Source organism: Salvelinus fontinalis, chromosome 15, assembly GCF_029448725.1.
Source record: "Salvelinus fontinalis isolate EN_2023a chromosome 15, ASM2944872v1, whole genome shotgun sequence".
Taxonomy (NCBI): domain Eukaryota; kingdom Metazoa; phylum Chordata; class Actinopteri; order Salmoniformes; family Salmonidae; genus Salvelinus; species Salvelinus fontinalis.
Window position 1 is genome coordinate 33,726,290 of NC_074679.1, and position 142,835 is coordinate 33,869,124.

A 142,835-nucleotide genomic window follows, 5' to 3' on the forward strand; every position below is an offset into this window, starting at 1 on the left:
TACAAGACAGGAGGAAACACATGCCAGGTGTCTTTGTCTGTTGATTGTGCAATGCCTTGTGTGTTGTTTGTGATGTAGCCTACCTAACCTAATTTTATAGGCTACATCTTTGAGAATGATTATAGTGCCTGTATAATGCCAGGTCTCCCTTGTGAAAGATGTATTTTGACTTGGTTAAATAAAGGTTAAAATTAAAGTATTGTGTGCAGAAATAATGAATCACAAACACACACAGGCACACCTAACGTGTGTGTGCACTGTCCACTTCAAATTCAAGTATTGTGGGTAACACTTTACTTGACACCCACGGTCATAACCATGTCATAACAGCTGACATAATGTGTAATAACCTGTCATAATATGGTCATAACACTAATGACCCATATATTTACACCTGTTGTGACATATATTGCATTATTTTATGGCTGGTTATGACACCTACAGAAGCGTGTCAAAACCCACATTTATTCAAATGAGTTTTTTCCCTTCCAAGAACTTTCCTTCAGTTTTAAAGTTTGTTTCTTAAAACCTTTGTTGCTTTGTTGTTGTTGTAATGAATTCTTTACAGTCATGTATTTTTCCCCATCATTTTAAATAACTTGTGGAAAAGACACTTTATTACACTCAAGAAGAATTATAACCATCTTATGACACTATCAAGAAGCATTATGATCCTCATAATCATTGGGGTAGTTGCATGTCTGACATCAATGCGCTCGCAAGTACAATGATAATTGAATATGGTACATTTAAAAAAAAGATGATATAACAAACATTCTATTTTTTAGGCTATGGTGTAAAGCAATGTTTTGCCTTGTGTGGTAGGTTTTGTGGGTTTTGACACTCTTATGGATGTGTCATAACCAGCCATAAAATAACTCCAGTGGTAGGTTTTGTGTGTTAGTATACTCTTATTTAGGTGTCATAACCAGCTATAAAATAGCACAATTGATGTCACAACAGGTCTTAACATATGTCATGACAGTGTTATGACCATATTATAACAGGTTATGACAAGTTACGTGAGCTGTTATGACATTACGTGGCTGGGTGTCAAGTAAAGTGTTACCATCATCATCATGTATGGCATTTGTGTGGAGATGCAGAGATGGTATGCCTGCCTTATTTCTGGTGAGATTTTTCCTAAATTGTGTGATATGATAAAAAGGGTATCTTTGGCACCATCTTCTGGCTAGACTGTGTCAGGATCATGTAGCTGCAGAGGTACCCCCTGCACTCTATGAAGAGGTATTCAGATTGATGATTAATGCTATGATAACCATTACATACAGTACATAGGATGCATACACAGAGCATGGTAGATCCCTATACACAGTCACGTGGTCAGGAAATACTCAAGGCCCTTAACATTGGACAGGATCATGTACAGGATCATGTAGCTGCAGCAGGCTTTCTCTCTCTCGTGACGTACCTGTGATGTCTACAGGCATAGGGAAGTCAGAATGTCATGTGTAACCCTAACCTCAACCACAACAGCACGTGATGTGCCTGGATCGTCTGCTTGTCTGGGACATAAACATGCTCCTGCTTGGTACCTCGACCCTAGTCCTTCACACCCAAGGCCCAAAGCAGTGAGCAGTAACTGGAATATATGCATGCACCGGACACACATGCACACACTCATGCATGCACACACACACACACACACACACACACACACACACACACACACACACACACACACACACACACACACACACACACACACACACACACACACACACACACACACACACACACACACACGCACAGGTGCATGTAGAGCCCTTGGCTGCAGGCTGACCCTGGCCTAAGGACTATGAGATCTGATAGAAGTGAAAAGTGAAAAGGTCTGGGGCAGACCCACAGTACCAAGACAGAGGTACCCCCTGCACTCTGTGAAGAGGTATTCAGATTGATGATTAATGCTAATGCTAACCATTACATACAGTACATAGGATGCATACACAGAGCATGGTAGATCCCTATACACAGTCACGTGGTCAGGAAATACTCAAGGCCCTTAACATTGGATGAACAATATTAACTGGATACAAGATAAAAGCAGGATAACATAATAATCTGGTCAGTGGCTTCTAATGGAAAACACTGAATGGTGCATTCAGATCAGGAAGTGGGTTTTAATGATCAGGGGATTAGAGTAAGGTTGCAAGAGCCAATGACAGGTTCTCTTTATCACTGTAACATGTCTGGCACTGACTGGGTGAACTAGCGAACTCTATTGGATATTATATGCAGTGCAAGCCACTGCACGGTGACTCATCAAGGCCACGACTACTGCATGAATTTGGTACAGGTTACACACTCAATATTAAGCATTCAGTTTGATCATAAGCCTTTAGTATGGTCGTTGATAATATCTATACCTACTTACACAATCAAATTGTTATGGAGATCCAGAGAGCCCTCTTTAGGAACAATGTCCTCAGTATATCACCCCTCTGTACAATAATTAAAAGCCATCTTCCCAAATTCTAAGGATATTTTTAAAAAGCAAATGGACAAAAGGTCATAAGTAACCTACATCATTCTTATTTTGTACAGTCTACGGCAAGAATTTTGACGATTCAAAAACGCTACTGCACTTACGTTCTCTGTACACTAGGTGACAGGAGAGACCATAAAACAGCTGTACACAACAAAATGGTTAATATTTAACCTAGCAATAGTGCTACTGGTTGTTCATCTACACACCTACCCATCTAGTCACTGTATCGGCACACGTGATCCTTTTCACATGCAAAGGCAATTCATCAAAAGCACATACAAACAAGCACAGGCACACCTAACATGTGTGTAAATATCCCTGCCCACACACTCACTACATTTGACTAAACAGTGACATCTGCTATTTCCCTTCTGAAACCTGAATTGAGAGAATGAGCCCCACTAGGCTCCAGCACTGGGGGAGCTGGGGGCTGTGTTGGGTCTGAGCTGGTTCTGTGTGACACCAAGCTAATGTCAGTCAGCCCAGCGCTACTGTCAGCCCACATAAAGCCACTTTAAATGTGAAAGGATATGCTTTGAGTTTGCTTTCTAGCCACGGTCAGAGTCATTGCAACAGGCCCAAAAATGGAGTTCCCTTCAGGTTGCCCCCCCTCACCCTTTCTCCCCCCCTTCCTCCATATTTTGCCATCCCAAATAATCAGACAGACCCTGCTTATTTGTCCCGTTTGAGAAAACAAATCCTGAAATCCTGATGCTGTGCAAGAAATCAAAAAGCGACACAAAAATCAATTGGCTCTGCAAGTCTCAAGACTGCCATGCAGCAAATTGCCCCTGAAAGACAGCACTATGCGAAGGCTTTCTTTTTATAGCTCCTCTCTTCAAAAAATACAACTAATCTTTTAGGAGGGAAGAACAGAGTTCAAAAGGTCTTTACTGAAATGCATTTGAATCATGTGGATGGAGGGACTCTTCATTCAACGCAGAATACTGTCTGGTGCTATTTGTGCCACATCCAATATCCACATCCTAAAATGACAAAAAAAGTGTACATTTAGGTAGAACTTGTCCAACTACCACAGATCTAGGGTCAGATTACCCAACTCCCAAACCTAACCTTAACAATTACAAGTATGAATAAGAATCAAATCCTTCATTTCTATATGTGCAACCAAACATATTCCCAGAGTTTTAGTCCCTGGAATCCAATGAGTTTTTCCAAGCAGAGCTGAACTTTTTTGGAGATAATCAAATTTGTCAGGACCCTGAAACTCCCTCTCCGCCCCTCCTCTCACCCCCTCCTCCCCCATCCGCACTGAAGGAAACAGACAAATGACTCCTAATCAATTAAGAGGCCTATGTTTTTGTGCATGCTCGTGGGAGACAGCCACATAAACTAGTGAGGGACAACTTCCCCCAACTTTGATCCTGCTGCTGTGTTGTAAGCATGGACTGGAGGGGGCTCACATGGGTGTGTTCACGCAGCCAAAGGGGACAAAGGGGAAACTCTGACATCCTCAAAAATTCTTCAAAATAGATCTTCGGCAAGGGGACTAGCCACACACTCCAAGTGCAGAGATGGACAAAAATTACAAATTACAAAACACAGATACATTGATCTTGTATCAAAATAAACTATACTGGACAAAAATATAAATGCAACATGTAAAGTGTTGGTCCGACTTTTCATGAGCTGAAATAAAAGCTTATTTGTCTCAAATGTTGTACACAAATGGGTTTTGCATCCATTTGTCTGCCGCCATCACCTCACCAGCATGATAATGCACGCCCCCATGTCGCAAGGATCTGTACACAATTCCTGGAAGCTGAAAATGTCCCGGTTCTTTCATGGCCTGCATACTCATCAGACATGTCACCCATTGAGCATGTTTGGGATGCTCTGGATCAATGTGTACGACAGCGCGTTCCAGTTCTGGCCAATATCCAGCAACTCCACACAGCCGTTGAAGAGCAGAGGGACAACATTCCACAGGCCACAATCAACAGCCTGATCAACTATCTGCGAAGGAGATGTGTCACGCTACATGAGGCAAATGGTGGTCACACCAGATATTGACTGGTTTTCTGATCTACACCCCTACCTTTTCTTAAAGGTATATGTGACCAACAGTATTCTGTATTCCAAGTCATGTGAAATCCATAGATTAGAGCATTATTTATTTATTTAAATTGACTGGTTTCCTTATATGAACTGTAACTCAGTAAAATCTTTCAAATTGTTCCATGTTGCGTTTGTATTTCTATTCAGTGTACAAAGTACTTGTCTCGCCCTGACCTTAGAGAGCCTTTTTATGTCTCTATTTGGTTTGGTCAGGGTGTGATTTGGAGTGGGCATTCTATGTTTTGTTTTCTATGTTTCTTTATTTCTATGTTTTGGCCGGGTATGGGTCTCAATCAGGGACAGCTGTCTATCGTTGTCTCTGATTGGGAACCATACTTAGGTAGCCCTTTTCCCTCCTTTCAGTGTGGGTAGTTAACTTTGTTTGTGGCACGAATGCACTGTAAGTTTCACGGTTGTTTCTTTCATTTGTTCTTTTGTTGGCGACATTTTAAATAAAAAGGAAAATGTACGCTCACCACGCTGCACTTTGGTCTTCTTCCAACGACCCACCGTGACAGTACTTGTATTTTGTAATGTATTTTATTAAAATACATCTGCTAAATGACCTAAATGAACATTGGGTATTATTATTGGCCTTGTTACGGGACAGAGCTCAATTGTTAATTTTTATTTTAACGTTTGCTTGCTAGGTAAACAGTGAACCATAATCACAACTCATGATGTTACTAACCTGATGAATTTGTAGCTAACCAACCAGGTTCAATGTTAGCTAGCTAACTTTAGGCTGTAGCTAGCCAAGCAAATGGTTCTTTCTGTCAAAATAGAAACATGAAACATGTAATATTTGAAACTGTAGCTAGCTAGACTATCTTACATTATTGAATACATTGAATACATTATTCATGGTTGGACGCGTCTCCTGTCAGATGCCATGGTTGCCCTTAGTTTGTAGATGTAATCCGGAGACTGTTGTTTTCTTCATCTCCTTGGCTATCATACTCGAATTCCACTGATTTCAAAACTCAGTCCTCCAGAAAGTGGAGAGCAACACTTGTGCAGTTTTAATACACAATTTAAAAAAATTAAAGCTGCGTTCGACAGGATTACCCAGACATACTGACCAGTTCAAATAGACAGAAACGTGCTATATGGCAGACCAATCCAAACTCATCTCTAGTCATGTCCAGCCCACTCATAATCTCAGCCAATCGTGGCTAGCAGGAAGGTTGCTGACTTTTCTTTGGCTAAACCAGCTAGGCTCGTAAAAGAACAATTGTATTCATATTTACTGATGGCAAGCAAGTTTGTTAAGGCACATGAAAGTTCACATGTTCCAGAAAGCATTTCTGCCCAAAATGCATTTTGATTTTTGTTTGTTCAAAATGTCTCCCCTGTGAGGTAGTGACCTGCGACATACACCTAGTTTCCTGAAACTGGTCACATTTAAGTTTTAGTCTTATCCAGATCGATTTAGACAGCGAAGTGAGACCAAAATATCACAATTGTATCAAGTACATTTTCCCATCAATAAAGTATCAACATTTTTACATATACAGTCAAAGTCGGAAGTATAAATACACTTAGGTTGGAGTCATTAAAACTCGTTTTTCAACCACTCCACAAATTTATAGTAAACAAACAATAGTTTTGGCAAGTCGGTTAGTACATCTACCTTGTGCATGTCAGAAGTAATTTTTCCAACAATTGTTTACAGACAGATTATTTCACTGTATCACAATTCCAGTGGGTCAGAATGTGTACATGCACTAAGTTGACTGTGCCTTCAAACAGCTTGGAAAATTCCAGAAAATAATGTCATGGCTTTAGAAGCTTCTAATAGGCTAATTGACATCATTTGAGTCAATTGCAGGTGTACCTGTGGATGTACACTGCTCAAAAAAATAAAGGGAACACTTAAACAACACAATGTAACTCCAAGTCAATCACACTTCTGTGAAATCAAACTGTCCACTTAGGACCAATGCACATTTGTGGCCTGTTGGAGGTCATTTTGCAGGGCTCTGGCAGTGCTCCTCCTGCTCAATGGCGGAGGTAGCGGTCCTGCTGCTGGGTTTTTGCCCTCCTACGGCCTCCTCCACGTCTCCTGATGTACTGGCCTGTCTCCTGGTAGCGCCTCCATGCTCTGGACACTACGCTGACAGACACAGCAAACCTTCTTGCCACAGCTCGCATCGATGTGCCATCCTGGATGAGCTGCACTACCTGAGCCACTTGTGTGGGTTGTAGACTCCGCCTCATGCTACCACTAGAGTGAGAGCACCGCCAGCATTCAAAAGTGACCAAAACAGCCAGGAAGCATAGGAACTGAGAAGTGGCCTGTGGTCACCACCTGCAGAATCACTCCTTTATTGGGGGTGTCTTGCTAATTGCCTATAATTTCCACCTTTTGTCTATTCCATTTGCACAACAGCATGTGAAATGTATTGTCAATCAGTGTTGCTTCCTAAGTGGACAGTTTGGTTTCACACAAGTGTGATTGACTTGGAGTTACATTGTGTTGTTTAAGTGTTCCCTTTATTTTTTTGAGCAGTGTATTTCAAGGCCTACCTTCAAACTCAGTGTCTCTTTGCTTGACATCATGGGAAAATCAAAAGAAATCAGCCAAGAACTCAGAAAAAAAATTGGAGACCACCCCAAGTCTGGTTCATCCTTGGGAGCAATTTCCAAACGCCTGAAGGTACCACGTTCATCTGTACAAACAATAGTATGCTAGTATAAACACCATGGGACCATGCAACCGTCATACCGCTTAGGAAGGAGGCGTGTTCTGTCTCCTAGAGATGAACGTACTTTGGTGCGAAAAGTGCAAATCAATCCCAGAACAATAGCAAAGGACCTTGTGAAGATGCTGGAGGAAACAGATACAAAAGTATCTATATCCACAGTAAAACAAGTCCTTTATCGACATAACCTGAAAGGCCGCTCAGCAAGGAAGAAGCCACTGGTCCAAAACCGCCCAAAAAAAAGCCAGACTACAGTTTGCAACTGCACATGGGGACAAAGATCGTACTTTTTGGAGAAATGTCCTCTGGTCTGATGAAACAAAAATAGAACTGTTTGGCCATAAGGACCATCGTTATATTTGGAGGAAAAATGGGGATGTTTGCAAGCCGAAGAACACTATCCCAACCGTGAAGCACGGGGGTAGCAGCATCATGTTGTGGGGTGCTTTGCTGCAGGAGGGACTAGTGCTCTTCACAAAATAGATGGCATCATGAGGAATGACAATTATGTGGATATGTTGAAGCAACATCTCAAGACATCAGTCAGGAAGTTAAAGCTTGGTCGCAAATGGGTCTTCCAAATGGACAATGACCCCAAACATACTTCCAAAGTTGTGGCAAAATGGCTTAAGGACAACAAAGTCAGGGTATTGGATTGGCCATCACAAAGTCCTGACCTCAATCCAATAGGAAATTTATGGGCAGAACTGAGAAAGCGTGAGCGAGCAAGGAGGCCTGCAAACCTGATTCAGTTACACCAGCTCTGTCAGGAGGAATGGGCCAAAATTTACCCAACTTATTGTGGGAAGGTTGTGGAAGGCTACCCAAAATGTTTGACCCAAGTTTAAATTGTTTAAGGCAATGCTATCAAATACTAATTGAGTGTATGTAAACTTCTGACCCACTGGGAATGTGGTGAAAGAAATAAAAGCTGAAATAAATCATTCTCTCTACTATTATTCTGACATTTCACATTCATAAAATAAAGTGGTGATCCTAATTGACCTAAGAGAGGGAATTTTTACTGTGATTAAATGTCAGGAATTGTGAAAAACTGAGTTTAAATGTATTTGTCTAAGGTGTATGTAAACTTCCGACTTCAACTGTACATTGATATTTAGTTAGTTTAGCAGACGGCCTTATTACACCATAGTGCTATCAAACTTCTGATACCAATGCAGGGTGAAAAGGGGTGCCACAAAATGTGAACCACTAAATTAAAAAAATTAGGTATGGAAAAGTATTTAGAAAATTAAAAAATACAGTACAAAAATACTCAGACATAATTAAAATACGTATTTCAAATATTGCCCATGTCTGCCCGAGTGGAGATGGTAAATTATACGCTCTCTGCCTCAGTGGAGATGGTAAATTATACTCTATCATGGGTATGGTTAAAGTACAACAGGGACTAAAACACACATCCAGGACTTGAATAGATTTTACCATATGGTTGTAATGCTGGAATATGTTTACTAAGGTCATATGCTGTGGTACATTCACATATCAGTCACATTGAGTAGCCTATACACTAAGAAAAAAAGGGTTCTACGGCTAAGGGTTCGAAACTCAGCAAAAAAAGAAACGTCCTCTCACTGTCAACTGCGTTTATTTTGAGCAAACTAAACATGTGTAATTATTTGTATGAACATAACAATATTCAACAACTGAGACATAAACTGAACAGGTTCCACAGACATGTGACTAACAGAAATTGAATAATGTGTCCCTGAACAAAGGGGGGGTCAAAATAATTAAAAGTAAAAGTCAGTATCTGGTGTGGCCACCAGCTGCATTAAGTACTGCTGTGCATCTCCTCCTCATGGACTGCACCAGATTTGCGAGTTCTTGCTGTGAGATGTTACCCCACTCTTCCACCAAGGCACCTGCAAGTTGCCGGACATTTCTGGGGGTGGAATGGCCCTAGCCCTCACCCTCCGATCCAACAGGTCCCAGACGTGCTCAATGGGATTGAGATCCGGGCTCTTTGCTGGCCATGGCAGAACAGTGACAACAAACACTAAGTCTCAAAAACTAACTCAGGAACCGACAGCACACGGTAAACAATTCAAGCTTCTGCAAAGGACCACAGAAAATACATCTCTTTTAACAGGGACACAATCAGGAAATCATAAGACACCAGAGTCCAATAAAAGTCTCTAGGGCGGAGTCTGCCGCCCTCTGGTGCCAGGAGGAACCATGACAGAAAGGCTTGAATCTGGTGCTGACGGTTGTCCCAGTGGAGGGTTGCGGGTAGTAACAGATGGTGACTGGGTAGCTCGGAGGTAACTGCACAGCTCGTCAGGGTCTCCCTCTGTTGTGGCGAGCCCTGGCGTTTCCCGCCAGCTCTGGGTTGGTAGCACAGAGATGTCCGAGATCTCCGCCGTAGAGGCAGCAGCCTTCGTGCATTCGCCTGTCACGCTCCTGTGGGCTCAGACGTGTGCAACCGAGCTGCATGGGATCCTCCATGCTGGGCTTGGTGGGCTTTGGATGCTCAGGAAACCGGAATGATGGAGTGGTGTCAAAAGGGTGCTTTCTCACCCGTTCCCGGATGCGGTTGTCAATCCTGATTGCCAGCGTTATCAGGGACTCAAGGTCCTCTCCCAGTTCCCGAGCGGCCACTTCATCTTTGATGGAGTTAGACAGACCCTGGTGGAAAGCAGTAACCAGTACCACCGTATTCCACCCACTCTCGGCGGTGAGGGTGCGGAACTCAATGGCAAAGTCAGCCACTGGTCTGGCCCCTCGGAGGAGGTTGAACAGTCGACTGGCCGCTTCTCGTCCGCCGACTGGGTGGTTGAAGACTCGTCGCAGCGGCTACTATGGATCTGCAAGATGGTGGCTGCTGTTGCCACACCGCCATTGCCCACGCCAGGGCCTTGCCCGAGAGTAGAGATAATAGAGTACTGAATGGTGTGGAACGAGGAGCACTGTAGATCGAACACCAGAGAACACAGAGTGAGGAACCCTTTGCATCCTCCCGGGTGGCCATCATACCGCTCCCTGGAGGAACAACAATGATGTCTGTAGCACTGGGCGATGAGACCTGGGCATTGGCTCCTCCTGGGTTGGGGGTGTGCCGTGGTTGGAGGGACTCGTCAAGTGCCCGAAAGGTCCCGGAGATTTGGGAGAGATGCTACCACATTCCAGATCTGGGTGATCTCTGCTGGGTCTATGTTGTGGCAGAAGCTTGCTGTGACGTGGTAAGGTTGGACCCAGGTGCAGAGAAGAGACCAGACGAGGAATCAGTGGCTAAGGATAAACATAACTTTACTGAGAAACGGTAGCCGCAGGATCACAGTACACGTGAAAAAACAACAAACACTAAGTTGCAAAAACTAACTCAGGAACCGACAGCACACGGTAAACAATTCAAGCTTCTGCAAAGGACCACAGAAAATACACTTTTTTTAACAGGGACACAATCATGAAATCATAAGACACCTGAGTCCAATAAAAGTCTCTAGGGCGGAGTCTGTCACCCTCTGGTGCCAGGAGGAACCATGACACTTTTAGGTTCTAGAAAGCACCTTTTATTCTAAGAATGTATATTCTGTTACACTTAGTGCGTGCACGCACACAGACACACACACACAACCACCGGGTCTAGAAAGTAGAGGGTGAGGGTGAGGGTAAGTGGAGTGGGGATTGAGGTTGAAGGACCAGGGAGAGAGATCTGGCAGTTTCTACGAGAAACTGTAAGCTCACTTTGTTGGTTGGAATTTGCAGCACCATGGAACGATTTAATAACAATGCGTGAAGCAATAAAAATTACACAGCTTCTGCTCCAAAGGAAAAATTCATTGCTCTCAGGTTGCACTCCAGATACATTTGTTCATCCGAGCAAACACACGCACAGGCAGGCACGCAGGCACATTCGATCAGACACACCCAGTTTCTTTCTCTCTCTCACACACACACACACACACACACACACACACACACACACACACACACACACACACACACACACACACACACACACACACACACACACACACACACAGGTGCATGTAGAGCCCTTGGCGGCAGGCTGACCCTGGCCTAAGGACTATGATATCTGATAGAAGTGAGTGCAACCGTGTTTGTGTGTGTGTGGGTGTGGGTGGGTGTACCTCAACCTGGAGCTCTGTTCAGTGTAGAGAAAGAGAGAGGGCCTTGGCCACATTCCAGCCTAGCCTCCCTGGGTGAGAGACGGGCCAGCAGCATTCCACCGCCTGCCTGTCAGGCCAGGTGCATTCTGCTCTGTGAGGAGGGGGCCAGAACACACACACACATGCAAACACACATGCATGTATGCACAAGCACGCACTCACACATGCACACACACACACACACACACACACACACACACACACACACACACACACACACACACACACACACACACACACAGAATATCCCCCAAACAAACACACACACAGAGACCACCCCACAAACACACATGTTCATATTCATGCTTAATCACACATAAAACATGCACATACATGCTTATTCCCACCCCATGTGCAAACATCTATTGGTGAACATACATATATGACTCCAAATACAAAAACAAATAGTACATCCTTTAAAAAAAATATATATATATATTATTGCACTTGGTCAGTATGACATTAGCCATGATCATTCAACTCTGTATCATACAGATACACACAATATACACACAATATCATGTAAAACACATTTAAGTACATCCACATACATACATACATACATACATACATACATACATACATACATACATACATACATACATACATACATACATACATACATACATACATACATACATGATTAGTTGCACCCATACAGTCTGACTCATTCCCATGAATGAGTCATACACATATGGTATGTAGGCAAGGGAGAGACAAACTGCCATTGTCTGTGCAGCGCTCCTTTGAGAGCTGCGTGAAAAAGTATATTTAATTAATGTATGGTTTAGTCATTTCGAATGCATGGATTTTTCTGTTCAGAGGAGGCACAGCTATTTAGAGCAGGGTTTGAATACACTGTGAATGTACAGCCAGCTTCACGTTCTCACGGTGCTGCTGCCGTTGCTCTGTGAGTCACACACGGACAGTGCGGATGGGGGTGGAGTGTATGTGTGTGTGTGTGTGTGTGGCACCATCATCCGGGTCCTTTTTTCATTTGCTCTCTCATCATCAGGTTTGCTCCCTCCATCTCTGAGCTCTGCAGGAATCATAAGGCAAAGGCCTGATATGTACTTTCTCTCCTCCATATTTTCACAAATCCCTCCTTCTTTTCTCACTGGACAAACACAGCCGCACTCTGAAGAGCCCAATGACACTAGCCTCTTCTCAAGGTTGAGGGGGACAGGTAGAAAGGGCGAATGGGAGAGAGGGGGGATGGAGGGAGGGTGTAGGAAGAGACCACATTTTATTGCTCCTCTCATGCAAAGACGGTTGTATCTGCAGTCTCGGTCGAATATAAAAAAACGCAACGACCCCGGAACAAAAGCGCCATTCAGCGTTAGCGAGCTGCTTCCCCTCCACACTACTCGACCATCACACACACACACACAGAGAAAGAAAAGCTGCTGGTTACATGCTATTTGACAGGCACGGGACTCCATGCTTAAAAAGCCCTGAATAACACTCATTATTCCCTAGCATAGTGTACTATACCTTTCCCTTCGTGGTTCCGCTTGCTTCCCCCTATTCCTGCATCACCCCATACCTTCCCCTCTACTTCCACCCCTCCCCTCCTTCCATCCCTCCATCCCTGTTCACATCTGCTGGTAGAGCGGGCCAACACCCACCCACCTCATCCCCAACCCTCACCTCTCACCCCTGCCTACTACTCATCCATTTCCATACGGCTACTTTTCATCCCTGAAGTGCCGCCCCCACCCAGCATCAAGCCTTTCTGAATGGATGTTGAAGAGAGCAGCCAGGAGGATTCCTTCCTTCGCTCTTCCCGTGCCACCCCTTTGGCTGCCTCGGCACTTGGTACGTTCCGAGCGAAGGGACTAGAAGAAGTTGTGTGAGAGCACATTGTGTGTAATCTTGCATCGCAGGGGTCACTTCCTGAGTCGTGTGTCCGCTCCCCTAGCCCGCCGCCGATCCCCCTGTGTCTCTCCATCCACCCCCACCACCCCCACCCCACCCACCCCTGGGGGCTAAGCAGCCCCGAGAGGCTTTTCTGGACAGGCCCCTGTTCTTCCTCTTTTGTGTAGGAAAAGCTCTGACATCTGAAAACAATCAAATAATCTGGGCACAATGCACCTCTTTATGGAGGAGGTACTGGTGGTTCCCAGATGAAGCGGGAAGGATTAAGGGGAGGATGGGGGAGGAAGGGGGGGTCACACAGCTGAAGTCGGGAGGGAGTGGGGACCATATTGTCACTGGTTGTGTGGGTGGGTGTCTGGGTGAGTGTTGGGGGATGCTCAACGGGAGAAAAAATATTCAAATATTCTTGCAAAGAGTAAGATGGGGAGTCATGTGTGACTCAGAGCTTTCCATCAGTGATTCCTCCTCCGGGTTTGAGGGAGACTGGAAAAGTCTCCGGGCCAGGTTAGGCAATGGGGGACTGAAATTGAAAACAGTTTTCACAGAAACACACCACATTCATAACTCATTTCAGATTCATCGCTGCAGTGTTTGTCAATTCATTTGTCATATTGGCTGTCTGACTGTGTGAAAACCACATACACAGTGAGATTTGTGAGACAACAATGGGTCAATCCGCTGAGTACATTGTAGGAGTATATACACTGAATATTCACATAGATAATCAATAAGGGGGCCTTTATCAATACAATGAGGGTAACCTTTAAACTTCTATGTGCCTCTCTCTTTCTGTCTGTCTGTCGGTCTCTCTGTCTCTCCTTCTCGTTCTCTGCTCTTTGTAACATCCCCATGAGAATGGTAAACAGTCATCTGTAACTTCCTTTCCAACGTGTTCATTAATCCCTTTTATCCTGTGGGGTCGGATGATTACAGGGAAGCCAATTCAACTGACGCTGCCCAAATACACCACCCCCCCACCCCCACCCCCACCCCCAAGCAACAAAGGCCTGTCTACCTCACCCAAAACACAGTTCCCTGCTTTAACAGGATCAGGTTTAAATAACACTAACATACAACCACAGAAACTAGTCTGAAATTACTAGAAAAGGCCCATTGTAAGTTAAAACGAAAACAAATAGTCCAAGTATCAATTTTAAGCCCACAGTGCAGTATGTTATTGAACTAAACAGGGGCTATTTCAATTTGGTCAAGCACATCCCTCAACTCTCTAAGCATGACACACTTTACCCATCCATTTAGCCAGATTCTCTAACTGGCCAATTTCCTAGATAAGTACACTCTCCTTAGGTGGGTCAACAACAGGTCCAACACATGGACTCATAGTCACATGTCGCTACCTCAAAAGTACTTCAATATTACCATGCAGTGTTGTCTGTCTACTCTAAACCAGTTTTAGTCACGTTCTGGTGAAAAAGTCCCACAGGCAGTCATAGGTCCACATACATATGCAGTAGTCAAATATGCCTGAAGGCCCTAACACTTCCTCTCCTTGGAGCAGCTACACCTTTTCCGCTCGACACCCAGCAATTAGTGTGCCTGACAGCCACGAGCTTCCGAGGCTGGACCCGCACTAATCATAGGTATGCATTGTTGTGTTCAGCTGGCAGCCCTTTAAACAGTACCTCTTGTTCAAAGCCCCACCTCTGTTGAGTTGGGTCCCAGCCCGTAGACTAGGCTAGTACATTGTCTGGTTAGATGGTAAATTGAAGTCAAAAGGAACATAAAGGGAACCCAACCCGTTGTGGTTTACACCAAATAAACAAGAGAGAGAGGGACACAATGTATATAAAAAAGGCTCAGGATCCTTAGATCAGTGTCTTTAAGATTTGTGGTTTATCATCTTCTCTTTACGGGCTCCAGGAGGTCTCCACAGACTGAACGTCTGATGATGTACACACATCCAGTTCTCGCCATAATGTTCATACAAAGAGGGACCTTTGTGACCAGAGGATGTCTGTCTACTCTGCTGCTTATTATAGCGATCACCTGTGATCACCTGAGTTTGAGGTCGTCACCTAATTGTGGTCAAATATGAGAGCTAGAAACTGGTGCTGCTACTGTTTTGAATAGAACGCAGCTTTGGACATGTTTCGCCTTGAGCATCTTCCTTCAGTAGCCACGTTGTGTCCCTAGACTGTGTTTCAATGTGTGTCATAACTCACTTTCCTTGGAATGTTGAATTTTGTTGGGCATTTTTGCAGTGTGAGTGAATTATTTGTCTAACAGAGATCTACTGCATCTATAAAAAATGTGTTGCTACATCTATGAAGTGCGTTGCCATGAGTTGTTACTCCCTTAACCCTATCAGCCCTGAGACACAAGAAAAAATCGGCTTTTAGTTTATCTGATTTTCATTTATCTGCATGTCCAGCCTTTATTTTTAGCCTCACAATTAAGTGTTTTACCATTTTCTTATCAGAACAACCAGGGCTACAAGTAGAACACAAAACTATTTGACATAAACAGTTTTATTCATGAGTTTATTGACAAATGTCAATAAGAAAAACAAGGTCCACCAAAGCAAAAACCGGATAAAAATGTATTTATATGAATGCTGTACAGAAATCGTTTGCTCACTGGGAATTGTCAACTGTGTGGATTTTGACATCAACTACGTGAGCTTATTACAGTATTATAGACACTATGTCCTGGGATTTCCTATGATCTTCTATGTAGAAGAACATCTTACCTTCTAATTACTTGTGTGTAGCTTGTGAGTGTGAGAGTCTTAGCTTTCAATAGTTTGTAGCTCAAACCATTCAGACATTCAGACGTTTTTGGAAAAAGACCCGCCCCCTTGGGCACCTTCGGGATCCACCCTTGCCTCACAAACACCACTCTAGCTCAACCCCTGTTAAACATACAGACTAATGGTATCTACGGATGCAGAAGAAATAGACAAATCCAACGGTACAACCCAGAAGTCGGTAGCTCAAACACACAATGTTTAGAAAGACATTTCACTGTGATTGTGCATGTGACATTAAAACTTGAAACTTGTTTAAAAGGGGTTAGAATCCTAAAACGCACCGTTATGGTGGAACTCATTGGGTTAAGACTTGAGAAGCTAACCCTGTTATAGATCTAATCTTCAGGTACTGTAAGTAGGTCAACATCTTATTGATTCATTATGTTATATATCTCCTTCAACAGTTGACCCTTATTGCTCGTTGTGAGGGAAGTAGTGCACTAAGGCTTCTCTCTGTGAGCTAAACATCCTGTTGCCCTTTTGCTCAGTACACTGTGTTGAGTGAACAACACAGGAAATGCAATATAGGCAATTCATATTTGTGAGATGAGAAAACAAGCTGACTTCCTGAACTCTGAACACTCCAAAGGATAGAGGCATGCTAGTGGGAAAATTCAAAGATGGTCATTGGTTTTCTTCTCAAATGACACTTTATTTGGGCATGTGGACGTAAGCCTAAGCATGAGGATGCTTGATTCTATTTATGAACGGAGGGGTGAAAAGTGCACTACTGTAGCCGACTTTTTAAAATGAGTTCATTTTATGAATCCATTGCCACCAACATCTGTTTGATAACATCGACATGCGTATGAGACTGTACATAATTGGGCCATCGAGACTGCACCATATTGTTGGAAAATTAACCTGAACAAAAAAACTCAACCTTTGTTCTGAGAATATCAGCAGCTACCCACCAAATCAGACCATTGTGTTACACTGATAAGCTCCACCCCCCACTGTCATGACAGATAGGACATATTTTCAAACACCTGAGAGCAGTTCAATATGCGTTAACTATGCATCTCATTAGATAGAGCAATGTACTGTATCTACTGATTGGGGCTGTTTTATACAGCTGCTACATAGGCCGTAGCACAAGCTGTATGGGAGCCAGTGAAATACAAAGAAACTTCTGACACAACATACTGTCACTATGACAACCGGGTAGAATCATTTAGCCTGATCTCTTGCCATTCCACACAGCACAGAAATCCAATAGCATAAAGACTTATATAACCACCCCATTGGTTGCATATCACAAATCTTCAACTAGTCTAGTGAATAAGATGAATTCATACCATATGGATTTGCAGTTAACTTGTCAATTGGTATTGCATTTGTTTTCTAGCTGTCTCTATCTCACAAAACACATGAATGAAATCCAACAAGGAGAGCTCAGAGATATTTCCCAATTTCCAATGGTTGTCCGCGGAATGCCAATGTAATAGCACATTATGCTACATTCACACTATCTTTTGGAGAAACACGTAGCTAGAACAATACAATAATTATAATATAGTTAAAGATCTGTAAACATGCTGAGTGGAGTAGGTTTTGTCAAAGGCCTGCACTTGCTGGTTAATGGAATTTCATTCAAGAATCTATTATTTTCTAAAGCTATGGCTGTGAAGGGCTTAAATACCTGGCTAACATTATTACCTGTCTTCAAGTATAATTTAGATTAAAACATAATATTATTGTGTATTATTATGACCTTTTACATACAAGAAAAAAGGTAACAGTTTTGAGAAAATGATATTCTGGTCGCAGTAAATATACTCAGGATAATTTTCCTGGCCTGGCCATGAGGTCGCTGCAGATAAAATGTTATTTGGGATTTCAACATGATACAATAATTGTATGCAATTCAAAGTCAAACAAATTACACGAATCACCAATCACATATCGGGCCTCAGACCTAAACTTAAGATCAAGCCTACAGCCAATAAATGAGAAGCAGATTGAAGAATACAACTATAGCCTTCCTTCTCTGCTATTTGAAATCATGAAGGGAATCTGATGTAATTCCACGTGCTGCACCATGTATTCGGCTCATACTGTATGTCTAAACTATCTCCTCCATTTTATAGCACTAGTCATCCAGTATGAAAATGTTTTTTTTATGTGATAATAATGCGCGAAATGCAACCCAAGTTAATTATCAGAATCTACACTTGATATTGGCGGTGCTATTACACAGTCACACACACAATCCTTCCTACATATTATTTTCTATTTTGCGTGCTATCACACAGACGCTTCCCTTTTCTGTGTATCAATGCGTGATTGAAAGGAAACTTCGTTCGGGAAGTGCAGGGACTACTTTAGGTAAACTTTGGATATAAATAATCAATGTATATGCCAAATGACACAGGCATATTTGAACATGAAAACGAATTAAATATGTTTCGAGTAGATGTAAGTAATTGTATTAATAGTTGAGATTCCTTTGACCTATATGTTTTTTGCGGCCACGCGGAAGGATTTCATTCTCGAGCTGGGTCGACGCTTCCGCCCAGTTTTCCGATGTTCATTGCCCGAGTTGAAAATGGAATTCGATTAAAGCAGATGTCCAACAACTTCTTCGAGAAAATTTTACTCACCGTTTTTGCCTAATGTACTTCAATTTCACAACTGAAATTAGTTTGTAGGCCTGTCTTTTCCCCCCAGTTGTGGAGGTTATAATTCAACGTACACCGACACATTGGCGGATCAACGCTGCAGCGCTTTTCAAGTGTTGTCCTGGACCTGAAGTTGGCGAGGGAACGCTCGATAGCTAAACACGAATAACGTGCCAAATGTCGGGTTTATTTTGTAAAAAATGTAGCATCTGAACGCATTGGATTTCGTGTTGGCGATGAGGATGACGAAACTGTGTATTTTATTCTGGTTGGATTTTACTTCCAGGGAAGATAAAATGAATCATCGGTTGTCATTCCTCCTGGCAATTTAGTTACAGCTAGCTAGGCTACTTGGTTTTCCGAAATAAAGCTCACTTATGCATACACCACTGTAAGACCATTTACTTTTATCCAATATCTGGGTGTTTTATGCAAAAGAAAATGGTGATATTTGCGGTTTATTTCCCCGCCGTCACTGCGTCCTCGATGCTATTGCCAGGATTTGGATCCCCTTGAGAAAAGATGAGCGAAGATTCGACAAATCCAAACAACGAGTGAGTACATTTTACCCCACATTCTAGAATGCAACGATGTCCTTCATGTGTCTAATCTTCACTGCAATGATTTGCAGGATTCTAAATGACTACTCTGTTCCACTAGGATCATTGCTTCTGCACATTGGTTCTACACACTTTCATATTTAAATTCGATTACTATTGAAGTAATACAAAAGACAAACATCTATTTTGTTTGTTGTGATAATATAAAATAAACCAATGTGTTTTGGGACTGGATTTAATAGAAATAGAGGACTCTTATTATATTATGGCAACGAGAGATGCTAAATGTAATTTTGACAACTGTACAGAAGATGGTATACAGTCCACTTTATAACAATAGCCTCAATTAATGCAATACATGGTAGTTGTTTCATCAATATTGTCTTTGAAGAATACCTTTATGATTTGACAGCAATTGGATAATATCTGTTGCTATTTCAGACTGTAATAAATGACACGATGTAGTCACACATACAGTCACCGTGGCTAGATGATGTGTTTGTACATAGGATTTAAGACCCTATGCTTATCAGCTTTAAAATGATCTTGTCATAAGATTCAATATTATCTACGATAGTGTTTTCTTGGCATTTGATAACAGGTTAACGTTAACTCCTCTACATGAACTAAGAGAGTATCATAAAATAGTAATGTGATTTAAAAAAATATTCCCTCAATATTATAATTATTCAATGTTAATGTGGCTGTAAACTGGTTGCTGCAATGTCAGAATCCAGAAGTAGAAGACGCCATATTTTTTCTCAATCACACTCATTTGCATATTACAATCTCATTCATATATATTTTTTTTTAATGGACGCAATGCGTTCCAAATGTACTGGCCTGAACCCGGAAAGCAGTATTTATGTGATTGTGAACTTGAAATACGGTCATTTGTGTACATTTAAATTATTTATCGCTGTAAATCCGTATTGTTTTAATGGACTGATCGCTTTCGTGCGCTTGTTGACAGTCAGTGAGAAATATCTGGTCGGGAGGTGGTGCGGTCATGTGACCACTTCCATTCATAAAGTACCTGGGTGTCCATTCACAGTACGATGTGCAGTACAGTGTCTTGCAACGCATTGGCGATTACACAAACATTTTATCTGCATTTGGGATCAACTTAATCCAGATGTAGACATGACATATAGCCATTAATTTAAAAACAAATAGATAATGCAAGGATGCTTCGCTCTTATTCCAGTCTTCCAATGCTCTCAAAAGAATGGCGTCCATATTTCTTATTCTAGACGGTTGAAATGCGTTCATACGCTGACATTTCAACAGTTTTGTGCCCCAAGACGCCGATGTTCTCCATTCAATCTATCTGCCTCGCACACATCGGGTTGATTGATATATTGCAGGGAGGCTTTGTCCTTGAACTTGGCATGTGTTGTTTCATATTCAATATATTACATAATCAAGGACCATGATGTATGTGGTTCTGTGTGTTTGTTCTTCCTAGTGACAGCAGCAGCACAGAGCATAGGATGGCCAACATATGATCCAATGTATTTGGTAATTATTAATTGAAGGTAAAGGAAGATGGTGGGAACGGAACAGTAAGCCCCGCCTGATCCCTTTTTATATTCATGCTGGCTGGAATTAGCCATCAGTCGAGTCCAACAATGGACTAAAGGAAAGGGATAGGGGGATACCTAGTCAGTTGTACAACTGAATGCATTTAACTGAAATGTGTCTTCTGCATTTAACAAAACCCCTCAGAATCAGAGAGGTGTGTAGGGCTGCCTTAATCAACATCCACGTTTTAGGCGCCCGGCGAACAGTGGGTTAACTGCCTTGCTCAGGGGCAGAACGACAGATTTTTACCTTGTCAGGGATTCGATCCAGCAACCTTTTAGTTACTGGGCCAACGCTCCTACCCGCCAGGAGCCTAATGTTATTCCTTATAGTCCAAGGACCTTCCATGTTCTGTGTAGAGGCGAATTGGCTCTGGCAGCCAAAACGGCCAAATACTCCATTAAACCGTGTATCGATTTTCAATTGTGGTACTACTTTGATATATACAAAATAATAATAAAAAACACAAATGCTAAATCTACACTTACTGTAAACTGTTTAAACTGCTTTTAACACAGTTGCAGCCATCCGACAGTATTTTTCAGTGGCAACACGTTGTGGCGCCTGTCTTTTGTTTCCGCAGAGGTGTTCAGAGACACAGATAGCTAATTAGCATAGGTACACCTCTGTCTAATGTCTGTTTTCCGTGTGGGAACCCTAACCCTATATATCGTTTCCCATTAATGTGATCTGTTATGGATCTGATCAGTGTATTCACACATCTTCCCACAAACTGACAGTCCCATTTTGTTATTTGTCTGCATTTTCATATATTTTACAGTTTGTTTTCTATTAGTGGTGTTTTGAATTGAGAGGATGAGGAGAATTTTGGATGCAATCGCACCGTGAAAAGGAATTGCACAACACGACCCTGTTTTTTTGTATCAGGATGGGTGGGTGGATTTTAGGCTATAAGCATGTATACCTTACTGTTTCTCCTCACAGTAGCATTATAGTAAACCATGTGGATCATCAGCTGCATTCAGCCTCGGGACGATACATTTTTTTCTTCTTAAAGGATGGTCAGGGGGCCGGAACATAATTTTCAAATAATTTGAATACTGCAAATTGACAGCAAGAAGCCCAAACAGATATAACATTTGACTGAAACATAGTAATTTCAAACATTGTTTGCATTTGTATACGATCACATATCTCTATTACGTGTGGGAATACTTGGAAATAATAGATTTACAATATGTAAATCACTTGGAGCTGTTTTGCTGGTGTTTTTAGTCTTTTATGTCCAACAACAAAATATATCTATATATTTTTTTTGCTGTGAAAAATTAGGGGGCCAAATAAAATCCCTCGCAGGCCATTTTTGGCCCTAGAGCTGCCAGTTGGGGAACTGTGGAGTAGGACATTAAACCACAGATGTATTGTTGTGAGTCATATATGTATAAATACAATGGGATGCTCAATAGGTTACATTGTCATTTTGTTGGAAGTTTCTGGACCCTTCTCTGTTAGCATCATGGGTCAAGTGTGATGAATATGCTTTTATTTCGCATAGCAAATGTTTAAAGTTCCACAGCTTTTTCCTTCATCAAAATAGCACAAAGCTGTCTGACGAAAAACATGTGGTTGAATGGGAATATGTGCGCTACTCACTGACACCTGCAAAGACTCATTCGTACAGGTTCTTAATCCCTAAAAGTCTAAACCGTTGGGGTTTAAGATGGTTATACCATGGATCTTTTTTTGTTATTTGATTTAGATTTTCAGGACCCTTGTAGGTATAAAAAATATATTTAACAAAATGTGGGGATAAAATATTGAGTTTGGCCTTTACTACTGTAGCCCATAGAAACGCATTGAATAACTCATTCAGAAATGGCAGACCGTCAAAAAATGTATCTTAAGTAATAAGGTTTTGAAGTGTCTGTCGTCTATCTAGAAGATATATAAGAACAGTCAGGAAATACATATACTGAACAAAAATATAAATGCAACAATTTCAAAGATGTTGCTGAGTTACAGTTCATAAAAGGAAATCAATCAATTGAAATAAATTCATTAGGCCCTAATCTATGGATTTCACATGACTGTCCACCCACTGGGGACCTAGGCCCATCCAATCAGAATGAGTTTTTCCCCAGAAAAGGGCTTTATTACAGAGAAATACTCCTCAGCATCAACCCTCCCCCCTCAGAAGATCCCGCAGGTGAAGAAGCTGGACATGGGGCTCCTTGACTGGCGTGGTCTGTGTTTGTGAGGCCGGTTGGACATACTGCCAAATTCTCTAAAACAATGTTGGAAGCTTATGGTAGACAAATGTAATTCTCTGGCAACCGCTCTGGTGTACATTCCGGCAGTCATCATGACAATTGCACGCACCCTCAACTTGTTGTGGCCTTTTATTGATCCCAGCACAAGGTGCGCCTGTGTAATGATCATGCTGTTTACTCAGCTTCTTGATATGTCACATCTGTCAGTTGGATGGATTATCTTGACAAAGGAGAAATGCTCACTAACAGGGAGGTAAACAAAGTTGTGAGAAATAAGCTTTTTGTGCATACAGAACATTTCAGCTCATGGAACATGGGACCAACACTTTACATGTTACATTTATATTTTTGTTCAGTGTATATATGTTTTAGACACATTTAACCCCCTTTTTTTTGGGTACAAAACTACTTCCATACTTAAAAAAAAAAAAAAAAAAAAGTTAAATGGTACTGGGCTACCTTCAGTCCCGTGGGGTAGTGGGGATCGTAGAGCAACATGGAAAACGCCATTGTGTTCGTGAGAGTCTCATCTTTTACACCAAACCGTTCAGATGCTTTTTGTGAGAAGACTGATTTTGTGATGTCTCCTTGGTCTGACAAACAGCGCTATAACTGGGGTGCGTCAATCGACTCTTAAGGATTAATAGCTTTTTTTTCTGAGAATGTGAAATACATACCACCGTGTTAAATATCCGGTCTGCATGTTGCACTGAAAAGAGGAAGGACTATTTATAACGTGTGGTTGAAGAAGGTAGCCTAGTTATCCAAAAACGTAAAATGTAATCAAACAAAGGGAAGGACATGAATCAGGGTGTGTCTAGCTATCTTGGACTTGATTATATTTCTTTGATTTTATTAGGATCCCATTAGCCGATGCAATGGCGACAGCTAGTCTTACTGGAGTCCAAGACATTAGAGACAAGACTTTACAATTTACGTACATTTAAAAACCTTAACATGTAGTGTGTGTTTGCTTTTATCAGTTGCACAGACTTGTCAGTACATCCACACACAAAGTAGGTCACATGTATGCCGTTGTGTCTCCTATAGATGTAGACACAACAGCGTTCATTCATATCCTTATGAGGGAGCATCTAGGTCTGTGTACTACTGTGCTGAACATTCATTCACTAAGTTATTTTCCTTTTTAAACGATTGTAACTCAACAAATAGGCCTACAGGCTATAGACCTACACACTGTACATTTACTGTTTAGTTAGCCAAAATATTTTGCTAAGTTTAGCCATTTGATGCTATTTGTTTTATGTAATTTGTTTTAAGTCATTGAATGATTAGGGTTAGTCTAATATTTTGATTGTTTAGTGTAGTTGTTTGCCAGTCAAATGATTCCTCAGTCTTCTTTCTATCAGGGTGATTTATTTGACAGCTCAGCGTTTGTCTGTCAATGTGGGTTGTTGTGATCTTATCACCTGGGGGTCTGTTCTGCCCCTCACTCTATTCCTCTTTCTGACTTTCCAAAACACATTTGACCCAAACAACCACTGATTTGAATGTGAGCATCCTGCCTTGACAACAGCGCATAGCTACTTCAACTGTTTGGCAAGTAGTTTATGGTTGTGTTAATTGCTCTGTGAAATAATGCTTATCTTTTTAGGCTAGTATTTAAGTTGCCGATACAATATGTATTGCGATTATCACAATTCTATATGTATTGCGATTCGATACTGCAATTTTAATGCTATTTGATGTTGCAAACACATTTCTCACTAGAGAGCATGAGAACGAGTTTAGATCAGTCAGGGAAATAAAAGTCCTGAAAATATGTTTTCTCACTATTTAGAAAGAGCATGGAGAATTAAGCTATAGGATGAAAAAAAACAGACGTTTTGGCGCAGCCGACTAGTGCCAGCTAACGCTACCTGCAGTAGCAAAAAATAATATTGTCACAAAATTATATTGCGATATGTAATGAGATAGCCTACATAACACCACCTTTAGTTCTATAGCCATGGTGTAGCTAGGCCTAATACCCATTGGTGTGTAGTGGTGAGGTTCTCAGTTGTTTGTAGTTTTGCTTCTGTAATCTTTTTGGGAAGTAGCCTTTAGAATGCTTCTGGCCACTGCCCTGTATTGACTGAATTGGAACATATCTGTGCAAACAATGTCGAAAGGAAGTTTTGGTCTTGCGTAACGACTTGACTTTGGATTCAGTCAGAGCTAATTGTTTTTTTGTAACTATGTCAGCTGGCTGTCCTAGTAGATCGTCAAACGATCACTGATACTAGCTAGGGCTGCACAATATGAGCAAAAAAAATCGAATTGTGATTTTTGTACCATATACTGCGTTTTTACTTGTGATTTATAGATCGGAACACTTAGGTAAACTGATGGAATCATAAATAAAATGATCATTCTAATTTTATGGTTAGAATACAGTGGACACTTGGATTGTAGTTTAGTTTGGCGTGACAACGAATGGAAAAGTAAGGGAGGAGATGTTTGTGACAGAGTATGAATCAAAGTGTTGGTCAATGTTTCCCATGGGACCCTAATTAGGTTTAAATCAATTATTTAAATACATTTTAAATAGTACGTTCATATTTCCCTCTCTGATTTAAGAACAAGCTGTTGCACAAACAGTGCTGATATACTTCCACTGGTACCGGCCTGTATTAAAGCAAAGGTTTGCTAGCAATTTTTGCCCTAGCTCAGTGGATTTAGATAGCTAGCAATTAGCATTAGGAGCTAACACACTTTTTAGGCACATTTAGACCTTAAGAGCGACTAACTAGCATTTTGCAGAGAGGAAGTTACACAAACTAATCGTATAATATAGAAAACGTGGATTTGTATTAACAAGCAAAGTGGAAAGCTGCGTCGTTCTGTTGACTGCATGCTGTTTGGTCCATGCATGCGGTCATCCCCCTCTTCAAAGGGGGAGACACTCTAGATCCAAACTCTTAGATTTATAACCATTCTGCCCTGCCTTTCTAAAGTCTTCGAAAGCCAAGTTAACAAACAGATCATCGACCATCTCGAATCCCACCATACCTTCTCCGCTATGCAATCTGGTTTCCCAGCTGGTCATGCGTGCATCGCAGCCACGCTCAAGATCTTAAACGATATCATAACTACTATTGATAAAAAACAGTACTGTGCAGCCGTCTTCATCAACCTGGCCAAGGCTTTCGACTCTGTCAATCACTGTATTCTTATCGGCAGACTCAACAGCCTTGGTTTCTCTAATGACTGCCTCGCCTGGTTCACTAACTACTTCTCAGATTTCAGTGTGTCAAATCGGAGGGCCTATTGTCCGGACCTCTGGCAGTCTCTATGGGGGTGCCACAGGGTTCAATTCTTGGGCCAACTCTTTTCTCTGTATATATCAATAATGTCGCTCTTGCTGTGGGTGATTCTTTGATCCACCTATACGCAGGCGACACCATTCTGTATACATTTGGCTCTTCTTTGGACACTGTGCTAACAAACCTCCAAACGGGCTTCAACTCCATACAACACTCCTTCCATGGCCTCCAACTGCTCTTAAACGCTAGTTAAACTAAATGCATGCTCTTCAACCGATCACTGCCTGCACCTGCCTGACTAAGAATATGTGGACAACGATAAATACCTAGGTGTCTGGCTAGACTGTAAACTCTCCTTCCAGACTCACATTAAGCATCCTCCAATCCAAAGTTAAATCTAGAATCGGCTTTCTATTTCGCAACAAAGCCTCCTTCACTCATGCTGCCAAACATACCCTCGTAAAACTGACTACCCTGCCAATCCTTGACTTCGTCGATGTAATTTACAAAATAGCCTCCAACACTCTACTCAGTAAATTGGTTGCAGTCTATCACAGTGCCATCCGTTTTGTCACCAAAGCCCCATATACTACCCACCATTGCGACCTGTATGCGACATATTCGTCGCCAAACCCACTGGCTCCAGATCATCTATAAGTCTTTGCTAGGTAAAGCTCCGCCTTATCTCAGCTCACTGGTCACCATAGCAACACCCACCCGTAGCACGCGCTCCAGCAGGTATATTTCACTGGTCATCCCCAAAGGCAACACCTGCTTTGGCCTCCTTTCCTTCCAGTTCTCTGCTGCCAATGACTGGAACGAATTGCAATAGTCACTGAAGTTGGAGACTTATATCTCCCTCACTAACTTCAAGCGTCGGCTGTCAGAGCAGCTTACCGATCGCTGCAGTTGTACATAGCCCATCTGTAAATATCCCATCCAAACAACTACCTACCATATCCTTATATAGATTTTTTTCTGCTCTTTTGCTCACCAGTATTTATACCAGTATTTGTACTTACACATCCTCATCTGCACATCTATCACTCCAGTGTTAATTGCTAAAATGTAATTACTTCGCCACTATGGCCTATTTATTGCCTTACCGCCATACTTCATTTGCACACACTGTATACAGATTTTCTATTGTGTTATTGACTGTACGTTTGTTTATTCCATGTGTAACCCCGTGTTGTTTTTGTCGCACTGCTTTGCTTTATCTTGACCAGGTCGCAGTTGTAAATGATTACTTGTTCTCAACTGGCCTACCTGGTTAAATAAAGGTGAAATAAAATAAAAATGCAAAGAGAATGTTGAGCACTAGGAACTGTCTGCAGGACTGGGAAGCGGACAAAAAGAAGACGGACTGAGAGAGAACTCTGTCAACTCAAGGAATAAATCAATAGTTAAAAACAAACAAAAAATAGGCTTTACAGGCGGCCTAATTGCGTTTGAAAATGTCACGGCCTCTTGCGATATGGATATTGCGCATGTCAATATCGCAATTTAGATACAAATTTGATTAACCATGCAGCCGTAAAACTAGCTCACACTTACAGTTGAAGTCGGAAGTATACATACACTTAGGTTGGAGTCATTAAAACTCGTTTTTCAACCACTCCAAAAATTTATTGTTAACAAACTATAGTTTGGGCAAGTAGATTAGGACATCTACTGTGCATGACACAAGTAATTTTTCCAACAATTGTTTACAGACAGATTATTTCACTTATAATTCACTGTATCACAATTCCAGTGGGTCAGAAGTGTACATACACTAAGTTAACTGTACCGTTAAACAGCTTGGAAAATTCCAGAAAATGTCAAGGCTTTAGAAGCTTCTGATAGGCTAATTGACATAATTTTAGTCAATTGGAGGTGTACCTGTGGATGTATTCCAAGGCCTACCTTCAAACTCAGTGCCTCTTTGCTTGACATTATGGAGAAACAAAAGAAATTAGCCAAGACGAAGAAGCCGCCACTGCTCCAAAACCACCATTAAAAAAACAGACTACGGTTTGTAACTGCACATGGGGACAAAGATTGTGCTTTTTGGAGATATATTCTCTGGTCTGATGAAACGAAAATAGAGCTGTTTGGCAATAATAACCATCATTATGTTTGGGGGAAAAAGGGGGAGGCTTGCAAGCCAAAAAACACCATCCCAACCGTGAAGCACGGGGGTGGCAGCATCATGTTGTGGGGGTGGTGCACTTCACAAAATAGATGGCATCATGAGGAAGGTAATTATTATGTGGATATATTGAAGCAACATCTCAAGACATCAGTCAGGAAGTTAAAGCTTGGTCGCAAATGGGTCTTCCAAGTGGAAAATGACCCCAAGCATACTTCCAAAGTTGTCAAAATGGCTTTAGGACAACAAAGTCAGGTATTGGAGTTGCCATCACTAAGCCCTAACCTCAATCCTATAGAACATTTGTGGGCAGAACTGAAAAGTGTGTACGAGCAAGCAGACCTAAAAACCTGACTCAGTTACACCAGCTCTGTCAGGAGGAATGGGCCAAAATTTACCCAACTTATTGTGGGAAGGTTGTGGAAGGCTACCGAAAAAAAGTTTGACCAAAGTTAAACAATTTAAAGGCAATGCTACCAAATACTAATTAAGTGTATGTTAACATCTGACCCACTGGGAACGTGATGAAAGAAATAAAAGCTGAAATAATAATATTTTATAATAAAAAATAATATTTTTCTGACATTTCACATTCTTAAAATAAAGTGGTTATCCTAGCTGACCGAAGACAGGGAATATTTACTAGGATTAAATGTCAGGAATTGTGAAAAACTGAGTTTAAATGTATTTGTCTAAAGTGTATGTAAACTTCAACTGTATCTCAAGTTCTCTTTTGTCAAAAGTCGAAATTGTCCGTCTTTCCTCCCACAATATCATCCTTTGTTCTTTACCAATTCTTAACATGTTGTAATTAGTTATGGAGGGTGAGCAGTTTCATAATCTGTGAAGTTAACCCATGTACAGGCTATTTATGGTTTGTTCTTTTCGAGGGTGTTGAATTGTTTGCTTGATTAATGGCAATAATCCTCTATAACTCTATCTGGCAAATGTTTGTTACTGACCGTGTGTTACTGTGTAACTGAGCAGGCCCTGTACAGTATAAATGTTGTCTGGTCTGGCTGTTCTCTTCCCACGGCCAGAGCTATAATGCAGTATATTTTAAACCTGAGCCACTTCCCTCTTGTAATTCTCATTTCCTCTTAAAAGTATTTTAGCAGCAGACCTATTACTAAACTTATAAATGTCTTCCAGTGTATTTGGAGGGTTTTTCTTTTCTTAAAGCACAGTATTCTTTCAAATAAAATTGTGCAGTGAGATATGTTTTATCCTATTTAGTTGAAGGTCACAACATTGAAGACAAATTATAGGTAACACATATGAAATGCCCATTTTGCCTTTGAAAATGCTACTGATTAGGCTATGTTGTGTTGTAGGCTAAAAAAATCCTCATTTTTTTTGTTAGGCTTAGATCAAGGCTATTCAACTAGCGGCCTGCTGGCCAGATCTGGGCCGTTATTAATTTAGACTGGCCCTTAAATCAATTCTGAACATTAATAAAATATCTGCAAAAAATCACGCCAAAATCTTATGTTCAGTGCCAAAATGACACTTTCCTGGAATTTGGCATTAGATGATTTGACTTATCATTGTGTTATTATTGAGGCGCTTAGTTTTCAGATTTTTAAGAAGCTTTTAATAGTTTAAATGGTGAATGAGGGTTGCGCCTTTTTCCTTTTCAATTAGCAATTTTTTTGTTTGCGCCTCAACTTTTGTTGGTTGAGTGCCCTCCACTTCTTTCCTAATTACTTGTAGCAATATTTAAGTGCTTTATTGGTGTATGTGTGCATTGCTTTTTTATTCAGTTATTCCAAAGAATAATCGCATGTGGAAAATGTCCGTCCCCCTGCCGTTAACCTTTTCTTTTCTTTTTTTTTCACCTGGCCCCGTAAGAATATAGTTGAATATCCCTGGCCTACATTGTCTTTTTTCAAGGAGCCCGTCTCTCTCTAATATGCCCTGGCCATATCTCAGTGCTTCTAAGAATTGCTTTGAGCTGTATAATGTCTGAATTGTACATATTGTTTTCAGTTGTACTGCTGCATGCAGGAGCATGAAGGCTAAGCCTTGTTGGATGGTGCTGCAGCTGGGTTACGACGGTTCTTTCCTGCGAGGCCACAGACCTAAATCCCTGTCTTTGAGTTACCAAACTCTTTGAAACAGGAAGGGGTTGGGGCCTGTGTGTGGGTTTGTGTAGGCCTGTGTTCGTGTGTGTGCTCAACTATGTATGTAAGTGTGTTTGTGTCTATAAAAGATAAGTAGGTATAGGTTAGATGAGGGGATTTAAGAAAAACACAACTTCATCTTATAAAAGGAATCTTTTATGAACCAAACTCTTAACAGGGTATGTAGCCTATTAAAGGAAACGTTGACCCAAAATTCAGAAACTCCCAAGTGATTCCATACATTGAAACTAGTTCAGTGGAGTTTGCCCTCTCACCCTCTCTGTAGTGCTGTACTGAAACAGCTGCAAAAACTGGTCACGTGACCGGTGACGTTGCTGGATGCAGTCCTCGCTCTGCTTCATTGCCAGTGAATCCATGATTCAGAAATCTGCGAAGTGTGGACATTGGTTTTTATTGAAAGTATATGGCCGAATTAGCTATTTTGATCAAAGTAGGATCCGTTTTGAGTCAGGAAATGTGTACTCTTCCACCTAAAACATTTGCGATTACAGCAGCGAAGATGGTTAACAACTGCGCATGTGCGCTCTTGGGGGAATCCCTGCTACATAGAAACTGCACGTTATGCCGTTATTCATAGATGCTAGTTTTAACTTTACACATTATTTATTTATAAATGTGCGAAACACATTTTTCTCCCACTTTGAGGATAACACAGTGCCACCGACGTAAGACAGTTAAGCGTGTTAACCCTTGCAAGGTTGCCGGCCCAGACGGCATCCCTAGCCGTGTCCGCAGAGCATGTGCAGACCAGCTGGACATTCAATCTATCCCAGTCTGCTGTCCCAACTTGCTTCAAGATGTCCACCGTTGTTCCTGTACCCAAGAAAGCAAAGGTAACTGAACTAAATTACTATTGCCCAGTAGCACTCACTTCCGTCATCATGAAGTTCTTTGAGAGGCTAGTTAAGGATCACATCATCTCCACCTTACCCGACACCCTAGACCCACTTTAATTTGCTTACCACCCCAATAGATCCACAGACGATGCAATCGCCATCACACTGCCCTATCACATCTGGACAAATGGAATACCTATGTCAGAATGCTGGTCATTGACTACAGCTCAGCCTTTAACACCATAGTACCCTCCATGCTCATCATTAAGCTCGGGGCCCTGGGTCTGAACCCCGCCCTGTGCAACTTGGTCCTGGATTTCCTGACGAGCCGCCCCCAGGTGGTGAAGGTAGGAAACAACACCTCCACTACACTGATCCTCAACACAGGGGCCCCACAAGGGTGTGTGCTCTGCCCCGTCCAGTACTCTCCTTACATCCATGACTCCAACTCAATCATCAAGTTTGCAGACGACAACAGTTTTTGGCCTGATTACCAACAATGGCAAGACAACCTACAGGGAGGAGGTGAGGGCCCTGGCGGAGTGGTGCCAGGAAAATAATCTCTCTCAATGTCAACAAAACGAAGGAGCTGATTGTGGACTTCAGGAGACAGCAGCGGGAGCACACCCCTATCCACATTGACGTGGCCGCAGTGGAGAAGGTGAAAGCTTTAAGTTCCTCGGCATACATATCACTGACAATCTGAAATGGTCCACCCACACAGACAGTGTGGTGAAGAACGCGCAGCAGCGCCTCTTCAACATCAGGAGGCTGAAAAAATGTGGCTTGCCCCCTGAGACCCTCACAAACTTTTACAGATGCACCATTGAGAGCATCCTGGTATGGCAACTGCACCGACCGCAACCGCAGGGCTCTCCAGAGGGTGGTGCTGTCTGCCCAATGCATCACTGGCGTCACTGCCTGCCCTCCAGGACACTTACACCACCCGATGTCACAGGACGCCCAAAAAGATAATCAAGGACATCAACCACCCGAGCCACGGCCTGTTCACCCGCTATCATCCAGAAGGCGAGGTCAGTACAGGCGCATCAAAGCTGGGACTGAGAGACTGAAAAACAGCTTCTATCTCAAGGCCATTAGATTGTTAAATAGCCATCACTAGCCAGCCTCCACCCAGTACCTCGCTAGCCGGCTACCACTCGGTTACTCAACCCTGCACTTTAGAGGTTGCTGCCCTATGTATATAGACATGGAATCACTGGTCACTTTAATAATATTACATACTGTTTTACTAATATGTACAGTGCATTCAGAAAGTATTCACACCCCATGACTCTTTCCACATTGTATTACTTTACAGCCTTATTCTAAAATGTATTAAATTGTTTTTTCCCCCTCAACAATCTACACACAATAACCCATAATGACAAAGCAAAAACAGGTTTTTAGAATATATATACAGTGGGGCAAAAAAGTATTTAGTCAGCCACCAATTGTGCAAGTTCTCCCACTTAAAAAGATGAGAGGCCTGTAATTTTCATCATAGGTACACTTCAACTATGACAGACAAAATGAGAATTTATTTTCTCCAGAAAATCACATTGTAGGATTTTTAATGAATTTATTTGCAAATTATGGTGGAAAATAAGTATTTGGTCAATAACAAAAGTTTCTCAATACTTTGTTATATACCCTTTGTTGGCAATGACAGAGGTCAAGCGTTTTCTGTAAGTCTTCACAAGGTTTTCACACACTGTTGCTGGTATTTTGGCCCATTCCTCCATGCAGATCTCCTCTAGAGCAGTGATGTTTTGTTATGATTCCGTCTCTCACAGTTGAAGTGTACCTATGATAAAAATTACAGACCTCTACATGCTTTGTAAGTAGGAAAACCTGCAAAATCGGCAGTGTATCAAATACTTGTTCTCCCCACTGTGTGTGTGTATATATATATATATATATATATATATATATATATATATATATATATATATATATATATATATATATGTATATATATATATGTATATGTATATATGTATGTATATGTGTATATATATATATATATATGTGTATGTGACAGAGTCTGGAGACGCCGTGGAGAGCGTTCTGCTGCCTGCAACATCCTCCAGCATGACCGGTTTGGCAGGGGGTCAGTCGTGGTGTGGGGTGGCATTTCTTTGGGGGGCCGCACAGCCCTCCATATATATATATATATATACACTGCTCAAAAAAATAAAGGGAACACTAAAATAACACATCCTAGATCTGAATGAATGAAACATTCTTATTAAATACTTTTTTCTTTACATAGTTGAATGTGCTGACTACAAAATCACACAAAAATTATCAATGGAAATCAAATTTATCAACTCATGGAGGTCTGTATTTGGAGTCACACTCAAAATTAAAGTGGAAAACCGCACTACAGGCTGATCCAACTTTGATGTAATGTCCTTAAAACAAGTCAAAATGAGGCTCAGTAGGTTGTGTTGCCTCCACGTGCCTGTATGACCTCCCTACAACGCCTGGGCATGCTCCTGATGAGGTGGCGGATGGTCTCCTGAGGGATCTCCTCCCAGACCTGGACTAAAGTATCCGCCAACTCCTGGACAGTCTGTGGTGCAACGTGGCGTTGGTGGATGGAGCGAGACATGTTGTCCCAGATGTGCTCAATTGGATTCAGGTCTGGGGAACGGGCGGGCCAGTCCATAGCATCAATTCCTTCCTCTTGCAGGAACTGCTGACACACTCCAGCCACATGAGGTCTAGCATTGTCTTCCATTAGAAAGAACCCAGGGCCAACCGCACCAGCATATGGTCTCACAAGGGGTCTGAGGATCTCATCTCGGTACCCAATGGCAGTCTCTGGCGAGAGAGACTCGCCAGAGACTCCATGTGCTCGCCAGGCTACCTCTGGTGAGCACATGGAGGGCTGTGCGGCCCCCCAAAGAAATGCCACCCCACACCACGACTGACCCCCTGCCAAACCGGTCATGCTGGAGGATGTTGCAGGCAGCAGAACGCTCTCCACGGCGTCTCCAGACTCTGTCACGTCTGTCACATGTGCGTGTGAACCTGCTTTCATCTGTGAAGAGCACAGGGCGCCAGTGGCGAATTTGCCAATCTTGGTGTTCTCTGGCAAATGCCAAACGTCCTGCATGGTGTTGGGCTGTAAGCACAACCCCCGCCTGTGGACGTCGGGCCCTCATACCACCCTCATGGAGTCTGTTTCTGACCGTTTGAGAAGACACATGCACATTTGTGGCCTGCTGGAGGTCATTTTGCAGGGCTCTGGCAGTGCTCCTCCTAATCCTCCTTGCACAAAGGCGGAGGTAGCGGTCCTGCTGCTGGGTTGTTGCCCTCCTACGGCCTCCTACACGTCTCCTGATGTACTGGCCTGTCTCCTGGTAGCGCCTCCATGCTCTGGACACTACGCTGACAGACACAGCAAACCTTCTTGCCACAGCTCGCATTGATGTGCCATCCTGGATGAGCTGCACTACCTGAGCCACTTGTGTGGGTTGTAGACTCCGTCTCATGCTACCACTAGAGTGAGAGCACCGCCAGCATTGAAAAGTGACCAAAACATCAGCCAGGAAGCATAGGAACTGAGAAGTGGTCTGTGGTCACCACCTGCAGAACCACTCCTTTATTGGGGGTGTCTTGCTAATTGCCTATAATTTCCACCTTTTGTCTATTCCATTTGCACAACGGCATGTGAAATGTATTGTCAATCAGTGTTGCTTCCTAAGTGGACAGTTTGATTTCACAGAAGTGTGATTGACTTGGAGTTACATTGTGTTGAATAAGTGTTCCCTTTAATTTTTTGAGCAGTGTATATACAGTGGGGCCAAAAAGTATTTAGTCAGCCACCAATTGTGCAAGTTCTCCCACTTAAAAAGATGAGAGAGGTCTGTAATTTTCATCATAGGTACACATCATATGTCTTCCATTTCCTAATAATTACTTACATGCTTTGTAGGTAGGAAAACCTGCAAAATCGGCAGTGTATCAAATACTTGTTCTCTCCACTGTATATATATATATAAATAAAAAGAGGAAATATCACATTTACAATAGTATTCAGACCCTTTACTCAGTACTTTGTTGAAGGTTCACCTTCCAACAGGACATCAACCCTAAGCACACAGCCAAAACAATGCAGGTGTGGCTTCAAGAAGAGTCTCAATGTCCTTGAGTGGCCCAGCCAGAGCCTGGATTTGAACCTGATCGAACATCTCTGGAGTGACCTGAAAATTGCTCTGCAGGAATGCTCCTCATCCAACCTGACAGAGCTTGAGAGGATCTGCAGAGAAGAATGGGAGAAACTCCCCAAATGCAGGTGTGCCACGCTTGTAGCGTCATACCCAAGAAAGCTTGAGGCTGTCATCGCTGCCAATGTGTTTCAACAAAGTACTGAGTAAGGGGTCTGAATACGTATGTACATTTCTATAAACCAATTTTTTCTTTGTCCGTTATGAAGTATTGTGTGTAGATTGAGGAGAAAAAAAGCAATTTAATCAATTTTAGAACAAGGCTGTGACGTAACAAAATGTGGAGAAAGTCCAGGGGTCTGAATAGTTTTTGAATGCACTAATGCATTCATACATACATAAGTACTCACATACATACTCACATACTCCGACATTGCTCATCCTAATATTTATATATTTCTTAATTCCATTCTTTTACTTTTAGATATGTGTGAATTGTTCAATATTATTGCACTAGGAACACAAGCATTTCTCTATACCCGCAATAACATCTAAATATGTGTATGCGACCATTAAAATTGTATTTGATTTTAGACCGATAGTACTTATGACAAAAGAAAGAAAATTCGGCAATACGCTTTCAATAAAACGTTTTTTTTTTTTTTTTTTACATCAGCAGATGTCACAAAATGCTATACCGAAACCAAGCCTAAAACCCCAAACAGCCCTGATTTTGAAGAGAGAGTGGTTACATAATTCATTGGACAATACCTAGTCAGCAATACTATACACATTCAAAAGTGAGATACTGTAGATATGTTATACAAATGCAACTCGAGGCTAGAAGCATCAGAACCCATAGAAAGGTAGTTCTAACCTTGAATAGTTACTCCTGAGGTACTGACCTGTTGCACCCTCGACAACCACTGAGATTATTATTATTTGACACTTCTGGCCATCTTTGAACATCTTGGCCATGTTCTGTTATAATCTCCACCCGGCACAGCCAGAAGAGGACTGGCCACCCCTCATAGCCTGGTTCCTCTCTAGGTTTCTTCCTAGGTTCTGGCCTTTCTAGGGAGTTTTTCCTAGCCACCGTGCTTCTACATCTGCATTGCTTTCTGTTTGGGGTTTTAGGCTGGGTTTCTGTACAGCACTTTGAAGTATCAGCTGATGTAAGAAGGGCTTTATAAATAAATTTGATTTGAATATGACTGGGCAAAGTGCTAAGAATAGGGGCGCCATCTATTTTATTGTACACTAGAACACAGCAAACATGGACCACAAATGTCTAAACATAGCTAAGGGCAATAGAGCAAAAAGTCCACTAGATGAAAGCAAATGGACCTCTCGCGACCCTACAGGAAAGGTGAGACATCCATATCTTCATTTAAACCAGGGAATTTAGTGGCCTGTAGTTTGTAAATCTCAAAACATTCCCTTTGGTTTAGCTGTTTAAGACAGTCCCCTTTTCTAATAGAGGCCGGAACATAATCAATACCCATAGCTTGTAGGGAGGCAGGGTTGCCATGGTGTAAGGACTTGTAGTGCCTTGTTGTAAAGACAATTCCAATAGGAATTCAGGGAACTCGGTGAGGAACGCTGTATACGGCCCAGGAGGCCTGTAAACAGTAGCTATAAAAAGTGATTGAGTAGGCTGCATAGATTTCATGACTAGAAGCTCAAATTGTAAATAAAAATGTGCTGTCATAAATGTTAGCAACACCTCCGCCTTTGCAGGATGCGCGGGAGATATCGTCACTAGTGTAACCAGGAGGAGAGGCCTCATTTAACACAGTAAATTCATCAGGCTTGGGCCATGTTTGTCAGGCCAATCACATCAAGATTATGATCAGTGGTTTGTTCATTGACTATGACTGCCTTGGAAGTGAAGGATCTAACATCAAGTAGCCCTATTTTATGATGAGATATCACAATCTCTTTCAATAATGACAGGAATGGAGGAGGTCTTTATTCCAGTGAGATTGCTAAGGCGAACACCGCGTTTTGCTCAACCCAGACACAGTCTCAATGGGGATAGCTGAGCTGACCACGCTGACTGTGCTAGTGGCAGACTCAACTAAGCTGGCAGGCTGGCTAACAGCCTTCTGCCTGGCCTGCACCCTATCGTTGTGGAGCTAGAGGAGTTAGAGCCCTGTCTATGTTCATAGATAAGATGAGAGTACCCCTCCAGCTAGGATGGAGTCTGTCACTCCTCAGCAGGCCAGGCTTGGTCCTGTTTGTGGGTGAGTCCCAGAAAGAGGGCCAATTATCTACAACTTCTATATTTTGGGAGGGGCAGAAAACAGTTTTCAACCAGTGATTGAGTTGTGAGACTCTGCTGTAGAGCTCATCACCCCCTAACTGGGAGGGGGCCAGAGACAATTACTCGATGCCGACACATCTTTCTAGCTGATTTACATGCTGAAGCTATGTTGCGCTTGGTGACCTCTGACTGTTTCATCCTACTATTGTTGGTGCCGACGTGGATAACAATATCCCTATACTCTACACTTGCCAGTTTTAGCCTTAGCCAGCACCATCTTCAGATTAGCCTTAACGTCGGTAGCCCTGCCCTCTGGTAAACAGTGTGTGATCGCTGGATGATTCTTTTTACGTCCAATATTGCGGGTAATGGAGTCACCAATGACTAGGATTTTCAATTTGTCCGAGCTAATGGTGGGAGGCTTCGGCTGGTGAGACCCCGTAACGGGAGGAGGAGAGACCCGAGAAGGCTCGGCCTCTGACTCCGACTCGTTGCTTAATGGGGAGAACCGGTTGAAAGTTTCTGTCGGCTGATTGAGCAACACAGGCGCTGACAGCATTTCTTTCCCGAAGCCTTGAGGAAAATTGTCCGGCTGCGGGGACTGTGCGGGGGGATTTAAACTACTATCTGTACTTACAGATGTTGTTTCCTCCTTTCCTAAACCTAAATTGCCCTTGCCTAACGATTGCATCTGAAGCTGTGCTTGCAACACGGCTATCCTCACCATAAAGTGATAGTTCTCCTGTATATTATGAGTAGAGTGACTGCAATTGGATGGCATAGTGTCAATGTTACTACCTAGCTTTTTTGGCTGGTGGAGGTTCTGTAGAACCATGTCCAGATAAAGCGTCTGGGGTGAAAAAGTTGAATGAATAAAGTCGAGCGATGAAAAAACTAAGACGTTGGTAAATGTATTAAAAGTAAAATTAGAAAAGTTTGTCAGTTAGCCAAGTAGCAACAAACCGCACAACAGCACAGAGACAAGTCCGGAAGTTGAGGGCGGAGCGAATGGCTGGAACAGTCTGGATTACAGGGATAGTTTACAACCTAGATAGTTTAAATGCTACATTTCTGTGATTTTACAGCCATGGTGGATGGTTGATGGCTTCTTTACAGCATGGTGGATTCCTTGTAATGATGGCTTGTCCTGGTACTCCTTCCCAACAGTCCCCAGTCTTGAGTTTCAGACTGTAACTATGACGATTAGAAGCAGGGTCTCCAGAGACTACTTTCACATCAAAGCCGCCCCGGAGATGCCGCAGCAGTACAAATTTGCGGTTCCTCTTTTTTTGTAATGGTGAGTGCAAGGTTTGAATTTTCCAAATGCTTGCGGTTCGAATTAAGATCCTCTCAATATGTGGGGCTTTGATTGATGTTTGACATAGTTTTGGTACACATGTGGGATTATTTTGATTTATTACGCTACCCTGGCGCTGCGGTACCCAGAACATTGCTGTTGGGGTTACAGTCCCAATCCTGCAATGAAAGGTTGGTTAGCGTCGGCGCAAGGCAGAAAATCAATGTTACAAAAACGTTGCCTGTGTAGCTTAACATGACGCTCTAGTTTCTTTTTTAATTCTTTAGCTGTTTTTCTGTGATTAGGGGTAAACAAAGGGTGGCCTTCAACCAGTCTCTCTTTCCTTGTTACTCTTCTAGTCTATTTATAGTCGCCTTGATGGGTAGATTTGCTCTTGTGCTGAAGGCACGTTGCATTTTTCTGTGTCTGCTAAGCAGTGTTGTAGTGACGGAGATGAGTCACCCCTAGCACTAGGCGGAGGTAGCTAGCTACCATGTTGAGAGAATATGTGGAATGGACACCTCTTTCATTACCCCTTTTTTTAGGATAGCTAGGCTCATTGCTAACTAACCTGATACTTGCTGTACATAGATGTGTGTAGACCTATTTGATATTAACGCTAAATAAAACCCTTAGTTTAGAAGGTCATGGTGGAATTCAGTCATTTGTCCAACATCCAAAGGGTTGTGTTGGTCTTTTGTTTTGGGTCTGCATGCCTGTTGTGTAGCCTATTTGTAAACAAAATGTAAACAGTAGGCTAGGTTTGTCTTTTGGAAGCATAAAGATGTGTGATATATATTTGTCCTTTAACGGTTGCTCGGCTTGTGTGGAAGAAGGTAGACGATTCAGCCACAAAAAAGAATAAGTCACTGTTAGTGAAAAGCACAAAAAAAATCTCAAATTTTTTTTTGCTCCTGCTAGCGGTTTGTTTCCCACTCTGCAGAAGGATAAACTATAGAATCCGATTGGGGTAAGTAGCCTGTGTTTATTTAGCAAATTATTATTTTTATTTTACCCAAAGTGGACTGCTGGAGCTTGACGGCCTTCCTCCGGTTTGGGCACAAGGGAGGTAGAAAAGGGGCAATTTGGGGAGGGTCATCTCTCCCCTTTTCTGATGCTAATGAAAAGAGGAACGGTTTTCCGCCTTTAGCTTGCAGAGTGTGTCTCTCCTGCAGCATGCTCCACTGCCTGGACATTGTGAGAGTACAAAACTTCAGGCCCGGGATCCAATAACGTGAAATTTCAGCAGAGAAGCGGCCATTGTGTAGAGAGAGGCAGCCGGGGAGGGTGATGGATAGGGGTGGGAGGGGATGGTGACTTGGCGAGCACCCAGGGCTCAGGCCACATCGTCCCTCTCCTCCTCCCCCACTCTTCCTCCACTCTCCCTCTCCTGTCTTTCTTTCACCCCCCCCCCCCCCCCCCCCCTCCTCCTCTCCCCTCAGGGGCTGGGAAGCCAGAGGGCTGAGGCAGAAGCAAAGCATGATGGCATGCTGGAGCTCTGTGAGCCACGGGCCGGGGCCACAGACAAACGGACACTGTCAGGCCAGGAAATGGCTGTCCCAGGATCCCCCTTCTCCACCACACACTGAAGCAGCCAGGCCCTCTGGGCACAGGCCTGGCCAGCACGTGCTTGCTCTCAAGTACAGCTCTAGCCTACAGACCTTCATGTTGCTGGTGCTGCTGTGTGCTGGCTGTGTGTTTGGATGGCTTGTACTGTGATGGCATATGTATAGCCTAGTTTGGGGAAGTTGTGCTGGTTTAGGTATGAAATCACAGGCAAGCAGTTGTGGTATCAAAATGTATGTGATTGAAAGTCTTTTATTCTGTTTATTTCACCAAAACGTATTAGGTAATTTAGACAGTTCTATAATTTAGTTATTTAGAAATATTTTTCTGTTGCTTCTCCAGTAATACTGTGTGTTGTCTACTTGCTTAGTTAGACACAGTCCTTAATTCAGTTTTTAGCCAAAGTGTAGTCCCACCACTTTACTATAAGAATGAGAGTTGCTGAAAGCAATGTTCCCTCAAATTTCTTTCAGCCCTGAGCAGAATTCAGGTCTGCTGAGCTCACTTTTACATTGTGAAAATTCAGTGCAACTTCTGGCACACATTTACTGTGAACACTGGCTGTACCCGCTTTAAGTTACAATTTTAACATTGGCCAAGGTGGCTATTTTATCATAATGTAGTCCTTCCTGAGTGGCCTACCACCAAAAACAATGGAGAAAATGCATACCATGACTTTTTAACATGGAAATAGCTATTGAAATGGATGTTCTATGATACAGCCTGCAGTAGCAGCCAATGTGTGGTGTTCAATGTGGGCCTACGTTCCATGAGATTTCTGAAAACATGCAGGTCTTGACATTAACCTGTTTAGCCACTTGTCCTTCCGACAAGGAGGTGACTGAAAATGTTGTTTGATGCAAGAAACCAAAATCAACAATTCCCTGTATCTCTTCACTATTTCTACATAAAACAGGCAAATCAAAGCAAAATTATTGCATAAAACTGACCCATCACCGCAGTACAAAAAGAGGGTTCGCAATTTCTACAAATCAATGCACATTTACCATTATTGTTAAATCAAGCCACACACAAAGAAAAATCCCTCGTCAGTGCATTTCCCCCTACAAATTTGACAAAATCATTGCATATTCCCATGCAAAATGTCAGATTTGCTAGAGCAACATCAAGCATTTTTTGCCACAAATATCACAAAAAATCGCTGTGGAATCCTGAAGGGACTGATTATAACAAAGAATCAGACAACTGCATGTTACCCTCAGCCTATTGACTTCTTACTTTATTCAAGCCCATCTCAAAATGCAACACTACCTTTTTAAAACAAAAAAAGCTATTTTCCTGACTCGCTTTTCAAAGATGGCTAGAAAAAAACAAGTGTTGTGCTCTTGTAGGAGGCAATCATTCCCTCCTTGCTGACCAGAACTTATAGAGCTAATGACTCATTAACTAGCAAAGAATATGAAGAATTGAGCACACGCGACTGCATGTGGCTTTTGCGCTAAGATCTCACCACTGCTCAATTGTGGCTGCCAATGCAAAAAAAGTATTTAAAAAATACTTAACGTTTTCAGTGTAAACTTAAATGAACTTAAACTTAAACCAAATATAAATAATATAGAAATATAATGGAGCAATATATTTTTCCATAAAAACATTTGAGGCCTACCGAGTGGCGCAGTGGTGTAAGGCACTGCATCGGTGCTAGAGGTGTCACTACAGACCTGGGGTTCGATCCCAGGCTGTGTCGCTGTCGGTCGCGACCGGGAGACCAATGAGGTGGCGCACAATTGGCACAGCATCGTCTGGGTTAGAGGAGGGTTTGTCCGTCTGGGATGTTCTTGTCCCATCGCACTCTAGCGACTCCTTGTGGTGGGCCGGGCACATGCACTCTGACTTCGGTAGCCAGTTATGCGGTGTTTCCTTCGACACGTTAGCGGAGGGCGCATGGCTCTTGACCTTCGCCTTCCCCGAGTCCGTACGGGATCACAAAATTGAGGAGAAAAAGGGGTAAAAAAATAAGTACTATTTATTTTTATAATAATTTAAAAAATCACAAACAAAAACTAGACAGTCAGGGAGAATCTAACATTCCAAAAATGTCATACCATTGATTTTATATTTGGGTCACTCAGATCGCGTAAGAACACAGCATAAGCCATGGCAAAACCTGAAGAACTGCAGGAAACTGGTTTTATAGCAAATGGTCTCTGTGGCTTCTAATACCGCGTCATTGGCTACCACCCCCCCTGCGCTATCTTTGCCACCACTGCTAAAAAAATACTAGTGCAAATACTCCTGACCGCTTGTACCTGCCAATGCAATAGAATAGAGGGAACATTGGCTGAGAGACTCAAGAAATTTAACCACTCAAATTCATAAATTGACCTATGGATTTAAGGCCTTACTGACAGTACATGAGATCAACATATTTTGAAGTTATGCATTTTTTTGTTGACAAATACATTGTTTCCAAACCTTGGAGTAAAATAACCTTATTTTGGGTTTCAAATCTCACATCTAACAAGATTGTTTTGAGAGGGGTGTTTGAGCGAACGTTCTCAATGACCTGACTCCACAAACCTGTTTGGCGAGCCTATATTGAGGAAGATGATATAATCCTGAAATGCACATGTATGCCCTCACATGAGAAGAGGAGACCCATGTCCTATTTTGGTGATGAACTTGAGGGGTTTTAAATCCGGAGAGAGCTGAAGACTCTCCCCCTATCCACACCCTCTTTCTACCCCGAGCTCGCTCACTCACTCTGTTTTGTTCTTCTCCTTTTTGTCGGAAATGAAGTCAGTCATCCAGCAGAAAATTTGGAATGGGGGGCTCCTCTCTTTCTCTCTCTCTCCCTCTCTCTCTCTCCTTGCGGGCCTGAGCCAGCTGATTTGCTTCCGCTCTCATTGTATGTCCAGTGGACTGTGTGCACCCAGCGAGGAGCATGGAGCCCAACCTTTGTCTCCACAGACCGTCCCGCTCGGGACAGGAGAGGGGTGGGTGTGTGTGTGTGTGTGTGTGTGTGTGTGTGTGTGTGTGTGTGTGTGTGTGTGTGTGTGTGTGTGTGTGTGTGTGTGTGTGTGTGTGTGTGTGTGTGTGTGAGGACAGTGGAGCAGTTGGTGTCTAGGCTTAGCATGTGCTTTTTAGTAGATAGTGGGTTTCTCATTTTAAGGAGGGGTGGAGGAGTTGTTGCATGAGAGGAGAAATATGAATTGAATTGGAATGAAAGGAAGTGAATCAATTTGTAGATCTTTTAATTTCTGGACAGTGCAAGGCCTATTTTTCCAGACAAATGCTGCTCATTGTCATTTTGATGTGGGTTGCTTTAGGGCCGTTCCATTTGATTTCTATCACTTTTTGACCACACCTCTTTTGCTATAAACAAAACTTTCTATACATATTACCTGAATGCCCAAACATTTAAAGGGGAGAGGTGCTCTAAGTTTACCCATTTGTATATACCCCACCCTACCATCACTGTAAAACAGGGATGGGTGGGACCCCCTTTTGCAGGCCCACGGATCAGTCAGTCTCAACTTACTGTTGTAAAATAGTAGAATACAGAAGGTGCAATTTTGAAATGTGGTTGTGTATCAGCAGTTGTTCTCTTATGTCAGTCACTGACATTCACTCAATTAGCCCATGCCAGCAAAAACAAGTTAGTCTAGCAGCCAGCTATTTAAACGTATAGTAATCATGGTCGAGGGGGCCCCCATTGATTTTGTTAGCCAGTCTGACTCAGATCTCATATTAAAAACTGCAAATATTTCTCTCCACCCAATGGCAAAATGTGTTCAATTGCAGGAAAGGAGCTATAAAACGGCAAAATCTTTCCCTCAGCTATCAAGAGGGGGTCCGCTAAAATGTTTTGCTCACAAGGTATGAGAGGGGGGCAACACATTTTTGCCTAGGGCCCCCAGAACGCTAGAGCCGGCTCTCACTGCATGTGTGGGTATGGATGTGGGTACGCAGACCCGTGAGCCACTGCGGCCCCTCATGATCATTTCAGATTTTGTGGACCCCACCCCATAAAAGTTGCCCATCCCTGCTGTAAAAGATAAACAGTTGAGTTTGATATCATCGACAAACAGTGTTGTACAACTATTAAAAATGTAAAATAAAGGGATTCAAAATAATATCATTTTTTAACCTTTAACATCGATTATCAAGAAAAGCGTTAAACATAGATATTTTTCATTTTCGCATATGTTGTAGCTTAGAGCCGGTCCCGTGTGGCTCAGTTGGTACATAATTATGACATAACATTGAGGGTTGTGCAATGTAACAGCAATATTTAGACTTAGGGATGCCACCCGTTCGATAAAATACGGGACGGTTCTGTGTTTCACTGAAAGAATAAACTTTTTGTTTTTGAAATGAAAGTTTCCGGATTTGACCATATTAATGACCTAAGGCTCGTATTTCTCTGTTTATTATAATTAAGTCTATGGTTTCATAGAGCAGTCTGACTGAGCGGTGGTAGGCAGCAGCAGGCTCGTAAGCATTCATTCAAACAGCACTTTCCTGCGTTTGCCAGCAGCTCTTCGCAATGCTTGAAGCACAGCGCTGTTTATGACTTCAAGCCTATCTACTCCCGAGATTAGGCTGGCAATACTATAGTGCCTATAACAACATCCAATAGTCAAAGGTAAATGAAATACAAATGGTATAGACAGAAATATTCCTATAATAACTACAACCTAAAACTTCTTAACTGGGAATATTGAAGACTCATGTAAAAAGGAACCACCAGCTTTCATATGTTCTCATGTTCTGAGCAAGGAACTTAAACGTTAGCTTTATTACATGGCACATATTGCACTTTTACTTCTCCAACACTGTGTGTTTTTGCATTATTTAAACCAAATTGAACATGTTTCATTATTTATTTTAGACTAAATAGATTTTATTTATGAATTATATTAAGTTAAAATAAAAGTTAATTCAGTATTGTTGTAATTGTCATTATTACAAAAATATATTTAAAAATCGGCCATTAATCGGTACCGTTTTTTTTTGTGGTCCTCCATTAATCGGCATCGGCGTTGAAAAATCATAATTGGTCATCCTCTAATTACAACCTTATTCTAAAATGGATCAAATACATGTCTCCCATCATAAATCTACACACAATACCCCAAAATGACAAAGCAAAAACAGGTTTTTATAAAAATATGGCACATTTTCAGGTCTCTCCAGAGATGTTCGACCGGGTTCAAATCTGGGCTCTGGCTGAGCTACTCAAGGACATTCAAAGAAGCCACTCCTGCATTGTCTTGGTAGGGTTGTTGTCCTGTTCGAAGGTGAACCGTTGCCCCAGTCTTGAGATCCTGAGTGCTCTGGAGCAGATTTTTATCAAGGATCTCTCTGTACGTTGCTCTGTTCATCTTTCCCTCAAACCTGACTAGTTTCCCAGTCCCTGCCGCTGAAAAACAACCCCACAGCATGATGCTGCCACCAGCATGATTCACAGTAGGGATGGTGCCAGGTTTCCTCCAGACGTGAGGCTTGGCATTTAGGCCAAATGGTCAAGTCTTAGTTTAATCAGACCAGAGAATCTTGTTTCTCATAGTCTGAGAGTCCTTTAGGTGCCTTTTGTCAAACTCCAAACGGGCTGTCATGCCTTTTACTGAGGAGTGACTTCCATCTGGCCATTGGTGGAGTGTTGCTGAGATGGTTGTCCTTCTGGAAGGTTCTCCCATCTCCACAGAGGAACTCTGGAGCTCTGTCAGAGTGACCATCGGGTTCGGCTCCCTGACCAAGGCCCTTTTCTCCTGATTGCTCAGTTTGGCCAGGCGGCCAGCTCTAGGATGCTTCTTGCTGGTTCCAAACTTCTTCCATGTAATAATTATGGAGGCCAATGTGTTCTTGGGGACCTTCAATGCTACAGAAATGTTTTGGTACCCTTCCCCAGATCTGTTCCTCGACACAATCCTGTCTCGGAGCTCTATGGCCTTTCCTTCAACCTCATGACATGGTTTTTGCTCTGACATGCACTGTCAACTGTGGGACCTTTATATAATGTGTGCCTTTCCAAATCATGTCCAATCAATTGAATTTACCACAGATGGACTACACTCAAGTTGTATAAACATCTCAAGGATGATCAATGGAAACAAGATGCACCGGAGCTCAATTTGAGTCTCATAGCAAAAGGTCTGAATACTTATGTAAATTAGGTATTTCTGTTTTATTTTTATAAAAATGTGCAAATATGTCTAAAAACCTGTTTTTGCTTTGTCATTATGGGGTATTGGATGCAGATTAAGGAAACATTTATTTAATCAATTTTAGAATAAGGCTGTAACGTAACAAAATATGGAAAAGGGGAAGTGGTCTGAATACTTTCCGAATGTACTGTATGCCCATTGTTTTTAAATGTTTGAAATGACATCCACCTGTATTTAAGAGTATGCTGTGTGTCAACTGATGGCAGGCACAACACAAACACCTCAGATGGCAAATAGGGTCTAACATACAATGTGAAAAATGGTTTTTTTAGCAAATTGATGGTAAAAGTAAAATTAATTTTATTTTCTTTATTTAAAAACATTTTTTTCAAGGAATTGTTAGTGTTTGTAAGCTTTTAAAATATATCAAAATCAATTGTGTATATTTTCCAGTGATGAAGACATGGATGTCTCATGGTAGAGTGGGGTATGCAAAATGGGCAAACTTTAAGCACCTCAATCTTAGTGCTGGGTGGTGTAATGTATTTTACTATATACCGGTATTGATGCACAGACCGGTTTGGGTTTTTACTTGATGTTCTATAACACTATTTGAATGTTTGGTTTATTAAATGTGATATGCGATGTGTGTCGTATATTTTTAGAGTTATCCCTCTCCGCACTCTCTCTCCATGCTGCTTTCCAGACCTAGCCCCGCTCCCCTGTCACTCAAGAAGTGCATTTGTTCTTGCTTGACTACGAGACACTTGCGTTCAGTCTGCATGGTCAATGCAGCCGATGCAACAATGTTGATAACAATGATGCTGTTTCCACTTTGCTTCTTATTAATATAAATCCACAAGCATTCTATAATTACACTTAATTTGTGTTTCTTGCCTCTACAATCTGCTAGTTTGTTTTAGCCAGTTTTAGCTAAATTGTGTTAGCCGCTAATGCTAATCGGTAGTTAGTTGGTAAGCTAGTTAATAAATATACTGAGTCATAGCAAATGTAGCTAGCTAATACAGCCTAATACCTGTGATGGTGTTGGCCTAAATCAACATGTTTGTGCAACAGTATCTTCAATATTAAATAGGAATATTTTGGCTACATGAAGAAACATTTCATGGAGCCAAAGATTATAGGGTCCCCTAGGAAACACTGACCAACACTGCTTCCGACCCTGTCACAATAACTCCTCCCTGGCATTTTGATTCGTTTTCATGTCAAACAACAAGTGTATTCAAAGTGCCCACTATTATTTATATTCTAACTATTCATGGGTTGCTTGTTTCGTCACAAATTCCACTATTGTGCCTAATCCTTATTGTGGCTAGCTTCGCAACACATAACCCGGTCCGGTTGAGCCTCACTAGCTGGCTGCATAAAACGTTAATTTGGGCAACAGGGTTAAGTAGCTGGCTAGCTATTTATTTTTCATGAACTGTAGTTCAATTTCAATAGGCAACCTAGCTAGTACTTACTCACACTGATTCAATCAAATCATTGCTAAGTATAATGAAAATGACTGCAGTTTCTACTGGTCATTGTTTTCAGGTTGGTTGTATTGGAGTTAGCTAGGTACCAAGCTAAAGCTAGCTTCCCCAGAAGTTGCAGTATAACAAATGATGCTTTAAACACATCGTTCGTGGCCAGTGTTTGCAGACTTTTTTTGTACAGCTTTGACAGTGCTACTGTATCTTTTTTGACACGCATAGACCCAAACGGCGTTCCATAGTATGTATGTCGTGAAGCTAATAGCAGTGACACGATTACTGTGTAACTCCGGTAGGGCAACATCTGAAAAGTAGCGCACTTGGTAGTGTGTACTGTTGCTTGACCAGTCGGCGAAAGCCAACATCACCCATGACAGAACGGTTGTCAAGGGCAATGAATTCCATTATATTGGCTTTAATGGATTTTGCCTTTCAGTCTCTTTCAAATGACTGCTTGACTTGTTGACTGCTCGATCCACACAGCAAACATTGTGGGCTAAGTTAGGAATGCTGTGTAGCGCAAAATTTTACGTTGCATACCTACGTTATATAGGTATGCACGTCAGCTTTGACATCGGTTTTCCACATCGGCGTTAAACTAGACATCGGGCCAATGTTGGAATTTTTAGCTAATATCAGCCGAATCTGATATGTTCACCGATATATCGTGCATCCCTAATTGATGCCCAACTGAGCATTCTACTCAATGCATTGTCAATGAGCGCTGAAGATTTCATCAAAAGTGCGTTACATTGGTTTGGAAATACAACGCCAGTGTGTAAATGATCTCAAATGAGTGCAGGAAATGCAGAAATTGATATTTTTGTTTTTTACTGTTCAATTCAACATGAACCAATCAAAATGGAGAAAGACCCATTGAAATCACTTTGTTTCCACCCTAGGGTCACGCAGTATTCAAAGCAAATTTATTCCAAAACATAAAATACTGTGATACCGTCAAAACATTTTTAAATACAGTGCTATATTTTGTCCATATCGTCTAGCCCTACTCAATCTCCTCAAATGTTTTGGCATTCAGGTCCAAACAGTAACTTTCTGACTACTTCTACCAAGGGCAAATATGTATGGCAAGTTTCGTTCAATCAAAAGGGCTGCGGTCAAAAGTGATTGAAATGAAATGGAACGACACTTTAGTAAGCTGTTGAAGGGCAGAGCGAGTGCATGTGTAGCACCTGATTGTGATACCTCCAGAAATATGGACGTTCTTCGGTTTATGAAACCGTCTGCATTATTCAATGATATTGAGTTACCAGGTTTCTGGCGTAACTCAAAAGGTAATTTGTGAGCAGCAAAAAAACATTGGATAGAAGTAAAGACCCAGAGCTACAAAATGGTATATCATAGACTGCAGTTGAGGAACAATGGGAAAGTAATTCTGCTTTCATAGTTGATAGACTTGTAACCCAACTTTTGAGAAAATGGAACACCTACTGGAGAGCTCTTTGTCTACACCCATTCACCATCATTCACACCCTCTTAAGCCTTAGTCCCACCCATCTCTTTAAGGGTTCACATGTGAGGCCATGTGCTAAACAGAGTGAAAAGTGTAGTAAACAACCAAAGATTAAGACTAAAAGTAGTAGCCTACAAAAAGGAAAAACTCCAGGTAAAAATAAACTATCTAGTACTTGGCCTATATCCTAATCTAACTTTGGTGCTGGTCATGTTGTTGTTCACATTACTGTCTCTTGTATATATAAAAAACACAAATCAAAGTATTTGTCACATGCACAGGATACAGAAAGTGTCAACTGTACAGTTGAATGGTTACTTGCATATGTGCATAGTAGCAATATCAAAAAGTGTCCAGATCAAAATATATTAGATGATGCTTACCCAGACACACAGATCATACATGTAACATTAGCTAGTGAGCCAGCCAGCTAATATTAGCTAGCAAGCTAACAGTACGCTTTAAGTTGGAGTCTTTTGTTTAGACAGCTAGCTAGCTAGCTAAATAATGAACTATAATCCCAATCCATGGAGTACTAGCAATACAAACCGATTTGTATTGCTTTCTGGCGAAATTAGAAATGTATATCTGAAAATGTAGCTAGACTCTTACCTGTATACATGGATGAACGCTTCACGGCAGACTGCAATCCTTTTCATTAAATATCACGTACTTTGTCATTTCCGTTTTGTTTGTACAGCTTTCTTGTACAAATCACTCTGGTTCACACTGACCGTGTGCAATGCCTATGTCATCTGATCTTTCTCTCTCTTTGTCACGGATGCCATGGTTGCTTTTAGTTTGAAGATGTAATCCAGAGACACACTTTTGCAGTTCTCCATGATATCGTTTAAGAAAGCTGCAGTAGAAAGGATTATCTACATGTACAGAGCAGATCATGTTATAAACAGAAGGCGCTACAAGGCAGACCAATCCGAACTCATCTCTCGGCATGTCCAGTCCATTCATTAGCGGGAAGGTTTCTGTTTTACGACAATCGTAATTTTACAATTGTATTTGTAGTTACAGATGGCATACATGTTTTTTATTAAGGCACATGAAAGTTCACATGTTCCAGAAGGCATTTCTGCCCAAAACGCATTTTGATCAACAGCAAAAAAAAGTTCACGTTCAAATGGCTCTTCTGTGAAGTAGTAACCTGCGACGTCAAATCACATTTTATTTGTCACATGCTCCGAATACAACAGGTATCACCTTACAGTGAAATGCTTACTTACTAGCCTTTATGCAGTTTTAAGAAAAATACTAACAAAAAAATAAATAAAAGTAACAAATAATTAAAGAGTAGCAATGAGATAACAATAGCGAGGCTATTTACAGTTGGTACCGGTACAGTCAATGTGTAGGGGCACCGGTTAGTCGAGGTAATATGTAGGTGGAGTTATTAAAGTGACTATGCATAGATACTAGCAGAGTAGCAGCAGCATAAAGGGGGGGGACACACTACTTGTTTCAATATTTTTATAAAATAATTGCCTGCACGTTTGGTTAGATTTTGGCTTGGCTACTTTGAAGCAAGGTAAGACCTGCATCATAATATGTAGTAAAACATTTAGGTTTTAAACAATTTTGTATATGTTTTCAAAATGCATACTGCCTCCAGCTCATTGCAAAGCGGTGTGCGACACGCTGAAGCCTGCCTAGTTGTCTATGCACTTGAATGGCGAATGGGAAGCGTGCTTCAATTACCAGTTTAAAAAAATAAAATAGTACCTCCTTTTAATCGTGGCCATTTTTTTATTTTATTATTATAATTTTTTGTACACGCGCAATTGCCTTTAGAATGGTTTTACTCAATGATTGGGCTTATTAAAGCACATTTTACTCCAGCAGTAACAACCATTGTTGTGAGCTGTATCAGCAGCTCTCGTGCTACATCGACATATTTCAGTCAATGAACAGGCTAAAGTGCCATATATCGCACGCTTTTTGTTCTTCTCCCAGACAATTGGCCGGGGGCAATTTTATTACCAGCTAATGGAAACACTGGTATACAAATATTACTGTATTGTAAAGAAGCAAATCTTGATTCAGATCTCACGTCACGTACACTACCCCTGTAGATAGTGGACGACTCTACCTCTAGATTTGAACCCCCTCCGAGCAGTGGAATGTAAAGAGAATTGTCTCTTCATGCCGAATGCTCACACAGGAAAAATCTTAGCTCACATCTCTCCTGTTTGTGTTTCAAGCCCTAATGTTTGTATGAATTCATCTTCCTAGGAAGGAAGGCTACTTTTGATTAGCATGACCAGGAGTGTGTTACGACATTATGTGCCCAAGGGATGTAATGCAGTAGGCCTTCTCCCGCCTCTCATCCCTCCTTCCACCCCCACCGGGACCAGAATTGACTGTGTGGCTTCAAGGCTGCTTAAACCAACTTTCCTATTTTGTTAGATATTTTATTTTGGAGTTATTAACTTTGGTCATCGATCCTGGAAGGAACTTTGGTCAACTATTACCAGGGCTGGCTAGCATTTGTTTGTAGGTCTACCTAAGTTTGGATGCGAGGAAAAAATATGTTTAAGCTTGATTGCTAAAATAGATTAATTGATAACTAATAACCTTGGCATAAAGGTTTGCCAAGAGTGTGGCTGCAGAGCAAAGGGCACCAGTTTGAGTTGTTGCTGCAGTGGAGAGAGTTTACACTGGTATGAGTGGAGAAAACGGAACTCTGACAGGAACTGTCTTGTGACAGAGACCAATAGCCTATTTGACATCACTAGAATAGGCAATTTCTTTGTAAACGTTTTGTAAATGTTCAGTCATCAAGCGTCATTTGGCATTTCCTCTCTCATTCCTAGCTCAATGACTACTTCAATTGATCACAATTAACAGGAGGGGGTAAATACATGTTCGCAACCAAACCCAGTGGCGCTGGCCTATGGAGGATCAAACCTGCCATAGTTATAGATAAATGCACACACAAATAGATAAATACATGGATGAGTAAATGCACACCAATAGATCAATAATTATTTAAAAAATGTGATCCCACTAATTCATTTTATTAATTGATATTATTTGTTGCTGTATTTCTTCTTCCAATATGATAATAAGAGGGTGTCAAGAAAACAGACTACATGACCAAAAGTGTGTGGGCACCTGCTCGTCGGCCAGCTCATTTCAAAATCATGAGCATTAACATGGAGTTGGTCCACCCTTTTGTTGCTAACAGCCTTCACTCTTCTGGGAAGGCTTTCCACTAGATGTTGGAACATTGCTGCAGGGATTTGCTTTCATTCAGCCACAATCTGAAGTCCTCTGGCAACTTCCTTAAAATGGTTAAGAACTAACGCGTTCACTTTTGTGTCTGTTGTAGCAGCTAGCTGACCCAATTTTATAAAATGAATGCCTCCACACTGAAAAGCAGTTAATCTGGAGAGGCAATGTTTTCAGCAGCGTTAGCCAGCACCGCCAATTCTCTGGCTACCGCTCGTCTGATTGACGCCATACTACATGCCAGAAGAACTGGGCTACTGTAGCTATCTACTGGTTGGTCTCTCAAGTATGTGTAGTTTTACTTTTTGGACCATCAGAGCCAGGCAAAAGCAATCTAGCAACACGCCGTGACAACCAATGGTGTGTTAGATACTACCCACAGACATTTGACACCCCGTCATTATCATACAGAAATGAAAAGTGTAAATAATTAGATAATAGATCAATAATTGAATACATACAGGTATGTAGAGAGAAATACATTTAATTTTGGTCAGTTTTCATATTTCCTTGCTCTATTTATGTGTCCATTTTTTAATTATTTGTTTATTTCTAAGTATGGCAGGTTTGGTCCTCCATACTGGCGTCATCATTCGGTTAATAAACTCACCCCTGTGAGGGTGCACCGTGCCACAGAGAAAGACGTCTCGCGGTCAAACTCCCTCCTTTCTCTCTTCCTCCCAGCCTTTAATATGTTACTAGTAAGATCTGTAAAGTGCTACCCTCAGCACACTTTGACCTTTGTCGTTTCCGGTGGCCCAGTGGAATGTTCTTATCTAATCAGAGAGCCATCAGACTGCAGCCAGAGCAGAGCACAGGGAGAGGGCTGGATACATTTGCTACACTACAGTAGCTGTAACAGTCCCTAGAGTAGCTACCTGCCTGGCCTGCTGTAGGGGAAAGGTGAGGCCACAGCATGAGCCTGGTACTGTAGCCTGGCCACGTGGTCACTCACTCACTGTTTGAGCTGAAAGAGGCGTGACACATCATATGCACTGACTGACCACACACAAAATACTGACTTTCTGCCTCTGTCATATGTAGGGGCCTTTTTAATGTGGTGCTAGTTAGTTATAACCATAGTGCGTTTTAGTTTATGGTAATCTGGGATTGAGTTTTCAGTTGGTATCTTTATAGACTCTCTGTAACAGATTTGCATGTTTTGCTTCTCTCCAATACCTATTGATTGTGGTTGGGTATCCTTGGCTATTATCATTTGTTCAACTCTAACTAGTAGGATAAGTCCTGTCAAAATCATCTGTCAGTGAAGCCAATGGGATACGGAGGTTGAGAGTTTAATATCCTGTTGTTTTTGGGGTGTGTTGGGTTCCCAGGCCCTCTTGCCGTTGTCTTTTATCAATCAAATGTATTTATAAAGCCCTGTCACAAAGTGCTACACAGAAACCCAACATAAAACCCCAAACAGCAAGCAATGCAGATGTAGAAGCACGGTGGCTAGGAAAAACTCCCTAGAAAGGCATGAACCTAGGATGAAACCTAGAGGTGGAACCAGGTTCTGAGGGGTGGCCAGTCCTCTTCTGGCTGCGCCAGGTCAAGATTATAACAGTACATGGCCAAGATGTTCAAATGTTTGTTTTTATGGCCCGTCTGCTCAAATGATTTTGTCTTTCTCTGACACCTCAAGCTCTGTCTTCCTCTCACTGGTTCTCTCTTTCTCTCCCTCTCTTACTTAGTTGTGAGAGTCACATCACGGTCGGTTATAAAGTGTGTGTTCAAGCAGTGGTCATGAAATGTGTTCATTATACCATGGGTTCATGGTTATGTCTAACCATGTTCTGTCTGTGTGCAATGGCACCCCTATATTCAGAGGCAACATGGTTGTGTTGTTCAATTTCTCTCTATATGTGGAGGTAGTTGATGCCATGGTCTTGTTGCAGTCCCACCCTAACTATGTCTCTCTCTCTCTGCAGTGACAGTTATGCGCGTGTGAGAGCAGTGGTCATGACTCGGGATGACTCCAGCGGTGGGTGGCTGCCTCTGGGAGGCGGGGGCCTCAGCTGCGTTACCGTCTACAAAGTCAGCCAGACAGCGGGCAGCAACAGCAGCACCACAGACCCCACAGCAGACTTCCTCATCAAGGGGGAGCGGCTGAAAGACAAATCGGTAAAGGTCCAACTGGCTTTCTAAACACACACACCGAGCACAATTCTCCCCATTTTAAGATATATGACATGTAGCCTACGATTCTTATAGAACTATACCAACCTTCCACTCAGGGGGTTACACACTCTTTATACACACCTCACACTCCTCACCTTGCAACTCTCGCTCACTCTGAGGACCTCACCCACACCTAACACTTGCCGCTCACAATGGAGTGCAAGTATGTTCGCTATGTACTATGCACCGAGCCTGTGACGCAACAACCACTGAGGGGGTCGTGGGATGAGATCAACACACACACACACCCACACACACACCCACACACACACCCACACACACCCACACACACCCACACACACACACACACACACACACACACACACACACACACACACACACACACAGAGAGAGAGGAAGTGGTCGTCTGTCTTTCTTCCACTGCAAGGCAGGTATCTGTAAATAGGAGCAGGGCTGACTGAGTGTGTGATACATGCTGACATGATCAGAGAGAAGAGAAGGACAGACTGCTCAGGAGAAGAGAATGAGGGATGTAGGAAGTTAAACGATAAACTATATCCGAGGGAAAAACAAGGAAATGAACGGATGTATAGTCATGCTCTGAGCACTGCTTCAATTCATATATATATATATTCCTATGCTCTTGTCCTAACACTCTGATACCCTTCCTTTCTCTTTTTTCATGTTAAACAAATATATTTCCCTTGACAAGAATTAAGAGATGACTGAATTCATTCAGTGTTGCGCATACGTGGCTCCTCCCTGCCATGTCACTTCAAGTGTAACTGTCTATTCTGAGCCTGGGCCACTGTGCAACATGGAGAGTGATTCGGGTGATGTCACCCATCCCAGTGGCTTGTTAAAGCGGGAGGTCCGAACCGCCGTTTTACTAGAGACAATCCTTCCGCCTCAGACTGCCACTCATAGTTCCCACATCGTGTGTGTTTAAGCGGTGGGACAGGGCGTGTTCTCGGAGTGTTGTACAGGCAGACCTACAGCACGTCTTCAGTTCAGATGTTTGGGTGGCTCATGTAGTAAAACATGGCTTCCCCGGCTACCACAACAACCACCCCACCATATGTAGGCTGTTTGGGGCATGCCACCCAGTGCCAGGGTGTCAGCTGGCATTACCCACTGTGCCACCAGCAGATTGAGGACACCAGAGAGAGAGAGGCACAGAGAAACGCATCGAGGGAAGGAAGAGGGTGAAACATGGGAAGAGTTGGAGACGGAGCCAGAGAACTAGAGAAAGAAGGGAGCAGTGAAAGAGATGGAGAGGAGGGAAAAAAGAGAGAAGGATGAGAGCGCGAAATGGCCAGTCAAATTGCAAGAGGTAGTGGGACAAAACATTGGACGGAAAGAGAGAGGGAGTGGGAAAGAGGGAGAAGAGGTGGTGACTGCAATGTTGGAGGGGGATCTGACTATCAGTGCAGTGATGCGGCACAGAGTGTACTGATGAGTCAGCTGGCTCCTGATATAGCCACCAATGGGCCTCCTCTCTCTGTTCTCTCTCTGTTCTCTCTCTGTGGACTCTCTCTCTTTGTGTGTGTGTGTGTGTGTGTGTTAAAGAACACAGCTTTAATTGGCTGCTGAATTACCAGGTCTCAGATTATAACAGCTCTCTCTTTTGAACTCTTTACATTCTGAGCCATATACGGGTTGAAAATGGCAGATTTGGCTACTAATAAGTGCCTAAATTGGAAGAGAGTGGCTGTAAAGTAACATGATATGCATGGCGTCAGAGCTCTGGCTGTGCGCTTCCCAGCGCTGTATGGGTTCTGAACCTGAGGACCATGTGCGACAAGAAGCTGTCACCTTCCCTCCCTGTAATTGGGCAACTTTTGCCATTTTTTTTGTTTAAGTTCGGGGAATACTGTAAATAAGAGGACCATGTGTTTTGAAAGATGAGACGCTGTGGATTATAATAAATACAGTTTTGATGTCATACGAGCAAGCCAAACACCCGTGAGTCCAAATGGGCTCTTCACATTTCCAAATCATAAAACCCATGTCATATACAGTGTCAACGTTTATGATCACTATGTTTGTACAGTTACATGATGACATGTTGTCAAACCCTGGGTTGTTCTGAACAGAGTGAGCCTATGTTTGTTGTGAAGAAAATTTGGCGCGGCACACGCACCTGAATAGACTCATGACCCCTTTCTATATACGCACCAACATTACGGTCTGTTTCTCTGAGCTGCCTTGTGCAAGCCTAGCACTGTCAGATCCTATTTTAGAACTTTGCTAGTCATGTCAAAAAGCTTTGAAATCATGCCCGTCTGACCCAGATTGAGATTTTTACTTGACCATTTTTGGATTGCGTAAACTACAAAAGTAATTTGGTGATGCAGGGATGTGTTTTTAAATGAAACAATTACAAGTGTGCTTGCTCTGCTTCCTCAGCGGCACAGCTAGGAGCGCTCAAAGAAGTACCTTATAGTTGAAGATTTCGTGTGAGTCATAAGTGCAGTGAAATTGCTTAGGAACTGTGCACATTTTGGAGAGGTGCGTGCCACTTGGAGACCCCAGTTAGCCCTCTCACTCAAACCTTTGTAAATGTTATGTTGCACCTACCCCCACATTTTCATTGAATAGTCTTATCATGTTATCCAGAGTATTTTCAGATTTTGTTATCAACAAGTAATGTTTTGATTCAAGTGAACTGTTGCTTACTCACCTTTTGGTGTAATAATTTTCCCATTATCTCCAAATTGTTCCCTTTCAATTGCTACAATGGTTATGCATATGCTTGTCATATTTCTTCTGTAAGAAATATTTCAATTCGCACGAATGTAAAGGGTTTTAAGCTGTTTGACTCCTAATACAGCATTTCTTTCTCCACTGCTAGATTTAACTTCTTTGGGCTGCAAGCCCGAAGCCGGGCACAATATGACAGCAGCCACTTCAAGTGCAGGGCGCGAAATTCCAAATATATTTTTTTGAAATATTTAACTTTCACACATTAACAAGTCCAATACAGCAAATTAAAGGTACACATCTTGTGAATCCAGCCAACATGTCTGAATTTTAAAATGTTTTACAGCAAAAACAGCACGTATATTTATGTTAGCTCACCACCAAATACAAAAAAGGACAGACATTTTTCACAGCACAGGTAGCATGCACAAAGCCAACCTAACTAACCAAGAACCAACCAAACTAACCAACAAACAACTTCATCAGATGACAGTCTTATAACATGTTATTCAATAAAAATATGTTTTGTTCGAAAAATGTGCATATTTCAGGTATAAATCATAGTTTACATTGCAGCTACAATCAGAAATTGCACCGAAAGCAGCCAGAATAATTACAGACACCAACGTCAAATACCTAAATACTCATCATAAAACATTTCTGAAAAATACAGTGTACAGCAAATGAAAGACAAGCATCTTGTGAATCCAGCCAATATTTCCGATTTCTTAAGTGTTTTACAGCGAAAACACAATATAGCGTTATATTAGCTTACCACAATAGCCAGAAACACAAGCCATTCCCCAGTAGCAAAAGTTAGCGATCGTAACAAACCAGCAAAAGATATATAGTTTTTGACTAACCTTGATAAGCTTCATCAGATGACAGTCCTATAACATCAGGTTATACATATACTTATGTTTTGTTCGAAAATGTGCATATTTAGAGCTGAAATCAGTGGTTATACATTGTGCTAACGTAGCATCTTTTTCCCACAACGTCCGGATATTTTTCTGACACTTTTTCTGACACACATTCTGACCAAATAACTATTCATAAACATAACTAAAAAATGCATGTTGTATAGGAAATAGATAGATAGATACACTAGTTCTTAATGCAATCGCCGTCTTAGAATTCTAAAAATAACTTCATTACGATATGCAGTTTACGTTATGGCGAGAGCATGCCCAAAACCTGGCCGCAAACTACTAGTTCACATGTACGACAGATATATGAAATAGCATCATAAAATGGGTCCTACTTTTGCTGATCTTCCATCAGAATGTTGTACAAGGGGTCCTTTGTCCAGAACAATCGTTGTTTGGTTTTAGAACGGCCTTTTTCCCTCTCGATTTAGCAAGCACACTTGCCAAGTGGCGCGAATCTCTCCATCGTCAACGAACTCAGAGAACGGAACACGGCAAAACTCCCGAAAAAAAATCAATAATCTGATTAAACTATATTGAAAAAAACATACTTTACGATGATATTGTCACATGTATCAAATAAAATCAAAGCCGGAGATATTAGTCGTCCATAACGACAGCTTATCAGAAGGCAAATCCAGGTCCCTTCACGCGCTCTCCAGAAAACAGGAAACTGGTGACACGTCATACAAAGAGCATTTATTCGAGCCCAGATCAAGTTACACACTCAATTTCTTCTCTCACTGCCTGTCGACATCTAGTGGAAGACGTATGACGTGCATCTAAACGAATAAATATCAAGGACTTTAATAGGCAGGCCCTAGAAGAAAGCATCGATTTCAGATTTTCCACTTCCTGTCAGGAAGTTTGCTGCAAAAGGAATTCTGTTTTACTCACAGATATAATTCAAACGGTTTTAGAAACTAGAGAGTGTTTTCTATCCAATAGTAATAATAATATGCATATTGTACGAGCAAGAATTGAGTACGAGGCCGTTTGAAATGGGCACCTTTTATCCGGCTACTCAATACTGCCCCTGCAGCCCAAACAGGTTAACCTAACTTCCTATGTCTGTCTATTATTTGTGTAGCCTGCCTAATAGGCTACTTTTGTATTGAAGTGTTTTAAGAAAGATAAAAAGTCAACCTTCCTTAACCAACGTAGTTCTTAAAGCTAGAATACTTAGTTAATACTTAGACTTAGAATTAATATTATTGGGTGTATAGTTATTATTCTCCAAGAATCAATGGGTATGCATATACACCCCTGCCCCCATATATACACTACCGTTCAAAAGTTTGGGGTCACTTAGAAATGTCCTTGTTTTTGAAAGAAAAGCACATTTTTTTGGTCCATTTAAAATAACATTAAATTGATCAGAAATACAGTGTAGACATTGTTAATGTTGTAAATGACTATTGTAGCTGGAAACGGCAGATTTTTTTTTAATTAAAAAAAACTTTTTTTATGGAATATCTACATAGGCCCATTATCAGCAACCATCACTCACTGCTTTATTATTGTTTCAATTAAGGACTCTAGCTTTAACTGATAAATTAATAAAAATAATAGATCATACGAGCTAAGAGGACTCAGCCCCAGGTACTCTGTGCATCGGAAGTTGTTTTTGGAATACGTTTTTAGATGGCATTGCTGCTTGGTAGATTACCAAAGGGATAACTAAATGGGGGGATGTTGTATCTATCCATCTCTGAGTGGTGTGTGTCTGCTGTTTGGTGTCTGTTAGTCCTCTGCTCTCACACAGAGAAACAGTCCTGTCCTTTGATTAACATCCCAGAGTGGAATCAGTCCCCCTCCTCCTGCCACAAAAGCCAGAGTGCAACTCTAAACTCCCCAAATCTGTTTAGACTATCTTAATTCCATTAATCCTCTCTCTCCTTACCTATCTCTCACTGTCTTTCCTAATTCCGCTCTCTCTCGCTTCCTTTCTCCAAAACATTTTCTCTCTCTCGCTTCACCTCTCTTCCTCTCGCTCCACCTCCCCTGTGTAGAATGCGTTGTCGTCCTTCCTCCTAGTGGAGATACTTCCTCCTCCTCCCGGGCCCACCGCTCACCTTACCCACTCCGGCTCCGCTCAGTCTCGCCTCCCACAATCAGCCCCAGAGGCAGACACCCCTCGCCCCCCTCCTCTCTCTCCCTCCCTCTATCCCTCAGCAGGCTCTGTGAACACAAGGGCTTAACCCTTACCCCGGTCTTTCTTACTCCTCTCTTTCTCTGGGAGAGAGACACACACACCTTGTCTGTTACACACCTGCTAGGCCTGTTGTGAATGTGTTCATGCACTAATGTCATACTCCCTCACTCACAAACTCACCAAATATGTTTCCTAGCCTACTCCTGTGACCACAGTCACACACCAGGTATATCACATATCCACACGCCCTCAGATACAGCTGCCACGTATGCACTCTTATCAAACATAGACACAAAGGTGCACACGTAGACAGTGATTTATGTAGCGACTCTCATGGTGCAATTAGGGCTTGACCTTCTTTGAATGTTGTTTTGTTTTAGGGGTTTCTTTGTATTGTTCTTGCATTGGTAAGAACATTTCATTTTACTTATTTGTTTTATTGATTCATCTCATTTACTAAATAGCATCAACACAGATTACCATGTTATAGACAGCCTCCAAATAAGTGATTCAAACATGCACATCAAACAGAATGCACAAGTTACCAAGTATCGTCCCTCCCTGATCCAACCCCAGGTGCACGCGCCCCGTCTCACTCACTCGGCCCTCTTCGTTGTGCACGCTCACACACAACCTCAGACTAATGGCCACCTCTCATTTCATTTAATCTGCCTAGGGTAGTGGTCACCAACCTTTTCTCTGTCAAGATCACTTTCCCAGCAAGCCGAGATCTACCGCTCAGATGAAACATTAACCTAATAAAAACAGTTCTGTAGGAATGAGGTTTGTGCAGTAGGCCTAATACATTATCACAGGATATTGGCTGTATGCCTGGCCTGACAATATTGTTCTTCTCAGACCATATTATATATAAAAACTCAAGCTTTGATAACAAAATAGATCAGTTGGTGTAGCACTTGTGAGGCACTGTGGAGCATAAATGTAAATAATTAGCGTTCTTATTTTACTGTACTGATGGTACCTGCATCTGATGCCACATGGTGCTTTCAAGACAACTGGGAACTTGGGGGGGACTAGGTCAAATCATGAAGTCAGTGATCTTCAGGTCGGAATGTTAGAGCTCTAGAAGATGACTGAGTTTCCTATGTGGAATTCCAAGTTGGATGATTGTTCAAAACAATTTTTTGCATTCTGATCTCGTTTTTTTACGAGTTCCCAGTTGTCTTGAATGCAGGCTAGTCTGAAGTCAGAGATTTCAGAGTTTCCAGTTGTTTTGAACACTGCATTAGTCTCAACGCAGGGAGGGAGAGAGCAACAGAGGTCTGTCACGGTCCCTGCCCTCTACTTCCTTTCCTCCGGTGAGACTGACCAGAGAGAAGGAACACCGTCTTCCACCTGATGGAGAAACTCAAGTCGCACCGCATCTGCCTCATGCACAAATTCATGTTGTTCCTATGACCAGAGAAAGTTAAATATTCTTTGATATTAAAATAGACACGACGAGCTGCTAATAATAATAACACAGGGCTATCTACACTTGGCTACTCGTTTTATGTTTTGTAATAGTGTTGAATTAAAACTTAAAGTAACTTGTAAAAACAGCAGCTCTTTTCTGTATTCTTTGTCAGTTTCCCTGTGATCATGGTTTTAAAATTAATTAAATCTTACATAGGCTAGTATCAAACTTTGCTGTCGAAGCTCTGTATGCATGGAGGTTTGAGCTATCCGATTTGGCCAGCGCAGTAGGCACACTCATTTTAGCCACAGATATCCCAGTCCACTGGGTAGGCGGAGTTTGTATATTCAGACAAATTAAATGGTTCAAAATGGGAACACTTTTCTTACCCGGTGCGCAGGACTTCTGAATCAAAGGCACCTACCACCAACAGAGCAAGCCTTTATCGTTGGCATTTCTACAGAAATGTTTGGTGATCGACTAGGAATGCCTTCAAGATCGACCAGTCGATTGGCGACAACTGGCCCAGGGGAAGGGCTGGAGGCCGTCCAGCACGCTTGATTAATAATGGGCTTTTGGAAGCACCCAACTTTCTGCCACACACTTGCAGTGCCTTCGGAAAGTTTTCATACCCCTTGACTTATTCCACATTATGTTGTGTTACAGACTGAATTCTGAATGGATTAAAACAAACATATTATCTTACCCGATAATGACAGTGAAAACATTTTTTGAAATGTTGTATTGAAATATTAAATACAGAAATATCTCATTTACACAAGTATTCACACCCCTGAGTCAACACATGCTAGAATCACCTTTGGCAGTGATTCCAGCTGAGTTTTTCTAGGTAAGTCTCGAAGATCTTTGCACACCTGGATTGTACAATATTTGCACATTAGTCTTTTTAAAATTCTTCAAGCTCTGTCAAGTTGGTTGTTGATCATAGCTAGACAGTCATTTTCAAGTCTTGCCATAGATTTTCCAGACGATTTAAGTCAAAACTTTAACTAGGCAACTCAGGAACATTCAATGTTGTCTTGGTACGCAACTCCAGTATATATTTGGCCTTGTGTTTTAGGTTATTGTCAGTGTTGTGTTCGAGACCACCTAAAGCAGGACCGATTCAAGATCAAGACTGGAGCAAATCGAGTCCGAGTCAAGACTAAGACCGGAGGGGGGGCGAGACCAAGTCGAGACCGGGAGGGGGTCAGAGAAAGAGTCAAGACCGGGACCAGACAAATGCGAGTTCAATTCAAGACCAGGATTGTAATTTTGTCAAATCACCACCATAGTAAGAGTTAGAAATGTTCATATTTCAGAACGACAAAAAATGCAGAGAAAATAGAGCCACTCTACAAATTATTACTAACCCAAACACACAATGGGCCTTCTACACCTTCAGATAAGGGCTAAGAATTTATAAAAAATAATAATTATAATATTATAGCAATGATAAATATATTATTTTCAATGATGTTCTGAATTAATCTCTTCAGTTTTTATTGGAAAGGAAATGGTTAACACTGAAAAGGAGAAAAAAAGATCAGATTTAAAGATTTTTCTTTGCTGGTCTCTGGGGAGATCAATCTAGCTAGCAAAATCAGCCATTGGCTAGGCCATCAGAAATTAGATTAAGGCATCTGCCATTCAACTGTATCAGGGCAACATTTTGGAGTGACAGTTGAATCAACCAATCACATTTTGACTTAATGGATGGGAACATTTTTACAAAACCTTATGGAAACTTCTGCCTTCTTGAAGGCCAACATAGTCACAGCTCCAAATACAAGCAGTAGTCTTCCCACGGTCTAGCCAATCAGAGCTACAGTAGACCTTTTGTACAACAAGCCATTTGCCTCATGGGCATGCCATCATTCACTTTGAACTGGACTGTGTGTTTACAGGCAGTTGCAACAGCGCGACTTTAGATCACTTGAAACAATTCGCCAAAAGCCACAAAATACATCTGAATGGATTTCTGCAAATATGTAAACACCACCAGAGTCCTCTTACATTTGGGAACTTTACAGTCCTATTGATCAAACAAGCATGAAAAGGTAGGCTCTCCCTCAGTTATGCAAATAAACAACAACAACTAATGCTAGCCAGAGCAAGCTAAAATCTAACAAAGGAACATTATATAAACCCTCAAAACTTTTTCAGCTAGTTGGCCGTCAAAATTGCACTGATAAACGATGGGGAATTGTAGCCGCCTCATTCTTCTGCAGCATGCCTGCTTGTCCCAACCAAGCGAACTGGCTAAAGTTGGCTAGCTTGCTAGCTAGCTACTTCCAGACACAAATGAGAGAACACCTCACTGACAATTTTACTCGGCGTAACAGAGCTGGTTAGGCTGTTTACATGTTATCTGGAGCGTTCTTGACTAACTATATATATTTTTTTGTCTACGTTTACTGACGCTGGTCATATTCAGCAAGTGTTGCGCCTTTGTAAATGCATCAATTGTTTTCCGCTCTGGCACACTCAGACGAGAGTGCTCTGAAATCGGAGTAGATGGCCAGAGTGAATTTGCGAACGCAAGAGATATGCTAACTGGATAACAGTTGTTCAAGTTCTTGCCAGCTAATCAAATGACACCTGCATCTCTAGCTGTGTATAGGCACCGAAAACTTGAGGGGGAAAAGTCGGTCACTCAACCACTCCTCCAATGGCATCCTCCTAGCAGCTATCTAACTTGTGATCACTGCCCTTGCTAGTTTGATTGCATTGACATTCCCAGACTTAGTTATATTCTTCAGTTTTTGTCCAGAATATTGAGTCACTAAAAACAGTGCATCGCATCCCGAATGGAGGCAGCAAACAATGCCAGCTGTGATTTACAACCTGATAGCAATATTTTTGGGACGATCATGAATTGAACCAGATCCATCTATTCTGCCAACAATGCCGTAATGTCATGGAACTTTGAGTCAAATAGAACCCATTTTTAAAACCTCTTATAAAGTTGGTGTTGTAGTGTAAACTGGGAATTTTATATTTTTTTACTGATATTATGATTGTCTGTTTGTTTCATATCTGCAAAGTAGTCCAAACTCTGTCAGTTCCACTTTAAACTTTACATCAATGGTTACTGTGTGTGCTAAACATGAAATGTTTTTTGCATTGGGAAGTAAGTTGTAAATTTAGATTAGGAAATGCTTAATGGTTGTGTTTTTGTATTCTTATGATTGGGACCTACTGGCTTATTATGTCTGTGTTTATGGACTGCTTATCCTTTAACATCATGCTGTGTGTGACTGCTGTCTTTCCATCGGCCCTATGCAGTGGTGCCTGGAGAAGTGGTAATACTCACATTTTTCCAAAAGGTTTCCCTAACCGCCCGCCCAGGAAAGGCACCCTGTGTGAAAAATCCTATGTTTCCTATATTTAAAAAAATTTGTTTTCCTATAGATGTTTCAGATTTTTACTCTCAAAAAAAGACAAACATTTGAAGTCCACAACAATGCTTAAACAACATAAATCTGATTGGGAGGGCCTGCCCCCCCAATGAGTGGGCCCCTGTCCATGTCTATGCATCTGATGCAAACAGCACATGATGACAATTGCACATCACAAATAGCCTACTAACCAACACTTCTGACAATTTTTTTTCAGTATCTAGTTTGCATACCCATTATTGCCTTAGTTAGCATTTACTGGTAGATAAGTTGAAACGTCTTTCTTACCCTACCGGGTACCGATGTCATTCTTCTGTGAACCGCGCCATGCCAAAACCAGTTGAACTGCACACTTTTGCTGCAAGCAGATGATATTCCACTGAATCTAGGCCATTTGTGCGGCACTCGTGAATATATTTCACATGCTTTGGGATTGTGTAGGCTACTTTGTAAGATTTCTCTATTGTACTACATCATTAATAAGTTGTATGCCTCCACTACACTACTTTGATACGCATCAGTAGGAATTAAGAAGTGAAAATACACAATACCCACTGAAAAAAGGTGAGTTTAGGGCCTATACCTTAGTATATAGCCTCCACTACATCACTGGCCCTTTGTGTTTTACAAAAAGTGAATTCTCCTACATGAACCTGTCACACACTGAAGGTCATAGGTACGCCACTGTACTAACCTGTCACACACTGAAGGCCTATAGGTTCACCACTGTGCAAACATGTTTACAATAGATATAAAGGCTGTTAAGAATACATTATTAATGTTTAAAGAAAGGAGTGTATATATTTGGCCTCGTAAAGTGATTTTATGTGCTTTCTGAATGGAAGCTGATCATTTGTTTTTTACTCCTCTGGTCTCTGGAAGAAATGACGAGTCCTCACTGTCCGACACAGAGACGACCGAGACATGTCTCAAGTACTACAACACTGGTTATTGTCCTGCTGGAAGGTGAATTTGTCTCCCAGTGTCTGTTGGAAAGCAGACTGAACCATGTTTTCTCTACGATTTTGCCTCTGCTTAGCTCTATTCCGAGGATTATTTAAATATTTTTTTTTACTCCCTAGGCTTCCGGATGACAAGTATACGCATACCATGCTGCAGCCACCACCATGCTTGAAAATATGAGGAGTGGTACTCAGTGATGTATTGTGCTGGATTTGCCCCACAAAAAACATTTTGTATTTCTTTGACACATTTTTGTACTTTAGTGACTTATTGTAAACAGGATGTATGTTTTATTCTGTGCAGGCTTCTTTTCAATCTGTCATTTATTGTGGAATAACTACAATGTTGTTGATCCATCCTCAGTTTCCTCCTATCACAGCCATTCAACTCTTAACTGTTTTAAAGTAACAATTTGCCTCATGGTGAAATCCCTGAGCGGTTTCCTTCCTCTCTGGCAACTGAGTTAGGAAGGATGCCTACATCTTTGTAGTGACTGGGTGTATTGATACACCATCCGAAGTGTAATTAGTAACTTCACCATGCTCAAAGGGATATTCAATGCCTGCTTTTTTATTTTTTACCCATCTACCAATAGGCACCGCCCTTTGCGAGGCATTGGAAAACCACCCTGATCTTTGCGTTTGAAATTCAATGCTCGACCGAGGGACCTTAGAATGATCTGTATGTGTGGGGTACAGAGATGAGGTAGTCATAAGAAAAATGTTAAACAAAAATGTCAAGATTTGTGAATACTTTCTGAAGGCACTGTAGTATCTGTGGCTGCCTCCAAAACGTACTGCTCTCTACTGCTTTATCATCATCTGTAATTAAACCCCACTATGTTATGTGTTTTACACATTTATGAGGAGTGGGGAAAATAGCTAAAATGATTGTGTTGGACTTGTTTATATTTTTGCGATGTTTTATATCCAGTGTCGGGACAGGGTTGGGGCTTTTCTTTCTCCACTCGTTTAGTTTTTTTGGTGTTGTATTTGAACGAGACAATTAAACATCTTAGGGTGAGGAGTAAGATGGAGGTTAGATGTCTGTTCCTCAAAGGCTCGGACAGGGATAAATAACGAAGTTTCCACTTAGTGATTTTACACTCCTCTCAAGATGGATTTCTACTTAGAGGTACTGCAAGATTCTGGCAATTCAGAAATGTTTCTCCTAACCTAGAGTCAGGCGAACTTGTGGATACTGTTTTCTTTGCCTATGTGTGCAGTGTGAGGGTAGAGGTCGTTTTGCGAGCCAATGCTAATTAGCGTTAGCGCAATGACGAAGTCTACAGGTACCTGTACAGTAGCATAAAACCTTAGAATCCCGCAGTATCCCTTTAACCATGAATGGCTTTGCTTATTGGGTGAATACATTATTTTGGGGTTTTCTTCTGCTTCTGGAGAGAGCTAGACTAGATTGTGATCTGTGTGTTTCTGTATCATATTATTTTGCATTAAAGTAGTGGGACCAACATTTTACTATCTGGGAACTTCAAGTAACTAACAGAGATTTTCGTCTCTCGCTCTGTGTCTGTGTGGTCAGGTTGTTCTGGAGTGTATTCTAAAGAAGGACCTGGTCTACAACAAGGTCAACCCCATATTCCACCATTGGAGGATCAACGACAAGAAGTTTGGCCTGACCTTCCAGAGTCCTGCCGATGCCAGGGCCTTTGATAGAGGGATCCGCAGGGCCATCGAGGACATCAACCAAGGTGGGTTAGGAAGAACCCCTGAGCTTTTGTTCACCTCCGTTCAGTACAGTCTCACCTCACGGAACTTGTGTTTTTGTAGACTCCTTTCCTCTGACATTATGCGTGTGTCTGTTTGTATGAATTAGTGTGTGCGCGAGTCTGTGTGCGCAAGCGTACATTTCTGCGTGTGATTGTATGTTGGTTTATATCTGTGTTAATGGTTGGCCTGTTCTCCAGGTGGTTGATGCATAGCATTGATTAGCTGTGACAACTTCACCTGCTCCCTGCTCACTCACCCATGATTGGCCCTCATATCTTATCTTTGCCAGCTGTTGAGAAGATAAGGGCACCACTTCCTGTACAGACTGGCAGCCTAGACAGTTGAGTTAGAGGATAGGGGCTCAAAATAGGGGCAGTCTGTGTCTGGTGAAATTTGGAGTTTAGGCTTTAAGATAGGTGGAGTTTGGAATAGGCTAGGTGGAGTTTGGAATAGCGGAGTCCCCACTTCCAGAAGTTAGGTTGAAAATAATGTATCCCTAAAATACAGTAACATCCACTTTCTACCGACTCCGCTGAGAGTGGGTCTTGCATTGTTAGAGATGGGCTGAGGATAGGCTAGGTTACCATGGTTGTTGATGTGCTGAACCTGGGCTAGGCTAGATTAACCTGGTTGTTGGTGGGCAGAAGCTGGGCTAGGCAAACCTGGTTGTTGCTGGGCTAGGCTAACCTGGTTACAGATGGGCTGAGGCTAGTGTAGGCCGGGCTAAGTGTTTGGAGATGGGCAGAGGGTAATACAGCAGCTTGGGGCTCTGATAAGAGTTTCCAGCAAAGGTAGTGCCAGAGGTAGCAAAGGCATCCAATTAGCAGGAGAGGCGCCAGCTCAGCAATGTGCCATCCAGCCTCCTGGCCTGTGTTAATCAAGACTAAAACCTGGCTTGGGCGCTATGGATACCTCCTCCACCTCCCGGCCCTGTAGACCTGGGGAGGAAACTGATGGGGTCTAACAACATGAAAAAGGCGCGCTAGCCTATACCAAAATGTGTATGTAACTCTAGCTCGGAATGTCTTAGGTACTGATAAACCAGTAGAAGTAACAGTCAATACTAGCCTATTAGCAGAATTATCATTGCTGTAAATTAGCACACATGCCCATGCCTTTGGTCTTGTCAGGAATGGGCTGTGTAATAAGAGTGCTGCCTGGCTCCCAGTGCCTGTTCTACTCTGCTCCTCTCCTCCCTGTATCCTCTGTTGTGTTCTGTCTTCCTCTGTATTCCTCCAGTGTTGTGTAATGCCTCCCCTCCACACAGGCAGGTTCCTCTGTATTCCTGTTGCATCGCTCTGCTGCCGGACTGCAGTGTGTGTGCTTCGAAGTGTGTGTGTGTGTGTTCTTTGTGTGTGTGTGTGTGTGTGTGTGTGTGTGTGTGTGTGTGTGTGTGTGTGTGTGTGTGTGTCAACCTTGCAGTCCTCTGTTGCCATGGCAACGGTGGGCACATGGTTCAGGCAGCTCCATGGCCCAGCACTGGCAGAGTCGTGCTGCAGAAAGTCTCTGTCTCAACGTGCTACAGACAGACGTTTAGCCAAGCCATCAATGTAAATAAGAATTTCTTCTTAATAGACACGCCTGGAAAAATTAAGGTTAGGGAAAAAATAACATTAACAATGGACAGAGACTGACACAGAAAGATACACGCACACTGTTGAATGCTCCCGCAGTTTTATTCTGCTACGTTTCCACCCGACAGTCTTCTTCTCTAAACTAGAGACGGAGAGACAGACAGATGCCTGGTTTCTCCTGCTACTTGCCTGGCTTGTTTTAAATGAGGTCTTGGTGATCCTAATTAAGTGAACTGGGAGTCTTAAAAGAGCCTCTTGATGCCGTAGGTACAGACAGTTTCCTCTTCGTCCGTCCCAGTGGAAAGGAGCTAATCTCTGTTTTCTACACTACTGCCAACATTTAACTTTGGACTAATTTTCTTTCCCCCAACATTTCAATCAAAGCTTGTTTTTAGACATGTTGTTGTTAAGAGTTGGGTACAAGTTCAACAGTACTATTACTTACACTGAATAAATATATAAACGCAACATGTAAAGTGTTTCATGAGCTAAAATAAAAGATCCCAGAAATGTTCCATACACACAAAAAGCTTATTTCCCTCAAATGTTGTGCACAAATTTGTTTACATCCCTGTTATTGAGCATTTATCTTTTGCCAAGATAATTCATCCACCTGAAAGGTGTGGCATATCAAGAAGCTGATTAAACAGCATGATCATTACACAGTTGCACCTTTTGCTGGGAACAAAAAAGGCCACTCTAAAATGTGCAGTTTTTCACAAAACAATACCACAAATGTCTCAAGTTTCGAGTGACTGTGCAATTGACATGCTGACTGCAGGTATGTCCACCAAAGCTGTTGCCTGAGAATTGAATGTCAATTTCTCTACCATAAGCCGCCTCCAGCATCACTTTAGAGAATTTGGCAGTACGTCCAACCGGCCTCACAACTGCAGACCACGTATAACCACACAAGCCCAGGACCTCCACATTCGGCTTCTTCACCTGCGGGATCGTCTGAGACCAGCCACCCGGACAGCTGATGAAACTGTGGGGCTTGCACAACCAAGTAATTTCTGCACAAACTGTCAAACTGTCTCAGGGAAGCTCATCTGCATGCTCAGTGTCCTCACCAGGATTTTGACCTGACTGCAGTTAGGTGTTGTAACTGACTTCAGTGGACAAATTCTCACCTTCGATGGCCATTTGCACGTTGTAGAAGTGTGCTCTTCACAGATGAATCCCGGTATCATCTGTACCGGGCAGATGGCAGACCACGTGTATGGCGTTGTGTGGGCGAGCGGTTTTCTGATGTCAACGTTGTGAAACAAGTGCGGTGGGGTGGCGGTGGGGTGGCGGTATGGGCAGGCATAAAACAATTGCATCTTATCGATGGCAATTTGAATGTACATAGCGACTGACGAGATCCGGAGGTCCATTGTTGTGCCATTCATCCGCTGCCATCACGTCATGTTTCAACATGATAATGCACGACCCCATGTCTCAAAAATCTGTACACAATTCCTGGAAGCTGAAAATGTCCCAGTCTTCCGTGGCCTGCATACTCACCAGACATGTCACCCATTGTACATGTTTGGGATGCTCTGGATCGACGCGTACTACATCGCGTTCCAGTTTCCTTCAATATCCAGCATCTTTGCACAGCAAAGAACAACATTCCACAGGCCACAATCAACAGCCTTATCAACTCTATGTGAAGGAGATGTGTAGCGCTGCATGAGGCAAATGGTGGTCACACCAGACACTGACTGGTTTTCTGATCTACGCCCCTACCTTTTTTGAAGGTATCTGTGACCAACAGATACCGGACAAGACAAATAGTTCCACATGCTCTCTGTGATAAAGAACCCCAGACAGATGTTCTTTGGCCTCTCGCCAGGCTGGGTAGTCAACATGGCCGAGAAGAAGATTCTGAAACCGACTGATGATACACTACTGCAATATTACAGTTCATAAATGATTCAAATGAACATGCTCTGTTGATGTACATACATGTTTTTTTTGTATTCCCAGTCGTGAAATCCATAGATTATGAATGAATTTATTTCAATTGAAATTGTTGCATGTTGCGATTTTATATTTTTGTTTAATGTAGTATTCTTATCATTAGTCTACTTTCTTTAAAATCGTCATGGCTTTTTATCCCCGACCCGAGTTCTACTTATACAAGCAGAGAGCAGATTTCATTAGGCCATGCGCCTTACTAACACAGAGTAGCTTTGATTTCCCCATTTAGCTGTGATGGTCTCTGCCTACCAAACTTCCCTCAATGGCTTCCCTCTTCCCATCTATCACCAGTGGCATGCTTGTGGGGATGTGTGACGTCTGGGGACTTGTAACATTTTAGGGACTTTTGATATAAAGGGACTTGGTGACGTGGGGATGTACAGTATGTTATGTGAACTGTCTGTTGTGTCTATGTAGCTACGTGCTGGAATTCTTATTGAATTTCTAACTTTAATCAATCTTCTCTTTTCCAGGCTGTCCTGCGTTTGGTGACTCGGACTCCCTGGATGGATTACAGGTGAGTCCAGGGACTAGGGTCCTCGTATATTCTCCATGTCTTTATTTGGTAGCACAACGGTTTTCTGTAGGACTGACCTGACTTCCCACCAGTCTAGTGTAATTCAGTTCTGTTTCCTGTGCTTGAATCAAGGACGCAGGGCCGAGGTAAATCTGAGCAGTGGCTGAACACGACACTCTATTCCAGTACTGCTTCAGGCCCTTCGTCTTCTCCTGACAGTTGTCTTTAGGATATGGGTCTGTTGTAACAGCCAGGGTCTTGCCTTACCTTTCATTGCTGGGGAGTTGTCGAGTGTGCCCACGGCTTAGGTGTGCATATCTGTCACCCGGTCAAAACTGATACCTGGGAACCAAGTTTCGTTAAAAAAAAGTCAACATGGTACTTTTCTCCAATTTGTCTTTGTGGGTTATCTGAAACCACTCGTATTTCCTCATCTATTGATAGATTGAGCTGTGCTCAGGTGTAGTGTGTTGGTAAGTTGATAAAGGAGTTGGCTCTCTTTGTCCTCCTCAGTATGAACTTTTACAAGCTACTGGTCCTGTTCGGCAGTGTAGATAGCAACGTTTTCTCAATCTCATCAACAGGGAGTGAAGGTAAAGACCTGCACACCCAAGCTGATTTTGCTTTAGATATGGAGTGTGCTGTAGGAACACAACACTGCTCCTTGCTCAAGTTTTGCTTATGAAACACCACAAGTAGACAAACCTATCAGATTTGTGACACGAAGGGCCAATGCGTTGTATTTGTGAAAGTATACATGACAAACTGAACCTCTTTACAAAAGGCATTGTTTCAGATGACCTGCTAAGCTAATGATTTAGTATCCCCTGCTGCTCTTTAATTCCCAGTATCTGGGGGTTTTGTGTCCACCAGTGACCTGGTGGCTGGGCTGCAATCACCTTTGACCCCACAGTATCTGTCCTGATTCACAGAGTGGAGTAGAGAAGGTCAGAGGGCGTGAGAGGAACGAGAGGATCTGTTCCTGTTCCTGTGGAGAGCAGCTTCCTCTTTAAGAAATCAGCCGTACAGGAAGTCCAATGACAGCTGTTGCCAGGCAGCGAAGGAGCCGGCGGGCGGCCGGTGGGTGGGTGGGAGGAGCAGGGGGGTTCAGTAAGTGAGCAACCGAGGGTGTCGCCATGGTAATTTGGCATCAGAGTGTTGCGGTCTGAGACCTGGGAATGGGCTACATGGGCGAGAAACTGTGAGGCTAGTCACACTCTCACACCAAGCCACGCAGCCAAAGAGATGGAGCTAACTAACGCTCGACTCAAATGCCACCACACGCTAGGCAAGTTTCCATTGACCCAGATTTATTTGACAAAAGCAATGTAAAAAAATACATTTAAAAAAATAATGTTTTTGCAGTATGTGTTATGGAAACGGCAGATACAGGAGAAACGATCTAAAGATCTACAACATTTTCATCCTTGCCGAATCATTTTGAAGGTACGCACGTGATGTCACCGCGTAACTATAAAGCTCCACTCCACATTTAGTTCTGTCTACTGCTTGCAAAAACATTTTTTAGTATAAAAATAATGTTTCTTTGCAGGACAAGGATTGTCCTGACTTTCAATAATGCCTGAATTGCTTCTCCTTGCTTTTCTGGTTGGCTGGAAAGTTTCACCATCCAATTATTTCAGCTCTACAGGAGTGCAAGTTTCACCAAGACATCAACCGTGGCGACACATTGGCACATGAGAATATGTCAAATATTAGTCAATTATGGCATTCTATCCATGCTGGCTTTCGCGGGCTACCTGAGACATGAAACTGATAGGTGGGAGGGCATATAGGCTGTTGCCAATTTATTCATGCGCAATTTGCCACTTCAATCACTGCATTTTTATTTGGCACTAGTTTTGTCATAATTTCCCCCCCGAAAATGTAAATGTTTTTGTAGGTGTGATGTCATTACGTCCAGCTGTTTTCATCGACACAAGATGGTTGAATGGAAACGCACCCTAGCAGGCAATTGTCACATCTATTTTCTACGCAAACTTTTTACAAGTTAAAAATAAATCACTGGACAAGTTCATGGAATCATATCTACTGTGTGATGTTAGCCTGCACCTCTTCATAACTGGACACGTTCATGGAATCATATCTACTGTGTGATGTTAGCCTGCACCTCTTCATAACTGGACACGTTCATGGAATCATATCTACTGTGTGATGTTAGCCTGCACCTCTTCATAACTGGACACGTTCATGGAATCATATCTACTGTGTGATGTTAGCCTGCACCTCTTCATAACTGGACACGTTCATGGAATCATATCTACTGTGTGATGTTAGCCTGCACCTCTTCATAACTGGACACGTTCATGGAATCATATCTACTGTGTGATGTTAGCCTGCACCTCTTCATAACTGGACACGTTCATGGAATCATATCTACTGTGTGATGTTAGCCTGCACCTCTTCATAACTGGACACGTTCATGGAATCATATCTACTGTGTGATGTTAGCCTGCACCTCTTCATAACTGGACATGTTTCAGCCATCACTATGTGCTCCATCCCAGAATTTAACTTGGAAGGCGAGAGCTGTGTGTGCGCAGACTAAGAAGGCCATAGAAATATGTTGGGTTTTGTTCAGTTCCATTTCTTCGTCGAAACTCTGACATTAATTGATTTAGCTGAAAGTGACCATGTGCTGTAGCCCAGCCAAGATCCATGAGACGAGTCACTTTGACACGGGAGGTAGGTCACTTTGACACGGGAGGTAGGGCGCTTTGACACGGGAGGTAGGTCACTTTGACACGGGAGGTAGGTCACTTTGACACGGGAGGTAGGTCACTTTGACACGGGAGGTAGGTCGCTTTGACACGGGAGGTAGGTCGCTTTGACACGGGAGGTAGGTCACTTTGACACGGGAGGTAGGTCACTTTGACACGGGAGGTAGGTCGCTTTGACACGGGAGGTAGGTCGCTTTGACACGGGAGGTAGGTCGCTTTGACACGGGAGGTAGGTCGCTTTGACACGGGAGGTAGGTCACTTTGACACGGGAGGTAGGTCACTTTGACACGGGAGGTAGGGCGCGTTGACACGGGAGGTAGGGCGCGTTGACACGGGAGGTAGGGCGCGTTGACACGGGAGGTAGGGCGCGTTGACACGGGAGGGAGGGCGCGTTGGCGCGGGAGGTAGGTCACTTTGACACGGGAGGTAGGGCGCGTTGGCACGGGAGGTAGGGCGCGTTGGCACGGGAGGTAGGGCGCGTTGGCACGGGAGGTAGGTCACTTTGACACGGGAGGTAGGGCGCGTTGACACGGGAGGTAGGGCGCGTTGGCACGGGAGGTAGGGCGCGTTGGCACGGGAGGTAGGGCGCGTTGGCACGGGAGGTAGGGCGCGTTGGCACGGGAGGTAGGGCGCGTTGGCACGGGAGGTAGGGCGCGTTGGCACGGGAGGTAGGGCGCGTTGGCACGGGAGGTAGGGCGCGTTGGCACGGGAGGTAGGGCGCGTTGGCACGGGAGGTAGGGCGCGTTGGCACGGGAGGTAGGGCGCGTTGGCACGGGAGGTAGGGCGCGTTGGCACGGGAGGTAGGGCGCGTTGACACGGGAGGTAGGGCGCGTTGACACGGGAGGTAGGGCACGTTGACACGGGAGGTTGGGCACTTTGGAGGCTTGTTTGGCCTTTTAATGGATTTAGCCTAGTCACTCTCTGTATGAGCTTGACGGGACTTGTAACATGTCTGCCATGTAGAGTGTTTTAGGATGTCTGGTTTTCCCATGATACTCTGAAACTCCGAGCATATGCAGACATCAATGGCCAACCAGGTCTCTTAGTATCTGGAACCTCTTAACCCCGGTCCAGATGTGTGTGTGTGTGTGTGTGTGTGTGTGTGTGTGTGTGTGTGTGTGTGTGTGTGTGTGTGTGTGTGTGTGTGTGTGTGTGTGTGTGTGTGTAAAATGCGTGGCTCTGTATCTTGTGTGTGCCTGTGTGTGGTGTAGGGCCCTCATCAGCCCACATCCTGCCCTCCCTCACCCCGACACCTCACACCCACCGCCAGTCTCTCTCACACACACACATACACAGTCGACACTGTCAACGGCTGACATACTGCAAAAATACCCCCCCCCCCCCCCCCGCCCACACACACTCTCATAGCCATTCACACACTTCATTGACAAGATGCTGCTGTCCTTGACTTAGCCTTTGCAGAACCTTGTTTAGATGCAACATTTGACAGATTTATGAAAAAGAAAGACCACATCTACTGCATGACCTCAGCTGAGGAGGATGGATGAGCCTTTCCTTATCTCAAATGGATGTAGAAGATAGGACTTGTGGGAGATGTAGTTTGTGTTTGCAGAGATTTTGATGCAGCCAAGTATTTGAGAGGAGGTGGGGTGATATAGTTCAAGAGAGATTAAAGAAGCAAACCCCAGTGGTGGGTGGTCAAACAGGGCATGTTTTAGTCAAGTAAGGTAGTTTGGTTGAGGCGAAAGCTTACAGAAGAGAAGCCCCTGTAGAATCAGTATAGAGCAGGGCTGAGCAGCGTTTACGAGGATTCATACTAGGAATGAGTCATCGTCTGTGACACTGAAGAACTCGTCATACATAATCCCACTCTCTCTCCTTCTGCTTCTCTCTCTAACACACATCTGAATGCTTTTTGCTTGGGATGTTTCACAATGAAATACTGTGTACCCGAGGACCCAGATATTTCAGAGGTCGTCATGCAGATGCCTGGACCTGTGACTCCTTATGAGTCGCTGATTCAACACACCCACAACATAGGCTACACACCTGTGCCTTATGGGGTTTCCAGAATGTGGAGCAGCCAAGCCCCTTCCCCCGTGTGTGCCTGGGAGGGTGGAAGCGCTTGAAGCTCTGATGTTGGTTCTGCGCCAGGTTGCTCCCCGCCATCTCCCCCTCAACATCTCTTGGGTCAGATCAGAACCAGATTGGCCCCCACGCATGCCTTTGAATGGTGGGGCTCAGCCCAGTGCTTTAAAAGGAAGCCCAAATCTGGTTCCCATTTCACTCCCCTAACACACACACACTCTCACACACACACACACTCTCACACACACTCTCACACACACTCTCACACACACTCTCACACACACTCTCACAGACACACACACACACACACACACACACACAGCTGTCATCTGTCTTTTTAAGTTATGGGCTGCATTTCTCCAGCTGGAGCTGGTTTATGACATTCTCTCGGCAGACTTGTTGGCCGTGCTCTCTGTCTCACACACACACACACACACACACACACACATACGTATACATATGCTCTCGTACACACACTTATTTTATCCTGTTCTGTTCTTTCTCTTCTTTCCACTCCTCTTCTTAGTTTGTCCTTCCTGCTCAGACGTCTAACACACTGGGTGTGTGTGACACAGTATTTTAGCATTCAGAGAAGCAGAGAGGAAACAAGACGCACACACTTTGTTGAGAGAGAGAGAGAGAGAGAGGCATCTCTTAGCAACCACAGGACAGTAATTACTGTAACAGCAGCTGGGCGCAAACCAGATTTCCGCTGTGCGTTAAAACACTGGCGTGGGCTACTTTACACAGTGCACTGACTAACCAGCAGCCTCCTCCACACGCAGGGAGAGAGAGAGAGCAAATAAAAATAAATAATAAATAAAGCAAATAAAGCAAATTAAATTGAATTGAATTGAGAGAGAGAGAGAGGGAGAGGGAGAGATGGACAAGCCTGGATGGAACCAGGGAGTGTATGCTTATGTGTGTGAGAATATGTATCTTTGTGTGACTGCGTGTAAGGTTGCGTACTATATGTGTGTGAGAATTTGTGTGTGTGTGTGTGCGTGCATGTTCTGGCATGTGCACAGATGGGAGCACCATGCTTGTGTGAGTGCTGAAATGTGCTGGCCATAAGGCCTCTCTCTGTCATGGCTGCCTATCCATCTCCTCTCCTCCATACCTTTCTTCCTCTCCTGCTGGGGTTGGGCTCATACTCCATTGTCACCTAACAGGTGTGTTTCTGAACATGTATGAATGTATTTGGTCTATATATATATGTGTGTGTGTGTGTGTGTGTTGCATAGTTATTAACAGTATTTGTCATTTTCAGTTGACTAGGAGCTGTCTGTGGATGATGCCGTTAATACCTTCTGAGACCCCCCCAAAACAATTTTTTTTTAAACTCCTTACACATTTAGCCTTAAAGAGGAGGGAATGTTTTACATTTTAATTTAGGAGATGCACTTATCCACAGTGACTTACATATATTTTGGTACTGGTCCCCGGTGGAAGTTGAACCCACAACCCTGGCGTTGCAAGCGCCATGCTCTACCTACTGAGCCACACGGGACTGCGAAACTGGCTACAGGGTTAGAAGTGGCTATGTGTTTATCAGGCCCATGTTTGTAGATCTCACAGCAATAAATATGCCTGTGGGAACACATGGGAGGCTGATAGGAACTCGGAGTTCTCAACAGACGGGGCTTGAGTCATCTCAGGCAGAAGCACAGGGAGAAATGTGGGCTCTGGCTGCCACCTAGTGGACATATGTGGAATTCATATAGTTAGGATATCAGTGGCATCTGTAGCTAATGTGAGTCAGTGTTATGCTTTGTATTTGGAAGTATAATAAAGACGCCTTGTATACGTTGGAATGTATGATGTGTTGAATAAAAACTCAGCAAAAAAAGAAACATCCTCTCACTGTCAACTGTGTTTATTTTCAGCAAACTTAACATGTGTAAATATTTGTATGAACATAAGATTCAACAACTGAGACATATAAACTGAACAAGTTCCACAGACATGTGACTAACAGAAATGGAATAATGTGTCCCTGAACAAAGGGGGGGTCAAAATCAAAAGTAACAGTCAGTATCTGGTGTGGCCACCAGCTGCATTAAGTACTGCAGTGCATCTCCTCCTCATGGACTGCACCAGATTTGCCAGTTCTTGCTGTGAGATGTTACCCCACTCTTCCACCAAGGCACCTGCAAGTTCCCGGACATTTCTGGGGGGGAATGGCTTTAGCCCTCATCCGCCGATCCAACAGGTCCCAGATGTGCTCAATGGGATTGAGATCCGGGCTCTTCGCTGGGCGTGGCAGAACACTGACATTCCTGTCTTGCAGGAAATCACGCACAGAACGAGCAGTATGGCTGGTGGCATTGTCATGCTGGAGGGTCATATCAGGATGAGCCTGCAGGAAGGGTATCACATGAGGGAGGAGGATGTCTTCCCTGTAACGCATAGCGTTGGAATTGCCTGTAATGACAAGCTCAGTCCCATGATGCTGTGACACCGCCCCAGACCATGATGGACCCTCCACCTCCAAATCGATCCCGCTCCAGAGTACAGGCCTCGGTGTAACGCTCATTCCTCCGACGATAAACGCGAATCCGACCATCACCCCTGGTGAGACAAAACCGTGACTCGTCAATGAAGAGCACTTTTTGCCAGTCCTGTCTGGTCCAGCGACGGTGGGTTTGTGCCCATAGGCGACGTTGTTGTCGGTGATGTCTGCTGAGGATCTGCCTTACAACAGGCCTACAAGCCCTCAGTCCAGCCTCTCTCAGCCTATTGCGGACAGTCTGAGCACTGATGGAGGGATTGTGCGTTCCTGGTGTAACTCGGGCAGTTGTTGCCATCCTGTACCTGTCCCGCAGGTGTGATGTTCGGAAGTACCAATCCTGTGCAGGTGTTGTTGCATGTGGTCTGCCACTGCGAGGACGATCCGCTGTCCGTCCTATCTCCCTGTAGCGCTGTCTTAGGCATCTCACAGTACGGACATTGCAATTTATTGCCCTGGCCATATCTGCAGTCCTCATGCCTCCTTGCAGCATGCCTAAGGCACGTTCACGCAGATGAGCAGCGACCCTGGGCATCTTTCTTTTGGTGTTTTTCAGAGTTAGTAGAAAGGCCTCTTTTAGTGTCCCAAGTTTTCATAACTTTGACCTTAATTGCCTACCATCTGAAAGCTGTTAGGGTCTTAACGACCGTTCCACAAGTGCATGTTCATTAATTGTTTATGGTTCATTGAACAAGCACGGGAAACAGTGTTTCAACCCTTTACAATGAAGATCTGTGAAGTTATTTGGATTTTTACGAATTATCTTTGAAAGACGGGCTCCTGAAAAGGGTCCGTTTCTTTTTTTTGCTGAGTTTAGAAGTTGATAGATGTGGCCGATGTCTGACTGGTTGTGTGTGGTTGTGTTGCAGCCCCTGTGTGAGGAGCCGCCCTCCATCTGTACACCCATGAAGGAGCCCTTCTCCCCCCTGAGTGTCCACAGTGTGGTGTCCACTGAGCCCTGCCGAGGCTGCTATGTCCGCGCTCAGCCTTTTGACGAGTTCCCCTCCAGCAACCGGCGCTACCTGCCTCCTCAGGTCAGTATCAAACGTCTCTAGACCCACACTATATTATTGTATATCATTAGCCCTTTATCACTGTTGGAGATTAAACCTAGTTAAGTATACTAATTCTGAAGCATTTTCTATTACATGACATGGAAGAACAGTAAAGATCAGTCAAGATGCATACTAAAATAAACTTCAATATATGCTGACAACATGCTAAAATGTCTGTTGTGCGCCCTCCTGAACTGAATAAACAATAATATAATAACTGTCTCCACTAGGTCTCCTTCAAGTCGACGCGCCACGTGAGCTTTCACATGGACGAGGAGGAGATCGTTAGGATCAACCCTCGTAAGGACGTTCTGATCCGCGGTTACGAGGACTACCGCCACCCCGTCATGTGGAAGCATGATGTGGAGCGAGAGGACCCTGACTTCCCCGCCTCCTTCCACAAACTGGACACCAAGAAGTGTGAGTACCTCTTCCCCGAGGGGCCGGGCATGGAGTCCCACTCGGGCCCTGGGAGTATGGGTATGGGCACAGGGCTAGGGCTGGGTAAAAACTCCTCCATCAAGACCCAGCCCTCGCCGCTGCTCAAGTCCAAAAAAGGGCGGCGGCGGCGGGAGGATGGTGAGCGTTCACGCTGTATCTACTGCCGGGAAATGTTCAACCATGAGGACAACCGACGGGGGCAGTGCCAGGACGCTCCAGACCCCATCAAGCAGTGCATCTATAAAGTCAGCTGTATGCTGTGTGCCGAGAGCATGCTCTACCACTGCATGTCCGACTCTGAGGGAGACTTCTCGGACCCGTGCTCGTGTGACACGGCCGACGAGCAGTTCTGCCTGCGCTGGCTGGCCCTGGTGGCGCTGTCCTTCATCGCTCCTTGTATGTGCTGCTACCTGCCGCTGAGAGCCTGCCACCACTGTGGGGAGGCCTGCCGATGCTGCGGGGGCAAGCACAAGGCCGCCGGGTGACCTGACTGAACTCTGACCCCCCTCACCCGGGACGACCTACCCACAACACAGCTAGCTAACACAGGAAAGCGGAAGCTTGTTTTTCCATTCACCTCTCAAAGGGGGGTGACATGTTGTTATAGAACCCTGGCTCTGGATGTCTTTTGGAGATGTTTGTGTCCTCCGACGCAGAGAGCAACGGAAGACCAACCTCGTGCTTTACGGGCTCTGAGTGTTAAGTTCAGGAGCTGAACGCGAGGAGAAGGCGTTGTGATTAACAGGCATGGTGATATTACTAAACACACACTCACACTCGTACATAATACACACAGGCAGGCCACCATGTCAGACTCTCTCTAGAAGTAATGTGTAACTTTATGAAGGAATATCAAACGACAACAAAAACAAAACAATTGTGCGGAAAGGTAACATACTTATTGTTCCAGTATGCTGAAAGGGATATTTTCTTGCTTTTTTGTGAATTTTTGTTTGGGTAACAGTGGCCTTCCCTTTGACTCGAGCATTGGCCGACAGTGTAATTATTAGACAAAGTGCACTAGAAATGTTTATCCCCCCCTTAAAGGTAGCCTTCACACAATTCTAATGGTACGTTAACGCCATTGTTACAGAGTCATTTAACAGTTCAGATATGTTGCTGTGGTGGATGTGTTTCCTTATTTTTCCTATTCATCAAATGTTGAACAAAAAAAGAACGTAACACCTTTATCTTTTGACGGGTACAGTATGACATAGCTTTTGACGTTCACCATAGATAATGTTAGAACTATTTCCTTGTTTTGGTAAGGCGATTTGGACCACTTATTTGCATTCCAACATAAAGGGATCGATTCCATGAGCAGAAGGGAAAACATGGTAATGGATTTTGCCATCCTCCATCCCCCCCAAAATGATTTTTCCAAGTCAAGAGTTAATGTTAACACTCCTTGAATCACCTTACACAAATGAGACCAATACTTCACAATTCCATGTACTTTACCAGATTTTCAATTTTGACTCAATCAAATGTTTGCTTCATGGTGAAACTGGTGTTTGTCTTTTTTTCTTGCTCATTTTATGTTTTGAATTTATAAAGCTGAAATTTTACTCAACCAGCAAGTTTTTACATGTAATTTTGGTGACTAAAATTAGGCTAGTTTGGGGAAAACGAAATGTTTTTGAATTAGTCGGCAACAAGAAATCACCAATTTAAAACTAAAATTTTGTGTGAGGAAAAACCCACCTTGAACGCACTGGTCTCCAAGCTTTGGTTACAGCACCATCTCCAAGTTTCAAAAGTACTGTATGTCTGTCCCCTTGTGGTTAAAGCATTTGTAAGAATGAGTCAAATGTACTGCTGTTATTAGGTCATTTTGCAGCTTGTTCACGGTAACTCCTAGAATACATAATTTAACATTGGCCCAGTCGTGAATTAATGGATGCATCGTTTTTTAAAGGTCACAGAAAGAAAGTACATTTGGCTATAGGTTATTATAGCATACGAGTATGATTGTTGCACAAGCACAGTGATCGTAGAAACTGTTATCTGTTTTGACTAGTTGTAACAAAACAGACTTTGTTGAAGCCTGATTGGTAGATATGAAGGTCCTTGTTCAAATCCGTATTTCACACAGAAGAACAATAGCCACGATAACAACCAATGAATAACTGTAGACAGACCCCCAGTTGTATTAATTTGATACTGCACCTCAAAAAGACAGTGGTATTGCTAATTCCACACAACAGCATCAACTGTTGATTTTAGACTGTCTGCCTGTGCACCTGAATAATGTTTGAGAACAAAGAGTCTTCTTTGATCATTTAGACCGAACTATCAAACTGATAGAAAATCGCCCTCCCAATTTGAAAAGCTTGTCATTACCGCCCTGTACCTTGGCCAGTAGATATGAACCCCATCCCTCGGCCCGCCACTCCTCGAGAAAAGGAAGTGGCAACTCGGTCTTGTCTCCAGACTGGACAGGGGCAGTCAACTTCTTCCAAATCCCACCCTTATGCCCCATGCTGGGCACTCTTTACTTTCTATGCAAACTCTTGACCATGGGAAACGTATAGACCTCTCTCCACACTGAGTCAGTGACAGGACACTTTAATAATGCTATATAGATGTTACCCAGGTACCAAAATCCAAATGCCTGTAAATAAGTAACACTATATTTAAATACCTGATAATAATCCCGTTTAGTTTTTTGGAAATGAAGATAGAGCTGTATTTATCACTGCTGTCAGCATATACTGTAGCTTCAATTGACAGCATTATGTACATAGGTCACCTTGTAGTATTATTTCACATTGAAAAGTAGAGTGCGTTGATGATTGAAATGACTATTGCGCGTTGAATAGAGTTTCTTTCTAGTTTTGTACCGAGGAAGGAAGGCTAGAGTGCTAACATGTCAAAGTAGTGGCAGTCCACTTATTTTTAAAAGGTTTATATATAAAGCTGCTAGATACAATCACTCATTTTATTGTGTTGGGAGGGAGAGAGAAAATCTGCTCTGAAAGACTGTTAAAACAATATCTAGTTCTCTGACAGCATATAACCATGACCACGAGTGTGTGTTCTTGTGTGTTAGGTGTATGTGTGTGCGTGTGTTCACCCGTTTCGGTTTGTTTGTCCATTTTCATTTTGTTCTCATCCCATATTGTAATTTGGATTGCCCTGCATATTGCAAGCTGAACCAAGGTTTGATGAACCTGATTTAAAAACTTGCTGGCTGAGAAGCAAAATGTAGGATGTACATTTCTACAAGTTTAGCTGAGAGATACTGAAATAGCCTGTTTCATTCTGCATTAACCAGCACAGTGCAACTCGCTATCATGTACTGTATTATATATGCAACATGTCTGTCTGCTTTAATATATTTTTTTACCTGTCAGTTAACTTTGCATATGTAAGACTTCAGTTTTTAACCACTGCTGCTAGTCTTATTATTCTTTCTTTCAATCTTAAAGTTTGGATATCTTTGGAATGCATACAAATGTACATTCTCGACTTTGTCTAGGTTAAAATGAAATGCCTATATAAACTTGTTTCTTCAGTGTATTGCTTAAAAAGGTTACTTTTCACAGCAGTTGAGTGGTTACTTTTACATTTTCCAATGCTTTGGTGCACTGATGTGTGTAGGCTTTTTTCTTCTTATGGCGCTTGATGATGTAACATTTCTGTGATTAGTTCTAAATAGTGGAAAACATTTGTGTTTTGAAAATTGCAGTAAAAATGATACTCTAATTCTTCTGTAAACACTGCCTGTTTATTTTCTTTCTCGTGCATCTTTTCTTTCATTTTCTTAGTGCCATTGGCTTCACACCCTGACAACCTCGAAAAAAGTGCCTCACGTCCATCATAGTTTCCATCTAAAACTTAACAGCTCTTGTTCTGGTTATATTGGTTTATATTTGTCTAGGTATTTCTATCATGGTTTGAAAATTCCAAGTATATGATGTAAAATGTATAGTTCAATAACTCATGTCATAGTTGTATTTTCTTCATACAGATGTAGCTTGTTACTTTTCATAAATATATCATGTAAATATGCATACATATGTTTGTAACTGTTTTTGTTACATCATACACTTGTAATTTGACATATCAAATAACATTATCATAATAAAATGGTGAGTTTTAATCTTGTTGTCTTGTGGGATTCTTTTAAAGACTTCTATCATTATCTTGCCACCTCAGGTAATATAATTATATTTCTATGGTGGAGAATGTTTCACCTTGCATATCTACATCCAACTTCTACGTAACGTTGCAAAAACTTTCCAGGAATATTTCTCACGTATTATCTCTAGCTAGTGTTATCTAGTGCGAATGTTATTTTTAATTGAGCAAATATCAAGACGCAAATCAGCAGGATGACCTTATTACAGTACCTTCCATTTGAGCTTCTCCAGGACCAAGTGAAATTCATCCCAGAATGTTTTCCCCATGTGAATGTCACATATACTATAATAGTATTCTGTTGAATCACTTCACATATAATTATGGTTAGACTATATAGAAGATTAACATTATCCGTAGGTCATGGCTGTACACAAATTACATGGAAACCATGTGTTTGATGTATTTGATACCATTCCGCTCCAGCCATTACCACTAGCCCGTCCTCCCCAGTTAAGGTGCCACCAACCTCCTGTACCGGGAGGTTATTAGCGGGAACCATACTTAGACATCACATCGTTATATATTTTCCATTATGGCGTCTGTGAGGACATGAGCAACGCCATTGAGGCCGTCTCCATTTTGAAGTAGACAATTTTCTAAAATGTTCTACTACTAAATTTCGTCAATAACTATGACAAAATACTCGTCAACAACCTAGTTTTCCTGACTAAAACTATGACAATAATGAAACTAGAAGCCCTGGAAAAAAATGACCATTACAATTTACTTTTCATTTTAGTCTATGAAAATGTGAGGCGAGAATTTCACGAGACTAATGGACATTTAATTTGACATGAAGCTTCTTTTCATCAGTTTTTTTTCCCAATCATAAGAATGAATGTATGCAGAATATTGCATGCAATCCTCTCATTGGAAAAATTGACATATTTCAGTTGCAAGGTCTGATTGAACCATAGTGAATGATAAAGGCCTCTAGTGGCCGAAAGGCGGTTTTAGCATTGGCAGCGCCATTGAGGGCTTCCACCATCCTTCCACCTTTTTAAAGTAGTCAACTGGCTGGGGATTCCTATGGGTTGTAGCCTCAGGGGCGCTGCCCATGCTGTCACACACGCTATAATGGCACAGACAAAAAGATGAGTCCTCTATCTATCTCTATGGATTGATCTGCCTGGCTCTCCCACACAGCTCCCAGGCGGTCACTTCAGTCACTGACAATCTTTTGAACTGATGCTAAGCCAGGCCACTTCACTTGTAAGCCTAAGTAACCTCAACTAGAAATAATAATACTCTCTCTCTTACTTTCATGTATAGGCTATTTTTGCTTTTATCACATCAGAAGCTCTATTTTCCCATATGCGCGGTGTTGCTGCTCTCACACTGCAGTCCGCATATGCGAGTTGCAGTTGCTTTTTTCCTATGTGAAAAGCTTATGCTATTTGTTGCTCATTATGAGTAAAGTAATATTTCTGGCATTTTTTGGAAAGCTCAAATTCTCCCATTTTCAAAGAAACCACTTATTTACCCCCATTGATGGTTATGATCAAGAGAAAATCAGAGCTGTAAATTGTTCAACCTGTGGCCAAGGTTTTATAGCCTGTATGGTTAATTATGGCTGGCATTGGTTACAATCTGCCATAATATCAATGTTGCCAGCTAAGGTATGCGAGGGGTTAGTAGGCCTAGTTGGACAAAGCTATCTGAATGTGCACATGATGGAAGTTAGAGGTAGCCTAAATATTAATTATTTAATATTAAAAAATGCACTGACTATTATGTCACTAAAATGTCTGGGATTAAAACTAGACTAAAACTGTCCAGAGTTTTAGTGGACTGATAATTAACTAACTAAGGATGAAATTACTTAAATGTGACTAAGACTAAATTATATTTTAAGACTAAAATTAGCACTAAAACTACATCTAAAATAGCTGCCAAAATGAACAATGGTAGTGTTGTTTGAACAGGTATAAAGCCAAGGTTGGCAATTTACCGCCACCTGCAGTTATGGAATGTTTGCTCACCAGTATAATTCATCTGCTAATCCTTCTTGATAACCCGGATGGAATCATGTGATTCTTCCTTAGGGAGAGAAATGTACACAACTGTAACCCGGAGAGGGTCATGCTTTCTCAATTTCAGGCATGGGGAGAGTAGTATTTTTTTTAAATTTAGTCCAGGGGAGGGTCATGTAATTTGTAATCGATTAAATGTCATATTCATCAGGGTTTAAGAATGAGTTGCTTATAATAGTATTTCATGTGTTCCCGATGATACCCCTCATCCCTGATTCTCTGCTGGGCTCGCAGTATAATGTGCCTAGTGTGGTCTCAATAAAATTATCCTGTAGGCTATAGGCCTAGGCTATATGAAGAGCATGCTCAGAGAAGCACAGGGCAAAGTTACATTTTTTACTTCCTGACAGAGTTTTTGCCCTGATGGGATGGTGTATTTAAACTAGGCAAAACTGCATTACACACCGCAATGGATAGGCGTTACCAAGCATGAGCCCCGGCCTGCTCTGCTCTTGCTGATGTAAATATACCCTTTTGTACTGCCTAACCAATGACTGTGCTGTATACGGTGGCACTTCACGAGGCAAGTCGATTTGTTCAAAAATGCTATATCTGTGTGCGTGGACTGGGCCTACTGATGTCTTGTTCAGTTTAAGAAGGAGATCATGAAGATGGTATTTTATTCCGGATCCCCATTAGTTCTTCCTGGGGTCCTAAGCTTCCTACTGCTATAATTCAGTTGAAGAAAAACAAAATGTTTCGTTGCCCATAATGAAGCTATTTGTCAGAATTATTGACCTCACAATAAGCCATACTTGAGTAATTTACATAACTTGCATTACTATGACACAGCAACCATGGAGATGGACAGCGCATGGGTGCTGAAAGTAGGCTAATTCCAGAAGACCTAATTCATTTAAACTGACATCATTTTAATTTGACTTTAGGCTACTAACAACAAGAGTACTTTGTGTTGGAGCCTTTTTCTTCCTATTCAAGAAATAAGAGATAGGCCTATCTGTTTGACAGACAGAACTATAGTCTACTGTCAGCCTTTAATTTCAGCCTTTAATTTCCTTGCACTTTACCTGTGGAATGATCTACTTTAAAATAAGAGGAATTGGTACCTCTAGGACATTTTAGATGGTTATTAGGGAACCTTTTTACTGACTAATGTGTCTGTTTTTTTAATAATTGTGCTGTGCTTTTCGAGCATTGTCGTGTATAATAACGTGTATTATATTGTGTAGTTTAATGTGTTTATTGTATTTTGATTTCTACAACGGATGGGTCTAATCCTGGACGCTGATTCGTTAAAACAGCATTCCAGTCGATGTCTATTCCACAATGTACCACCTGCGAACTCTATGACATTGACATGCCTTTTGACTCTGTTCCATCTCACAGCGCAATCCACTGTCTCGTCAACCCAGCCAGACAATTTATAAACTTGATTTCCACTGTAAAAAGCATCTAGACATCTCCCATTTATTTTAGACTAGGAATGAGTTTTCAATTGTGGAGATTTGTATAAACCTTGCTGTCTGTCTATGTCATCTGCAAAATTGTTTCAGTATTGAAATTCGATCTCCAGCTGATCCATAGTAATGCATGTGTAGGGGTTGGATGTTTGGATAAGAGGACAGCCAGGCAGATTTTCTCAGCCAGTCGAAATCATGAATCAGCATGATTTTTCTGGATATATACAAAGAAATTTCAATAGAAAACAGGTCAAACGAAACGAAGTGCAGCTAGTTTGGAGTCTTTCCAGCTTCAGTTTGAGTGATTGTGTTAGCTGTGTTGTTGGCTAGCTTCTCTGAACAACAGTGTTCTGACAAGAGAGCACATTTTCTATGCCAAGTGAATTTGCGCATCATTAGCTCAATGTTATGGATGTAACCAAATAAATGTCACTAGAAAACAGCTTAAACAAATACAAACGCAAATACTTTGTTGTTATTATGGCTGCACTGTTTGACGTGACTGTAAATTAGCCGTAGTTGGCTAGCTGGTGAGCAAGGAATAAGAACATTGCCAGACAATATTTGGAAAGAACGACTGGGTCGCGTCAATAGATACAGAACAAAAATAATTAATGACTGGGTCGAGTCTCTGGCAACCGAATAATAGAACGACCGACCAGCTGGCTTGGGAAGCAACCCTAGATTTGTGCCAGGACTATATATTGTGGAAGGATGAAATATGAATATATTAATGAAAATAACGTTTTTAATGAAAATATGTAAAACATTATTTGAATATGTTGGTAACCCATTGTATAAAAGTGATAATGCCCTCAAAGCCGGTGTTTGGAGGATATATTGGCACGGTTTGCAGAGCGGGCCTAACAACACCCGTGCTAATATATCCTCCCAAAACTGAAGTGTATCGTGGTGCTATACAGGGCTCATCTGGAGAAGAGACAGCAATAACACCCTGTCAAAAATAAAGGTTCAATAAAACAATTAAAATAAACGAGCACCATTGTGTGACGTGATAATCTTCTATTTGTTATGATAATAACAACAATCATAATAATAAGTGAAGAGTTGGACTAATTAGACATAGGCAACACCTTAACGGTTATTTTGAGTGACGTGAGCGCCCTTCGAATTGTGGTGCTGAAAGGACAGCAGTGGTCACGTATCTTTCTGGGTGGTCCGTGGAGTTTTATGAACATCGTGGCAGACAGGAGTGCATTTGGAGCCTAGATCTCGTTGGTGTCATGGTAAGGTCAATGCAGTGGATCAGATAGTCTGCATGTACAATAGAGGTGGTACGTTTCTGTAAGCTAAGCACTCGGACAGTAGGGCAAATTCAAGTGCGTCGCACAAGACTGTTTTGAGGACAGCGGTTTTAGCCACCCCTGGTAGAGTTTTCTGTCTGTGGCTATTCTTGTTATGTCGGATTTGGCACACTCAAAGTAGTCACGCCAACGACCGACGCGCCTCTGCACACACGCCTACAGTTAGTTCATCATTCATGCCACCGCCATAGAGAAAGAATAAAGGGAAGAAACCACCATTTAGGCTTTCTACCTCTAGGCTGCTATAGACTACATATTCATTTAGTTTGTAATTCTGTCGTTTTCATGGAATTTTATTAGCCCCAAATATAATGTATTTAGAATTGATCAGAATTAATTTTACAGAAATAATTTGACCATTCACAAAAGTCTCGGTTATTCTCGTATTGAAAAAAAGTGCGGGAGCGTCGCAACAGGCTATTACACAACATACTAAGTCTAGATAAGTCAGGACCAAGCCAGGTAACCTAAGAAGGAAATTATTATTATTATTTCAAGGATATAGTCTGCCATTTAAGAAACCAATTGTGAAGCATTTGTGACACAGTACAGGCTGGCAGGAGCGCTTAGTATTTCAACAACTCATTAACTTCTTATGGCTGCAGGGGCAGTATTGAGTAGCTTGGATGAAAGGTGCACAGAGGTGCCCAGAGTAAACGGCCTACTCCTCAGTCATAGTTGATAATATTTGCATATTATTATTAGTATTGGATAGAAAACACTCTGAAGTTTCTAAAACTGTTTGAATTATGTCTGTGAGTATAACAGAACTCATTTGGCAGGCAAAAACCTGAGAAGTTCCACTTCCTGTTTGAATTTTTTCTGAGGGTGGCAGATTTTCAACCAAGCTCTCATTGAAATTACAGCGGGATATTGATGAGTTTTCACTTCCTACGGCTTCCACTAGATGTCAACAGTCAATAGAACTTTGTCTGATGACTCTGCTGTGAAGGGGGGCCGAAGGAGACAGGAATTAGTCACCACTGCCACGAGCTGACCACGCGCGTTCACGTGATAGGCATCTCCGTTCCATCGCTCAACTGAAGTCAATCTAATTCCCCGGTTGGAACGTTATTCAAGATGTATGTCAACAACATTCTAAAGATTGATTCAGTACATCGTTTGACATGTTTCTACTGACTGTTATGGAACTTTTGGACATTTCGTCACGTTATAGTGGACGCGCTTTGTGACTTTGGAATTGTTTACCAAACGCGATAACCAAAGTAGCTAATTGGACATAAATAACGGACATTATCGAACAAATCAAGCATTTATTGTGGACCTGGGATTCCTAGGACTGCATTCTGATGAAGTTCATCAAAGGTAAGGAAACATTTATCATGTATTTTCTGGTTTCTGAGTCCAACATGGCGGCTAATTTGGCTATTGTTCTGAGCTCCGTCTCAGATTATTGCATGATTTGCTTTTTCCGTAAAGTTTTTTTGAAATCTGACACAGCGGTTGCATTAAGAAGAGGTATATCTATAATTCCATGTGTATAACTTGTATTATCATCTCCATTTATGATGAGTATTTCTGTTGAAACAATGTGGCTATACAAAATCACTTGATGTTTTTGGAACTAATGAATGTAACGCGCCAATGTAAACTCAGATGTTTTGTTATAAATATGAACTTTATCAAACAAAACATGCATGTATTGTGTAAAATGAAGTCCTATGAGTGTCATCTGATGAAGATAATCAAAGGTTAGTGATTAATTTTATCTCTATTTCTGCTTTTTCTGACTGCTATCTTCTGCTGGAAAAATGGCTGTGCTTATTGTGGTTTGGTGGTGACCTAACATAATCGTTTGTAGTGCTTTCGCTGAAAAGCATATTTGAAATTGGACACTTTGGTGGGATTAACAACAAGATTACCTTTAAAATGATATAAGACACATGTATGTTTGAGGAATTTTAATTATGCGATTTCTGTTGTTTGAATTTGGCGCCCTGCACTTTCACTGGCTGTTGTCATATCGATCCCGGTAGCGGGATGCAGCCATAAGAAGTTTTTAAGAACAGCACTTCAACAACATGCCTATGCATTTAGCATTTAGGCTGTATAACATGAAATAGTTAGAATGACATAATAATGAAATGAAAATGCCTTATTAGGCTATACAGTCATTCACTGTTAGAAACACGAGTGTGGCCATCCTGGTTTGAGTATCATGTGGTGAGCTATGGATGCCTAGTTTGCTAATTTAGCCTAGTCACAGTCAACACAAATCTATTTTTAAACAACAATATAGTGGAATAAAATATAATTGATTAGACAAGTGCATGTAGGCCTATCTGATGATACGTGGCTGCTGTGTTAAACAATGAATGTAATTTATTTGAATTCATTGATGATCAGATTCCTCAGTTGTAGCTGGTTCTGTTGCCTACATTTTTACAGCTGATAAGACTATCCTCTTTTTTAACAATAGCCAATGGCCATCCATTTTCATTTCAGAGAGATCCAATTTTCTCCAGGTATCCCTCATTATAAACAATGCACAGTCCCTTAGACTACTAAGTATTTTTTAATCCTCCCGCTTTGGGCTTGATGTGTCAATCAATAGTTCATACATGCATCATCTATGAGCAGAATTACTGTGTTACCTTTAATTAGCCAAGAAATCCCAAGTTTGAAAGCGACTGTTTTTCTGAAAGCTGTGCTGCACGATTTTCCCTACATATTACCCCACTTGGGCCAGCCCCCAATTCGAATTCTAGTCAATGAGCTTCAGCCCCTCGCCATTTGAGTGACAGCTAGCAAGATGCACACACAGCAGAGCGAGAGAGAGAGAGAGAGAGCAATGACGTGGTGCACATATCTGCATATATGTGATGTAGTATGCCATTTTCAGGCACAACTTTTGGCTCGTCAGACTACTTTCAGAACTACTGGCTAAAACGTTTACAAAAGTATCAGAGAATCTCTTTAACCCATAGGAAGTTCAACCCAGATGAACATGTGTTGTGAACCACATTAGCATGAGCAACAATAGTGGAATCGGCAGTTCGCCTTCAAAATAAAAGTCTCCCCCGTTAAAACTGAAGCAAACTGATAGAAAATTGTGAAAACATGCCACAATTGGATTAGATCATGTTCTAAACAAGGTTGGAAGGTTGCTATATAAATTAAACAAAAGACAATTAGGCCTATTAGGGACAGAACAAGGGAAGTGTGTTTTTTCTCTGGTTTACATTCGCTCTTCTGCTCATATTTTCCCTATAAACAATTGCTGGACTTACTTTTGATATTACCCTAATAAATCCAGTGTCACTTTGATTATGCATGCACATTATGGTTAACCAGCAGCCAGAAACATCTAAAGAATTAGCTACCAGCCAAACAAGCTCATAAGAATTGTACTTAAACTCACCATTCCCCACTTTTTTCGTCTCTATCTCTGTAATGTGTTTGTATATATGTAATTGTAGATGTAATTTATGTAAAAAAAAAAAAAAATAGGGACCACAATGGAAATAACTCCGCGACTTTATTTTGCAATCCCGGTCACTTACATTTTTTAAAATCACAAATAAAATCAATCAATCAATCCGAACTGTGCAGCAGCCAATTGATGAATGTAGAGACATCTGTTACAAAACACCAACACGTTTAATGACATGAGGAGATTGTCATGCCAAGCCTGCGATACTGAGTAAGCCTACAAGGTATAGAGGGATGTATATTATTATTATATTTTTTTTATATATGTAATTTTTTTTTGGGGGGGGGGGGGGGGGTATTTCTGTTTGTCGAGATTGACATAGTCTATTTATTGTGGCGTTGAAAACGCAAAACATGACATTGGAGTGCCCGAAGTCGGTATGCTTTGTTTATTGGTTGTGTGGTGCATTGGCACAGAAAATTGTTGTTGGAAAATACATTGCATATATTTTATATAATTATAAATATTGCCACAAAATGTTGAAAATCTGATTTCCCCCTAGCTGATCAATGTCTGCAGCTGGCTATGGCGTGAGCTCGTCTGTGGTGGCCTGCAAACCCTCAACCTTCTGGCCTGTATCCCTGTGTAGCATCAACTGTGCCACAAAAGCATGCTGAAGAATTCCACGTTTATAAACACAGGGTTGCTACAGATATTGCTATTTTTTGTCATAAATATTATTTTGAGTTAATTATATGAGTGGGGAGGGAGTTCAATTTATGTTACAGTACAAGGGGGAGGGTCCTTTTAAACTACAAGGAGAGTTGGACCAGTAGGCTGATATCCCATTTCATGGGTGCACAATCCATAGGTTACGCTATACAATGCATACAAGTAAGCCTCCAATGCAATTCTGAAGTCAAATACATCCACAGTGCGATTTAAACAGATTTTATTTGGTCAGATTAACTAATAATTGTATTTTCTTTAATTTATATAACAACATTCCAGTCTTGTTTAGCATTATCTTGTCCTATTGTGGCATGTTTCCATTATTTGTATCAGTTTGCGTCAGTTTCAATGGGGGACTTTTATTTTAACGGCGAATCAGCGATTCCACTATTGTTGCTCAAGCTCACACTAATGTTGTTCATAACACACTGGTCCCACTTCACTACTTCAAAACCCTTCCCATGCTAAAGCTGGCTTTTGGGCAGTAGAGTCCTCTATCTATATATATGAAGGGAACACACTGAGCGGAACAAAAGTAACCAATATGAATGTTCCACTACGGATTTCATTTCCGTTACTCCTGACTCTCGGGATGGTTTTAGCTAGACGATGAATTAAGCTAATAATGTATGTTTGTGTCTCACAATGTCAACACACTCACGTTTATATCTATAACTTTGAAGGAATCTGATGATATTGTTGTCTGCCACAATGGAACGTGATATTTTAGATGTTCTGGAACAAATCGGGTAAGCAAACCACACTCCGCCATTTGATGGCATCACGGATTACGCTGCTCAATCAGCGATTAACCGCTAGCTAGCAAATGTACATGGGTGTTGTCAATATAGTGTAGTCGTCCTAGACAGTGGTATTCAAAGTATATGCTTATTAATTCGCAAATGCATCATGAAAAATCCAAGTGCTATCATGATTCGATGCTAGCTAACTTTCCCATCCATGCATGTTCGGTATGCTAATACTAGCGAATTACGACGTAAATTACGTATGTATGCCGCCCTGGGTTCTCGAGCTAAATTTGTCTTTTGGTGCGCAGGTATGACGGACCTCTGCAGGGTGAGGAGACGCTTGTCAAAGCATGTGAAGATGGACTGTCATCGCCTGAGTATGTCAACCTATGCATGTGGTTTAAATCCCGTCTGAAACCGTTATGTGACCTGGAAGAGAGCAGTACATCAGGTTCTGGTGAGCCAAAATACCATCAGACATCATCACCTCACTGTTTTGTTAAATCACATACTATCTAGCTAATGTAACCAAGGGGCCAGGGTTCCGGTCTAGAAGCATGGTTTAGACTGCACATACGGTCTTACTCAGTACTGCAGTTTAACTGAAGTTCGACCCAGAAAGACCATTTCCATAGACGACCACATAGAGAAGTCAGATTTGAAAATTCCAAATAAGACACTTTAGTCATTACCTTTGTGCACTAAACATCCATAGAACTTAATCCCCCCGTCCGTCCGTCATTCACAGCCAAAGATATACAATTTTTACATTCATCTAATGTCTCCCATGTTTTTGGATGACATGAGGACGTCTGTGCTGCTCCCTGTGTGCACTGAGTGCTTGCGAAGTTGAGCCGTGTTAACCGGATGCAACCCGGATATAGAAGGTCCATGAATCGGCTCATGCGAACATGAGTAGATTAGGTTGAAAACAACCAACGTCTCCAGTTATTTCATATTTTTAGTGATTGCCATGTTAAAGGAACCCCCCCCAGAGGAAGTTGGCACCACTATTAAGATGTCGTTTCTTGTCCTAGAGAGGAAATGCAGGTTTAGGTTCCACCTCCGAAGAATGACGAAGACTACTTCACGAATTGGATGTGGACATTTCCAAGTGTAATTGATAAACACCAACAAATAGGGCGCTGTCAGTGTAGCTAGCATGCTAACCTTATATAGCTAACTATAATGCTAACCTTATCTTGCTAGCTAATGTAGTCAATGAATTCCTTTTGTCCAGATGGGATAGGGTAGTGGACAAGAGGAATACCTATGTAAGAATGCTGTTCATTGCCTACAGCTCAATATTCAACACCATAGTACCCTCCGAACTCCTCATTAAGCTTGAGACCCTGGGTCTTGACGGGGGTAACACATAACACTCATGTAGAAACCAAAAAAGTGTTTAAATAATCAAAATAATTTAAATGAGAGATTGTTCAAAGTAGCCACCTTTTGCCTTGATGACAGCTTTGCACACTCCAAGATTTGAAAGACACATGCACATTACCAGGCAACTCCTTTTTTCTATATTTAAAACTTAGGTCAGCTATGCTGGCTAGGGCATACAATTTAATATAATATACCAATTTTATTATTACAAAATCCTGTGTGGTCAATATAATTTCTCTATGTACAATACCAGTCAAAGGTTTGTACACACCAACTATTTCAAGGGTTTTTCTTTATTTTGACTATTTTCTACATTGTAGAATAATAGTGTAGACTTCAAAGCTATGAAATAACACATGGAATCATGTAGTAAACAAAAAAGTGTTAAACAAATCTAAATAGATTTTATGTTTGAGCCACACTTTGCCTTCTCTGAAAAGACCTGAAAATAGCTTGTTTATCGTCTCTGCACAGCTATCTTGTTGGCTTACAGCTGAAGCTATCATCAATTCACTACCCTGGTACTTTGTGCAAACCATAATGCAAAATACACTGATTTCAAAGCTGATTGCCACCAAAACTTTATTAATTCACTTAATCAGTCTTTCTCTGACTTCTCTCCCAAAGATGATCTATTGCCTCTGCAAACTGACTCCGTGCCCCCCCCCCCCCCCCCCTCTCGCCCTATGAATGACGTCATTGCTGTTTTAAATTTAGCTACTTCTATGTACAGTTGAAGTCAGAAGTTTACATACACCTTAGCCAAATACATTTAAACTCAGTTATTCACAATTCTTGACATTTAATCCAAGTAAAAATTCCCTGTCTTTGGTCAGTTAAGATCACCACTTTATTTTAAGAATGTGAAATGTCAGAATAATAGTAGGGTGATTTATTTCAGCTTTTATTTCTTTCATCACATTCCCAGTGGGTCAGAAGTTTACACTCAATTAGTGTTTGGTGGCATGGCCTTTAAATTTTTTAACTTGGGTCAAACGTTTCGGGTAGCCTTCCACAAGCTTCCCGCAATAAATTGGGTCAATTTTGGCCCATTCCTCCTGATAGAGCGGGTGTAACTGAGTCAGGTTTGTAGGCCTCCTTTTTTTTTTTTTTTTTTTTTCTCACCTTTATTTAACCAGGTAGGCAAATTGAGAACACGTTCTCATTTACAATAGGCCTCCTTACTTGCATACGCTTTTTCAGTTTTGCCAACAACATTTCTATGGGATTGAGGTCATGGCTTTGTGATGGCAACTCCAATGCCTTGACTTTGTTGTCCTTAAGCCATTGCCACAACTTTGGATGTATGCTTGCGGTCATTGTCCATTTGGAAGACCCATTTGCGACCAAGCTTTAACTTCCTGACTGATGTCTTGAGATAATACTTCAAGATATCCACATAATTTTCCAGCCTCATGATGCCATCTATTTTGTGAAGTGCACCAGTCCATCCTGCTGCAAGCACCCCGACAACATGATACTGCCACCCCCGTGCTTCACGGCTGGGATGGTGTTCTTCAGCTTGCGAGTCACCCCCTTTTTCCTCCAAACATAACGATGCTCATTATGGCCAAACAGTTCTATTTTTGTTTCATCAGACCAGAAGAAATTTCTCCAATAAGTACGATCTTTGTCCCCATGTGCAGTTACAAACCGTGGTCTGGCTTTTTTATGGCGGTTTTGGAGCAGTGGCTTCTTCCTTGCCGAGCGGCCTTTCAGGTTATGTCGATATAGGACTTGTTTTAATGTGGATATAGATACTTTTGTACCTGTTTCCTTCAGCATCTTTCCGCACCAAAGTACGTTCACCTTTAGGAGACAGAACACGTCTCCTTCCTGAGTGGTATGAAGGCTCCGTGGTCTCATGATGTTTATACTTGCGTACTATTGTTTGTACAGATGAACGTGGTACCTTAAAGCGTTTGGAAATTGCTCCCAAGGATGAACCAGACTTGTGGAGGTCTACAATTATTTTTCTGAGGTCTTGGCTGATTTCTTTTGATTTTCCCATGATGTCAAGCAAAGAGGCACTTAGTTTGAAGGTAGGCCTTGAAATACATCTACAGGTACACCTCCAATTGACTCAAATTAGGTCAATTAGCTTATCAGAAGCTTCTAAAGCCATGACATAATTTTCTGGAATTTTCCAAGCTGTTTAAAGGCACAGTCAACTTAGTGTATGTAAACTTCTGACCCACTGGAATTGTGATACAGTGAAATAATCTGTCTGTAAACAAGTGTTGGTAAAATTACTAGTCATGCACAAAGTAGATGTCCTAACTGACTTGCCAAAACTACAGTTTGTTAACAAGAAATTTGTGGAGTGTTTGAAAAACTAGTTTTAATGACTCCAACTTAAGTTTATGTAAACTTCTGACTGTAAATGTTGTTGATCAGTTCAATAAAATAAGTCCCAAATGGATGCAATGCATGCACACACTCCTATTAAATCTGCAGTCATGTGTGAATAGGCCTAGGTTACAACTTGATTTACCAAGTTTATCAATAGAGATCTACCATTCAAATAAATTATTACCATGTTATGTAGTTCGTTTGGTAAAAACTAGGAATACACAATATATCGGAATCTGACAAATTTTAGCTAAACATGCCAACATCGGTATCGCACCCGATGTCTTGTTTAACGGCGATGTTAAAAACCTATGTCAAAGCTACCGTGCATACCTATATAACGTGACGTAATGACGCAACGTAAAATGTTGCGCTGCACATGCAACGCAGCATTTTTAACCTAGCCCACAATGTCTGCTGTGTGGCTCGAGCAGTCAAGAAGTCGAGCAGTCATTTGAAAGAGTAAGACAATATCAGTGAGACAACTGAAAGGTGAAATCCATTAACGCCAAGATAATGGAATTCATTGCCCTTGAAAATCAACCTTTCTCTGTCGTGGGTGATGTTGGCTTTCGCTGACTTGTCGGGCTCCGGTACACACTACCAAGTGCACTATTTTTCAGATGTTGCCCTACTGGAGTTAAACAGTAATAGCGTCACTGCTGTTAGCTTCACGACATGCATACTATGGAACGCCGTTTGGGTCTTTGCGTGTCAAAAAAGATACAGTAGCACTGTCAAAGCTGTACAAAAGTCTGCAAACACCGGCCACGAATGATGTGTTTACAATACCGCTTTGGTAATAAAGCATCATTTGTTTGACCGCAACTTCTAGCTTTAGCTTGGTACCTAGATAGCACCAATACAACCAGCCTGAAAACAATGACCAGTAGAAACTGCAGTCATTTTCATTATTCTTAGCAATGATTTAGGAATTCTTGTAAGTATTACCTAGGTTGCAACTTGTTGTTCGCCTATTGAAATTGAACTACAGTTCATGAAAATAAATAGCTAGCCAGCAACTTAACCCAGTTGCACAAAATTAACGTTATAAGCAGCCAGCTAGTTTCATCTGACTAGTGAGGCTCGACCGGACCGGGTTATGTGTTGTGAAGCTAGCCACAATAGTGGAATTTGCGGTTTGCCTTCAAATAAAAGTATGTCATTGACAGGGATGCAAATGAATACAAATAGTATAATTATTTTCTTGAAGACTAACCACAAAATCCACTTGTGGCTAATCCTTATTTTGGCTAGCTTCACAGATGGGTCTGACCACCATTATCCAAATAAGAACTGTCCTATAAATGAAGGTTATTTTAGATGATGACACGAAGCTATATAAACTATATAAAATTAAGATCCTCTCACTGTCAACTGCGTTTATTTTCAGCAAACTTAACATGTGTAAATGTTTGTATGAACATAAGATTCAACAACTGAGATATTAACTGAACAAGTTCCACAGACATGTGACTAACAGAAATGGAATAATGTGTCCCTGAACAAAGGGGGGATCAAAATCAAAAGTAACAGTCACTATCTGGTGTGGCCACCAGCTGCATTAAGTACTGCAGTGAATCTCCTCTTCATGGACAGCACCAGATTTGCCAGTTCTTGCTGTGAGATGTTACCCCACTCTTCCACCAAGGCACCTGCAAGTTCCCTGACATTTCTGGGGGGAATGGCCCTAGCCCTCACCCTCCGATCCAACAGGTCCCAGACATGTTCAATGGGATTGAGATCCGGGCTCTTCGCTGGCCATGGCAGAACACTGACATTCCTCTCTTGCAGGAAATCAGACACAGAACGAGCAGTATGGCTGGTGGCATTGTCATGCTGGGGGGTCATGTCAGGATGAGCCTGCAGGAAGGGTACCACATGAGGGAGGAGGATGTCTTCCCTGTAACTCACAGCGTTGAGATTGCCTGCAATGACAACAAGCTCAGTCCATTGATGCTGTGACACCGCCCCAGACCATGATGGACCCTCCACCTCCAAATCGATCCCGCTCCAGAGTACAGGCCTCGGTGTAACGCTCATTCCTTTGAAGATAAACGCGAATCCGACCTTCACCCCTGGTGAGACACAACCGCAACTCGTCAGTGAAGAGCACTTTTTGCCAGTCCTGTCTGGTCCAGCGACAGTGGGTTTGTGCCCATAGGCGACATTGTTGGTGGTGATGTTTGGTGAGGACCTGCCTTACAACAGGCCTACAATCCCTCCATCAGTGCTCAGACTGTCTGCAATAGGCTGAGAGGCTGAGCACTGATGGAGGGATTGTGCGTTCCTGCTTTAACTCAGGCAGTTGTTGTTGCCATCCTGTACCTGTCCAGCAGGTGTGATGTTCGGAAGTACCGATCCTGTGCAGGTGTTGTTGCACGTGGTCTACCACTGCGAGGACGTTCAGCTGTACATCCTGTCTCCCTGTAGTGCTGTCTTATCGTCTCACATTACGGACATTGCAATTTATTGCCCTGGCCACATCTGCAGTCCTCAGGCATGCTGCAAGAAGGCATAAGGCACATTCACGCAGATGAGCAGGTACCCTGGGCATCTTTCTTTTGGTGTGTTTCAGAGTCAGTAGAAAGGCCTCTTTAGTGTCCTAAGTTTTCATAACTGTGACCTTAATTGCCTACCGTCTGTAAGCTGTTCGTGTCTTAACGACCGTTCCACAGGTGCATGTTAATGAATTGTTTATGGTTCATTGAACAAGCATGGGAAACAGTGTTTAAACTCTTTACAATGAATATCTGTGAAGTTATTTGGATTTTTACGAATTATCTTTGAAAGACAGGGTCCTGAAAAAGGGATGTTTCTTTTTTTTTTTTTTTTTGCTGAGTTTAGTTAGCTAACTAACTATAGTTACTGAAACAGATTGTTGTTTTGCTATGTTTTTGGGGAAGAACTACGTTGTTTACATCCATGAGCTAGCTATCTTATTTTTATGACCAGCACTGTCAGTGCGAGAGACAACTTTACCAGCATCATAGCGTACGTATCGCTGAATCGTTGTGACATATGAAATACAAGTGTAGTCAATGTGTAGTAACTACCTAAAAAATGTATTAACGCGTTAAATTATTATTTAACGTGTAGTCATATTCAGGTCCTGATTGGTCAACAAGCTTTTTTGACACGTCAAATAGTGTTATTTGACACTCAAAGACCCAAAATTACAATCATGGTCTTGAATTGGTCTCGGACCCCTCTCGGTCTTGAATTGGTCTCGGACCCCTCTCGGTCTTGAATCGGTCTCGCTCTCGGCTCACCCCTCCGTTCTTGGCTCGGACTCGATTTGCTCCGGTCTTGGTCTGGAATCGGTCTCGATTTAGGTGGTCTCCAACACAACACTGCTTATTGGCTCATCTCAGCCGCAAAGAGTTATAACTTTACAGCTGTTTCTGATTATTAAACAATGCCATGCTGGTGGGTGGTAACATTAAAATAAAACCTAGCCCTGAAGCCAAATGTAGGCTAAAAATAATTTGTATGTAATATCATAGGAAAAGACACCACATTCACAGATTTCCACGAAGTGGTCAGTTCAGATGTGTCACTTCAAGCTCAAATAGATCATACTTTGACTACAACTCGGACTTATTGACTTAAATTGTTGTGCAACATCATGTGTAAGCTCTGGCCATCGTCTTTCAGCTCGAAAAAGTGGATTTCTACTGGTGTGTGCATTTCATGTTGAAACGTTGTGTTTAGGTGATACTGATGGCCTTCAGTTGGAGATGAGTGGTATGCTGAAGGAGTTGGAGTGCCCCTATCAAGGCCTTGTCTCCGGGATTCTACAGGGAGGGCTGCAGAATAAAAAAGACCATCTAAAGCTAGTATGTAAGTACTGAAGTGAACATTTGTTCAGAAAACTGGTCTGAGTACCATCATGTTATGATACCCTTTTGGTGTGTTGCTGATCTGCCATGGTTCTGACATTATATTTTACGGTTTCCATTTCACATTAATGCGATTTTTGCCTGTGGCTCATATCTTTATTCTGCAGTGTTTTTAGGCTCAGAGGTACAAGCTGCACAGATAGTGAAGAGCCGACTTGTTGAGGACAAACAACACAAAGACCGAAACGATCTCCAGGCAATCTGTGAAACACTGAAGCTCCCACTGCCAAGAGAGCAGGAAGTAGTAGAGCTGTTCTCCAGGATAGAACAAAAGGTGTGTCTAAGTTAGTCTTGCACACCCGATACTTCCTCCCTAGGCTCAGGTCTGGTATACCAAAGCTGCAAAAATGGCCTTAATTAACCCAATAGAAAGTCTGTGAGAAAGTGCCGAATGCATAGCCTTTGATTGTATCATTATCTTTGAATTCAACAAATGCATTGTATATCTGTATTTCCAGATAAACGCAGTGCTTCAAGAGCTTCCAAAGGATCACATTGGAAAGCCAGTGCTGGAGAACACTCTCGACAGTGAACAGTGGGTAAGCAGACTGCATTCAGACTTTCACACATTTTCGTGCAGGAAAAATTCATAATTCCTGCAAAGGCATGAGGGGATGTCAAGTGTGTCCATTGACTCTGGGCCTTGTCTGTATCCACAGGAAAGGCTGGAGCAGATCAACACGGTCCTGTCCTCACAGTATGAGTGTCGGCGGAGGCTGCTGATCAAACGTCTGGACGTCACTGTGCAGTCTTTCGGCTGGTCAGACAGAGCCAAGGCAGGTGGAGTCTTTGGGTGCATCTCAATAGTCTAAAGCAGGCATGGGCAACTTTGATTGGGGTGGGGGCCACAAAAAATCGGAAGGCATACCCACACATGCAGTCAGAGCCGGCCCTAGCCTATTGGGGGCCCTAGGCAAAATTGCTGCTACCCCCCCTGCCTTGTGAGCAAAGCATTTTTAACGGCCCCCTCTTAACAGCGGCAAGAACAAAAAAAAGCATGTTTTCCACTTAATTTCCTGTAATTTTACACATTTTGCCACGGTGTGTAGAGAAAATGTAAGATTTAAAGCAAGTTTCTGCAATTCTACACTTTGCCATGGGGTGGAGAGAAGATTTTGAAATGTTATAACTAATTGACTGCAATTATACACATTTTGCTAAAGGATGGAGAAAAATGTTTGCAGTTTTATAATATCTGAGTGACCGTGACTAACAAAACCAATGGTCCGTCCCCCCCCAGTCAGTAATTTGACCATGATTACTACAAGTTTAGATAATACCGCAGCCAGCTAACTTAACAATCTACAAAATGTTAGCTTAAATGGGCTAATACATTTTCCCAAATGTTGTTACGTTATAGACTTATTCTAAAATGTCTTAAATAAAACAATGTCCTCATCAATCTACACACAATACCCCATAATGACATCACAATACCCCATAATGACAAAGTGAAGTTTTTTTGCAAATAAATAAAAATAAATGTCTTATTTACATAAGTATTCAGACCCTTTGCTATGAAACTTGAAATTGAGCTCAAGTGCATTGATCATCCTTGAGAAGTTTCTACAACTGGAGGATTGAGGGAAAGATGAACGGAGCAAAGCACAGAGAGATGCTTGATGAAAACCTGCTCCAGAGTGCTCAGGGCCTCAGACTGGGGTGAAGGTTCACCTTCCATCAGGACAACGACCCTAAGCACACAGTCAAGACAACGCAGGAGTGGCTTCGGGACAAGTCTCTGAATGTCCTTGAGTGGCCCAGCCAGAGCCCGGACTTGAACCCGATCTAACACCTCTGGAGAGACTTGAAAATAGCTGTGCAGCGACGCTCCCCATCTAACTTGAGCTTGAGATGATCTGCAGAGAAAAATGGGAGAAACTCCCCAAATACAGGTGTGCCAAGCTTGTAGGGTCATACCCAAGAACTCGAGGCTGCAATCACTGCCAAAGGTGCTTCAACAAAGTACTGAGTAAAGGGTCTGAATACTTGCACTACCAGTCAACAGTTTGGACACACCTACTCACTTTATTTGTACTATTTTCTACATTGTAGAATATTAGTGAAGACATCAAAACTATGAAATAACACACACGGAATCATGTAGTAACCAAAAAAGTGTTAAACAAATCAAAATATATTTTAGATTCTTCAAAGTAGCCCTCCTTTGCCTTGATGACAGCTTTGCACACTCTTAGCATTCTCTTAACCACACCCTTGAATGAGTAGGTGTGTCCAAACTTTTGAGAGGGGGGGGATTGATCTTCAGGCCAACAAAAGGGGGTGTGACGCCATCTGCACATCCCTGGTGTAAAGTGACACCCTTTCCTCATCAGGGCACAGTGCTACTAGTGATACTGTCCTTAATCGGCAGGCTACACCCTTTCTGCTTTCTATGAAGAATCTCATTGTGCACGTCCTATGCTCAACAAACTACCCATTTTCTGTTAGGAGAGAGTTGACTGTATGGCCAGGGCCTACCAGCCTAAGAGACACTCCCTGGCCCAGATGTCGTCTGTGGGCATGGCTCACCTGCTGGCAGCCAGGGAGGACATCTGCAATGTGGTGAAGACCAGCAGTGGCTCAAGCAGAGAGAATACTGCCTGTGCCGTCAATAAGGTACTGTGGAATGTGACCCAAAGTTCATTGTGTACAAAAGTGTTGAGTCTTTAGGACAAAGCACTATAACTGACCAAATGAGGGTCCATGGTCCCCAGCCATTGTCCTGTCATTGACCTACCATTGTATTTCACTTCTATAGATCCTGATGGGGAGGGTGCCAGATCGCGGTGGTCGGCCCTCTGAGATAGATGCCCCCCTCCCTGAGATGCCAGCCTGGCAGAAGAGACAAGACGGAGGTTTTGGCGGCCGTGGTGGTGGTGGTCGAGGAGGTGGTGGTAGTTGGGGAGGGGGTAAGGGTGGCTGGCGAGGAGGGGGTGGAGTAGGAGGTGGCGTTGGTTGGGGTCATGGAGGAAAGAGAGGCCGTTATCAATACTAACAACAATGATTTATTTTTGACTGAAAAGCCAAACCGTGTTAACTGAAAACTACTCATGTGTAGCTGCTTTGCTAAGGGCAACACGGAGGCATTTTTTATTTGGAGTGATGTGGACTTGACTGATATTTACAGAATGCTACTGTAGGAACTCTCCAAAATATTTGTCACCCGTTTTTGTGTTAATTCTCAATGCTGTTATGAACTGTGCTGCTGAGAATCGTTGTAGAAGCAACGAGTCAAACTCACTGACCATTTTTTATTATTTTGGTAAAACTACTTGACACCCTGTGTTAACACATTATGACACGGTCATAACCTGTTATAATACTGTCATGATGCATATATTTACACCGGTTGTGACATTGTGTTATTTTATTGCTGGTTATGACACCTACATAAGAGTGTCAAAACCCACATTTATTCAAATTAGTTTTTTTCCTGCCAAGAAATGTCCTTTTCATTTGAAAGTTTCTCTTTAAATCCTTTGTTTTTGTTTAGTCATGTATTTTTTAATAAATGTTTTAATAACTTGTAGAGTATTTTCTATGACAGTCATGAAGATTTAGGACCATCCTGTTTTATTTTACTTGGACTAAGAAAATACACTTTATGACACTGTCAAGAAGCATTATGACCATATTATCACACAAGCCAGATAGGCCTATCACGTACATGCCCTTATATCAGTCAAAAGGAGGGTGTCTTGTCCTGCTCCTGCATTCATCAGCAACCGAGCATGGGGGTAGGTGCATGTCTGACGTCAATGTGTGCACAATTACAATGATCATTTAACATGGTAAATATAAAATATATATACATCATAAACATACTGTTACATACAGTACCAGTCAAAAGTCTGGACATGCTTACTCATTCAAGGGTTTTTATTTTTTACTATTTTCTACATTGTACAATAATAGTGAAGACATCACAACTATGAAATGACACATGGAATCATGTAGTAATCAATTAAAGTGTATACATTTTAGATTCTTCAAAAAAGCCACCCTTTGCCTTGATGACAGCTTTGCACACGCTTGGCATTCTCTCAACCAGCTTCACCTGGAATGCTTTTCCAACAATCTTGAAGTAGTTTCCACATATGCTGAGCACGTGTTGGCTGCTTTTTCTTCACTCTGTGGTCCAACTCATCCCAAACCATCTCAATTGGGTTGAGGTCAGGTGATTGTGGAGGCCAGGTCATCTGATGCAGCACTCCATCACTCCTTGGTCAAATACCCCTTACACAGCCTGGAGGTGTGTTGGGTCATTGTCCTATTGAAAAACAAATGATAGTCCTACTAAGCGCAAACCATATGTGATGGCGTATTGCTGCAGAATGTTGTGGTAGCCATGCTTGTTAAGTGTGCCTTATTCTAAATAAATCACAGACAGTATCACCAGCAAAGCACCCCCACACCATCACACCACCTCCTCCATGCTTCAAGGTGGGACCCACACATGCAGAGATCATCCGTTCACCTACTCTGCGTTTCACAAAGGCACAGTGGTTGGAACGAAAGACTCAAATTTGGACACATGAGACCAAAGGACAGATTTCCACCGGTCTAATGTCCATTGCTTGTGTTTCTTTGCCCAAGTAAGTCCCTTCTTATAGGTGTCCTTTAGTAGTGATTTCTTTGTAGCAATTTGACCATGAAGGCCTGATTCACGCTGTGTCCTCTAAACAGTTTATGTTGAGATGTCTGTTACTTGGACTGTGAAGCATTTATTTGGGCAAAAATCGGAGGTGCAGTTAACTAATGAAGCAGAGGTAACTCTTCCTTTTGAGACTACACTTGAAGAAACGTATTTTTCTGTATTGACTGACATTCATGTCTTAAAGTAATGTTGGACTGTTTCTCTTTGCTTATTTGAGCTGTTCTTGCCATAATATGGACTTGGTCTTTTACCAAATAGGGCTATCTTCTGTATACCTCCCCTACCTTGTCACAACACAACTGATTGGCCCAAACTCATTAAAAAGGAAAGAAATTCCACAAATGAACTTTTTACAAGGCACACCTGTTAATTGAAATGCAATCCAGGTGACTACCCCTTGAAGCTGGTTGAGAGAATGCCAAGAGTGCAAAGCTATCATCAAGGCAAAGGGTGGCTATTTTGAAGAATCTCAAATATAAAATATATTTTGATTTGTTTAACCCTTTTTTGGTTACTACATGATTCCATATGTGTTATTTCATAGTTTTGATGTCTCACTCTTATTCTACAATGTAGAAAATAGTAAAAATAAAGAAAACCCCTGGAATGAGTAGGTGTGTCCAAACTTTTGACTGGTACTGTACACGTAGACTATAGTATAATGGAATGTGCGCAATTACAATGATAATTTAACCTGGTAAATAAAATAAAAATATATACATAAACATACTGTTACATACACATAGGCTATGGTGTAATGCAATGTTTTGCCTTGTGGTAGGTTTTGTGGGTTTTGACACATATGTAGATGTCATAACCAGCCATAAAATAACGCAATATATGTCATGACAGTGTTATGACCAACTAAAACAGGCTATGACAAGTTGTCAGCTGTTGTGACATATTATGACATGGTTATGTCCGTGTCATAACGTGTTATGACGCTGGGTGTCAATTAAAGTGTTACCCATATTTTCTATACTTATGGTATGTTGGTAGTTTAAGCAAATTAAAATGGTTGGAAATTTGAATCATGGTAATTCTTTTTTTGATTTGAAGACTTGGGGCTCGATTCAATCCATAATCGCAGAAGTTCAGCACTATAGTGTCATTGAAATTGAAAGACAGTAGGCCTATGCAGCGTTTACTGTGAATGCCGTCTCCACGAACACGGGAACATGGCCTTTACATTTTAATCGTGCTATAGCACTGTACTTCTGCAATACGAATTGAATCTAGCCCTTAATCTGATTGATTTGAAAAATAAAATGTTTTTCAGTTTTAAATGTCTAGGTTCCCTGTGTGTGTGGGGGGGGGGGGACTATGGATCTGTCTTTGTAGGTTAGTCACACACACGATATCTCAGACAGCGCTGGCCCGATTTTGACAAAACGTGGGTGAATGAAGTGTCTTGTCATAGAGATCCGGCATTTACAAAATGACTTTGATTGGCCCAAGGGGGGTGCTGTAGTAATCAACTGAAATTCCAAACTTTGAACAAGTATATCTCCTGTCCTGTTTGATCTACAGTCATGACATTTTGTACATATCACTAATTGGCCCGGGGGGCACTGTATCATTCATGGGGGATGACATGTTTAAGGTTACCTTGTTTACTTTGAACCAGAGAATGTACAGTATGAGTAATGATATACTGTACTGACTATTCTCTAGCTCGATAGAGAGGGTTCTCCATCAATTGAGCTGAGTTGCCGAAATCCCCAAGACCAAGTGTGCTAAAGGCGCCTGCAGATTAGGTTCTTACTGCTCCAAGTAGAACTCAAATAGGCGAAAGTGAACGTCTGTGCTGGCATACTCCCTTAAAAGACCTTTGATTGAAAAGCTAGAAAAAAGCTCTTTATCCTTCAGAAAGACACCATAGCAACAACATAGCCAGAACACTTCCTCAAAAGAGTCAGAATTTTTTTTTGCCAAGGAGGTCTTAGTCGTGCAATTTTACATCTAAGATGTTTGGTGTATTTCTCAAGTGAAAGAATTTGCATGAAAACAAGTCTTCTCTCATTGAATGACAACAACACTATGGATGGGATTCTGATATTAGAAACAACGTCACAAAATGTCATAATATTGGCCTATGTGCAAACTTTTTAGACTGGGAAGCATACAGTAAGCTTTGGGGAGTTTTGTAGTGAGCCAAGAAAGCCAGAGGGGTATACTACAAAGCAGGAACAATGAGTTAGCCAGCTAACTTAGATAAACAACCAAAAATAACAGTTGATTTTCTGGCTCGTTAAGAAAGCTAAACATAGGTGTGTGTGTTTGGTTGTTAAGTCAATTAGACCATGCTAATTTCAAGCTTATCTTTCTAAAAACTAAAAAGTTATTTCAGAATATTCAGGCAAGTTAGCTGGCTAACCTTGATCTTCCCCTCTGCTCGCTGGGAAACCAAACACATGAAGCCCCGGTGTTAAACTGCATGAGAGCGGTAGGACACCAAGAGCAAAGGGAAGTGTTACGGACAGTTTAACATTTACTGAGGGGTGGGCTTTAGCCAACAAACACACAATATTTTTGTCACAAAAACTGCTGCGTTAAATAGGAAGTGGGCCTACTATGGTCTTGGCACGCGCGCTTTAGCCAACAGCTTGCAGGTACAGTGGGTAGGCTGTGCTGGTGTAACACAATCTCACACTCAATTCATGCAAAAATGTACAAAAAGTATTTCAGCAGATTTTGTCTGTGTGGGTTAATTTGTGTGAAAATACACACATTTTTGTGCAACTTCATTCATAGGAAAACATTTTTTGGGGGGGCAAACTTCGAAACAATCTTTTGAAAGTTCCTGGAGCAATGCATTTTGGGCAACGGTGTTCTACACTGCCTTTTTTGTGTCCCACTTTTATTTATATCAAATAACAAATGTGTTAACATCCCAATATTGTTAATCAAACAGAAGTTAGCAAATTTTTAACAGTTATGCAACTGTTTGAGGGGCTGAATCAAGATTATGAATGACATGTCATAATCATCACTTTAATCGTCTGAAGTCAATGGCACGCAAATCCCTCAAATTGTCTAATCCATCTCTCCATTGTTACAGCCTGGCTCAACTGAGATCACTGATAACTCAGGGTAAAAACCATGATCTGCACTGGTCTGCTGTACTCTATAAACTGGTGTTAATGCACTGTCACAGTTCTTTACCATCTGGTTTCCATCATGTCATAACGGCGCTCCAACACTGTTGGTGTGAAATAGCCAGACAGTTCTGGTTCCTTTAGGCCTCTGCGTATAGTGGGGGGGGGGGGTCAGCATTGGACTGACACCTATGATAATGTGATGTATAGTAGAATAAGTATTGTAACTGTGTATTGCAACAGTGAGTTGTTTTGTGAACAAGAAAACTGCCATATTGAATGAGACAAATTTAATTTTTTTATGTCTAAAGAACAACATACCATTTTCCCCCAATCCGGCATTAATTTATACCTGGCTTAAACTCAGGATCTATGCCTTGCAAACACATGTAACCTGAAGCTTCCAACCCATAGCACCACAGAAAAAGGCATATTTCAATGGCGAGATGGGCGACACTTCAGGCTGAGGAGTATGAGCTTGTTTCAATCAGTAGGGCTGAAGATCACCGTTGTAGCGTGATTGACAGAGCAGCACACAGATCACTGCACCTGTACATAGTTCATCTGTAAATAGCCCATCCAATCTACCTCATCCCCACACTGTATTTATTTATCTTGCTCCTTTGCACCCCAGTATCTCTACTTGCAGATTCATCTTCTGCACACCGTACCATTCCAGTGTTTAATTGCTATATTGTAATTACTTCGCCACCATGGCCTATTTATTACCTTACCTCTCTTATCCTACCTCATTTGCACATGCAGTATACAGATTTTTCTACTGTATTATTGATTGTATGTTTGTTTATTCCATGTGTAACTCTGTGTTGTTGTATTTGTTGAACTGCTTTGCTTTATCTTGGCCAGGTCGCAGTTGCAAATGAGAACTTGTTCTCAACTAGCCTACCTGGTTAAAAAAGGTGAAATATATATATTTTTTAAAATTGACATTTGAAGGCAATGTTCCTGCTTTAGCGGAGACTGTATTCACGGTAAAAGCTGCTAATGTCGGCTCAATCGAAAATTGCGCCATAATGCTGAACTTCAGTGATACAGATTGAATCAAGCCCTACGTTTCACAGATCTGCTAGTTCCGTGTAGCTCAGGTGGTAGAGCATGGCGCTTGCAATGCCAGGGTTGTGGGTTCGATTCCCACGGGGGGCCAGTACAAAAAAAAAAAGTTTGAATATATGTACTTGTAAGTCGCTCTGGATAAGAGCGTCTGCTAAATGACTTAAATGTAAAAATGTAATGCTACATATGCAAAAAAATCAATTTTGGACAGTTTCTTGAAGACACACTTATATCACTGCAGTTGACATGGAAATGTTGAGTATGCTGAAAAGACCAAAAATAATTTATTGTCAACACACATATTCCATTATGTAGAGCACTCAAAGCGTGTCTGTTGCCCAAACTCAGTTTCCTTGTTTACGTAATGATGCCAGGATGAGTTTGCACTTTCAGGGTACATGTTAAACACTTCATTGTGAGACTAATTATAACGGCTGGAAATGCAGACAAATTAAAGTCAGATAAATAAAAAGTAGTTTTTTCTGTTGTCTCTGGACTGATATGGTTAACCGTTTGACCCTGGCCAAAAGGCCATGGGATTGTAGTGCTAGGGGTTATACGGTGAAGGTGAATCATGGTAAATAAATCATGTTTGGTGATGTGGAGTGTCCACTATACCTGAATATGTCAAATATTAGAGCTGCGCTTGATTTTGAGTTTCCCCAGTACTCAACTGTCAAGTATTTGACATATTTGACCCAGGTCTGGTGTGCATATGGCACAATGAACACTTTTAGGGTTAGTGCTGTGATTGGTGGAGGCTATAAGATCCAAGTTGATGCAACAAGCCAAGGGTAGACAATGAAGTTACGTTGTTTGTTTTACGTTTTGTGCCTTGAAGATGACCAATCCACTTGTTGTCTTTCCTCAGGGCTCAGGACCCATCAATAACACCCACGATGCCTCACTTCTCTTTTTAGGTCAACAGAAAGACTTGTCACAGTTTCCATAAAGTGGACTATATTGTCTCAACAAGGAAATACAGATGTCATCTCAGCGAATGTCATGGCATTCAACTTCTGTCTTATGTGACAGGGCCAGTGTCACGCCCTGACCATAGAGAACCATTGTTGTATAGTAGGTCAGGGCGTGACTAGGGGGTGATTTAGTATATGTATGTCTATGTTGTATTCTAGTTTATTATTTCTATGTGGGTATTCTATTTTTCATATTTCTAGGTTGGTGTGCTTGATATGGTTCCCAATTAGGCAGCTGGTTATTGTTGTCTCTAATTGGGGATCATATTTAAGTAGCATTTTTTCCACCTGTGTTTTATGGGATATTGTTTTGAGTTAGTGCACGTAGCAACGCTGTAGTCACGGTTCGTTGTTAGTTTATTGTTTATTTGTTTTTGTCTTTGCTTAGTTTCACTTTCTAATAAATAATGTGGAACTCAACATCCGCTGCGCCTTGGTCCGACATTTATTCAAGCGAACGTGACAGCCAGAAAGGCCCCTATTAACTTTTTGTACCTTGGTTGTTGGTGGAAACACCCACTAGCATATTTCAAGGTGCTTCATGGTCATTCTTTAACTGATCTAGCTAGCGACTGCATATTTGTTTTTATTTTGAATTGGAGCAGAGGAAATGAGGGGTTGGACTGTAAATACTGGCGTGACAGGAATATGGAACAAATAAAGGCCTTCGAAAACTTCTCAGACTGAAATATTGAAAGTAAATGTGCAGAGGTAAAATCGCATGTACGGGAGTTATCTTTTCTACAATATCAATTTTGGGTCTGTAACTCCCTACAGCACAACAAAGGAAAGTATGGTAGTGTGTGTGTTAACGCGTCACTTCTGGAGAGGAATAGTGGACTTGAAGATGTTCAGTACTGGCTCACTGCAAATTTGTTAATCTGTATACCTTCCTCATTCACTTCGCTGTTATGTTTAAGGAAAAGGGATGGGTTTTACAGAAACACATTCAGGTTGACTGGATTTGTGTGACACAATATGATGCATCACAATTCAATTCACTCACCTTATTAAATCACTATTTCGAAATCAGTGAATTCCCTATTATTTCCAGTGAGAATATTCTCAATATAACGATTGACTTTCCAATTAATTCCCTGAATAAAATGGCCTCAGCCCTTGTACAGTATTGTAACATGTACAATACACTTAGGATGCATAGAAGGGTGGCTGTCTCAAACTCAGACAATTCCAACACACGCCTAATGCTCGGGAAAAAACCTTCGTACCTGTAGGGGAATGTTTTGAATAGATTTGTCAGCAATTTCTTTAAGAGGGAAACAAAGAGGGTCACAGAAAAACAATGTGTATATGTGGCTCAGTCATTAGAGAATACCATGGACACAGAAATGTTACAGGGCAAGTTTATCATCCCATCACAACCTTCAAGTAATTTCTTCTCTCCATAGCTGCTGGAAGTAGGGGCGCTGAGGGTGCTGCAGCACCCCCTGTAAAATAAAGTAAGTAAAAAATATAAATATGCCTCCAGGTGGCGCAGTGGTCTAAGGCACTTCCGGGTTGGATGTGCATTGTGTCAAGGAGCAGTGCGGCTTGGTTGGGTTGTGTTTCGGAGGACGCATGGCTCTCGACCTTCGCCTCTCCCGAGTCCATACGGGAGTTGCAGCGATGAGACAAGAACGAGTTACTGCCAATTGGATACCATGAAATTGGGGAGAAAAAAGGGGTAAAAATATATATATATATATATATATAAATACATTCCCACCCCCAAAAATATGTATATTCTATTTTTTTCTTATCAAAAGTAGCACGCTGGGCCTTTACCACTCCTGTATTAGCAGACCGATATAGCCATCTGCAGTGGAGGGGAAAATATTTCTCACAAAAGTTGTGGACTGGGCCTCCTGTATTCCTGGTCATTCTGCTGCCATGGGCAAGACAAAAATATTGCACCCTGGACAAAACTAGAGTAGAATAGTACCCAGTAAGCAAAATTACTGAGAAAATATGTAAATAATACATATTTTCCAGACGTTGAGGTAAGTTTCAGTTTAAGTCCTGATTGAAAGGTGAAAATACGTATTTCCAGGAAGTTAAAATCAGGTACATTTTCAGTTCTGAATGAAAGGGTTCCCGAGTGGCGCACCGATCTAAGGCACTGCATCTCAGTGCAAGAGGTGTCACTACAGTCCCTGGTTCGATTTTAGGCTGTATTACATCCGGCAGTGATTGGGAGTCCCATAGGGCGGCACACAATTGGCCCAGCGTCATCCGGGTTTGGCCGGTGTAGGCCATCATTGTAAATAAGAATTTGTTCTTAACTGACTTGCCTAGTTTAATAAAGGTTAAAAAAAAAAAATGGTTAAAAATAAGCTATTTATAGAAGTCCAGACCGGACCAAATCTGAACCAAACACGGACATCTATGACATGGACCAAAAATCTATGTCCTTGGACGTTGAACTCAAGGCCGGTCTAGACCGCACCAAATTGAACCTTTTTGATTGGGACAGGGTTATCGAGCTGTTTTCAAACAGGCGTGGGGGACTCTTCAAGATAAATCAATGTCATTTTTGTTTTCACTGAATCTCCGGTTGGATATTTGGTAACAATTAGTCTGGGAAAATGTTAGCTAAGTGGGAAATGTAAACTAAATTGAGGTGAGTGCTAATGATCATTTTGATTTTAGAACATTTTGCTACATGTCATACAAGAAGATTTTGCTGTTCACTCACATAGTAGTAGTAGCCTTTCCCACCTCCAACCAAAAGCATGTGACTTGTCTGATAATTAATCAATGTGATTTTGTTTAACTGTCTGTCTGTATATTTGGTTAATTAATCTCTGGTTGGACAAGTGGAAGTGGTAGCCAAGAGTGTAGTGTGCAAAGCTGTCATCAAGGCAAATGGTGGTTACTTTGAAGAATCTCAAATATAAAATATACTGTATTTTGATTTGTTGAACATTTTTTTGGTTACTACATGATTCCATATGTGTTACTTCATAGTTCTGTTGTCTTCACTATTATTCTACAATGTAGAAAATTGTTTAAAAAAATAAAAATAAGAAAAACCCTGGAATGAGTAGGTGTGTCCAAACTTTTGACTGGTACTGTATAGATATAGATAGATATATAGGGGGGGAGTGAAGGCAGGGATGAGTACAAAAGTATAAACACTAAACAGAACAGGCTGTTGTGGTGGGCATGGAAACAATGGAAGTCTACAAAGCACTCTGTTTGGTGAATCTACTAGTTGCATTCCTTTCAAAAGGTAAGAGACACGATTCCCATTATTCCACTGCTTTACTTCTATGGACAGTTCTACAGGTGACTCTGGAGCTAAAGGGATAGTGTGATTATGCTAGTTGTAGGGGAGACCATGCTAGCTGTTGAGCATCACTCCATCATGGAAAAAAGAATAGGCCTATTCTTTTTAAAAACTATATCTACTTATATTTCAGGATGTTGTGTATCCCTGGAAATAATTGGAATGCATGTAACCTCGAACACAAATTAATTTGACTTGTTGAAAATCAGTTTTCTTTTTACCTAACTTGCTTACCACTTTTTCCATGTGGTTTCTTCCTTCACAGACTTTTAGAAACACGGGTAGCTGAACTTACCCCTTTGGCTCAATTTACCCCACTCTCCCCTACCTGTAGGCTTGCAGTCATTGTGCTAACCTAGTGGCTTGCAAAACGACCTACAACTTCTTTCAAACTGCACACAGAGACATAAAAACGGTATCCATGAGTTCATCTGATGCTTGGTAAAATCTTGCACTATCCCTTTAAGGAGTTAGTCAGGTTATGGAATGGTGCTGGTGGTGAGCAAGGCCAAAACAGACAGTCAAAGTCAATACAATGTCATGTGCCTTGACACAGGAGAGAGACCTGTTCGACTGTTTTGGGCCTTGAGGATGCTGCTGTGCGTGCAATGAGGCAGAACGTTTACATTTGTCTAACACGTGTGTTGTGTGAGCATCATAGCAACACAACAGAAATTGTATTGAACAGGACTGAATTACACTGCAAAAGGTTCAGTGTGTATAGTGTTGAAGTGGACCAGCTGATGTCATCTTTCAAAGCAGTTAAAGGGACAGAATTAGATATTTAATGAGATGAAAGTTGAACGTACAAGGAACTTAAGTTAGGGAGAGAAAAAAATACAAACCGGTAACAGAGTAACTATTGGCAAGTCTTCCTCATAAAAGAAGACTGACTTCAATGGGACTTCTTGGATAAAAAAAGGTTTAAAAAAAACAAAAAGACCACCAGTAAAACATTTTAAAAGCATCCAAGTTCCTCATTTAAGTAATGAGACTCATTAAACTACAATCTGACGCTAAGTAAAATGTTTATGAGAGAGAGAAAGAAAGACATGAAAGGAAAAGGGTCTGCATGAAACCTCACTTTGATTATAGGGTGTCATGACAACTGATGATAGCATAAAGGAGATACGCAATCAATGAAATAAAAAAGACCACAGGCAATGTTCCTTTACATGTCATGTGTATACCTTTATACAAACTAAGATTCTCCCAGCCAGACAGACAAATGCACGCTGTATTTTGCATGAGAATTTGCATTTGAGAACAGCCTAAGAAAAAAAAGCTAAAGCACTGTCAAGTAGAGACACCTACAGTTGAAGTCGTACGTTTACCTACACTTTAGCCAAATACAGTTAAACTCAGTTTTTCCACAATTCCTGACATTTAATCCAAGTAAAAATGCCCTGTCTTAGGTCAGTTAGGATCACCACTTTATTTTAAGAACATGAAATGTCAGAATAATAGTAGAGAGAATGATTTATTTCAGCTTTTATTTCTTTCATCACATTCCCAGTGGGTCAGGAGTTTACATACACTCAATTAGTATTTGGTAGCATTGCCTTTAAATTGTTTAACTTGGGTCAAACGTTTTGGGTAGCCTTCCACAAGCTTCCCACAATAAGTTGGGTGAATTTTGGCCCATTCTTCCTGACAGAGCTGGTGTAACTGAATCAGGTTTGTAGGCCTCCTTGCTCGTACACGCTTTTTCAGTTCTGCCCTCAAATGTTCTATAGGATTGAGGTCAGGGTTTGTGATGGCCACTCCAATACCTTGACTTTGTTGTCCTTAAGCCATTTTGCCACAACTTTGGAAGTATGCTTGGGGTCATTGTCCATTTGGAAGACCCATTTGCGACCAAGCTTTAACTTCCTGTCACGTTCCTGACCTTATTTCCTTTGTTTAGTCTTGTTTAGTTGGTCAGGACGTGAGCTGGGTGGGTATTCTATGTTATGTGTTTCTATGTTTGGTTTAGGGTTGTCAACTAGCCTGATATGGTTCTCAATCAGGGGCAGGTGTTTTACGTTTCCTCTGATTGGGAACCATATTTAGGTAGGCTGTTCTCACTGTGTGTTTGTGGGTGATTGTTCCTGTTCATTGCGTTCTTCGTTGTCTGTATGTTCACATGTTCAGGTCTGTAGCGTCGTTAGTTTCATTTTCTGTTTATTGTTTTGTTCTTGTTAAGTGTTTCCAATAAATATGGCAACATACCACCCTGCGCTTTGGTTCTCCTCTCTTCCACCTAACGACGAGCGTGACACTTCCTGACTGATGCCTTGAGATGTTGCTTCAATATATCCACATAATTTTCTTTCCACATGATGCCATCTATTTTGTGAAGAGCACCAGTCCCTCCTGCAGCAAAGCACCCCCACAACATGATGCTGCCACCCACGTGCATCACAGTTGGGATGGTGTTCTTCGGCTTGCAAGCGTCCCCCTTTTTCCTCCAAACATAATGATGGTCATTATGGCCAAACAGTTCTATTTTTGTTTCATCAGACCAGAGGACATTTCTCCAAAAAGTACGATCTTTGTCCCCATGTGCAGTTACAAACCGTGGTCTGGCTTTTTTATGGTGTTTTTTGAGCAGTGGCTTCTTCCTTGGCAAGCGGCCTTTCGGGTTGTCAATATAGGACTTGTTTTACTGTGGATATAGATATTTTTGTAACTGTTTCCTCCAGCATCTTCACAATATCCTTTGCTGTTGTTCTGGGATTGATTTGCACTTTTCGCACCAAAGTACGTTCATCTCTAGGAGACAGAGCGTGTCTCCTTCCTGAGCGGTATGACGGCTGCGTGGTCCCATGGTGTTTATACTTGCGTACTATTGTTTGTACAGATGAATGTGGTACCTTCAAGCATTTGGAAATTGCTCCCAAGGATGAACCAGACTTGTGGAGGTCTACAAGAACATTTTCTGAGGTCTTGGCTGATTTCTTTTGATTTTCCCATGATGTCAAGCAAAGAGGCACTGAGTTTGAAGGTAGGCCTTGAAATACATCCACAGGTACACCTCCAATTGACTCAAATTAGGTCAATTCGCTTATCACAAGCTTCTAAAGCCATGACATAATTTCCCCAAGCTGTTTAAAGGCACAGTCAACTTAGTGTATGTAAACTTGTGACCCACTGGAATTGTGATACAATGAATTATGAGTGAAATAATCTGGCTGTAAACAATTGTTGGAAAAATGTATTGTGTCATCCACAAAGTAGATATCCTAACCGACCTGCCAAAACTAGTTTGTTAACAAGACATTTTTGGAGTGGTTGAAAAATTAGTTTTAATGACTCCAACCTAAGTGTATGTAAACTTATGACTTCAACTGTACATTCTAAATAAATACATATATGTATATCAACACTTGCACCACATATGTGGCCTGTATGACTGTGGTTAGTTCTTAGATCTAATACAGCTGTAAAGCCAGTGCCGATGCACCTGTAAAATGATGGACACTTCTTCCTGTTTATGCCACTGGAACTGCTGTGAAAAAGGCACCTTTAATTAATGAGGCCTATCAGTCTTTCACTGATGTGTGTGTGTGTTTGTGTGCAACATTCCCTCTGAAGCGTATGGAGAGTTGAGCAAGACCATTGAATGGCTTTTCAACACGTCAAGGAAATGTTTCACCTTCAGCTGACAATTCCATCTTACTGGAAACCGTTAGCTTGAGTCACCAATGTAATCATTGCTTGTCTGTCGTTATCTTAAGGACAGAGTACAGGGAGGAAATTGAGGTTCCAAAGAGTATCAAAATTGGTGGCGACAGGAAAGTTGTGCCTCAAATCACAATGTTTGTCCTTACACACAACAGTTGGATGGAATACAATATTTGATATATTCATTATGTAATGCAATATTTCATTCAATGAATTTGTAGAAATATATAATTTTGCAATAGAGAAGTCTGATTTGTCAATTGTTGTTTGCCTCTTTGTGTGTTGTATACATTTATAAAAAATATTTAAAAAACATTACCTGATTTTAATTTAGTGGGTGGGGACTGAATGTGAAGCCAGCCAGACACACCCACAGAGCACACAGAAGTAGGGTGCTTATCAGTAGGCCATTAGTCTCTCACGGTTCTGGTTGCCAATATCAGCAGTCCAGTGGATCCCTCACCTTGTCTGTTCTCCTTTAGTTGCACTGGTATGAAAAGACAGAGTAGTCGAAAGTGTTATTAAGGCAGAAGTTTACCAGGGTTGCTGTAATGCTTTCACCTTGTTCAGTTCTTTCAGATCCGAGGAGAGGAACCCACTTCTTTGTATTATTTTCTGTGAAATCCCCATATAGTCCTACAGCCATGAAGACTCTGTTGTGACCACAACGCTTCCTTTGTAGGGTGATTGTGAAAAAAGTTTCTTGTTATTGTTTTGTTTGGAAGTAATGTTTCCAGACGAAAAACCTGAATGAACAGTTTGGCACAAAGTTAACCATAACATCAACACCACTTTTAAAAATATATATATTTCTCCTCCTAAAATATATATACAGTGCATTCGTTAAGTATTCAGACCCTTTGACTTTTTCCACATTTTGTTACGTTACAGCCTTATTCTAAAATTGATTAAATAGTTTTTTCCCTCATCCATCTACACACAATAACTCATGATGACTAAGCAAAAACATTATTTTTTATCTATTTTTAGCAAATGTATTAAAAAACAAAACTGAAATATCACATTTACATAAGTATTCAGATTCTTTACTCCGTCCTTTTTGAAGCACCTTTGGCAGTGATTACACCCTAGAGTCTTGGGTATGACGCTACAAGCTTGGCACACCTGTATTTGGGGAGTTTCACCCATTTTTCTCTGCAGATCCTCGCAAACTCTGTCAGGTTGGATGGGGAGGGTCACTGCACAGCTATTTTCAGGTCTCTCCAGAGATGTTTGATCGGGTTCAATTATGGGCTCTGGCTGGGCCATTCAAGGACATTCAAAGACTTGTCCAGAAGCCACTCCTGTGTTGTCTTGGCTGTGGGCTTAGGGTTGCTGTCCTGTTGGAAGGTGAACCTTCGCTCCAGGCTGGGGTCTTGAGCACTATGGAGCTGGTTTTCATTAAGGATCTTTCTGCTCCGTTCATCTTTCCCTCGATCCTGACAAGTCTTCCAGTCCCTGCCGCTGAAAAACATCCCCACAGTATGATGCTGCCACCACCATGCTTCACCGTAGAGATGTTGCCAGGTTTCCTCCAGACGTGACGCTTGGCATTCAGGCCAAACAATTCAATCTTGGTTTCATCAGACCAGAGAATCTTGTTTCTCGTGGTCTGAGTACTTTAGATGCCTTTTGGCAAACTCAAAGCAGGCTGTCATGTGCCTTTTACGGAGGAGTGGCTTCCGTCTGGCCACTCTACCATAAAGGCCTGATTTGTACAGTGGTGCAGAGATGGTTGTCCTTCTGGAATGTTCTCCCATCTCTACAGAGGAACTCTGGAGCTCTGTCAGAGTGACCATTGGGTTCTTGGTCACCTCCCTGACCAAGGCCCTTCTCCCCTGATTGCTCAGTTTGGCTGGGCGGCCAGCTCTAGGAAGAGTCTTGGTGGTTCCAGACTTCTTCCATTTAAGAATGATGAAGGCCACTGTGTTTTTGGGGACCTTCAATGCTGCATACATTTTTTGGTACCCTTCACCAGATCTGTGCCTCCACACAAACCTGTCTCAGAGCTCTACGGACAATTCCTTCGACCTCATGTCTTGGTTTATGCTCTGACATGCACTGTCAACTGTGGGACCTTATATAGACAGGTGTGTGCCTTTCCAAATCATGTCAAATCAATTGAATTTACCACAGGTGGACTCATAACAAATTGTAGAAACATCTCAAGGATGATCAATGGAAACAGGATGCACCTGAGCTCAATTTCGAGTTTCATAGCACAGGGTCTGAATACTTATGTAAATAAAGTATATATATATATATTTTTTTTTTATACATTTGCAAACATTTCTTGAAACCTGTTTTCGCTTTGTCATTATGGTGCATTGTGTGTATATTGATGAAGGCAACAGATGTTTAAAAACATTTTAGAATAAGGCTATAACGTAACAAAATGTGGAACAAGTCAAGGGGTCTGAATGCTTTCCGAATGCACTGTATATTTCCTCATCCTATTCATTTTATTCATAAAGGTTTGGTCCAAAACGAATATCTACGTATTTCTTTAGTATTAGTTAATTAGTATTAGTTCATTTAGAACTATACTAAATGTCATAGTAATTCTGAGAGTAATCTATTCTCATATGTTGTTTTAATAATAGGTAATGTGCTCATTAGTATTAAACTGTCAAGCCTACTTCCTCTCTCTCTCCAGTGCGCGACGTCGCCGGTTTTCTAACCACCGGTCCTGGCAACAATCTTTACATTAAGTACACTTGGTCATCATTAGCTCCTTGATTACTCCCCCTTTATTTAGCCCTCAGTGGACAGCAGTCACTAGGTCGTGTTGTTTTCTCTCACGTTATATACGCTTCTCAAATGTTCTTCTGCATTGACTTATTATTAAGCATATCTTCTGCACCTGCTTCCCGACTCCCGGTGTATTACGTTACAAACGCACATTCGGGATAATGTTAAGTGTACAGTAATGTTCGGTAACATACGCAGTGATGAAATTAGTTTTGACAGATGGCGTTTTGTCAAACAATCCACAGACTAATGACAAGCATCCAGCATACAAAGTTCGCTCACATGGAAACTACGGAGCAACACTAAATACACTAACTAATTGACTGACTGGCTTGCTGGCTGTGCTCAAGACTGTATGTTACTACCATAGAGATCCTATTCAAGTATTCTAATTCCTTATGTGGTTGCTATTGTAAAACCAGTAGGGTGCAAAGAGTTAAGTTACATGTTTGCCCACAGTGTGCCAAAACCAAACTGTTCAATTGTTTTTCTCCTCGTGTTTTTAGGGTCTCACTCTCAGTTGGATGGTAAGTATTTTTCTCATTGAATGACATTACCATGCACCAATTCACTAACTAGTGAGATTTCAATCTCTTCACTTCCTTTGTGTGCTCCATTTCGTAAACCGTCATCCATATGTGTCTCTCTTAGTATGCGGAACCCCTCTCAACATTAGGATTGTGGGGGGTCAGGATGCTCTTGCAGGGAGTTGGCCATGGCAGGCCAGTCTGCACAGATTTGGCAGCCATTTTTGTGGGGGATCCCTCATCAACAAAGAGTGGGTGGTGACCGCTGCTCACTGCTTCTCCAGGTGAGGGATTGCAGGATTGCTAGAATCCTAACATTTAACTCTTACACCAAACCTAATCATAACTCAATTGAGCCTCCTTTTACAGCATTACCGTTATCTTTTTTAAATATATATATTTATTTTTTTCTCAGCCCCAGTACATCAAATTTGGTGGTCTACGTTGGTCGTCAGAACCAGAAGGGCTCTAACCCCAACGAGGTGGACCGGGCGGTCACTCAGATCATGTCCCACCCCAACTACACCAAAAGTACTAATGACAACGACATGTGTCTTCTCAAGCTCTCCTCCCCTGTGACTTTTACCAACTACATCCGGCCAGTCTGCCTAGCTGCACCAGGCAGCTCCTTTCATGCCGGCACTACTAGCTGGGTCACTGGCTGGGGCACCATCCGCAGTGGAGGTGAGATCTGATGGGAGAGATTAAAATGTAATGCATGGGCAATAGTCAAAATGTAATATAATAGGAGTGATCAATTGGAACAAAATACATTTTCCTCATTTCAAATCATCTCGTACTAACTTTACTTGTCTGAATATGTCTCCCATCTCCTCAGTGTCTCTGCCTTCACCAAAGACCCTACAGGAGGTGGATGTGCCAGTAGTGGGAAACAGGCAGTGTAACTTTAACTATGGAGTAGGTTCAATCACAGACAACATGATCTGTGCTGGTCTAGTAGCAGGAGGAAAGGATTCCTGTCAGGTAAAATCTCTTGGTTATCCTTTTTGTTTATTACAGTGTGGGTCAATTACATATTGGTCCGATTCCCCGGACACAGGTTATACCTAATCCTAGTCTAAAAAGCATTTTCACTTTGAAAATGGTTCTTCATCTGGGAAACTGACCCATTATGTTTCATAATCCTGTGAAAATGCAATCTCAGTGACACTAAGTCTGTCTATGCATAGGGGGACTCTGGAGGTCCGATGGTAACCAAACAGGGTACTCGCTGGATCCAGTCTGGTGTTGTGAGTTTCGGCCAAGGCTGTGCCCTGGCAAAACTCCCAGGAGTGTACGCCAGAGTGTCCCAGTACCAGACCTGGATCAACAGCCAGATCAGCAGTGGCCAGCCAGGCTTTGTCACCTTCTCCTCCAGTGGGACTGACTCTGACCTCAGTGTCTTCTGTACTGGTCTTTCAGCCCCTACAACTGCCCCTACAGCCACCACCACAACTGCCCCTACAGCCACCACCACAACTGCCCCTACAACCACCACCACAACTGCCCCTACAACCACCACCACAACTGCCCCTACAACCACCACCACAACTGCCCCTACAACCACCACCACAACTGCCCCTACAACCACCACCACAACTGCCCCTACAACCACCACCACAACTGCCCCTACAACCACCACAACTGCCCCTACAACCACAACCGCATGCACATACCTACAGTGCCTTTGGAAAGTATTCAGACCCCTTGACATTTTCCACATTTTTGTTACGTTACAGCCTTATTCTAAAATAAATTAAATAGTTTTTTCCCTCAATCAACCCCATAATGACAAAGCAAAAACAGGTTTTTAGACATTTTTTAAATAAAAAACAGAAATATCATATTTACATAAGTATTCAGATCCTTAGTACTTTGAAGCACCTTTGGCAGCAATTACAGCCCTGAGTCTTCTTTATTATGATGCTACAAGCTTGGCACACCTGTATTTGGGGCATTTCTCCCATTCTTTGCAGATCCTCTCAAGCTCTGTCAGGTTGGATGGGGAGCGTTGCTGCTATTTTTAGGTCTCTCCAGAGATGTTCGATCAGGTTCAAGTCCGGGCTCAGCTGGGTCACTCAAGGGCATTCAGAGTCTTGTCCCGAAGCCACTCCTGCGTTGTCTTGGCTGTGTGCTTAGGGTCATTGTTCTGTTGGAAGGTGAACCTTCGCCCCAGTCTGAGGTTCTGGAGCAGGTTTCCATCAAGGATCTCTCTGAAAGTCTTTAGGTGCCTTTTGGCAACCTCCAAGAGGGCTGTCATATGCCCTTTACTAAGGAGTGGCTTCCGTCTGGCCACTCTACCATAAAGGCCTGATTGATGGAGTGCTGCAGAGATGGTTGTCCTTCTGGAAGTTTCTCCCGTTCCACAGAGGAACTCTGGAGCTCTGTCAGAGTGACCATCAGGTTCTTGGTCACCCCCCTGACCAAGGCCCTTTACCCCAGATTGCTCAATTTGGCCGGGCGGCCAGCTCTAGGAAGAGTATTGGTGGTTCCAAACCTCTTCCATTTAAGAATTATGGAGGCCAGTGTGTTCTTGGGGACCTTCAATGCTGCAGAAATGTTTTGGTACCCTCTGTGCCTCGACACAGTTCTGTCTCGGAGCTCTACGGACAATTCCTTCGACCTCATGGCTTGGGTTTTGCTCTTACATGCACTGTCAACTGTGGGACCTTATATAGACTGGTGTGTACCTTTCCAAATCATGTCCAATCAATTGAATTTACCACAAGTTGGCTCCAATCAAGTTGTAGAAACATCTCAAGGATTATCATTGGAAACAGTATGCACCTGAGCTCAATTTCGAGTCTCATGGCAAAGGGTCTGAATACTTATGTAAATAAAGTATTTCTGTTTTTTGAAAACCTGTTTTCACTTTGTCATTATGGGGTATTGTGTGTAGATTGCTGAGGAAAAACATGTATTTAATCAATTTTGAAATAAAACTAACAAAAAATGTGGAAAAAGTCAAGGGTTCTGAATACTTTCCGAAGGCACTGTATAGTCTAACTTGTGCTTATGGCTACACCTTAATGTGAATCTTTACTTTTGTAACAAATCTGACTACTGGATTACTCCCTTTTATTTGTCTCTCAAATTTTTATCTGTCTTTCCCTCCCTCAGCAGTTGTGGTGTGTGGCAGCGCTAGCGCCTCTTTGAACTCCCATGTTGGTGGCGGAAGCTCGTTGGCAACAGCAGGTTTGTGGCCCTGGATAGCCAGCATACAGACCAATGGAGCGCACGTCTGCGGGGGCACGTTAGTGGCGGTAGACTCTGTCATGAGTGATGCCAGCTGCTTTTCTAGGTAAGTTAACTCTACCTGTATGTCAAAGGGGGAGAGTAAGTAGCTGGATTGAAATGTCACTCCATTTTACATTTACATTTTAGTCATTTAGCAGACGCTCTTATCCAGAGCGACTTACAGTAGAGTGCATACATTTTACATACTGAGACAAGGATATCCCTACCGGCCAAACCCTCCCTAACCCGGACGACGCTATGCCAATTGTGCGTCGCCCCACGGACCTCCCGGTTGCGGCCGGCTGCGACAGAGCCTGGGCGCGAACCCAGAGACTCTGGTGGCGCAGCTAGCACTGCGATGCAGTGCCCTAGACCACTGCGCCACCCGGGAGGCCTCCTTATATGATTCTAAGGAAATCTCGTCATAGAACCTACATTTTGATTGGATTTAGATTTTTTTACAGTGCCATTACATTAACAGTTAGTGACACATAGAAAAGTTTCCTTTTCAACCCTAATGCAAAGGTTAACCAAGATTAATACGTATGACATTTGTACAATCATTGTGCTACTGAAAATTCTAGGAGAGATAGCTGTCTATAAACAACACCCATGTTTTACACAACCTTGGCTGCAGAAAGCATTGTTATGGTGTCATCATCATGTCAACCAGTATCTAGGTGTGACTCCATGGGATCAACAGGCACTTACTGTAGTAGTTACTGTAGTGTACCAGAGGGGGGAGCCACCAGCCAACATCTCTCCCACACTACTGTTTTACCATCCTAATCAGCTGGACAGTTTAACGGTTTGGTACCTTCACAAGGAATTTAGTGGCCCATTCAGATTTAGGAAATCTATGCATTTTTACGTGTTTTGATTTTAGCACTTCTCAGTAGTTGGTATTCAGATTTACATTACATGGCCAAAAGTATGTGGATTCGACTGACAGGTGTATAACAGAGCACACAACAATGCAATATCCATAGACAGTGGAATAGCCTGTACTGAAGAGTTCAGTGACTTTCAACGTGGCATCGTCATAGGATGCCACCTTTCCAACAAGTCAGTTCATAGAATTTCTGCCCTGCTAGAACTGCCCCGGTCAACTGTAAGTGCTGTTATTGTGAAATGTCTAGGAGCAACAACGGCTCAGCCACGAAGTGGTAGGCTTCACAAGCTCCCAGAATCGGAACCTCCGACTGCTGAAGCGCATAAAGATCATCTGTCCTCAGTTGCGACACTCACTACCAAGTTCCAAGCTGCTTCTGGAAGCAACATCAGTGCAATAACTGTTCGTCGCAATGCCAAGCGTCGGCTGGAGTGGTGTAAAGCTAAACAATGCCAGGAGAACGCTACCTGCCCGAATGCATAGTGCCAACTGTAAAGTTTGGTGGAGGAGGAATAATGGTCTTGGGCTGTTTTTCATGGTTCGGGCTAAGCCCGAAGGGAAAATCTTAAAGCTACAGCATAAAATTACATTCAAGAAGATTCTGTGCTTCCAACTTTGTGACAACAGTTTGGGCAAGGCCCTTTCCTGTTTCAGCATGACAATGCCCCCGTGCACAAAGCAAGTTCCATACAGAAATGGTTTGTCAAGATCTGTTTGGAAGAACTTGATTGGCCTGCACAGAGACCTGACCTCAACCCCATTGAACAGCTTTGGGATGAATTGGAAAGCCGACTACGAGCCAGACCTAATCACCCAACATTAGTGCTCGACCTCAATAATGCCCTTGTTGCTGAATGGTAGCAAGTCCCCGCAGCAATGTTCCAACATCTAGTGGAAAGCCTTACCAGAAGAGTGGAGGCTGTTATAGCAGCAAAGGGGGGACCAATTCCATATTAATGCCCATGATTTTTTTTGAACGAGATGTTCGACGAGCAGGTGTCCACATACTTGTGCAGGTGGGTAGTGAGCTCTGCTGGTGTGGCTCCCTTGTTCGCATTGAATAAATGTGATTCAATTAAAATGTTTTTGTTCAATTAGTTTAGCTCAAGCAATCCCTTTAAATGTTGTGCAGCTTTAATTTAAATTAGATCAGCACAAGACTAATTCAGGTCTGAATTTCCCCTTAATGAATAATTACGTCAACAACTTCAAGACAAAGAAAATATCAACTTACTACAATAATTAATTGTATGTCAAATGATGATAACGTGAATGAAGAGTTGAGTATGAAGGGTGCCTACCTAGGGCATAACACATTCATAACCCATACATATTACATTCATAAGCAGTACATAAACATTTCATAAGACAATAATCGGAATGAAGAGTTTAGTATCCCTCACTAAAGTAGCCTTACACAAGCCTTGGCTTGTCAAGCCAGAACGGCTCACTGGAGCAGGGTGAGGCCGCTTGATGTACACCCCTTGGACAGGACGCTAGTCTATCACAGGCAGTGGAGGCTCCACAGAAGGAAGGGGAGGACCATCCTCATCAGTAAATTTCATAACAATGTAAATTGTAAAACATTAAAGTTAACATTTTTAGATTAAACTATACTAAATATAATCACGTCACCAAATAACTTATTAAAACACTATTTTGCAAAGAAGGTCTACAGTAGCCTCAACAGCACTCTGTAGGGTAGCACCATGGTGTAGCCGGAGGACAGCTAGCTTCAGTCCTCCACTGGGTACATTGACTTCAATACAAAACCTAGGAGGCTCATGGTGCTCACCCCCTTCCATGGATATACAAAGTAATTATGACAACTTCAGGAGGACGTCCTCCATCCTATCAGAGCTCTTGCAGCATGAACTGACATGTTGTCCACCCAATCAAAGGATCCGATAATTAATCTAGTACTGAAACCATAATCTACAGCTTGCTAGCACTGCAATGTATAAAATGTGGTGAGTAGTTAACTCAAAGGGAAAGACAACAATAGTTGAACAGTTATTTTAACAAGTGAATTTCTTCCTAAATGAAGGAGGAGAAAGAGATGGTCTTTTTTTCAGTTTCACTTACTTAGCTAGCAAATGCAGCTAGCTAGTTTAGCCTACTGAAACACCCTGCTCAGAGGGATGCTATGCTAGCTAGCTGGCTATGACTATCCAACACAACACTGGAACTCTTACTAATTTATTCTCACCGGGGCCTGTCGGTGTAACTGCTTACTGACTGTACACTAACTTCACTGCATGATAGTAGCAGGTTTTACTAACGCATTAGTTCTATTAACTATGACATTACTTTAGCTAATATGGTGACAACGATGTAGGCTGTGTGTAGTGTTTTGGCTTGTAAACTCTCGTTTGCAACTGTTGGAACCTCTTTTGGCTAGGGGGCAGTATTTTGACGTCTGGATGAAAAGCATGCCCAAAGTAAACTGCCTGTTACTCAGGCCCAGAAGCTAGGATATGCATATATGCATATTGGTAGATTTGCATAGAAAACACTCTGAAGTTTCTAAAACTGTTAAAATAATGTCTTTGAGTATAACAGACCTGATATGGCAGGCAAAAACCCGAGGACAAACCATCCAGATAAAAGAAAAAAAATTCAGCCCACAACTGTTTCCAATGGCTGTCATGTGAAGGGAAAACCTCCCCGATTGCAGTTCCTAGGGCTTCCACTAGATGTCAAGTCTTTAGAAAGAGTTTCAGGCTTGTTTTTGGAAAAATTAGCAAGAATTTGTAGTTTTTCTAGGTGGCTCCCATTTTGGCTGTAGTGTTTTCATGCGCGTGGATGAGAGCGTGTTCTTTGTTTATCTCCGGTAAAGACAATAACGATTCTCCGTCTTAAATGTTATTGTTTATTTACGTATTAGGGTACCTGAGGTTTGATTTATAAACGTTGTTTGGAGAAGTTTATTGGTAACGTTTGGGATTCATTTTATATGCATTTTGAAGGAGGGAAACCGGTGGGTTATTGAATGAAACGCGCCAGCTAAACTGATATTTTGGGGATATAAAGAAGGACTTTATCGAACAAAAGGACCATTTGTGATGGAGCTGGGACCTTTTCGAGTGCCAACAGAAGAAGATCTTCAAAGGTAAGGCATTTATTTTATCGCTATTTCTGACTTTCGTGGCGCACCTGCCTGGTTGAAAAATGTTTTTAATGCTTTTATGTGCGGTGCGCTGTCCTCAGATAATCGCATGGTGTGCTTTCGCCGTAAAGCCTTTTTGAAATCTGACACAGCGGCTGGATTAACAAGAAGTTCAGCTCTTTTTCTGATGCATGACACTTGTATTTTCATGAATGTTAAATATGACTATTTCTGTAATTTGAATTTCGCACTCTGCAATTTCACCGGATGTTGTCAAGGTGGGTCGCTAGCGCCACGTCTAGCCATAACAGGTTTTAATGATTGCACCGAATATCAGCTAGATGCAGGCAAGAGTGTGAAAGGTGGTATTGAATGTCACTGTCTGTCATCTCAAATTGTCTCTCGACCTCTGTGCTTGCACCTAAGTTGTAAACTTTCATTCATGAACTAGGTTGTAGCAAGCTTATGATGGGTATAGGGAAAATTCCAGTATCGTGTGCAGTTGAAGTCAGAAGTTTACATACACCTTAGCCAAATACATTTAAACTCAGTTTTTCACAATTCCTCTTCTTAGGTCAGTTAGGATCACCACTTTATTTTAAGAATGTGAAATGTCAGAATAATAGTAGAGACAATGATTTATTTCAGCTTTTGTTTCTTTCATTGCATTCCCAGTGGGTCAGAAGTTTACATATACTCAATTAGTATTTGGTAGCATTGCTTTTAAATTGTTTAACTTGGGTCAAACATTTCAGGTAGCCTTCCACAACACGTTGGGTGAATTTTGGCCCATTCCTCCTGACAAAGCTGGTGTAACTGAGTCAGGTTTGTAGGCCTCCTTGCTCGCACATGCTTTTTCAGTTCTGCCCACACATTTTCTATAGGATTTAAGTCAGGGCTTTGTGATGGCCACTCCAATCCCTTGACTTTGTTGTCCTTAAGTCATTTTGCCACAACTTTGGAAGTATGTTTGGGGTCATTGTCCATTTGGAAGACACATTTGCGACCAAGCTTTAACTTCCTGACTGATGTCTTGAGATGTTGCTTCAATATATCCACAATTTTCCTACCTCATGATGCCATCTATTTTGTGAAGTGCACCAGTCCCTTCTGCAGCAAAGCACCCCCACAACATGATGCGGCCACCCCCGTGCTTCACGGTTGGGAAGGTGTTCTTCGGCTTGCAAGCCTCCCCCTTTTTCCTCCAAATATAACGATGGTCATTATGGCCAAACAGTTCTATTTTCATCAGACCAGAGGACATTTATACAAAAAGTATCTTTGTCCCCATGTGCATTTGCAAACTGTGGTCTGGCTTTTATATGGTGGTTATGGAGCAGTGGCTTCTTCCTTGCTGAGCGGCGTTTCATTTTATGTTGATATAGGACTCTTTTTACTGTGGATCGAGATACTTTTGTACCTGTTTCCTCCAGCATCTTCACAAGGTCCTTTGCTGTTGTTCTGGGATTGATTTGCACTTTTCGCACCAAAGTACGTTAATCTCTAGGAGACAGAACGCGTCTCCTTCCTGAGCGATATGATGACTGCGTGGTCCCATGGTGTTTATACTTGCGTACTACTGGTTTGAACGTGGGACCTTCAGGTGTTTGGAAATTGCTCCCAAGGATAAACCAGACTTGTGGAGGTCTTCAATTTTTTTCTGAGGTCTTGGTTGATTTTCTTTTGATTTTCCAATGATGTCAAGTAAAGAGGCACTGAGTTTGAAGGTAGACCTTGAAATACGTCAACAGGTACACCTCCAATTGACTCAAAATTATGTTAATTAGCCTATCAGAAGCTTCTAAAGCCATGACATCATTTTCTGCAATTTTCCAAGCTGTTTAAAGGCACAGTCAACTTAGTGTATGTAAGCTTCTGAACCACTGGAATTGTGATACAGTGAAATAATCTTTCTGTAAACAATTGTTGGAAAAAATGTCTTGTCATGCACAAAGTAGATGTCCCAACCGACTTGCCAAAACTATAGTTTGTTAACAAGACATTTTTGGAGTGGTTGAAAAAGGAGTTTTAATGACTCCAACCTAAGTGTATGTAAACTTCTGACTTCAACTGTAGTAGCCTAAACCTATCGCTGTTACATTGAACTGGGTGAATGGAATATGAATGAGTCATCCAATATGCTGTAATAGAAAAATAAGGCCATGCTCATGAAAAGAAAATAGCCCTCCCTCATTTTAAAGGGCACTGACCGCCAATGATCACAGGACCTCACTAAACAGAGATGCAACTCATTATATCTCTCCAGCCAGGCCAACGCCTCTGAGTGGACCGTGATTCTGGGTCGTCTGAAGCAGAAGGGCTCCAATCCCCACGAGGTAACCCAGAACGTCATCAACATCACCATGAGCAATGTGACAGGCAAAAACGTGGCCATCCTCCGACTGGCCAGCCAACCCACATTGTCTGACTACATCCAGCCTATCTGTGTGGACAAGGGAACCAGAACCTTCAGCACAGGGACTCCGTGTTGGGTAGCTGGCTGGGCAACAGGCCAGGGTGGCGGTGAGTGGAAGGACTACGGTCTTTGTGTGTTAGTGAGAAATGTTCTCGGTTCAGAAACAAACCCTATAGCACCAAGGCATTTGTGTAGATCTGAAAGAATTGGGTAAGCAATGGTAGTAGGTCCACCTGTCTTCTGATAGGATAGGTGAGATTTTCACCATATTGCTTACAACCTATCCAGGCCTCTGAGATCTACACAAATGCCTAGGGTGGGGGCTGGCTGCACTGTAAGACGTTTCTGTAATTTCAACAGTAAAACACTGTAGAATAATACACAGTAATTATCATGCATTGTGGGAAAATGTTGTGGGCAGGGAAAGTGTCTTTGGCTCATAAATATATTTGAAGGTGTGCCTTGTAAGAGGCTATATTTGTTGCACCTGTGAGTGAGAATCTGTATACAGAATACAGTAATATACTGCATTTTAGTAATTTTACTAATCTTGTCCTGAAAATGGACAGTTATTTACTCTAATTCAGAATCCTGTACCATACTGCATTTTTGGAGCTCCAAAAACCTTTTGAACAATAGTGGGTGGATGGTATTGTGTTTCTGACTAACATATTTTTAGGCGTGTCTTGTAAGAGCTATATTTGTTGCACCCATTAGGGAGAATCCTGTACGTGTTAGTGGTCCCCTAACAATTTCATTTATATAGGGGACAAATCACTGGCAGCAAGTCTCAAACCTTTAATAGTTGAATGGCTAGCCATATCCTTTTGATCGGTTTTGCCCTGTAGTCACTGTCAGCATAGAAGCCTTTGTTAAGGCATAAAGTGCAAGTGATATAAAACACCAAATTTACAGTGTGGACAGTTTATTAGGTACACCAATCTAGTACCGGGTCAGACTCCTCTTTGCCTCTAGAACAGCCTGAGTTATTTGGGGAATGGATTATACAAGGTGGGGAGTTCAAACGTTGCTCAATTGGCATCAAGGAACCGAACATGCCAGGAAAACATTCCCCACACCAGAGCCATCAGCCTGTAATGTTGACACCAGGCAGGATGTGGCCATGGACTTATGCTACTTACTCCAAATCCTGACTCTCCCATCAGCATGTCGCAACAGGAACTGGGATTTGTCAGAGGAGGCAATGTTTTTCCACTCCTCAATTGTCCAGTGTTGGTGATGACAACTTTCTACTTTTAAACTTGGACAAAACAGAGATGCTTGTTCTAGGTCCCAAGAAACAAAGAGATCTTCTGTTAAATCTGACAATTAATCTTGATGGTTGTAAAGTCGTCTCAAATAAAACTGAAGGACCTCGGCGTTACTCTGGACCTTGATCTCTCTTTTGACGAACATATCAAGACTGTTTCAAGGACAGCTTTTTTCCATCTACGTAACATTGCAAAAATCTGACATTTTCTGCCCTAAAATGATGCAGAAAAATTAATCCATGCTTTTGTTACTTCTAGGTTAGACTACTGCAATGCTTTACTTTCCGGCTGCGCGGATAAAGCACTAAATAAACTTTAGTTAGTGCTAAATACGGCTGCTAGAATCCTGACTAGAACCAAGAAATTTGATCATATTACTCCAGTGCTAGCTTCCCTACGCTGGCTTCCTGTTAAGGCAAGGGCTGATTTCAAGGTTTTACTGTTAACCTATAAAGCGTTACATGGGCTTGCTCCTACCTATCTTTCGGAGTTGGTCCTGCCGTACATACCTACATGTACGCTACGGTCACAAGACGCAGGCCTCCTAATTGTCCCTAGAATTTCTAAGCAAATAGCTTGAGGCAGGGCTTTCTCCTATAGATCTCAATTTTTATGGAATGGTCTGCCTACCCATGTGAGAGACGCAGACTCGGTCTCAACCTTTAAGTCTTTACTGCAGACTTATTTCTTCAGTAGGTCATATGATTGAGTGTAGTCTGGCCCAGGAGTGTGAAGGTGAACGGAAAGGCTCTGGAGCAACGAACCGCCCTTGCTGTCTCTGCCTGGCCGGTTTCCCTCTCTCCACTGGGATTCTCTGCCTCTAACCCTATTACAGGGGCTGAGTCACTAGCTTACTAGTGCTCTTTTATGCCGTCCCTAGGAGGGGTGCGTCACTTGAGTGGGTTGAGTTACTGACGTGATCTTCCTGTCTGGGTTGGCGTCCCCCCTTGGTTTGTGCTGTGGTGGAGATCTTTGTGGGCTATACTTGGCCTTGTCTCAGGATTGTAAGTTGGTGGTTGAAGATATCCGTCTAGTGGTGCGGGGGCTGTGCTTTGGCAAAGTGGGTGGGGTTATATCCTTCCTGTTTGGCCCTGTCCGGGGGTATCATCGGATGGGGCCACAGTGTCTCCTGACCCCTCCTGTCTCAGCCTCCAGTATTTATGCTGCAGTAGTTTATGTGTCGGGGGGCTAGGGTCAGTTGGTTATATCTGGAGTACTTATCCTGTCTTATCCGGTGTCCTGTGTGAATTTAAGTATGCTCTCTCTAATTCTCTCCTTCTCTCTTTCTTTCTCTCTCTCGGAGGACCTGAGCCCTAGGACCATGCGTCAGGACTACTGGGCATGACTCCTCCTTGCTGTCCCCAGTCCACCTGGCCTTGCTGCTGTTCCAGTTTCAACTGTTCTGCCTGCGGCTATGGAACCCTGACCTGTCCACCGGACGTGCTACCTGTCCCAGACCTGCTGTTTTAAACTCTCTAGAGACCGCAGGAGCGGTAGAGATACTCTTAATGATCGGCTATGGCAAGCCAACTGACATTTACTCCTGAGGTGCTGACTTGCTACACCCTCGATAACTACTGTGATTATTATTATTTGACCATGCTGGTCATTTATGAACATTTGAACATCTTGGCCATGTTCTGTTATAATCTCCACCCAGCACAGCCAGAAGAAGACCGGCCACCCCTCATAGCCTGGTTCCTCTATGTTTCTTCCTAGGTTTTGGCCTTTCTAGGGAGTTATTCCTAGCCACCGTGCTTCTACACCTGCATTGCTTGCTGTTTGGTGTTTTAGGCTGGGTTTCTGTACAGCACTTCGAGATATTAGCTGATGTACGAAGGGCTATATAAAATAAACTTGATTTGATCATGTGCTTACTGGAGCCACTTCTTCTTGTTTTTAGCTGATAGGAGTGAAACCTGGTATGGTCGTTTGCTGCAATCGCCCATCCGAGATGCCGTTCTGCACATTACTGGTGTACTGCGCCGTTATATGCCTGTTTGTGGCCTGCCTGTTAGCTTACACGATTCTTGCCATTCTCCTTCGACCTCTCTTATCCACAAGCTGTTTTCGCCCACAGGACTGCCACTGACTGGATGTTTTTTGTTTGTCGCACCATTCTTGATAAACCCTAGACACTGTCGTGTGTGAAAAGCCAAGGAGGCCGGCCATTTCTGATATATTGGAACCGGCGCACCGACGATCATACCACGCTCAGTCGCTTAGGTCATTCGATTTGTCCATTCTAACGTTGAATTGAACATTTGCATGCCTCTGCCTGTCTGCCTTCTTTAAATAGCAAGCCACGGCCATGTGACTCACTGTCTGAAGGAGCAAAACATTTTCGTGAATGGGGTGGTGTACCTAATAAACTGGCCACTGAGTGTACAGTAAATTCATATGCTGTAATATATCACTGGATTCACTATTAGCAATTGTAGTTTTTCAATACAATTCAACAATAAATTACTGTATTGCTGTATATTTAATGCAGCATACTGTAAATGATGGTGCGTTGCATCCAGGTCTTGGACTCTCCACGTCACTTGCGGTGTCCCACAAGGATCTATTCTTGGACCCATGCTGCTCATCCTGTACATGGTCGTTTCATTAGCCGGAATGGAATCTCATTCCACTGCTATGCTGATGACACCCAGCTGTATGTAAAAACTACCCCAAGTCCATCTGATGCATATGCCTGTCAGAACACCTGCCTTGAAGAGATAAGTGCATGGATGAAGCAAAACGTCCTTCAACGGAACACCAGAAAAACCGAGGCCCTGCTTGTTGGTATCCCCAACCAGGTCCACGATTCATCAATAGCAGGACAGAACCTCCCTCTCTGCCCCTCAGTTTCCAATCTGGGTGCAAAACTTGATTCCTCCCTGACCTTTGGCAGCTACGTCAAAGAACTGTGTAAAGTGCCATTCTATCACACAAAGAACATTGCCAAACTCCATCCCATCCTGACTCAGTCTGATGCAGAAAAGCTCATCCATGCCTTTATCTCCTCAAGCCTAGACTACTGCAACACACTCTTCATTGTGATCCCTGGCAGGAGTCTCCAGAATCTCCAATACATCCAGAACAGCACTGTCAGGATCCTGGTGAGAGTGCGGTAACATCACCCCCATCCTGGCATCTCTGCACTGGCTCCCCGTCTCATTACGGATTTAATTAAAAACCCTCTTGTTGACTTTCCAGCGTAGTCATGGATATCCCACTCCTTATCTCAAATACCATAACCCCACCCGCACCCTCAGGTCAAGCGATGGCCTGCTCCTCCACGCCCCCAGGACCAATCTCTGCTCCTTGGGGGAATCTGGCTTTCAGCTCGACCATCCCGAGCCTCTAGAATACCCTCTTGGACCACCTGAAGGCACCACTGACTGAGCTCCTTTGTTTAGGAAGGTCATTCTGTTGATAGCTGTGCTCCTTGGTTGTCCCTTGTAGCGTCAGCTGGGTTCTTTGTACCAGTTGCCCTGTCATTTATGTTCTTTATTTTAAGGCAATTTGAGATTATTCTGTATAATGAAAAGCGCTTTACAAAGGTAATAAATTATTATTCATTGCTGGAGGGGAATGAATCACTGTCTCATAAACATATTGTAAGGCGTGCCTTGTAAGTGGCTATAATTGTTTCACCCATTAGTGAGAGTCCTGTACTAATTTAAGTGATGTGGTAGTAGTTCCCTAACAATTTAAATGTATATAGAGGACAGATCAGTGACAGCAGGTCTTAAACCTTTAATGGCTGAATATTTAACCACATCCATTTGATCTGTTTTGCCCTGTAATCAGTCAATCTGGAAGCCTTTGTTTAGGCCTCTGGGTCTTATTTAATATGCTGTAATATACAAATGCCTAGCAGCCAATCTGCTTACTCTAATCCCTTGTAATTACAGTAAAATACTGTAAAAATGACTTTCCTACAGTTTATTTACAGTTTCTTACAGTATTGTACTGTGTTTTATTGCTTTGACGTTTTAGTAATTTACAGGAAGCTGGCATCAAGTTACCGTGAATATCTCAGTAATGTATCATTATAAGATATCTTGTTGTAATTAGAATTATTTTAAAGACCAGTATATCCTTAACTACAACAACATTTTCAGTAATAGTTAGAGAAATATTTATGTTTTTTTTAATCAACCTTGGTTGACTGCACCGACTAAGTTGATAAGGGCAAGAGCGCCACTATGTGACTAAAATGAAAACTTGCAAATAACACTGGGTAATATGCAGTAATTATAATTGGTACTGTAAATTAGATTTAAGTAAACATTTTGGTACCGTTAAATGGATTACAGTAGCTGTACTGTAAAATAAATTATAGTACCTTTCTGGCCAATTGCTGCCAGTAAGTTTCTGTTCATTTTACAGGAAATGTTTTAGTGTAGGGATTGTTTCCAGACAGGACTGTGGGGGTATGATAAGTAATAAACCCATCTCTTTATCCTTAGCTGAGGAAGTTCTGCAGGAGTTCCAGACCTCTGTGGTGGAATGTGTGAATGTTTCATCTACGGACAACATTTGCACCGGAGCTGTGACACTACTGCAGGTTTAGTACAGATCTGTCTTACTATTTAGCTTGCAACATGTTGTTATAAGCACATAACATTATGTCCATATTAACCCTAGTGTACTTCTCCCCACAGGGTAATGCCGGTGTTCCTTTGATGTGTAAGCATGGCAACTCATGGTTCCAGACTGCTGTGTTGACTGTCGACAGCAGCAGCAACACCACTAGCAGTAACAGCACCAATAAAGCACGTTGGAGCAGGGGTCCCCACACCTCCCCTATCCAAGTCTTCACCAAAACCTCCCACTTCCAAAACTTCCTGGCTGCCAATTTGGGAACATTCCTATCCCCTGCCACCTCAGCTGGTGGCAGCAGTGGAGCTTCCCTGGCCCACTCCTCTCTCCTCCTCTCTTCTGTCCTACTGTTGGGTTGGTACTAAGAAATTCCACGGCTACCATTGACAAGACCTCTCTAACCTCCAACCAATTAAAAGTATATTTTTCAAGCCATTAATCAATTTGTCAGTGACTGGCAGTGTGTCAAAGCCAGGATTCTAGTTTTGAACTCAGGGAGCCTTAATTTCCAACTTCGTCTTTCTTTACTATTTTTGCCGTCAATGTTTGTATCAGTAGCATTTTCTGGATACTATTTTGTTATGACACTTACAACATTGCTGTTTGAGACGCAATATGCAAGCTTTTCTGTTAACTGCCTGGGTATGTGTAACATTGTTACATGAAAATATCCAGATACCATGTAACATAATAATGTTGCTGCAAATAATGTGTTCAGAGTTGACCCTTTCTAGCCTGAGCGGAATGTTCCATTTCTTGCAGGATCAAGACCTCTGCGTATATTAATGGGTGTACTTTGCTGGTGTAAAACCACATATGAAAACATGATAGGCATTTTGAAAGCTGAGAAACAGCCCCTTGAAATGATATGACATACAATAGCATCCCATCAATTTTAATCAGTCAAGAAATAACCTATGAAAATATGCTTTTCCCCAAACAACTGCCATTACCACAACTTTTTAATGAAGAAAGAGAGCATATTGTCTTTGATAAGTGTTGAACATTTGAAATCAGAATCAGAACCTTTTACTGTGACTGTTATTTTTCAAAAATTCTATGGAATATTCCTTGATCAGACACTTTCTTATCTGGATAGTAAATAAATAAAAAATATATGCATCAAATTACAAATAGCATTTAGGCTTACATGATAAGGAAATAAATAAACAAGTAATATAATATTAATAAAACAAAAACCTTATTCTTTCAATGAAGTTATGGGGAATACATTGTCTGTCATAGCCATAACATTCACCTCAGTGATTTTACTATAAAAATTGATCTGGAATTACAGTGACTATAGAAAGTCTACACTCCCTTGAACTTTTTCTAAATTTTGTTGTGAGAAAATAAGTATAGATTAAAAATACAAAACTGGATAAGTCTCCTTCCCCTTGATTTAATACTTGGTGGAAGCACCTTTGGAAGCAATTTCAGCTGTGAGTGCTGAAATAAGTTTCTACTAACTTCGAATTCAAAACTCTTGACTTTTTCCACATTTTGTTACATTACAGCCTTATTGTAAAATTCATTAAATTCCTCAATCTATACACAATAACCCATAATGACATTGATCATCCGTTTGATGTTCCTACAACTGGATTGGAGTCCACCTGTGATAAATTCAATGGATTGGACATGATTTAGAAAGCCACACATCTGTCTATATAAGGTCTCACAGTTGACAGTGCATGTCAGAGCAGAAACGAAGCCATGAGGTTGAAGGAATTATAAGTAGAGCTCAGAGACAGGATTGTGTGGAGGCACAGGTCTGTGGAAGGGTATCAAAACATTTCTGCAGCATTGAAGGTCCAAGAACACAGTGGTCTCATCTTTAAATGGAAGAAGTTTGGAACCACCAAGACTCTTCCTAGAGCTGGCCGCCCGGCCAAACTGAGCAATCGGGGGCGTAGGGCCGTGGTCAGCGAGGTGACCAAGAACCCAATGGTCACTCTGACAGAGCTCCAGAGTTCCTCTGTGGAGATGGTTGTTCTTCTGGAAGGTTCTCCCATCTCTGCTGCACTCCACCAATCAGGCCTTTATGGTAGAGTGGCCAGACGGAAGCCACTCTTCAGTAAAGGGCACGACAGCCCGCTTGGAGTTTGCCAAAAGGCACCTAAAGGACTCGGACCGTGAGAAACAAGATTCTCTGGTCTGATGAAACCAAGATTGAACACTTTGGCCTGAATGCCAAGCATCACGTCTGGAGGAAACCAGGCACCATCTCTACGGTGAAGCATGGTGGCGGCAGCATCATGCTGTGGGGATCTTTTTCAGCAACAGGAACTCAGAGACTAGTCAGAATCGAGGGAAAGATGAACGGAGCAAAGTAGAGAGAGATCCTTGATGAAAACCTGCTCCAGAGCACTCAGGACCTCAGACTGGGGGGGGGGGGGGGCGATGATTCACCTTCCAACAGGACAATGACCCTAAGCACACAGCCAAGACAACGCAGGAGTGGCTTTGGCACAAGTCTCCGAATGTGCTTGAGTGGCCCAGCCAGAGTCCGGACTTGAACCCGTTTGAACATCTCTGGAGAGACCTGAAAATAGCTGTGGAGCGTCGCTCCCCATTCAACCTGACAGAGCTTGAGAGGATCTGCAGAGAAGAATGGGAGAAATTCCTCAAATACAGGTGTGCCAAGCTTGTAGCATCATACCCAAGAAGACTCGAGGCGGTAATCGCTGCTAAAGCTGCTTCAGCAAAGTACTGAGTATAGGGTCTGAATACTTATGATATATATTATAGTATTTTCTTTCTTCACATTTACAAACATTTCTAAAAACCTGTTTTTGGTTTGTCATTATGTGGTAGTGTGTGTAGATTGATGAGGAAAAACAATTGAAACCATTTTAGAATTAGGCTGTAACGTAACAATGTGGAAAAAGTCAAGAGGTCTGAAAACTTTCCAAATGCACTGCAGATTTGGCAATATATGAACATTCTTCTTTACAAAACTGTTCAAGTTAGGTCAAGTTCTTTAGGCAGTGGATGGGACAGCAACCTTCAAGAAATGTCACACATTGTTAATTGGACATTTATCTTTTTATTCCTTAGCCATTCCACTGTAGCTTTGGCTGTGTGCTTCGGGCTGTGTGCTTCATTGTCATGCTGAAAGGTGAACTTCCGTTCCAGTTTCAGCTTTCTTGCAGAGGGCAGCAGGTTTTCCTCAAGGACCTTCATGTACATTGCTTTTTTCATTTTCTCTTCTATCCTGATTAGTTTCCCATTCCCTGACAATGAGAAACATCCCCAGACCATTATTCCTCCTCCACCAAACGTGACATTTGGCACTTTGCGTTGAGGCAGATATCAGTCTCCTGGCATCCGCCAAACCCAGATTTGTCCGTCGGACTGCTAGATGGTGAAGCGTGATTTATTACTCCAGAGTCCAATGGCGGCGAGCTTTACACCACTCGAGCCGACGCTTGGCATTGCGCATGGTGATCTGAGGCTTGTGTGCGGCTACTCGGCCATGGAAACCCATTTCATGAAGCCCTAGACGAACAGTTCTTGTGCTGACGTTGCTTCCAGAGGCAGTTTGGAACTCAGTAAGTGTTGCAACAGAGGACAGAGGATTTTTACGCCCTATGTACTTCAGCACTCCGCGGTTCTGTTCTGTGAGCTTGTGCGGCCTACCACGGAGTTGTTGCTCCTAGATGTTTCCACTTCACAATAGCAGCACTTACAGTTGACCGGGGCAGCTCTAGCAGGGCAGAAATTTGACGAATTTACTTGTTGGAAGGGTGCCATGTTCAGAGTCACTGAGCTCTTCAGTAAGGCCGTTCTACTACCAATGTTTGTCTATGAATATTGCATGGCTGTGTGCTCGATTTTATACACCTGTCCGCAACGGGTGTGGCTGAAATAGCAAAATACACTAATTTGAAGGGGAGTCTACATACTTTTGTATTATATAGCGTAGTCTAGGAGGGGACGTTGCAGGCCAGCTCAGTGCTGGAATTGGTGGAGCCACCTTCAAGATACTGTGCCTACCCAAGGATTAAACAAACAACTAGAGCTAAACTGTTTACTCTAGTATACAAAGTCCTTCCTAGATTTACCAGTATATAGCCTTTTGTGTATTTCATTGTTCTTATAAGTTTTTGATAATCGCCAGTGAGCCTGCCTCTTTTTATACAACATATTTTACGCACCAATGCATATACTGTATTTTCTGCACGCAGCTCTGATAGGTAGCTTTATGCACGTCCTTTGTATAGACAACATTCTTGTGCCGTTGAATTATTTTATTTTTTTAAAGATAAAAATGTACTTTTCATGTTGCCTCTACACTGACGTGATGTATATTGATTTTGTATATTGTAAGAAATTGAAATAGAGACTGGAAACTAGCAATAACTACACTTCAACATAAGCCATATATTATACAAAAACACACATAC

The 142,835-nt window shown here is 42.1% G+C and overlaps 3 protein-coding genes across 4 annotated transcripts; all 3 read left to right on the forward strand.

Moving 5' to 3' along the window:
* Positions 1-18,374: 18,374 nt before the first annotated feature.
* On the forward strand, positions 18,375-85,522 carry spred1 (sprouty related EVH1 domain containing 1). The gene is made up of 6 exons (XM_055863512.1): positions 18,375-19,270; positions 55,054-55,246; positions 68,375-68,543; positions 72,578-72,621; positions 80,791-80,955; positions 81,207-85,522. The coding sequence occupies exons 1-6, from the start codon at positions 19,239-19,241 to the stop codon at positions 81,900-81,902; spliced, it is 1,299 nt and encodes a 432-aa protein (XP_055719487.1). The 5' UTR covers positions 18,375-19,238; the 3' UTR covers positions 81,903-85,522.
* Positions 85,523-94,988: 9,466 nt separating this feature from the next.
* Positions 94,989-108,554, forward strand: fam98b (family with sequence similarity 98 member B). 2 transcript variants are annotated; one of them, XM_055863513.1, is made up of 8 exons: positions 94,989-95,217; positions 95,526-95,674; positions 102,676-102,804; positions 102,971-103,137; positions 103,322-103,402; positions 103,523-103,639; positions 105,315-105,482; positions 105,625-108,554. In XM_055863513.1, exons 1-8 carry the CDS (start codon positions 95,159-95,161, stop codon positions 105,859-105,861), a joined length of 1,107 nt encoding a protein of 368 aa, XP_055719488.1. In that variant the 5' UTR covers positions 94,989-95,158; the 3' UTR covers positions 105,862-108,554. The 2 variants fall into 2 exon arrangements, with proteins under 2 accessions (XP_055719488.1, XP_055719489.1); XM_055863514.1 differs by lacking the exon at positions 94,989-95,217 and adding an exon at positions 95,273-95,439.
* A 7,292-nt stretch (positions 108,555-115,846) lies between these two features.
* LOC129812111 (transmembrane protease serine 9-like) lies at positions 115,847-137,223 on the forward strand. The gene is made up of 10 exons (XM_055864046.1): positions 115,847-115,904; positions 122,885-122,905; positions 123,030-123,189; positions 123,321-123,589; positions 123,744-123,889; positions 124,096-124,432; positions 126,026-126,206; positions 132,410-132,666; positions 136,684-136,937; positions 137,035-137,223. The coding sequence occupies exons 1-10, from the start codon at positions 115,847-115,849 to the stop codon at positions 137,221-137,223; spliced, it is 1,872 nt and encodes a 623-aa protein (XP_055720021.1).
* The last annotated feature ends 5,612 nt before the right edge of the window (positions 137,224-142,835 follow it).

Excerpts from the sequence above, each read along its gene's own strand:
- LOC129812111 (XM_055864046.1), top strand. The coding sequence starts at position 115,847 with ATGGAAGTCTACAAAGCACTCTGTTTGGTGAATCTACTAGTTGCATTC. Across the intron at positions 123,590-123,743 it reads GGGCACCATCCGCAGTGGAG|TGTCTCTGCCTTCACCAAAG; the intron begins GTGAGATCTGAT and ends CCATCTCCTCAG. Across the intron at positions 136,938-137,034 it reads ACAGCACTGTCAGGATCCTG|CGTAGTCATGGATATCCCAC; the intron begins GTGAGAGTGCGG and ends TTGACTTTCCAG.
- fam98b (XM_055863513.1), top strand. The coding sequence starts at position 95,159 with ATGATATTGTTGTCTGCCACAATGGAACGTGATATTTTAGATGTTCTG. Across the intron at positions 95,218-95,525 it reads GATGTTCTGGAACAAATCGG|GTATGACGGACCTCTGCAGG; the intron begins GTAAGCAAACCA and ends TTTGGTGCGCAG. Across the intron at positions 103,403-103,522 it reads CTCTCGACAGTGAACAGTGG|GAAAGGCTGGAGCAGATCAA; the intron begins GTAAGCAGACTG and ends CTGTATCCACAG.
- spred1 (XM_055863512.1), top strand. The coding sequence starts at position 19,239 with ATGAGCGAAGATTCGACAAATCCAAACAACGA. Across the intron at positions 68,544-72,577 it reads CATCGAGGACATCAACCAAG|GCTGTCCTGCGTTTGGTGAC; the intron begins GTGGGTTAGGAA and ends TCTCTTTTCCAG. Across the intron at positions 72,622-80,790 it reads ACTCCCTGGATGGATTACAG|CCCCTGTGTGAGGAGCCGCC; the intron begins GTGAGTCCAGGG and ends GTTGTGTTGCAG.